The sequence below is a fragment of the Cucurbita pepo genome, chromosome 18 (assembly GCF_057944985.1).
Source record: "Cucurbita pepo subsp. pepo isolate OVF chromosome 18, ASM5794498v1, whole genome shotgun sequence".
Classification (NCBI taxonomy): domain Eukaryota; kingdom Viridiplantae; phylum Streptophyta; class Magnoliopsida; order Cucurbitales; family Cucurbitaceae; genus Cucurbita; species Cucurbita pepo.
Genome location: NC_141815.1, coordinates 8,964,366 through 9,097,476, shown reverse-complemented (window position 1 = coordinate 9,097,476; position 133,111 = coordinate 8,964,366). Strand labels below are relative to the sequence as shown.

Sequence of the window (133,111 nt, the reverse complement as noted above, 5' to 3'; positions counted from 1 at the left end):
CGAGCCAAAGAACAAGCGATCCAAGATTAAACATCTGTACACTGTTTATTCGTTTGTGTTAATGGAAGTTTTTATATAGGGAAATATGGTGATAAGATGAGAGTTCTTTTAGAACCTATATTTGCTCTCAAGTTGTCGAGGAATTCTAAAAATAGAAAAAAAGACCATTAATTTCTAAAAATAGAAAGAAAAAAAAAAGACAATTAATTTCTAAAAATAGAAAGAAAAAAAAACTGTCGAACTTAAATAGCTTATTATCCAATTAAAAAATATTAAATGCAATTAACAAAAATTTAATACGTAAGTGAAAAAGATAAATAAAAATGAGATCACCACTCATTTATAAAATATATTATTAATCAAATTTTAAAAATAAAATAAAATATATTACAGTCGACTCGACTGACTCTTAAAAATCATTAATAATTCAAATTTTTTTAATATTTATAGGGTTAGAACATTTTCACTAATATTATTAATTAATCTTATAAATATGAACGATTTTAATTAATAGATGGATTAAAGAGAAAATATAGTATAAATTTAAGGTAAAATACGGTAATAAACCTAAGGCTAAAGCATGGCATTTGCGTTTCGTGGATGACGATGGCAGAGGCTCAATCTTCAGATTCCCGCTATTGGACTTCAATATTGGCATTCTTCCGCGAAGAGAACGCAGAGCCAGATCGCGGCGTGCGACGTTGAGTTGAAGATGGCTATCAAGAGATTAGGTAGAATTTGGATGAAATCGGGGAAAGATGCGGCGTCGATTCCGTCTCGGGATGATCCGTCCTTCGACGATTTCTGTCCCATTGACAGCCAAGGTAATCGATCCTCTCAGGAGTAGTTTCGCTGGCGTTTTTTAATTTCTTATTCGGTGTTTGATTTACAGTGCAAGAGGAGATGGTTCGTTCGTTTGAAAGGGCAAATGATCAACAGAGTCTTCTATGGAGGGTATCGTATGATTCAGCGGATTTTACTTAATTTTATTTTGTTCTTAAGTGGAGGATTAGGGATTCTCATATCGATTGTTCTTCTCTGTGGATCGACTGTTCGTCAGACTGTGTTTGCGGCATTTCTTTTTTGCTTTGTGGCTTTTCTTCTTTACTCAATCGTTCAGCAGGTTTCTTCTCCATTTGAACTGGTATGCTAATATTGCTGAGATTTATCGATTTGTCCTGCGATGTATGCCGTTTTGTTGAATTCAATTGTTTTCATGAATTTAAACTTCGTTGAAGAATTTCATTCCAATTTAATTATTTTGGTTCTAAATGCTGCTAGTCACGGGCTCATTGAGTTTATGCTCTTGGCTCCATCGTTTGCATTATACAGATGGGCGACCTTTTATGCTTATTTTTCCCCTTATGCAGCGTTATCATGCTTACTTCATGGAGGATGTTGAATCATGGATGATTATAGCTGCAGGTTTTTCTTACAAATCTATCCATTGCTTTCATTTCAATTCATTTGTAACCGCTCAAGCTTACCGCTAGCGGATATTGTGCTCTTTAAATTTTTCCGAGCTTCCCCTCTAGATTTTTAAGAGAAAGGGTTCTAATAGGGAGAGATTTCCAACCAAGGTGGGATCTCACAATCTACTCCCTTCGGAGCCTAGTGTCGGGCTCTGATACCATTTGTAACATCTCAAGCCTACCTCAAAGATCATAGAAGAGAATTTTATTTTTGATGTTATATATGCTTTCACGCCATGGGATCTTGCTAATGTCAACAGTTGAAATTCTACAGATTGGGTTGCTATTTTAGCGTGTTCATTTTCGATCATTGGGATTGTAAGTAAGTCAAATTACCACCGGCGATGGCTTTGGTGCTCATTCTTTATCAGCATCCTACTCTCAGTTTTCTGGTTATATTTCATGATGAGGTATGGGAAGAAATTTCATAACCTTTTTATCAAAGTCTTGCTACTAAATGAAAGATTATAGGATATGACTTTTGACTCCGCAATTAAAATCTCTCTATTTTCTTCGTTTGTTGTTGGATGCAAAATGCTCTGTTTTGATTGTTATGCCCATTTTCATAGAGGAGCAGTGCATTGTGGAGATTTCATGTTTAGTTCATATATGCATGCAAGTACATGTTGCTAAAATATTCAATAACGAAGTACGGGCTAGATTACAAATTTAGTTTTGGTCGTCCTCTTAACTTTAACGTTCAAGGACCTTTTGAGGACCTTTTGAACTTCAACGTTGAAGTTCTACACAAAGATTTTCACTAAAGATGGGAATGGGTTTCAAGGATCTATTGGAGACTTTCAAGAGTCGAGTGACCAAACAAATACAAACCTTCATGCTTATGGACTAAACTTATAATTTAATCTATTCATCTAGAGGCAATAAAAGAACCCATTTCTATATAATGCTTCATTCTTTGATTGATTGCCCTTACAAGGATGAATTTACAGTTCGGAATGTATGTTGTATTTTGATTATGCAGATTGCCTAGCTTTCGATGGGATGTTATCTGGCGACCCTTTGGTCCTCTCAGGTAGTTTCTGGAAATGATAATATGATATTCTCACTATGGTTATCAACTTTGGAGTTCATACGCTTCAGTTTAATGCAGTGGGACTGGAATCTGTTTGTATGTTGATCATCTGCTGGCCGAATCGTCGGAGGAAATAAGAAAACTTAGAGGTTATATGTATTCTTATAAAGCTACCTGAAAATTGCATGAACCTCGTATAATTCATGCATTTCCTTCCCTGAAGAAACTACATCTGGAGTTCATTTTTTGACCCGAACAAGCTCAAGTTTTATAATGATTTACTATCACAGTTCGTCCTTAAAAGAGAAGCAAGTTCAATAGTGAAAGGTAAAATTGATACTACAACGATAACCATTGCAAGCACAACTATAAATTATAAAAAGAAAAGAAAAAAAAAAGCTGATTCCGCTAGGATTCGAAGTAAAATAAAGAAATGTACCGAAGGATGGGACAATGAAGAACTCAAGTCTTACCAAAAATGTTGCCAAAAGTTGGAAATAACTGATAAAGAGGCAAATGGGTATGTGAAATCAATCTTCTTCATCGATGACCTTAGTACCCAATCCTTTCAAACCTTCTGCTGGGATTTCTGCAACGGTAACAAGTGAATACAGTTCTTCCTTTGCATCTTCATCATCGTTCCTCTTGCGTGCAATACGAACTCTAATTCTCCTTGGAACACTTCGAATTCCTCTGCTCCAGATATGCTTGTTCAGTTTCACATCCACCCTGACGTCCTTCGTTCCCATTGCTTTCTCTGCAAACTTCCTTATCTCCTTGATGGCCTTAGGAGCCTTCTTCTTGAAGGTGCTGTCATTTAAAGTTTCAGTAAGCATGAGAACTATATAGTTGTTGTAGACGAATTCGGGATTCAAATTGGATGCAAAAGGGGAAAACGATTGGAATTAGAATGGAAGGGGGAAACAAAAAACATATAAACACAAAAATACTAGACTACAAATTACAAATGAAAAGTTGCGTAGAAACACAGAAGAAACAGCACATAAACCATCCACCAGACCGCTAGTCCAATATTTCACACTGCATAACAAACCTCCCATATTTCATCTTCTTAGTAGTTCCATTGACCTTCTGTCTTATAAACTTGCATAAAAATTCTCCAAAACCTTGCTTTCATTATTCTAATTAATCTCGTCTACATCTTCAATACCCAAAACAGACATTATACTACCAGTGCATTCTACATTTCTTAGATCAGCTGATACGTGTTCTTAATGAAATTCCGCGATGAAATTTGTCCTTTATCCCCTAACTCTTATCTTATACAAGCTTCACAATCAACATAGTCTTGATATATGTATACAAATAAACCACGTTAACTTACCACGCCATGTAATCTTACAATTTAATTCACGAGAAACAAAAAAAAAAAAAAAAAAAAAAAAAAAAAAAGGTCTCATAACGAAGAAATTAGTTTCAAAGCATAAGAAATTGAAAATCTCTAGCCATAGATATTGAACGAACATCAAACAGTAGCTTAATAAATTAATTGAGCGGGAGATGGCATCAGTCAATATCGATGAATGAGATAAAATACGCAATCAAACGGAATCGAAACCAGAAGGAAAAATTATGAACGAGTTTGTACCAGCCATGTAAACGCTTGTGTAGATTGATGGTGTACTCTCTTGAGACCACCTCTTCCTTCCTCCCCTTCGTTTTCTCAACCATATCTGCAGTCGGCTTCTTCGATTTTACCTGCAATCAAACAATGTCAGATGAAATCAATTTCAATCCGTTAGAGAAAAGAAATCGAAACTTCAGACAATCTAGAGATGGCAGATCGAGAGAGACCTTGTGCGAGGGTTGAAGCGATGCAGCAGGCGAGAAGTGAAGATGAAAGGGTACAATAAAAATGGTACTCAAAACCCTAATTTCGGCATCCTACCAATTTATCAACGTGTTATCCACCATTGGGCTTGGTAGTGGTTGCGGCCCAGGTGCTCTTTTAAGCCCAAACTCCATAATAATTTAGGCTATTTTCTTTTTAAAAAATACGTTTTTTAATTTTTATCTAAATTTTAAAAAATAAAATAAAAATATTTAGATTTAAAACCTTAAATATATTTTGTATATATATATATATATATATATATATATATATATATATATATTTTTTTTTTTTTTTTTTTTTTTTTAATTAATATCCTTGCCTTAGTTTCTTAGTGGGCTGAGTATTGGGCTTAGACGAAGCCCATTTGAAATGAAGCCCATTTGAAACGAAGCCCATTTGAAAGCCTGCGTAAGGACCAATTTTCAGGAACATTTGGATAAGACAAATCAGCAGCGGCCGCGCCGTTTGCCGGTTGATTTTCGAGTTCATTCGAACTTCCATTTCTTTTCAATTTTCAGGAACTTTTGATCTTCAAACTTTCATCGTTGCTGGTTCTGAATCCCTCCATTGCTTCCATACAACGAAATGATTGTTTTGCAGTTATCCGACGGTATTCTCACGCCGCCTCATCTTCCGATCAGAACAATCGACGCTAAAATTTCCCGCCAAGCTAACCATTTCCTTACTCCATCATCGGTCTGTAAAGTTCGTCCCTGGAATTTTTCTCCTAGGCTTGAGATGCGTCAATGCGTGACCAGATCTAGCCGCGACCAAAAATCGGAAACTCAGAATATCCCGTCCAGTGAAATCGAGGTGGTGAATGAAGAAGGCGAAGATTATGATGCAGACGATGGATTTTTTAGTGCGAGTGGGTTTAGAGGAAGAGAAGGGGAAAAGGACTACGATCGAGACCCTGAGTTCGCTGAAATTATCGGAACTAGTGTTGATGATCCAGAGAAATTTCGGTCCAAAGTAAAGCTTTCTTATCTCTTCCTTGTAGTCGCCTTTTCTATGTTATTTGAACATATTGCATTCATTTGAACTATTAAGTGGACATTTTCGACTTAAACTTCTCGTTGCTGCTTAATGGCAATCATTCTTTTTGAGTCATTCATTTATGTTCTAGGGTTCGTATAGGAGTGCAAATATGATGATCTAAGATGAAATATGTAGATGAACACGCGTCAGTATTCATTAGAAGCGTTTTCATTTTCAGCTTTGTGTGTTTAAATTGTAGATGGAAGAGAGGCTGAGGAAGAAAAGGAACAAGATATTGCAGCCAAAAACGGGATCAGCCGTTCCAGTAAAAGTTACATTCAACAAGTAAGCTAAATTCTACGACGTGTAGTCCATGGATGAATGCATGTGATTGTGCCTGAGGCAGTGAAACAGAGAACCCTAATGTTGAACTATCTAATCTATAACTTATGAGAACTTTTTGTTGAATGTTTTTTATGGTAGCATGATTCGATTACGTATATATTATCTCTTTAGTCTCAAATTTGACATATGAGTTGTCAATGTTTCTTCCAGATTCGATTTCTCGAACTCGTATATATGGTTTGAATTCTACAACACTCCATTGGCCAAAGATATCACCTTAATTTGTGATGTAAGTTCTTGTTTCTTTTATGTTAGCTTTTGCCTAAAATCTTCTGTGAATTAGACTTATTGTCTTTGTTCATAGACCATTAGGTCATGGCACATCATTGGACGTCTTGGTGGATGCAATTCCATGAATATGCAGGTAAACTTCAATATCTCACCCCACATTTATGTTCTTTAGCTATGCCCTGTCCAAATTGTTAAAGGGTTTGCATGATTTTACTTGGAAATGAATCACATTAGTCATTGTTACTCATTTAAGTTCATCTCCCCAGCTTTCTCAGTCTCCTTTGGATAAACGGCCAAGTTATGATGCTATTCAGGGAGCCAATGTTACTCCAACCACATTCTATAACATTGGGGATTTTGAGGTTCAGGACAACTTGGCTCGCATATGGTAATAGCTCTTAGTCTAATTTCCTTGATGTCGACGTCGAGATCTACTGTTCATATTAACATGACACGGGTGTGTTCATATTATTTTTCTCATTGATCTACTTTATTTTATACACAGGGTTGATATCGGGACGAGCGAACCGTTGATTCTAGATATTTTGATAAATGCATTAACCCAGATTAGTTCTGAGTAAGTTCCTACTACACTTCTTACTAATGTTTTCTTTCCCAAATTTAGTTTCCAAATATGAACACTTTTGCTCTTCCTATTATCTGCTGCCTGTGAAGTGTGCAATAGAATCACTGGATTTTCACCCTCTTACACAAATCAGTTGTTTTCGAGTTTGAGTTTTGCATTTCTTCTTCTTCTCATACGAGCTCTTTATGGGTATTGGTTTACTAATTGCTGATATACTTTTATGGCCCTCCAAAATGTTCACAAATCAGCTACGTTGGAATCAAACAATTGGTATTTGGTGGATCAGAGTTTGAGAATTGGAAAGAGAATTTGACATCAGAAGATGCAGGTTACAGCACTCACAAAATATAGTTTACTTCCTAACCCCATCTTAAGAATGCCTCCATTGCTTCTCTAGCAATATGGGAAGAACGAAACCTTCCAAGTTCTTCAGCTGCAAGGAATGGGAATGCTTCACGTCATTGTCTGCCAGTCTCTAGGAGATTAGTAATGAAAGAGAAGAAGTCACACAAAATTTGTCTATTGGCTCATCATTTGTTCCAGCAAGTCATTCATGGGAAAGAGCACAGGTTATGTTTGTATTGTTCTAATAGTGATTTCTTGAATTTGAGTTCATATCATCTCTATGATTTATATATATATATGATGATTTGATAGGAAACAAGAGACTGTAATAAGATCGAATGGTAGAGATTTTTATTCCATTCTTATTTTATTTTATTTTTTGGGAGAAGTAACAATAAACCAAATGATGATAACCCAAATGAGTCTTCATCTCTAAATGCTCATGAGTCTTGTCTAAATGATGATGAAGACTAACAAGTCCTGTGCTACAAAAATTCGATAAATTTGTTCAGTATGTCGGATTAAATTTAACAGTGAATTCGTTTGAAGATGAAAATAAGAGAGGGTATGAACTCAATAGGAAGCAAAGTCTGCAGGAGATTATAAAGAAAGCAACAGCATCGTTGTTATCCATCCAAGTTAACCTGGATACATGAATTATTACCAAGTAAACTCATTCCTCTCACCAAATACTAAGTTTCCAGAACAATGTTTGAAGGAAAACAACAAAATTTCATGCAGAATTCATGTCATTCGAATGGTACAAACCACAATGTCGCAGGAAATCAAACTTACGGATGATCTAAGTGGGGCATGTTTTCCCAAAGGAAAACAACCTCAGACATAGTATCCGGTGAAAGTGAAACCTCTTCCCACAATTTCACCAGCACAAAACCATGCAAAGCACTCCAGACCAAATAGAGCAGCAATACCAGCATCTTCCACCGTCACCTCTTGTCTGTTCTTCCATAATTGTTTTACGTAATCAAGTTCCTTATGGAACGATTCGTATCGGCCTGGAATACTGTATCGATAAGATGCATGTCAAATGATATTCTTTTCCCCTCATGTTCCACACAAAGAACTCTAAATGTTATCCAATACATAAAGTAAATCTAGGAACAATGCTACATGTAATTCCAAATCTTGAAAGACATGGATTTTGTAGTTTAGAGCCAGCACTGCCGTCACATTTCCTACAAACCTTTTCTTAAATATTTTTAGGATCAATTTACTTATTTTTTTTCTCTAAAACAGTTGACACAAACTCATAATGATCGCAGCACCATGGTACCACACAACATTTATACTCATAAAAAGTAAATTAAATTAATTGTTTAAAAAAGGACTCAACAAGCCAGAAACTACATTGATGAAAGGCTGTAGAGGAGGCTTTATATTCACCTAGTCACATGGGTTAGAAGAATGATATCATATACTGTGAAGAAAAACGTAAGATTGAAAAACAAGTAGAAAAACATGTATTGACAAAATGAAACTAGATAACACAAATGACTAAGCACAATATTTCACCAACAGACCAAGAAAAACTTGGGCCTGCATTAGTATAGGAAGAATGGGTACTCTTTCCTAATTCCAAAAAGATGCAAAACACCAAGATAAAGAGTGTAGAAACTATGACCTGGCAAGACGAGTGTAAAGTAATTGCTTAGAGAGCAGGTTGCATTTCTCCACTGTAGGTGGCTCCTGAATAAATTGCTTATTTTGTTCCAATAATTGCTTGTAGTAGGAACACCCATGCTTTAACACATATTGTGATGCTTGAGTGGCCTTGGACTGTAACTGAGTCAACTTGGATGCCATTAGTTTGAAGTCTTATGCCCTGAAAAGCAGCATACAAAAAATATGAGATGTTGTAACAACTGAGGAAGTTAAGAACATGAAAATGATGCTTAAAGAAAAATCATATTAACTAAATCAGGATATTACTTTATAAGTTTACAAATTTTTTAATCCCCAACAAAACTCATCAAGCCCTCAAAAAATCCATACTCTGAAACTATGACTATCATTTGACATTTACCATCATAACATTTTGTCTTGAGCCTATGACCACATGGCCACCATGTCCTTCCCAGGTTTTGGTCTCTAGAAAATCAAACGTAAAAACTAAAAGATTCTCTACTAAATGACTAACCACGAACATTAACTTAGATGAGTTATCATGAATCTTTTAGACAGTGTCTCCTGCCTGAAGTACTAAGAAGCTTTGACACCATAGTTTCAACATCACCAAAGTGGGAAGTTAACTAGCAAGAAATGGTCCTGAATTACTGACAAAATATTCTGGGAAGGAATGCAAATTTGATTTCGAATATACATCAAAGATCAATAAGTAGTAGCTTAAACACAGTGTTAGAAAAGATTTGAGAACTCTCTATCTGTCTCTCTCTCGACTTACAAAACATACAAGATGCAGAAAAAAGCTCAACTTATATCATCATACTTTATAAAATTTCCGGTAAAACTGATGTACAAGAACAGATCAAATTTACAGTTGAAGGTAAGGTAAGAATAGGACTTGAGGCCAAACTAATCATTACTCGGACAAGAATAGAAGCGCCTCTACTCATTCTTTCACTTCATATATATAGAAGAGAGTGTGAGAGCCGCGTAAAATTGCTGCACTTGACTATACTTCCTGATGACGCCTACAATAGAACCGGAATCCTCGCAACACAAACGCCATATTCCGGCGTGATGTGCCAACTCCGTCGCAGCATTAAACAATCCAAATCGCCACAAATTATTAAGAATTTTCAACATAGAAACAAAAACCTAGTATTCGATGCAATCTTATAAAAAAAGCACCCTACGACGGTTCGGTAATTACTAAACCCTGAAAATCGAGACAACGAAGCCACGATTCAAAATTCAACATGTCAATTCAAACATCTAACAATTACAAAACCGAAAGAGTACATCAGCAAACAAGGAATTGAGATCTGATGAAAAAAAATAGTAAAAAACAAGAAAACAATGTTCTTAAAAAGAAATCAACACTCTAGTGAAATCACAAAACCAACAAATACAAACTAGAAAGAAAAAGGAGAAGGGGACTGCCAGAACTTTACCTTTGAATAAGTGATTGGGAAATGCAAAATCAAAAGCGAAGAAGAAATCTAAATAGGCCGTCGGGATTGAATGGAATTGTTCGCCGATTCTTCTTCTAGCTCTAGCTTGTACTATGCCGCGGCGAGCTATGTGTGAGTTCGTGAATGAGAAAATAGAAAAATGATATCAGAACGCCAGGGGCCGTTTCGAGATTTCCTCTTTTCTCATCGACCTTTTCATTTTCAAATTTCGATAAATAAATAAATAAATAAATAAATATATATATATATATATATATATAAGTATATTGGTAAAAATATTTAGAAATTATTACAGAAAATTAAATATTTAAAATAGGATTAATTTAAAGATGTTTTTAAAAATAAAAAAAAAATAGTTTTAAGGTGATTTAATATTATGAACCAATTATTTTCTATTAATAGTTAATGCAAAATAGTGTCCTAGAAAGAGGATACGCAATATTGGGCTGGGCTTTACTGGACCTGACGTTCGTACAATAGTTGGGCTGGGCTTTACTGGACCTGACGTTCGGACATTATTTGGGCTGGGCTTTACTGGGCCTGACGTTCGTACATTAGTTGGGCCTAACCCAGCTAATGATCCGGTGGATTTGCATTTGTTGGGCTATTTCTGAAATTTGCGTGCCCGATTGTTGGATCTAGGGTTGAGAGGAATGCCTGTAATAATTAAAATTCGACTAAATAATATGATTTTTGGGGAAATTATTAAACATATATATTTTTAATAGAATTTATTATTTCTAAAATATTAAATGAAAAATTAACCAATACAAATAAATTGTGCTAAATAATAATAATAAATAAAAATCTATTAGGGAACCAAATAAATTAAACACACATTGGCTCCCGAAAATTGAAATAAGAAAACAGGAATTGTAACATTTCGGTATGTTGTAGTCAACCTCATTATTGGGCCCGCTTAGCCCTATAAACTCGGTCTAATCCCCAAATTCAACAAGCTTGAGGCACTATATGGACTTGAATTCGGTCGACCTAATCTTTAATAGTCAAGTACATGATCCTACCTTGGGCTTGGCTAATTGGATCAAAGTTCGAGTCAAACTTGAATACGTTCGTTGGATTAGCTCATTGAATATCAATGATATATGTATACTCACACAATGATATATCCACTGGCCTAGCTCAACAATCGAACCTCACATGATCGAGGTCCATCCATGGGGACATTTGATCTTTAAAATTGGGATGAATCTCAAATTGTTAAACTTCTAAGCCGAAGTTAAATGAAATTTAAATTTGGTTTGAATGGTTGATGAGGTTAACGTCCTCCCCATGCCTAGGTATACTTGTGGTTTTTATGCCATCCCATTGGCTCATTTAATGAGAAGCATGAGCATGTTGACATTAATTTCGAAGCATTGGGAAGTGAGCCTGAAGTAATATAATATACAAAACAGCAAAAGAAAAAAAAGAAGAGTGAGTTTCCGAGGAGGTACATACAAAATAGAAACTTGCAATTCAATTCCCAAGGTTTTGGAACAGCTACTCCTCAGGCCTCATGGTCCGTGTGAGGCCGAAGCATGGGGTGGACTACCAAACAGTTGTCAATCTTATAAAAAAAAAAACATGGCTCACAAACTCACCCTACTCAGCTGCTTTTACACTCATTCTAATGTGTAAAATAATCCCACTGCTTTCCAACTCATCCTCACTTATGCTACATACCAATATTTAAAAATTTGAGTCCCTTCAGGTTAAAAGATAATCATTTAAAAAACAAATATTAAACTGACTACCGATCTAATATGGTATCAACTAACTATCGATGATTATTGAGAGAGAGTTTTATATTGGCTAATTTATAGAATGTATAGGTAAGAAACACATTTTCATTGGTATGAGGCTCTTTGGAGAAACTCAAAGCAGCAAAGCCATGAGAACTTGTATTTAAAGTGGACAATATCATACTATTTTGGACATTCATGATTCTTAACACTAACAACATATAGAGTTTTGTGTTTTGGTCGAGTGGTGATTTGAACAAATCATTGTAGTACGGATCTTTTTTGTGGATGTTGAAAAATCTAATGAAAAATATAATAAATTCGAAGATCTATCTAGCTTGATGTTAAAATCTACCACTTCATAGATATATATAACACGAATTGAGGGATAAATATTCAACTATTTCAGCATAAACCAATTCCATCAAGGTAAAAATCATAACTAAACCTCCTAACAAAAAAACAAAAAATAGTTTGAATTTAATTGAAGAGAAGGAAATGTTCTAACCAGATTTTTGTTGTCACTTCTGTGAGTAAGTGTGTTGGGCAGTAAGATTTGAGCATGTGAGCTGGATATTTGCCCCCAGTTTTACACCATTACAGCAGCCAGAGAAGATAGTGCCAAGTTGCCACTTTAATATATGAGAATGGGACATAGCAGAAGAAACCCAATTGGCATATCGTGCATGGAAATTGCCAAAACTCTGCAAAAAATTACAAACAGAATAATAATTAATGAAATGTGAAGGAAAAGGACACTAACATGCTTCTCCTCTCTCTACTTATATATATATATTCACTCATGTTATTGCATGCAGTCTACACAAGAATATCCTTTCATTTTCTTTTTTGTGAAGAAAGAAAAGCAGAGCAGACAATCAATCAATCATGTAGTTGGTTGGAGTTACGAGACCCTTCTCTGATACACAAAAACAAAAACAAAAACAAAAACAAAAAACAAAACCCCATTTTCATGAGTCCCAATGCACGAGCTCATAGTCTCTGTTGGCAAACGCCAAGCCAGCCTGGCTGGTTTGGCTGGAAAACAAAATGGGATACAAAATCAAATCATATACAATATAATCTATCATTATTGGCTTAAAGGCTTGACTCATCCCCCTTTCGGTTTGCCTGTTGTGGTGTGGAGCTTCTTGGATCACACAATTGTTTAATTTGATTATTAAGCATCACAGTCATAATTTAGGAGTCCTAATCATTGATACACTTCATCACAAACAATACATTTTTTTTTTCTCAAATGGAAAGAAGTTCTCTAGTTGTCAGACAAACAACAAATTTCATGAAATAAATATTCCATTTTAATATCTTTGAAGTGTTGGATAGGTTTTTTTAACAAATGGGTGTTTATAAGTTCCTTCACAGCTCTGTAACAGGTAAGAATAAATATTAAAGGGAAAAAAAACAAGAAAATAGAAGCTGACTGAAAATGAAAGATGACAAAACGAATTTCCAATAGAGGTGGAGGTAAAAAGTAATCTGAAAATCAACTAAATTTTAAATTGACTCTGTTCTTTCCTAACTAAGAATTGGTTTAAATCACTTTCCAATGTTCTTTTACATATTTTCATTCATAACCACTTGTTTTGCTAGTGATTGCATGGATTTTTGGCTAAAAATAATATGAATCAGCTCAATCATACACCTGATTAATAAATTGAAGAGACAAGATCAATATAATAGAACAAAATTTGAATTTTTTAAAAAAATGACAACGTTCAAAACCCAGTAAAATATTAGATTAAGGCATTTGTTCCACAGAGTAATACCAAAACGCAAGGACCTGGCAGATGTTTGCTAAAATTATATAACAAAAGATGACAATGGGGAGAAACCCAATGCAGGCAATGCCCAGAAAACAATGAATAAAAATGGGAAATAGAATAAGAAAACATAATGGGCACAGAATCAAAAGGACGGTGATGAACCAAACAGCTAAGTAAGCAAGGAATTGGGCAAGCAGCATTGAAGTAGGGGATGGAGGAGGGACGTGACAGATGAAACAAAGCATATCAAAATAAAATAAAAGAGAATAAGACATTATTGGCGGTCAAATTGGTATGCCAAATGGCGGTGGATCGCAATGTAGTGCCTCACAGGCATTTCATCAAACAGGTTGTAGGCAGAAACGAAGGATGAGATTATAAATGCTAAGAGAGGAAAGAGGCCCCAGAAGAAAATGGATATCTTACCAACAATTCATTGAAGATGGAGATTGAAGAAATTGGGAAAGTTTTATTTAGATTTGGAAGTGTAAAAGGACAAAGATTGCGGTGTTTCTTTTCTGCGAAAACCCCATGGACTTGTCTTGGCGCTGGGGATCCTCTGTTTGGTTTATGAAAACGTGTTCGTACAAAACACTCTCCGCTCGCTTAACACGTACGCAGCGGGGACTTATGGCCGTTGAACGCTATTAATATAATCCCTACCGCCACCACCCCTTTTTTTTTTTTTTTCTTTTTTTAATTTCTTACCTCTAAAATTAATTTCTAATAATTTTTTCTATTATAAAAGTCCCACATCGACTAATTTAGGAATGATCATGGGTTTCATAAGTGAGAAATACTAACTCTATTGGCATGAGACCTTTTAGAAAGACTAAAACAAAGTCACGTTTATACTTAAAGTGGACAATATCATACCATTGTGGAGAGTCGTGTTTGTCTAACATTCTCTTTATATTTCATATTTAATTAAATCTAAATAATGATGGACTCACTTGCCCACGAACTTGATAAAATTTTATTTTATTTAAATTAAGGAAGATTTTATATTTTATTTTTGTTAAAAATTGTTAGTAAATTAGCGGAAATTGAACCCAATACTTATTTAAGTTTTGGTATTATAATACAATTCTAAATTTAAATTTAATAATCAAAATTAATTTTCCTTTAACATCTAAACTAAATATTAATTTTAAATTTAAAAAAAATGATATTTCAATTAGTGTAAAAAAAAAAAAAATATATCCAATGGGCTAAAAAAAATGCATCGAAAATACAAAAGCATTATATATATATATATATATATATATATATATATATATATATATAGATATTAACATTTATTTAATATTTTTATAAGATATTGTATGGGATTAGACTTAATTCAATATTTAATTTTTCTTTTTCAATTTTTAAATAATATTATTCAAAAATAGATTAAATCAAATCTTGTTAGGTTCAAATTTGAATCTAAGATTTCATTTTATTTCTTATAATCTAATTAGAAAACAAAATCACATGTAGGTATTTTTTTTTTTTTTAATTATTTAATTTATATAAAATGAATATAACAAAATCAATGTAGAATATGTGAAATATTCCATAATGATAATGATAATAAAACCAAATAAAAAATAAATAAATGAAGAACAAAAAGAACCAAATGGGAGAAGGGAAGGAACTTTGCTGTTGATTAGGGAAACATTAGAAGCGAGATTTTCAATTGTTAATTTGAGGTTGCTGCCAATGTCCACAACAATGGAAGTTGTCATTTTTTTACCTGTTCCAAAAATGAGCTGTTTTTTTTTTTTTTTTTTTTTCAAACCAAGAACAAAAAGAACAATTAATAAATTTTAAATAAAATGTTTTAGCAAATCTTAATGTTGTCATCTAGATATTCTCTTATTCTATATTGTTTTTTAAATGTGTGAAAGAATCACGTATGTATGGCGTTCTTGGTCACATTGAGACCCGGTCAAAACATCATTAATATCTAAACTTTGATTAAGACACTGTTAAATCTTTATCCCTTACTTAAAATAGAAAAACGAGGCTAAGAATTGAAAGTCACTACCTTTACCAACAAGATGTACTCTCTTTTTTGATGACTCGATAATAGCAATTCTAACATGCATGTGAGTGAGAATAAAAACATGCTAGAAGGACTAGTGAGTAACGTAGTCACGTCGTTGAAGAACGTTGTGGCCATTAGGTGCCAAATCTAGATTCTAAACCCTGATTGAAATACTGGGTATCAATCATATCAGCAAACGTTGTGATGAACGGAATCAAATTTATGTTTCAATAGTTAGATTTAGAGTGGTTCGACCCACGCAAGATCTTTGCTATTATGACTATCATGATTCTAATCACACTCTTTCATATTTTAAGTTTACGATCGATAAACTACAAGAGATTAAATAATAAGTGAAACAAACTCGAACGACACCGACTCATAATTATATATATATATATATATATATATATATATATTTGTAAAGCCAAAAGAGACGTCGTTTTCATTTGTTGAGTTCCAATTTCTGGGATGTTTCTATCTAAGTAGTTATTATTCCAAAGTTGAATCCAACTCATAATTAAGCTTGTGACTTTAACTACTCCTTTATGAACTCATTAATCAACTATTCAAAGTTTATTTCCTGGCCCACTTCGATTCGAAACCTCATCAAGATGTGTTCACATTTTTCATTAGGTCAAAATGATCTTAAAACGTTCAACGATGTTAACACGTCTATCCCAAGTATCGTGCGAATAGAAAACTTTAAAATCCAACTAATGTTTCATAACGTTATCTCGAGTCTCACGAGTTTATCGACTTTTACTATTTCCTTCGACACCCATCCCACACGTCAACATTATATTCCGAACCTCTCAAACATTCATCTCTATACCCTCTCGTGTCTATGCTGGAGGCCAACCCTAGATTCTATGTTAGCACGTCTATGCCACTCGATATTTTTTTTTTTTTTACGGAGATTTAAAAACTTTATATAAATAGAAAAAATAAAATAATTAATTAATATTATAATTATATATCAAATGGGTCCATATAATAATATGAGTCATCAATTTGGATAATATAACATTTTTTTATAATTATAATTAATTTATAATCCCAAAAAGTTAGAACAAAGATTAAGGGAAGTTTATGACATAATTAAGGTCACTAATAATAGAGACAGTTAGAGCAAAGGTCAAACATCCACTTTATTCACTCTTTCTCAATCATATAGAAGGATTGAATTAAATCACTCATTACAAAATCCCCAATCTTATAATAATTAATAATCTTCTACATCGCATGCACATGGATCTTCATGATCTCCAAGCCCCACGTCGTTGATTTTCCATAAACCCTATATATTCCACTAATCATTTATATTCAATTTTTAATTCTTTTTTTTTTTTCTCTTTCTCTCTCTACACCAACTTTCAAACTCCATATTTCATCGCTTCTTCAATCTTTAGAACACAATCTTGACAAGTATCTTTATCTCCTTCATGGCAGGGAGCATAAGCTTAGCTTAACATTCTCTTAAATCAGATGATTAACGAATGTTAAGCGAGGTTTAGAGAGTGATTAAGTAACCGTCTAAGTTCATCGCTGTTAGATATTGTCTGTTTTGACCCATTACGTAATGCATCGTCTAGTGTTTGACTCTGATGCTATTTGTAAGAGGTTATGCCCGCTCACCACTAGTAGATATTGTTTGTTTTGTTCGTAACGTATCGGATCGTTCGGTGTATGAGTTTGATGTCGTTTGTAGCAGTCTAAGCCTACTGCTAGTAGATATTGTTCGTTTTAGCTCGTTGCGTAATGCACTATATGATGTCTGGCTCTGATACTATTTGTAACAGCTCAAACCCACCACTAGTAGATATTGTTTGTTTTGGCCTGTAACGTATCATGTCGTCCAATGTCTGACTCTGATACCATTTGTAACAGCTCAAACTCACTGCTAGTAGATATTGTCCGTTTTGGCCTGTTACGTATCGCATTGTCTAGTGTCTGACTTTGATTCCATTTGTAACAATCCAAGCTCGCTGCTAGTAGATTTGGCCCGTTATGTATCAACCGTCTGTATCTAGCTCTGATAACATTTGTAACAACCCAAGTTCACTGCTAGTATATATTGTATATTTTGACCTGTAACGTATCACACCGTCCAGTGTTTGACTCTGATACCATTTGTAACAGCTCAAGTTCACTTCTAGTAAATATTGTCTGTTTTGGCCCGTTACATTTCGCATTGTCTAGTGTCTGACTCTAATACCATTTGTAACTGTCCAAGCTCACCGCTAGTAGATATTCTCTGTTTTGGTCAGTCACACATCTCACTATCTGGTGTCTGGCTCTAATATCATTTGTAACAGTTCAAGTCCACGTTAGTAGACACTGTTCGTTTTAGCTCGTTACGTAACGCACCATATAATGTCTGGCTCTGATACCATTTGTAACAGCCCAAGTCCACCAATTAGTAGATATTGTATGTTTTGGCCTATAACGTATCACACCGTCCAGTATCTGATTCAGATACCATTTGTAACAGCTTAAGCTCACCGCTAGTAGATATTGTCCATTGACCCATTACGTATCGCATTGTCTAGTGTCTAACTCTAATACCATTTGCAACAGTCAAAGCTCACCGCTAGTAGATATTATCCTTTTTAGCCCATTACATATCACACCATCTATATCTAGCTCGAACAACATCTGTAACAGCTCAAGCCCACCGCTAGTAAACATTATCCATTTTGACCCATTACCCATCTCCATCAACTTCCACGTTTCAAAACGCGTCTACTAGGAAAAAGGTTTCCACACTCTTATAAAGTATATTTTGCTCATCTCCGGAACATACGAGAGATCTAACATTAATCATGATAAGATTCGAGTTTTAGTTTCCATAAATTATTGGAAGTTATAATCTTTGTTGCTAATGATGGGAGAAAAAATTAAGAAAATTATGCATGGGTAGGTGGGGTCATAAGATCTCCAAGAACCTCTTCTCTTATCATTGTTTTTCTTCACAAAATCAGAATCTAATCTTTTTTACATTGCTATTTTGGTCCCCTCTCACCCAACCCTCCAAAACAAAAAACAATCCTTAATCTCATCTCTCTTAACCCTTAATTACCATCTTAATCACCATCTTAATCACCCCCATTAACTCAACACTTGGGTTTAAAACAATGATTTGGGTCTTAATCTAAAGTACACAAATTTGATTAAGAAAGTGATTAAAACATAACTAGAAAATAAAATATGGGGAAAAGAGATTGGGAAACTAATTAAATAATGAGTAGTTGAGGGGGCAGAATGCAAAATATAGAAGATTTTGATTTTTGGGGAAGAGCCCCTTTTAGCTAATAACATTAAAAAGATAACACACCCACTCCCTTCTTCAACCACCAGATTCGATCTCTCTCTCTCTCTCTCTCTCTCTCTCTCTCTCTGGATCTTAAAAATATTTTCAGTGTTAGAAGAGAATTCAATGATTGATTATTTTTAATTATTTAAAAAAGGAAACTTTTTTTGCTATAAATAGAGGTGCCCTTCTTAAGGGATACAATCAACAGTTTTCGCTTCAGTTTCTTAAAGCTCTCTCAAAGAGGGAAAGAACACAATATTTTCTCTGTAATTTTTGTTCTTTCTTTCCCTTTGAGCTTCAAGTTTCTATCAATGGCGATTGAAATTGAATTGGACCAAAACCCCGCCGTTGAGCTCTCCCAAATTGGCATGTCGGAAACCCACGGCGAAGACTCGCCGTACTTCGCCGGCTGGAAAGCCTACGATGAAAATCCTTATAACGAAACAACCAACCCTTCCGGCGTCATTCAAATGGGCTTAGCTGAGAATCAAGTAAGAACCCATATGACAAAATTTAATCTTTTTGTGTTTTTTGATATAAAGTTTCGATTTTCTCAAATGGGTTGGCGGTGGATTTGCTTAAACAGGTGTCTTTTGATTTGGTGGAAGAGTATTTAGAGCAAAACTCTGATGTTCTTCAAGCCAATTCTTCTGGGTTTAGAGAGGACGCTTTGTTTCAAGATTATCATGGGCTGCTCTCTTTTAGAACAGCAATGGCTGGTTTTATGGAGCAAATTAGAGGCGGACGAGCTAGATTTGATCCAAATAGAGTTGTTTTAACTGCTGGAGCTACCGCAGCTAATGAGCTGCTGACATTCATTCTCGCGAATCCCGGCGACGCGTTGCTTGTCCCAACACCTTACTATCCTGGGTAAGAGCTTAAACTCAAAGTGGACAATATCATATATCATTACGAAGATTCGTGATTTCTAACAGTAATTTTATTTTTTTTTTAAATTTAGATTTGATCGAGATTTGAGATGGAGAACCGGAGTGAAAATTGTACCGATTCATTGCGATAGTGCGAATAATTTTCAAATAACTCCCAAATCTTTGGAAGCTGCTTATAATAATGCAATAGCCATGAAGATGAAAGTAAGAGGAGTTTTGATCACAAATCCATCAAATCCACTTGGTGCCACGATCCAACGGTCCACAATTGAGGAGATTTTGGATTTCGTTACACGAAAAAACATCCACCTCGTCTCCGACGAAATCTATTCCGGTTCCGTTTTCTCCTCGGCCGAGTTTATCAGCGTCGCCGAGGTTTTGGCATCCCGCGGCTATAAAAACGCCGAGCGTGTCCACATCGTGTATAGCCTATCCAAAGACCTCGGCCTTCCCGGGTTTAGAGTCGGCACGATTTATTCATACAATGATAAAGTCGTGACGACAGCTCGCCGGATGTCTAGCTTCACTCTAATATCTTCACAAACACAGCGGTTTTTAGCGTCCATGTTGTCGAACCGGAAATTCACGGAAAAATACATTAAAATGAACCGTGACCGGCTCAAGAAACGATATGAGATGATCATTGAAGGACTCCGAACCGCTGGAATTGAGTGCTTAAAAGGGAACGCCGGTTTATTTTGCTGGATGAACTTGAGCCCGTTGTTGAAAGACAAAAAAACCAATACGGACGGTGAAATTGAGCTTTGGAAGCGTATTTTAAAAGAAGTGAAATTGAATATCTCGCCCGGTTCGTCATGCCATTGCTCTGAACCGGGTTGGTTCAGGGTTTGCTTTGCTAACATGAGCGAACACACTCTGCATGTTGCTCTTGACAGAATACATTGCTTCGTGGAGAAGCTGAAGAAGGAAGACGAAGCTAATTAAATATATATATATATATATATAAAATTATTTACTTTTTATTTTTTATTTTTATTTTTTTTACGATGGTTTTAGAGAAAAGAAAAAAAAAATCCATTGTGATTCTTTTTTCTTGCTTTTATTAAGCAAGTTTCATTTATAATATATAATAATAAAAAAATATATATTATTATTATTTTATGATTATGTCGGAGTATTTGGGTGACAAATGTCAATACAGGAGAGGGAGAGAGAAAAATAGGGATAAAATTAGAAATATATATATATATATATATTAAATAAATAAATAAATAAATATGTTTATATTATCGACATGCTCTAATAGCAGTTTGACTTTAATTAAGCGAACTAAACCTACTTATTTAATATTAATCACTTTAACAACCAATAGAACTTCGCCGACTTGTATAATTAACCACCAAACTTTCTGTCTGACGTGTCATTTATTTATTTATTTTATTTTGTCAACTCGATTCTTGGTACTACTTTAATGTGTCCATCTGTCAGGGAAAGCTACAACGTTTTTTGTTTTTAAAAAAAATCATTAATGACGTCAATATAGAGCTTCAAAACTTTGATATTGAACGTATAATTAATAATTTGAAAATTCTACCAAAATTTTTAAAATAAATCGACCGAATTTTCAAAAATAAAAAGATGATTATCGAGTTGTTCGAATGTCTCGTGGTAAGAACACTTGTTTGAGATTTAATCACTCCACGAACTAGATCGATCATGTCTAACTTGAATGATTCTAAACATGCAATCTAGTTGCAAATAAACTTAGTCATTGGCTACAAAAAAAATACAAATGATTTTACTATGTCTTCCATTCTTCTTTACAAAAATGATAAATGACTCTTTATAGCCTACAAAATGAGACCATAATTAGCGAGCAGGTAAGTGTAACCTGGAGTAAATAAAAAATTTTAAAATCTATTAATAGAATACAATAATGTACCCAAAATTTGTAACCATCTAATAATTTTTTTTCGAAAAAACACTTAATTTTGTTTCTTTTTTTAAATCACTAACTACACGGATTTCTAAGTGACCCATATAGCTAGAGTATGGACTTTGACGTACTTGTTAAGTCTTTTTTCGTAACGATTTTTTATTAGAAACAACAAACGTAACGAGAAATATAATTATAATTCAACGCTTATAAGTCAAAATTTGGACTTTGATGGCTAATATCGACCCATGTGCCAAACAAAATATAAATTGCCAATATACATATGTTCACACAAAGGAATAACATTGAAATTAGGCAAGTTTGTCATTAAAACGACATAGTTTTTTCACGTGTTAAAGGTCATTGTTACAAACTGCGTCTTGTCGCTGACCAATTCTCTTGACAACTCAGCAAAAAATCAATAAATTAAAAGTAGAAGAAAGGGGGTTTTTGAAGCAACCAATGGCGGCTATCCAGGTCACTCACATGTGGCTCCCATGGCCACGTCATCAACTAACAGGACGTGTTTACAGCTCAACAAACAACCACCCCCATTAATCTTACATGGCAGCTTCGTATGATGTGAAATTCCAATTCTGTCCCTTTATCCATTTTAGAAGGTCGGTGAATGCCGTACAATAAGGAAGCTGCTGGACACTTAAAAATCAAATATTAAAGCTCCAATATATATATATATATGTTAGATATTGAGATCTTTATTTACTTCGATGTCTAGTCCTTTTCCAAAGAGCTTTTCTTTTAAGAGACGGGGGTAAATAATGTTGAGGATTATTGGGAATGAGTCCCATATTGATTAATTTAGTGAAAGATTATAAGTTTATAAGTGATGAATACTATCTACATTCGTATGAAGACCTTTTAGGAAAGCCCAAAACAAAGCCACGAGAGTTTACGCTCAAAATGGACAATATCATATATTTAAAAATTTATGGTATTTTTTATTAATTTAGCTGTTTATTTATTTATTATGGACAAAAATAGATGAAATTTGGATATTTGGAGAAAGTGCTATGAAAATGACCACCGACTAAGGAGAAGCCAAATGATTGGTAATTTCAACCTACAATTGATTAGGACAATAGATTGGTGACTGAAAATGACTATAAGATTTTCTAGTTAAATATACACGCTTAAGATCGGACTTGGTCGTTATTATGTTACGTCATTGACTATATAGGTTCAATGTTTAATATTTATATTTTTTTTTTTTTGTAATTATATTATAAAGTTGTGAGGTTGTATCAATTTTAATAAACTTTATTAATTTAATTTTAATAAATAAAAATTTCAGTATATTTGTCCCTCCATAAATTGAGTATGATGTTGACTATAAATATCATACGGAGTAATGGTCTTCCCTTGATTGATGAAAGTGAACTCCAATAAATCTATGGAGACATTTTTTCATGGTCTTTGTAGTGTAGGCTACGACTCTAAGAGCCTCAAGAGTCTATCCCACTCGACCTTGTCCTGTTGACACACTAGGCACATCGCTTTTCGGGTTGGGAACTTGATCCCCCCAAAAAAAAGGAAGGGGTCTCTTTCCTTACTCGATGATAGAGGGCGAATTCTCGTTGTGTTGCACAAGACAGTATCGTTTCATATAGTGATTGGTCATTCTCACCTTATACCGATAGTTGAGGGGGCTGACTGTTTGCCTTTTGGAAGCGAAGGATCTAATTCCTCCAATGCAACGTGTCTTAAAAAATTGTTTATTCCTCTAATGCGCACCTTGGAAACTCTTGATGCAAACAATGATTGCACACGAGTTCTGACTCTATAACATAGCAGCGGGATTGACTTTGAATATCAATAAAGTCAAGTCTATTAGGGTTCGAATTCGTGGTTGACCATCTAGATGACTAAAAGAGGATCAAAGGTCAAGATTGCTCTCTCTAATCTTTCCATGGGTCTATGTCTCATCTAGATAACTAAGCTTCGCTCATAAAGCTATTGGGTTTGGATAAGACAAATTTTGTTGTTTTCTTTGTTATTGGGCCCATTTGAGTTATATGGCCCAATCACGGCCAAGGCCCATTTCTGCAGCTCATTCGTACGTTCATACATATGCATGCACATATATACATATACATATATATATATTGCTTTGATTCAACCGATCAACGGGCGTGTGTGGTCGAACAAGTTTGAATTTTGTATAAGTTGTGTTTGGTTGACAAAGACAAACTGCGTTGACTTGTTATGAGTGTTAGACGAACACGACTCTCCACAATGGTATGATATTGTCTACTCTGAGCATCAGCTCTCATAGCTTTACTTTGGGTTTCTCCAAAATGCCTCATACGAATGAAGTTAGCATTTCTCACTTATAAACCCATGATCATTCCCTAAATTAGCCAATGTGAGACTTCCATCATCCAACACCTCCCCTTGAACAAAGTGCGCCTCCCCTTAATCGAGGAGGCTTGGCTCCTTTTTTTTTGGAGTTCTTTGTTCGATATCTGAGGATTTACCAATCTATTGGCACAACTAAGTTTTAGGGCATGACTCTGATACCATGTTAGACGAACACGACTCTGCACAATGGTATGATTTTGTCCACTTTGAGCATCAGCTCTTATGGTTTTGCTTTGGGTTTCTCAAAAGGCCTGATACCAATGAAGTTAACATTCCTCACTTATAAACCAATGATCATTCCCTCAATTAGCGGATTTGGGACTTCCATCATCTAACAATGAGCATGTCAAGATCACGATGCCACATGGTTGAAAATGCACGACCGTCACTCATAAGTAAATAAATTATAATGAAAAAAACTAATTTCAATATTTAATTTAAAAAAAAGTAATAAAAAAAAAAAAAAAGAAAAGTGGTGAAATTTGAGGAAGTAGTAAAAGGAAAATATCTTCGTCCCCTGAATATTCCATAGACCTTCGCTTCAAAGTCCGCTGCTTTAAAAGCACCTTGAAAACTCGCCCGCAGCCGCGTAGTTTCAACTCTACGGCAAAACACTGCGCTAAAACCCTTCCCTAAAACCCTAATTCATTCGCAGCCAATCCATTATGGGTCGCCGGAAAAGTGGCAGTCACAGTCCAACTACCCTCAACGGCTTGCCTCAGCCCCAGGGTTCGAAGATTTGCTTTGAAGACGACGACGAAGCTCCGATTGAAGAAACCACTGGGAGCGTCAACGTCGATGAGTCCATGTGTGAAGCCTCCGACGACTCCAACAGAGTTATTGAGGACACTGCCTGTAAGCTTGACCAGTCCTTGAATGATAAGGATGATAAAACCAGCGCTGATTATTACTTCGATTCCTACTCTCACTTTGGTAATGGCCTTTCCTCTCTGTTTGCTTATCTTTCGGTATTCCTTATTTGGGAATAGTTCATTTGGTTTCTTTCTAGTTGGTTCCAATTTATGCTTAAGATTTTTGTCATTACTGCGTTATGGAACATTGGATTGAACTTTTAACTTTGCCTTATCTTCTGGTAATTAATTAGTTTAGATTGGTTTAAATGGCGTGCGATTCAGATTTAGCTTCTCGAATTTTCTTTGTGTGTCTCATGTGTTGGAATGAACATGACCTGCTGGTTCACTTTTATGTTATATATCTACTAGTATCTTGCTGAAATTGAAGCTGATTACCTTTTGTTTATTTGTTCGTTTTGCTTGTGCAGGTATTCACGAAGTAAGTTTGGCGTACATTGATTCGAGCATGAACAGCTAAAGTCATTTTGATCTTGTATTGTTTTGATTCACATGCTCAAAACTGTAGGCATTTATCATGACTGTTTAATATATGCAGGAAATGTTGAAGGATTCAGTTAGAACTAAGACATATCAAAATGTAATTTATCAAAATAAGTTTTTAGTAAAGGATAAAGTAGTTCTTGATGTGGGAGCAGGGACTGGCATTTTGTCCCTATTTTGCGCCAAGGCAGGAGCAGCACATGTTTATGCTGTAAGTATTGGAATTCTTATGGGATGGAAATGTGCCTTCTGTTTTCCCTTTTCTTTGGTTTATTCTTTTAGCTTTTGTTTCTAAGGAGATGTCCGTTTACAGGTCGAGTGCTCCCATATGGCCGATATGGCAAAAGAGATCGTCGAAGCAAATGGATTTTCTAATGGTAGTTTTCTTGGGTCTCTTGTTATTTCATGGAATTGTCTTCTCTCAAATACTTATTACCATTTCTTCTTCGCAGTTATAACCGTTTTGAAAGGGAAGATCGAAGAAATTGAGCTTCCAGTTGACAGAGTAGATATAATTATTTCAGAATGGATGGGATACTTCTTATTGTTCGAGAATATGTTAAATACAGTCCTATATGCTCGTGATAAGTGGCTTGTAAGTGTTCTGTGGTTTTGCTGATATTCTAGCACAAGTAATCTGTGTGAAGAATGTATTAAAGTTAAATGGACTTGGCTTTATAGTTACTAACATACAAATACATCTTCTTTAGCCTTACGTTAGATTTTGTATGCTACACTATGTGCAAGGCAATGTTTTTACTTGTATGGTGTCGCCTGCTTCGGTATTTTTGCAACGCTTTTGTGCCACTCGTTCGCTCTCTTATGTGAGGGTTAATAAGTGATAATGGGGCAAGCTGGATGTGGGATATTCACGTCTGATTTTGGTTTCTGTAATCCAGGTTAATGATGGTATTGTATTACCAGACAAAGCTTCTCTATATTTAACAGCCATCGAGGATGCAGACTATAAAGAAGACAAGATTGAGTGTGAGTTAATTAATTTGCGTTGCTAGAAATGTTATTTGAATTGTTCAATAGTATATGTTGAATTTATTTTTGACGTAGTTTCTTGTTCATCTGCTTGCAATATTAGTTTGGAATCGTGTATATGGGTTCGACATGAGCTGCATCAAAAAGCAAGCCTTGGTGGAGCCTTTGGTGGACACTGTTGACCAGAATCAAATTGTTACAAACTGTCAGCTACTTAAGGTGAGAACTAAACAATTTGACCAAAAGTTGAGTTAATCAGACTTGAATATGTCGTGCCTGCCCGAGTTTTTTGGTCGAACGAGTTCATCCATAGGACATGTTTGTTTCTTTGTTTCTTGCATCACATCTCAAAGTTTTTACTTTTAGAAAATTCCATTATTCAACTGACTTTTTGAATCTTGTCTTTATTCCTGTCTCTATTGCCTTTCGATTTTTTGACGTCTGTGATCTCGTTCTAGTTTTGAACATTGAATGTTCTAATAGAATCGAATCCAGTCACGAATTTAAATTACAAATTCAATTATTTCGGATCATCGAACAATTATTGAGAATTATGTATGCCTGCTCTTAGATCTGTTTTCATTTTTGATAACACGAATTGGTGGTCTCGCTCAGACAATGGATATTTCCAAAATGGCCCCTGGGGATGCTTCCTTTACAGCTCCATTCAAGCTAGTTGCAGAACGTGATGATTACATCCATGCTCTTGTAGCCTACTTTGATGTATCTTTTACCAAGTGCCACAAGCTGACTGGATTCTCGACTGGTAAATTTCTGCATTTCGATACTAAAATTCATTTACTTGACATGGTTTTAGTAGTCCTTGGGATTCATTTTAATCTAAGTAACACTGAGCCAATTGGGCCTTTTGGTAACGTTTTTTTAAATATGGAATAAAACAACTGCTTTTGATAACGGTATGTTTGATAACCATTTATTTTATAGGACCAAGATCAAGGGCTACACATTGGAAGCAAACAGTTCTGTACTTGGAAGATGTTGTCACCATTTGCGAGGGAGAGGCTATTACTGGGAGTTTGAATGTTGCTCCAAACAAGAAAAATCCTCGCGATATCGATATTGTGCTCAAATACTCATTCAATGGACGTCGATGCACGATTTCAAAGACTCAACATTACAAGATGCGTTGATTCACAACAGTAGCAACGTTGGCTTGTCTCTTTACACAATCAATGTATTGAGTGTTGCTACATCCTTTTGAAGAATTAGATTACGTATTGACATGCTTGTGTTCTTTTGCCCATCCGGATGCTTTAAATTCAATCTATACTTTCCTCTTCTACTTAGCATTGAATCTTAGAATCTGCTGATATGGGTGAGAAAGCAAATTATACTGACAAGCCCAATGAGGTAGAAAAAAAATTTCTTCAAGATAACTGAAAAAGAACCACAAAAATTTCTTCAAGATAACTGAAAATACAATGAGCTATCTGCAGTGTTAATTAGACTTCAAAGTTCTTGTTTGGTGAGCTTTGAACTTTTTAAGCCTCCGAGCTTTGCTCTCCACCAATGCATTGCTTTGTTGGAGACTGTGTAAGCATGCTGTTTTATTGCTTCTCCTGCCTTTGAAACTCCTCTAGTGATCTTCGTTTTCCAATCATTCTTCTTGCTCTCTTTCTCCCTCAAAACTTTGCCCTATAAAACGGTTTCCCATTAGTTTATTGCAGAACATTTATAATCCTTTAAACTTCTGGCTGTATAAAAGATGTTTGAAGTACCAAATTTGAGGAAAAGCTATCGTCTTCGTCCTCATCTTCGTCGTCGTCTTCACCTCCAAAATTTTTCATGTTCATAAGATCATCTCTTGAATACATTTTCATGCCTGGTGCCCCTGGCATTCCCTGGTTCGTATCAATAGCATGGTAAAGTTTAAAAATCGAGGGAGTCACTAGCTAACAAGCACTGAAACAACGAATTGCTTACCTCCATTGATCGCAACATCTTTTCCATCTCAGCTTCTTTGGATGACTTGGCCACAAAGGGCTCACCTGGAGTCCTATCCTGGGTTACAGGACAATGTAAGGGATCAACTAAAGGAGACTGGAACTTAATACTAAACAGTTACAGGTTGGAAACCAAACTAATGTAGCATCGCTTAACAATCATCTGTTTTTCAACATAATACAAAGTACAACATGATCATTAAATGAATCCCAGTAATTTCAATCTAAGCATCCCTAGAAATATCCAATATTTAGAACTTAACCAATAGATTTATTTATGTAACACCGCTAGCCGAAATTGTCCAATTTGACCTGTTATGTATTGTTGTCGTCAGCCTCACGGTTTTAAAATGCGTCTATTAGGGAGAGGTTTCCACACTCTTATAAGGAATCTTTTGTTCCCTCTCTAACCAATTTGGAATCTCACAATCTACCCCACTCGGGGGCCCAACGTCCTCGCTGGCACATAGCCCGGTGTTTGGCTCTAATACCAGTTATAACAGCACAAACCCACTGCTAGTAGATATTGTCTGTTTTAGCCTTGTTATGTACCGTCATCAGCTTCACGATTTTAAAACGCGTCTATTAGGGAGAGGTTTTCACACCCTTATAAAGGAATGCTTCGTTCCCCTCTCCAACCGATGTGGGATCTCACAATTTTGTAATAGCAATGACAATTATCTCACACCTAATCATTAAAGAAAAACCAAAGAGGTACGGATTATCTGACAAAGGTGTCATGATGTATCATTAGTTACTGTCAATCAGCAAAACTGGCATGTGATTAGTTAACTAACTACCTTAGGAACTGGAGGCGGCTTAGTACTGCATGATTCAGTGAGGTCCTTGCACAGATAATTAACCAACGAATCAATCTTTGGTTTGGAGCTATACAAGTATTCAGCAACATCAGTATCAGAATATCCCATGACCTGCAATGCAATACAACATATTTAAGCATTTGCCATATTGTCTTTCGGGTAAACCCACGTTGGGGAACCTATTCCATCGCAAACCAGAATTTTGGAGGCAAGGCAATAACACCAGCAAAACAAAACTTTGACAACGCTTCAGTAAGTTCCTTCTGTATATTCTTTTACTTGATTTATTTGTATTGAAGACTCTTCCAACTAAAGGGAACAAAGTTTCTCATCACTTATCTTCCCAGATTCAGTACTTAAGTCTAATTGTTGCAGCAATAAGGGTAAATGCACACTCAACTCAAGACCTAAGCATACCTCTTGACATGTACGCTCAATGGTCTTGCACTCTGAATTGCATTGTCCTTCGGTGTTCTGCTCCACAAGCTGAGAAGACATGAATATTCAATGGGTTAGGTAGAGCTTACACGTAAAATTATCCAAAAAAACAAAACTGAAAATATTCCTCATATTTTGAGCTACATGGTGGAAAAATATTAAAAGAAGATGATTGTTCATTCATATTTTGAGAATCATTATTCAATAGGGAAAGTTTAGTTTGATTCTTGAGACAATTCACTCATTCTCCAAGTCGAAAATACCTAACCCAAACAGTGATATTTGAAATAACCAAGCCACCAAGTATTCAATGCTAAATTCATCAATTGTATTGAAACAACAAAATCTCATCTCTGTAACCCTGTTCTTCTTACCTCCAGCTTATCACCTTGTTCAACAATGTCAATCTGTAAGATCCAATCAGCTTCGGCCTTCTTCAGATTACAAACGTTCTCAGCTATTTCGATAATTTGATACTCCGAGATCTAATACAAAACCCCAAAAAATGGGGGAAAAAAAGAAAGAAGAAAACAATCTCTAAGTTAAACAATCAAGAACCGATCCATGAAACACCAGCAATAAAAAATTACCTTCTTAGGAGCAATCTCAGCTTGTTTCTTCTCAACTTGGTGATACAACTGCGCAGCAAGCTTCTCGCAGACCTGGCATTCGATGTACGGAATATCCTCTCTTCTAGCAGTCGCAGATGGCTTCTTCGAACACTCAAACATCGGAAACCAAGCAATGGCCAGAAGCACTAAAACAACACTCAGTAATCGCTTCATCTTCTTCACGAAGCTCTCGGATTCCGAATTCAGAGAAGCTGAATTATGGATTCAACAATGGTGGAAGAAGAGTTCTTCGTTACTGAAATGGCGTCACCTGTGAGATTCTTACAGGGATCTGTCACCAAATCGGACGAAATTTGGCGTCACCAAAATCAAACAATTTCAAGTGAGATAGCAAAATGAAGAAGACGAAGACGATTTTCAATTGTTCAACTTTGGTCTTCATACTTCAAAGAAACGAAATTAAATATTAAAAAAACAATTAAAAATGGATGATGACGTGGCGTAATTTAATTGGTTAGAATTAGCCTTTTACGTAGATTCATCCAATGGGGTGCAAGAAAATACGTTTTCTTTTTTCTTTTCTATTTGCTATTTCTTAAAAAGACAAATTTTTTAAAATTATAAATCTCTTTTTATCCTAGCCGTTGTTTTTGTTACAATTTTTAATGGCTTGATATTGTTCCACGTCATAACTGGGCTCCACCTTTTTCATCTGACGTGGCAACATTTGCAAAACCCCCTTCAAAACCCTAGCCTCACTTTGTTCATAACAACTTTGCCTTAGCTCTTCCAATTCTTCGTCAGTTTCAACCAGTCTCTGTGCTTTCCTTCCTGTTGAATCGATGGAATCTATGAACTCTTCAAAGCAGAGTCCTTTTCTGGGAGAAAATTACGAATTTACTCTCGAGCAATCAATCCAAAATGTTTTAGCTGAAATTCGCGAAGGAAATCTTGGTTTTTCTCAATTTATGGAAGTATTCTACGAGTTGATTCAAGCTAGAGCTGATCCACCATTGGAATCGATCTGGTTCTACTCCGCATTAACGTTTCGTAGCCGTATCTCCACTATGAATGGCGACTTTTTGGACCGAGTAGCAACCATGAAAATCTTGTTTCAGACGACGTGTTCTTGTTCGGCTCCTTGTGGTTCTTCGAAGACCATTGCGTTGCTCTCACCAGTGGTTTACGAGGTGTATAAATTGATTAGTGACATGCTTGGAAAGGATTTGTCCTCGAAGAGGGAAAAGAAAGCGATGAGAGAGGTTAAATCTTTAGTTGAAACGATTCTTGGGTTTATAAATCTGAGTTCATGCAAGGATTCGGACCAGAGTGGTGAATCTCTTGACTTCAATTTGGTTACTCCTTTTGTGGATTTAATTAGTATTTGGACGAACTCAAATGAGGGATTGGATCAGTTCTTACCGCTCGTGAGCAGTGAGGTTCGTGGAGAGTTTAGTTCAGGCGTCTGTGATATTCGACGCTTGGCTGGAGTTGTAATTGCCGAGACATTTCTGTTGAAACTGTGCTTGGACATTAACAGTGGGCGTTCGAGGCAGGATTTGGAGAATGATCTAAGGATATGGGCTGTTGGTTCAATAACTCGGATTAAGAACTTCTACTTTTTTGGTTAGTAATTCGAAATCTCTTCTAAGAATTGGTTTGATTCTGTATGGTGTTTGCGTGTTCAATTATTGCTGCGTGTTCTAATGTTTATGATTCATGTATCTAGTTTTAAAATTTAGAGTTTTGTAAAGTGCTCACAACTTGGTCCATCGTTGTATCAACAGAAACTCTTGTAAGATTCCTGCTGGAGGCGACTTTACCTGTGATGTCTCTGTTGGTATGTTCTTCTTTTCTTAGATGATTTGAACGTATTGGCTTTGTTTTCCTTAGAGTAATAATGTTTTATAGTTTCATATTCTATTTAGTCTGTTTACTTTTATTAGTGCTTATGAGCGTGTGCTTTGGTTTGCATGGCACTTCCATATGCCCACAAGAGCTTTTAAGTTCCCATATGTTGCACGTTTCCTGATAGACCATGTGTCATAACCCAAGCCGGCTGCTAGTAGATATTGTCCTCTTTGGACTTTTCCATTTGGACTTCCCCTCGAGGTTTTAGGGAGAGATTTTCACACCCTTACAAGAAATGGTTCATTCCCCTCTCCAACCAATGTGGGATGTCACACCCTGTTTGGTTGATTTCCGGATAGACCACATTTTTGTCTGTCTTATTCCACATTATTTTGGAGCATGCTAATCCTCTCTATCTTATTCACATCATTAACTTCATGTCTACGAAGAACAGAGGTGTTACGTAACTGTTCCGATTTTTCCATGCCTCGAACTGCGAAAATCAAAGCTTTTGTAAAACCCTGCCGAATCGGTCTCGTTTTCTTGGCTTTTTGCTCGTGTACTTTGTTTGTGGTGTAAATTGTTAAAATGCTCAAGATACATGGACCCATAATTGATGAAAGTAGATAGTGAGATGAAGAATTTCTGATTTGTTATGAACACGTACATGCACTTTGTCCTCAGCTTTGATTGAACATGAACATGTACATACACTGGCTATTTCTTTAAACATTTGATGCGATTGTAAACTTTTTTTCTGCAGAGTACTGAAGATGAAGCTCTGTTAAGGAAGATTCTATATGATGCTCTTATATTGGTTGATTATTCATTTTTGAATGATGAGAAAACCATCAACTTACCTGCGGAACAAGTGGCATTTCTGGCTGTTAAGAGATTGATTCTTACTCACGAGGCCATAGAGTTTTACAGGTACGTGAAGAACTGAGCATACCCAGAACTTTAAATCAAACCTTCCTTGATATATTTCTTGTTTGTTGTTATATTTAGGGAGCATGGAGATCAGAACAGAGCCATCTCTTATCTAAATGCCTTCTCAAGTTCTCTTGTTTCTTCTCAAATTATTAGATGGGTCAAAAGCCAAATTCCTAGCAATGAAAATGTTAATCATCCAAACGGATCATCACCTAAAACATTTCTTGGTAAGATGATTATAATTTCACATTAACAGTATAGTCGACGACCTAATCTTCTGTTCGCTTTCTTCCAGAGTGGCTTCTCAAGGCTGAAGATCACGGTGTAAGAGTATTCGACAGTACTATTTCCAACCGTCGTGCCAAATTAGTTCTCGATACTTCTAAATCAGTCTCGGGGCATCCCACGTCGGCGGGACATAGTGTAGATGATGAACTGTTGTTTTACATTGATAAACAAGGGGAAAATGAAAATGGAAGTGAAGAGGAGGATAGAGTGGTGGACGAATCCGTAAATGCAGCTCTTGTATCCGCTGCTCATACAATGTCGACAACTCAAAATGGTTCGGTGAAGAAGAAGCGACAGAGAATGGCCAAAAAACAGAAGAAGATCAAATTTACGAAGTATGATCTTGTCCCGAACTCTGATGCGACCGAATTGAGGTCAGCTGTTGATGATAACGATACAGACAGCGACGGCGAAGTTCATAATCCACACTCGGACGAAGATTCGGATACGAAAGAGTAATGAGATTCAACAAAAAAACGTTCTTTTGTGGATCTTTCTAGAGGAGCTGACCGACGAGGTCAATACTCAATACAACGCCGAGAATGGTAGATTTTCATCTCCGAAAGTACAATTTTCGACCAAGGATTGCAAATTTTCAACGGAAGAGAGGAAAAAAGGAAGACGTTTTTTTCGATACATTACGATATTGTATGGTTTTTCATGAAAATGAATCAAATATTGAATCAATCAAGCTGTATCGGCCTTGAATTTTGCCTATTGGTTTTCAAGCAACTTCAATTATTATAAATATAAATTTATTATTATTTTTTAAAAATTAAGGCTTGGAAAATACCTTATTATCTGAAACAATTAATTAATATTTCATAGCAATTCTTTCTTTTCACGTTGTTGAGTAAAATAAATTTATAAATTATAATATTCAGATGGAGGGTTCCTTATTATTGAAAATTTTCTCAATAAAATATTAATTAATTACTTATATATTTTTATAATTACTTTTAGTGATTTATTTGGTTGGTGAAGGAATGTGAGGGAGCCACTCACAATTTGACAAATGTAAGTCAATTTAATATTAAAATATAATTAAAATGGGCATGATTAATAATTGAGTCCAATCAAAGGCAAGCAATCTCTCATTTCTTTTTTATTTATTTATTATCTAAAAAAATAAATAAATTAAATTCCAAATGACTCCTTTTGTACACGTAAGACATCCCTACATCACGGGGCGGGTCCCACATAAAAAAGCATCCAATGCCAGGTGTAAGCATCAGTGTGACACCAATCACCTTTTAGTCAAACCCAATATGTTGGGCCCCACGTCCCACCTCATCATTTCATTTTCGTCTTTACAATTTAAAAAATAAAAATAAATTAAATTAATTAAAAAAAGTTCTAAGTTTTTAATTTTTATTTGAGATAATTTGTAATAATTACATTCCTATTAATTTTCGCTTTAACTAGTAAATATTATTTAGTAATATATTTTATTAAATAATTATTAGATTCAAAATAAAAATAAATAAATTCATCCCTCGAAAATTAATCTTATTCAACGAATATATTTAGAAGGTATTTAAATTAGGGATAAAAATATTGTTAATGGTAATATTTAAATTGCTACCGACAAAATATTAATGCTTATATAGAGTTTAATAATATATCTTATTTGTAAGATGATATATTTGTATTATACTATAGTGTATTTTGATTAATAAATTAATAAATCAATAAGAACTTGGGTTAATTTTTTTTTTTGGCATATGGAACGACGCCGTTTGAGGAAGTTCAAGAATTTTTTATTTTTTATTTAGATTTTACAAGCTGAGGTGGCGGGATTTTGACCGCGGTTAAAGGGTAAATATCAGTTGGTGCGAGGGTCGCCGATCGTCGGTGGAGATTAACCGTCGGTTAATTTGCCAGTTAGAGCGATACAGGAGAAAAAGAAATTAATTAATTAAAAGGAAAAAGAAAAATAATAAAAGAGAGAGAGAGAGAGAGAGAGAGAGAGAAAAAAAAAAAAAAAAAAAAAAGAAACAGATAGAAAAGAGAGTATTAAAAACAGACAGGGGGCGAAAGAATCGCCTTGTATATAAGCCAACGAATCCAAAGCCTGGAAGACGAGAGAGACAGAGAGGACCTCCGCGAGCGACGGCGAGCGGTTGTTCTGGTGGTGGCGCTATCGAACGGACATAGAGCTGTTATGGCAGATCCTAACGACTCTGTTTCCGTCGACATGGAGAAGATCTATCTCGGCGGCAAGGTTTGTTTAAATTTCAACTCATTTCTTCTTCTCTTTTTTCCTTCTGGGTTTTTCTTTAATGCCTTGGTTTATGATGGAGTTGAATCGGTTTTTTCTTTCTTGTTTTTCCTCGATCGGGTGATTTAAGCGGGATTTTGCTGATTTGTTGGCCAAATATCCCGTTTTCTTTTGGCGGTGGGGCTGGGGGTTCTCATTATTTGGTGAAACGTCTTACGGCATTCTATAGCTTTGTTTGGATGTGAAGAAAAAAGTAGGAAATTATTTTGGGGATTATTACTTTTCCACTTTTTTTTTATTTATTTTCTTTTTCCCGTTGCGATCTGGTTCATTTATGAGTCTCGATTGACGGGGATTTTCCAATTTTTGGAAGCTATCAATAATTAAGTTCAAACCCTCTCCCAAAGGTTAATTAATTTGCTACATAATGGGTTAGGTTTTGTGGCTACTTTCTTGATTCAGAGATCTGTGTTTTATCCTTACTCGTTTAAATGCAAGATGTGATAACGATGGGCTTTGCTTGCGCATTTGCCATTTCTAGCTTCTGGGGTCCTTTTCTTATAGTTTTTATTGTGTTTCATTCCGTTAATATCCCTCGTAATCAATTTTTCTTACCCCTTTTGACAAAGATTTTTCACCTGGTCGAGCTTTTATGAAGGTTGGAACAAATTGAAGACATCTTGTATATCTCTACTTTGGGAGTTTGGGTTATCAATGGGTTGTGCAGATTAAAGTTGTTTTTACTTTTTGATCTTTTCTCATTCTATGCTTGTAATGAAACTCTGTATGTGTTGACAAGGGTAGTTGCTTGTTTATCTTGGCTGTTGTCATAAGTTTAAGCTGAACTATATATTTGTTATACGCACTACTTTTATTGAGTTATACTAAACTGAAGGGACAAGTTAGCTTGGGCATCTTGAAAGGAAATGCACATGAACTGTTCTTTACGTATATTCTTGGCAAGAAATGTTGGGCTATTTGAACTTTTTCCTTTCCTCAAAGGCTTCCTTTTTTCTCACCCATAGCTACTTATGTTATTTTCAGGAGTATCATGTACGAACTGGCCAGGGTTCTGTCTCTGTAATAGTCTGTGGAGACCAAGACAAGCCGCCATTGATTACTTATCCTGATTTGGCTCTAAATCGTAAGCGCCTGGAGTTATCTTTATGTTGTGGTTTTGGTGACGATATTCGGTTTCTTGTTATTTTAGTCATTGTCAAATTATGTGAGATAACTTTTAAGTGGTGTGTTTTCTCTGAGTTCTTGCAGATATGTCATGTTTTCAAGGATTATTCTTTTTCCCCGAAGCAGCTTCGTTGCTACTTCATAACTTTTGCATTTATCATATCAGTCCTCCAGGACATGAGGTCTGTATTGTTGTTTGTGTTCATGGATAACTTTGTCTGCTGCTCCTGAATACTATATTCACATAGTTTCCTTTTTGGAACTTTACCAAGAGTTCTTGCAGTTAGGAGCTGCTGAGATTTGTCCGCACGATCCTTCGCCCTCCGCCGACGATTTAGCAGATCAAATTCTTGAGGTTCTCAACTATTTTGGGTAATTACAATGCCCCTTTACTTTTTCTCCACTTTTGAGTATTGAGATGAAAGATTATATAGTCATTTCGAATTTGGATTCGTCTCTTTCAGACTTGGTGCAGTGATGTGTATGGGGGTAACAGCCGGCGCTTACATTCTTACTCTTTTTGCTGTATGTTCCTTGAATCGTGAAGTTCATTGTGAAATTCAATATAACAAAAAGAAATTTCTTGGTCTGACCAATTTATTCTTTTACAGTTGAAATATAGAGAACGAGTTATTGGTTTAATTCTTATATCCCCCTTATACAAGTCGCCTTCTTGGTCCGAGTGGTTCTATAATAAGGTACCCTTTTCAAGCCTTTTCAAGTTTTTATTCATGTTCAATGTCACATATCTCTTTTGTAATTGTAGGTAATGTCAAACTTGTTATACTTCTATGGCATGTGCGGTTTGTTGAAAGAGTGCTTGCTTCAGCGATACTTCAGCAAGGTTATGTAGTTTCCATTCTTTGGGTTAATTTGGCTTTCTGTGTTTGTCTTTCATACTCGTGTTGTTGACTAGATTCATGAGATTGTTCTAACATGCAACAGGAAGTCCGTGGTAGTGCCGAAGTTGCAGAGTCTGATATCGTTCAAGCTTGTCGAAAAGTATGTGTTATGTCAAAACTAGTTTGTTTGTCATGTGTTTCTTTCTCATGTTTTTGGGTTTGTTTGATAAAGATGGTATATCTGTTCTGTCAGTTGCTAGATGAGAGACAAGGCAACAATGTTTTGAGGTTCCTTCAAGCAATTAATAGGTAAATGTATTCCCATCTCAATCGTTCGTTCGTTCCCTTCGTCCTTGTATGCCGAACTGCAACCTTGTTTCCCCTTTTTGCAGAAGACCAGACATCACCGAAGGGTTGAAGAGGCTCCGGTGTCGCACTCTCATTTTCGTCGGGGACAGTTCGCCTTTCCATTCTGAAGCACTTCATATGATATCAAAACTGGATAGAAGATATAGTGCCTTGGTTGAGGTATGACATTCAAAAAATCGAATTCTCCAGCAGCAACAACTGCCTAGGCTTAGTTAAATGATTATAACTCGACGGTTGGTTCATCGTAGGTCCAAGCTTGTGGATCGATGGTAACCGAAGAGCAGCCACATGCAATGTTAATACCTATGGAGTACTTCTTCATGGGGTACGGGTTATATCGACCATGCCAGTTCAATGGCAGTCCACGAAGTCCACTCAGTCCATCTTGCATCTCCCCAGAGCTCCTTTCTCCAGAAAGCATGGGACTAAAGCTAAAACCTATAAAAACCCGCATTTCTTAAACGTCGTGACAGGTAGAATTCGAAACGAAGAGGGGATTCAAACGTCGGTCCGTCTGTCTGTCTCCGTCATTCCAAGTTTTTCTTTTCCAGATTTTGGATTCGATGAAGGGCGTCTGTAGATAGGGAGAGATGCAAGTTTAAAAAAAGAGTGTTACATGGATGATGATGATGATGGGTAAATAACAACACACTATAATAGGGAGAAAAACATTCATTCTTTTGTAGTCATCAGACATAAAAGAGTTCAATCTGACCAAAGTATATTTATTCATCAATGACATTGAGATGAGCTGAGCTGCTGCTGGTTGTATATGTATGTTTTTAATATTGCAATACAGATTGAATGAATGCTAGCTGGGATTCACTGAATAAGCATAAACTTTTGCCGCCCTTGCCGTGATTCCCGCTCTGTTTCTTAGAACAGTTGTAAGAACATTCATGTGCGGCCCAGGTTGCCTATGATTCCCTTCATTTATGCCGCCTTTGATCATGTCATGGGGCCTGGATGTCATCCAGGTTGTTATACACTTCGGGCTAAATTAGTAATTATAAATAGGTTTTTAAAATATTCAATCTAACTTCACTATATATATATATATATATAAAATTTATTGTTTTTCTTTTCCTTCTAAAAAAATATTTAAATTCTTAAACAAATTTTAGAAACAACTTTTTCTAATGTTAAAAATATTTAGTATTAAATTATAGTTTATCATATATATCATATTTTATTATAAAGCAAATATCTTACCATCTCCATTTATTACTTTTTTTTTTTTTCTATCTTTGTAATTTATTTGATTTTAAATAAAATAACTCAGTAACAATTTAATATTTGTATTGATAAATACTCTTGGTTTAAAAAGCGACTAAATCATAATAATATTTTAACATAATTAAATTGTTACCAAATTTAAAATTTAATTATCAAATTGTTATAAAATTGAAAGTACAATATAGTATTTTCAATTCAATTGTACATTTATTTATTTTTTATAATGACGTGCATTTTTAACTATAGTTGAATTATGTTTATATTAGTAAAAGTATTTTTATTATAATTAAATTTAAAACGAATTTCTAATTTTTAATTTGATATGTTTTTTATTTTTTATTTTTTTTATTATTAAAAGTTTTTAAAAATTACTTGAATTAATTTTAGATAATAAGACAAAAAAGAAAAAAAAAATCTAAATCCAATAATCTGACGGCCCTTCTTCATCGCCGAATACCGAACGCTCGTTACAGTTTATTGTTTCGACTTATTGGCCGCCGTCGGGTTTCATCGTCGGCGGCTGAGTTGACTGTGTAAACAACCCCCTGGCCTCTTGGATCGCTGCGAATTCGGTTTAGTTGGAGGACTGTTTGCGATGGCTGGGATTACGATAGTTTTCGACTTCGATCGGACGATCATTGATGGCGATAGCGATAATTTGGTGGTGACGCGAATGGGCCTCACAGATCTGTTCAATGAGCTTTACTCTTCCTTGCCTTGGAACTCTCTCATGGTTTGGATTTTTCATTTTACATTTTCTATCGTCTCTGTACTTCAGTTCTCAACTCATTGATTGCTATAGTATAGATGGAATTAGGGAAATGAGGAATTATTCTTATTCCACATGTTATTAGTAAAGAATTTCGAATTTGGTGTTTGTTTAATCTTCGACTTATGTTGAATTTACTCTGGCTATGGAATGCTGCTGAGATTGATTTTGATTATTTTAATTTTGATAGGATACCTTGATGGTGGAGCTCCAATCTCGAGGAAGAACTATGAGGGATATTGCTGAGTGTCTGGAAGGGGCTGCGTTGCATCCACGAATTGTTGCTGCTATTAAATCAGCTCATTCCGCCGGGTAGCTTTTCTCATCTGTTTATGATCAAATTGGTGTAAACCACTTATTTCAGGGTCAATATCACTCCTAAACATGTTTTTAATCATTCAAAATCAAATTAATGTTTTGTTTTACACTTTTAAATGTGATTTTCATACCATTTTGAAGGATTAAAACCATATTTTAGAGTGATTCTGATGACTAACTAGAAGAACATGGAATTGATGTTATCCAGATGTGACTTAAGGATAATTAGTGATGCTAATCAGTTTTTCATCGAGACAATCTTAGAACATCATGGTGTATTGGGATGCTTTTCCACTATCAATACAAATCCTACCTTTGTAGATGAGGAAGGAAGGCTTAGAATCTTACCATATCATAATGAATCATCTCCTCATGGCTGCAATTTGTGCCCATCAAATATGTGTAAGGTATTATCACTCAAGTCACTTGTTGATCTAATCCTGCATTTATATCTTGCTGTATGATTGAAAGGCCAGTTCAATGTCTCTGCTGATTAAAGAAAGCTTTTCTAGGTGCTTTCTAAATTAAACTTGCATGAGTTTTAAGATAGAAGATATGCTATACACTTGCTATGTTTGAATCTGTGAGGACCATGCGTTTCTGGTATGATATCTGGGGGATAAACAGAGCGACCAAAGCCTCCCTTTGTGCTATAGATGAGACATATTATGGAGCAATAACATATTTTTGTTGCTTTGCTTGGACTTATCATGTTAAGTTAGGTTCTGATCGAGTTAGATTACAAGTTTAGTCCATGAACTTGCAAGCTCGTGTCTAAAAGGTTCCTAAATTTTAAAGTGTTGAACACGTCCTTAAACTCTCTAACACGTCCTTGGATTTTCAATTTTGGGTCTAATAAGTTCCTGACATAACTGAAATTTTTACAAATTAGTTGTTATACTTTATGTCTTATAGGGCTCTATCTCTGAATTTTAAACAAACGTCGGATAGGTTAATGACGTATTTGACACAAAATTGAAGGATTGACGAGACACTTGTTAAAGTTCATAGGGCATGATAGACACAAACCGAAAGTTTGGAGACTAAACTTATCATTTAACGTATTGGTTACATCCCAACATCGAGTTTGGTATGTAGTTACTGAAAATATGGTAGCTTGGAGCATGACTTGCATCTTATGTCAAACCAACTTTCCTCCACCATTCAGAGTATAGAAAGAACTCCTTCATTTCTTCATTGCTTCATTGCTTCATTTGTAAAATGTAAAATGATTTACCATGTGGGCATGAGATTGCTTGAATACACTTATAACATTGAACTGTGGATTCCATGCAGGGCCTGGTAATCGATCAAATCCGAGCTTCTAAAAGCGAAAAAAATGAGTTCTTCATATACATTGGAGACGGGAGGGGCGATTTTTGCCCGACCCTAAGACTTGAAGAAGGAGACCATGTGATGCCTAGGAAGCTATATCCTCTCTCTGATCGCATCAACTCCAATCAAACGCTCGTGAAGGCTAAGATCCATGAATGGAGTGACGGGAACGAGCTGGAGAAGATCTTACTCCAGCTCGTAGATATAAAATAATTCAATCAACGAGAGACACTTCAGGTAAATAAATAAATAAATAAAAGGACTTATTAGACACAAAATTAAAACTAAACCGAAAGTTGATGATTATACTTACATTTTAAGCAATCAAAGAAGAATAATTAGGAATTTTTTCTGTTTACTTTCTGCATCTCTACCTTATTTTGGATTCTATTCTTTCTCCAACACAGCATATATAGCATAAAGTTGGAGGGACAATTTCTTTTTTAGTGCATTTTTTTTATAAAAAAAACCATCTTATTTTAATAATTAGTTCTTAAGAGTCGTAATCAAGGTTTATCCTCTTGTGTTTGAAATAACTATTTATAGCATATATTTTTTAAGAACAAAAAGTACAATTTTAGTTATTCAAAACTGTTCTTAATTTTTATTGCCATTTTGATATAAAAAGTAAATTTCTTTTAGATTACTTTTGAACAACTTTCTATTTATTTTATATTTATTTTTGGATTTTTAATTATTGTTCATTTTTTTGCAGGAAGAACTAAATTATAATTTCAAAACTATTTTTTCAGTAAAATAATAATAATAATAATAATAATCTCTGAAGTTTTAAAATTATGGACATTGAGTTTCTTTATTTTATTTTATTTTATTGTCTATTTAATTTATATAATTTAATTCATTAACTTTTACTTAGTTTCGAATAAATTCTTAAGTTTTAGTCAAATAACCACTAAATTATACAACCAAATTAATTGCATTTAGACGGCTGCAAACGAAATTTAAGAGGAATATATATAGCATATACAGACATTTATAGTTTTAAAAATAATTTTTTATATATTAAAGAATCTATGTGTCACGTCAATAAATATACTTAATTTGTATAATTTTTATTTTTAAAAACTTTCTGTTAGATGAGAATGACTCCCCATAATGATATGATATTGTCACTTTGAGCATATTCTCTCATGGTTTTGTTTCGGGTTTTCCCAAAAGATCTCATATTAATGGAGTAGATGAACACGACTCTCCACAATAGTATGATATTGTCCACTTTGACCATAATCTCTCATGACTCCCAAAAGATCTCATACTAATGGATGGAGAAAGTATTTTTTGATTATAAACCCATAATCATTCCCGGTGTGACAATTCATTTGCTAAATTAGAAAATTTACAACCTTATTTTGTTTTATATTTAAAATAATAATAATAATTTTTTTTTCTACTCGAACCTTTTTGGAATTGGTTAGTAATAGTTGCCCTGAAACCTATCCAAACTCGGTGAGGCTCTATTCCTGATGTCCCGATCCCAAATATTTTTGTAAATGATTTCAAAACTATCGTTCAAATAAAAACGAGCGATCATAACTTGAAATGATACGACAATGATCAAGTGTTATTGTTCATTTTACGACCGACTTATTTAGAATATTTATAAAATAATACATATAATATTACTATTTTTGAAAAAAATAGCCAAATTTTAATTTAATATAACAAATAAAAGTAATGTAAAGAAGCGGAGTCGTGGACTTATTTGACTGGTCTGACACGGTTCGAGCCAAATTCAGAAACGCTTCCGTCTTCGTCTTCCTTTCCAAATTCTGTTTCTTGAATCACAATCGATTCTCCAAGATTATTTGTTTAATCTCTTCTTTTCCCCCCTAAGTTGATGATCAATGGCGAAGAAGAGGGAACAAAGAGAGGTGAGCACGATCATGGATGGGGTCATAGAGGCTATGCCTCAATACGCTAAGGAGCTGGTCGCCGGCGGGGTTGCCGGTGGAATTGCGAAGACCGTCGTTGCTCCACTTGAGCGTGTCAAGATTTTATTCCAGGTAATTTCTTCTCAGCATTCTCTGCCCTTGGTAGTGATTGTTTTTCATTTTGGTTGTGTTGTGGAGTTGAAAATTGTTGATCGTGTTTGTTCTTGGATTTGTTTTAGTTTGTTTGCTTTAGGAATTTGTTTGTTTTCGTCTTGTAAGTGATTTAATCGTGATTTGTTGGGAATTGAGCTCAATTTAATGTTACTCCTTTTCGAAATTAGAATGTATATTAGTTGTGGTGCATCTTGAGGAATTTCGTTTTCGTGTTCATGAATGTATCTTTTCCTTTCCTTATTCTTTATCTTCTTTGTTCTCTCTTGGAAATAAGAATGAGATTCTACAAGAATGAGGTGCTGTGCTGCATGTTCTTTCGGATTTTAGCTTATAATTTACCCGGAACAATGGTTAGCTTAAACATTAAATCTAATCAATTAAAGATGGAACTCCCATTAGTTTTTCAGTCCTGATTGTGGAAAAATCAAGATGCGCTCGAGTCCATAACTTCTTCGCATTTTACTTGATAGACAGGAAAATAACTCCCGCTGGCTTTACTTGATAAACAGGATCCTTTTTGTTTCTTTTGTTTTTGAATGACAAGAACTTGAAAAATTTATGTAATAAACTAAAAGATGCTAAAAAAGAGGGGAGCTTAAATTTAGGATCAGTGAGAATACAGAGAAACTCTCCTAAATTGGTTGAAGTAAAGAATAATGGCTTGAACTCTCTTATCAATGGAATATCTGGAGGAACTCTTTCTAGCAATTTTCTCTTTTCTAACATCTAAAAGGACTTCCGTTCCTAAAGAACAATCAGTCCCATAAAATGGGAAATACAGAGTTGAATTGGTAATGTTCTAAGGAACTATTTGAGGTATCTAATAGCTACAAATCCATCATTTCTCCTAAAGAACTTGACTTTCTTGGGATTTTTTGGTTTCTAAAGTAGCTTGGCCTTTCCTTGAGGAAGAATGCTTGATCTACCTACCAAAATTTTATTCATCGATTCACTGGAGAAAGATCCCTAGGGTCTAGATGCCAAACTCTTGATTCCAAGCTCATGGCTTTCAAGGGAATTCTCCAAAACATTGATTCCAAGCTCATGCCAAACTATTGATAAATTTTTTCCCCCAAAATATTAGGCACAGTTTATGATTTTTTTCATTTTTTAGATGTAAATGTTTTTGTTATATTTTAAATAATGTAGAGTTGATGTTGAATTTATGATCCTTTTTTCATATTGGAAATTTTCTACTTAGTCCTGTGGATTCTGATGTCCATCCAATTTTTTCACGGTAAAATATTTTCCTAGAAGTTAACAACATCTGTACTTATTTGTCAACTTGTTAGACCAGAAGAGCAGAGTATCAAAGCATAGGATTATTTGGATCTATCAAGAAGATTACAAAGACTGAAGGTTTTCTGGGTTTCTACAGGTGGGTACATAAAGTGCTATTATTTTTTGTGCCAAGGCCACCCCCCCTCCCCCCCCCCCCCCCGCAAATGACATATTGGTGGATTTTATCACAGAGGCAATGGTGCTAGTGTCGCTCGGATTGTTCCTTATGCAGCGCTGCATTACATGGCTTATGAACAATATCGAAGATGGATTATCCTTTCTTTTCCAAATTTTGATAGAGGCCCCGTACTTGATCTTTTGGCAGGATCATTTGCTGGAGGAACTGCAGTGATTTTTACTTATCCTCTGGACTTGGTTCGGACTAAGTTAGCTTTCCAGGTGAGCTGCCCCAAAACAAAAGTATATATAAAATTGTAGACCTCATTCGGCCTAGTTAGTCAGTTGAGAGGTCAATGGAGACGACCGTTTCATTTTAACTAGATTCATGAAAACTATCTTTTAGTGCCATAGCCTTACTCTCTCCCCCCAAGAATAGAATATGAAAATAGTATCATTGAACTTCGCTGCGAGTAAAGAGATGAGTTTCCTTACACTACCTTCCTGTGGAAACATTCTAACCTAGTTAAATCTGATATTGCAGGTTGTCGGTCCGTCAAAGTCGAGTATTCATGAACTAGTAAGCCCTGAGCATGTATATAAAGGGATTTCTGACTGTTTCTCAAAAACTTTTAAAGAAGCTGGACTTAGAGGTCTCTATCGTGGTGTTGGTATGCATTTTTAATCTGCTCATATAAGTACTAGCATCTACTTTTCTGGGGCTTAGTTTTCACTTAGCTAGTTTTCCAATTAATACCGAGTGTCACTGCCAGCCCCATCACTTTACGGGATTTTTCCATATGCTGGTTTGAAGTTCTACTTCTATGAAGAAATGAAGCGACATGTACCAGAGGAACACAAGAAAAATATTATGGTCAAGCTGGTATGCGGGTCGGTTGCAGGCCTGTTAGGTCAGACCTTTACATACCCTCTTGATGTGGTTAGGAGGCAAATGCAGGTAATAAGTTGCACCAACATTCATGGAATAACTTAAAATGTTTAAATTCTGAACCATATGAAACCTTTGTGAAAATTTGCTCGAACAGGTCCAACGCGTACTAGCGTCCACGAATGCGGAGATGATGGGAACATTTGAAACCCTTGCTTTGATAGCTAGAAAGCAAGGTATTAAACAGTTGTTTTCAGGCTTAAGCATCAACTACTTGAAGGTGAGAATATCAATTCCTTTACCTAGTCTCCTTCCACATCATTCCATCACAGTGTAGTGTCTAAGCTAAGTTGTGTACTTTTCAGGTTGTACCATCAGTAGCAATTGGGTTTACGGTTTATGATGTAATGAAAACATACCTAAGAGTTCCATCCCGAGACGAAGCTGTGGTAGAAGTGGTAACAAATAAAAGAAACATCCAATCATCCTCTCTTAATACATAACAAGTATTCTTTCTTTCCCATTCAAAACAATGGCATATTCTAGTATTAGAATCCATCACGTTAGCCTTGAGATTATTTGTATATGCATTCTTTCAGTCTGTTTAGAGCACATGCTAGTTACAAGAATCTATGAAGGAATACCGTTAAGGCCGAAACATTTGTTATTCAGATGTCTCCAAAAAGTAGTAACTGTCATAAATGTAGAATTAGCACAAGGTGTACATATAGCTGGATGTCTTGTGTAAAGATTTATGTTTTGATTGAAGGTAACTTCTAGTATATACGTTGATTCTTCATATATTTTATATTGTTCGGAAATGGTTGCCTCCCACCAAGCCCTCCCTTCACAGGGTCGTGGGAGTTTAGATAAGAATCACTGATTTCTCTACTTTCTACTACTAGTTACCCTTGATATTTCATAAACGTTTCAAAACTTGGACGTAAATTGGGACTTTGAATAGTGTGATAGTGATCTAGAATAAAAATTTGAATCATCATACTATTCTTTGTCACTACTACAGTAGGTACCGATTTCTATCCTAAATTCTAAAAAGATTTCTAATAAGAGTAATTTAGAAATAGATGGAAAAGTTCAATGGTAATTTTTATTATTTAGCCTAACGTCCAAACAGGGAGTTAGGATTGCACTTTGTGAAATAGATTGGACTGAACTCGTAGTTAGTTTCACAGGTCAACAGCACCAGCAATCGAAATGGGAACGAAATCAATGTCATTTGAATCTATTTTTCTTTATATTCTAATTGTGAAGTCTAATTCAACTTATGCAAGCAAACAAACACTAAAATGAGTAGGGATGTAACACAATAATTTTAACTTTGAAAAATACTAATGGTCTACAGATACAAGTTCCTGTTGTTCATAATAAAGTAGACTCAGAAATCTTATAGATGGCCTTTCTTATTTCTGAATAAGAAGGCCCCTTCTACCTCTTCTGTGTTGAACAAGGCAGAAGGCAAACTATAAGTTCATGCTACAATGATAAATTAGAAAAAGTGTGAAGTCAATACAACATAATCTAGTCCCCTATGATACACTAGTTTGAACTGTTTGCTGAAGTTTATCATTATGTAGCCAGAGTCCTGATGGTTCCATTTCTGAGATATGGCACCGTAAAGGTTTTCTCACAGAAAAAGGAAGGAGCATTACCAGCCTTTTTAGCCTTGTAATCTTTTGCTTGCTTCCCCTTAATGTTTTCTGCAAAGAGAACCCTTATAGATGAAGTTGGCTTACAGATATTAGTGCACAATTCTCATTGGATGCAAATCTACCTGACAGAAATAGCATCAGACACTGTGGCTAACCTTGAAATTAACCCTTTAATTCTCATTCCTTTATGTTCCCCACACCTAACTCGTCCCTTCACTGGCTGCCTGGTGCAGTAGAGCCCATTGCCTAAATCAACACCACACTTTCTTTCAAGGCTTGAGTTGAGGTCTGGAGAATTGTCTTGTGCTATCAGAATGGATTCCTGTGTTGATGTGGGCGAAGTTTGCTGCTTGTACTTTAAAGAAGCAAGATTATCCTGGCTTGGCAAATCAACTTTTGGTTTGGCTTCTTGAGATGATATAAGAGTTGATCTACGAATTCTTTGCCCTTTGTGTTCTTCACACCGTTTCCTTCCTTGAACTGGGGTTCTTCTACATGGAGAGCCATCGTATAGAACAACTCCACAAATTGGAAGAAAATTTCCCTTATTAGGAAAGGAATCTTGAACTGAGAACTCTTCTGTGTTATAGGAAGTCTCAGCATTGCTACCAGAGAAGTCTGTGTCACCATATATGGTAGATGAGTTCTTCAGTAACCCATTAACTTTCATCCCTTTATGTTCAGCACACCTCTTCCTTCCTTCGACTGGGGGCTTCCTACAAACTACGCCATACCCTATGACCACTCCGCAACTGTTGCTATCAGCCCCACTAACATCATCAGTGTTCACAACTAGTCTAGGCCGAGATCTGCTGAAGTGGAGAATGCGAGAGAAGAAACTGCTCCTCTCCTCACCATATTCACCTGGTTTGTTTTCTGTTGGAATTGGCTTGCTCGTTTTAATTTTGATGCCCATCTGCTTCTGTCTAAATGGCAGAAGCTTCCTGGCAATGATGGTAAATTTCTTAGTTTGTGAAGCGATATCCTCGAGTTTTTTTAGTACATCATTATGTCGTCGTGCACCATTACCAGATGTATTCCATGCATAGTCAAATGTTTTAAGCAGTTGAGCTTCTGTCATCTGAGCATCCCTCTTGTTTTTCATCTGTCAAAGCAACAAAAGAAATTAGGAACATGGAATGGAAAAAACCACAAAATACAGACTTCCTTTTATACTCAAACACATTGGTACACGTATATGTTTGCAATCTTGGATCAGGCCTTGGATCAGGCCAGCAAGTGTAACAGCCCAAGTCCACCGCTAGTAGATATTGTCCTCTTTGAGTTTTCTCTTTCGGGTTTTCCCTCAAGGTTTTTAAAACGCGTCTGCTAGGAAGAGGTTTCCACACACTTATAAGAATGCTTTGTTCTCCTCCCCCAATTGATATGAGATCTCACAATCCACATGCCTCGTGTCCTTACTGGCACACCACCTCGTGTCTACCCCCCATCGAGGCTTAGTCTCCTTGCTGGTGCATCGCACGGTGTCTAGCTCTGATACCAACTTTAAAAGCTCAAGCCCACCGCTAGCAGATATTTTCTTCTTTGGGCCTTCCCCTCAGGGTTTTTAAAACGCATCTGTTAGGAGGAGGTTTCCACACCCTTATAAAGAATGTTTCGTTCTCCACCAGGGATCTCACCAAAAGAGCTAAGAGTAAGGTATATACTATCAGTACAAAAAAATTAGCATTCAGAATCACATCTCACAACACTCTTTCCAGTTCACAATAATTGATCCAAGCTTTCCCTATTTTCAAACAGCCACCTACTGTGACTAAATGCTCTAACCCCAGTTTGACTGCTCATTGATGCAGATTCAGTGGGGAACTGTGTTCTTCTAGAGCACTCAAAAGACACTGCGAACGACCAACATTCAGATGCCAATAAAAGAATTGCTATCACATACATGCTAATGCAGTTGATAGCCATTTCCCCAAAGGCATTACAAGAACCAGATGAAACCATTTGATTCAGGTATATATAGAAACAAAACAAACTTACTTACCGGAGCCCATCTATACACAATGGAGTATCCTCTGGTGAACATCTCCTGAAACAAACCAGGTCCCTTTTCGAGGGGAACAACTTTACAGTCAACGAAACACAAATAGCCATTGCCCAAATGAGAACCTGAGCGACCATAGTGCTGTAGTCGAGTTCTAACGTTATCGGCTTCGCCGAGGTAGACGACAACTATCCAGTCTGCATCTAGTTTAGCTATCTCACGGCCCAAACCAGAGCTAGATACAGCTATCCCAAGCTCATACAGCCCAGGACCTGAAACTTTAGGAAGATTGTGAATTCTGTACCTCTCTGCACCTTCCTTCCCCGACGAATAGTCTTCCCAATCAGAAGGCGCAACAAGAATCTAGGTCACCACAACAAGCAATACAATGAGGAAAATGTGTATAAGTTTGGTTGCGATGCTTACAAGAGGCACTGCTTTGGTTACTACTAATAACAAGCAAATCAGTCGAGAAAACAGTGAAGTGAAGGCAAGAGTCTTGGATTCAAATCAAGATTTGAAAAAGAAAACTATGAACATCTCCGCCTGGACCAAATACAGAGGAACACCGATTCAAGCTGCTTCATAACTATCCTAAAAGAATGCTATAGCTTCGATTTCAAGCTCATTTCTATAAACAGGAAGGAACTCACCAAGTTTGGAAGAGAGAGAGAGAGAGAGATCGAACCTCCCATTTGGAGAAACTGGAGTCGTGTTTGGTGCGTTTACAGTCTTCCCTCTTCAACCTCGTCGAAGAAAACTCAGCCACCATGGCGCTCGGCGGTTAGGAAAGAGATAATAATTACGTCGGTTCGAAGCGAAGCCTCGATCGGAAAAAGGCAATGGGATTGGTTAGGGCTAATTCGTAATTTTTTTAATTCAATTCAAGCCTTAAATTTGTCGGATCAAAATAACTCAATATAACCTATTATTTTTATTTTTGGGTGAAATTACTCCACTTAATACTTAATAAAATTTTAAAATATACTAACATGTTTTAAAATTAATCAACCAATCATAGATTTTAAAATTTTTAAATCTAGATTTTGTGAGAATGAACTCAAAAATCAGGCAATCTTTGTTGAATTAAAGAAGAAAGCAATGTTTTTTTTTTTTGGATAATTTATCTGTACATAATTGATTTACTTGTTTGTTGACATGAATAAAGGAGAATATGGCATTGTGTTTGTGTTGCGTGGCTTCAACAACCAAAACAATTGCCCAAATGTTGCCTCAATTCACTATTTCTTTCTTCTTTAACCCTCATTTTCTCCACCATTTCCATCGCTGATTCCACTTGATTTCAAATTTGATCCTCAAGGTTGGGAACTGAACTGGGTTTGTGGATATGGAGGAGGGTCATTGGGATGTGGCTGGGAAAGTGGTGGTCGTCGCCATTAAAGCCACCTCGAAGGATGTTTCCAAGGCTGCTCTCCTTTGGGCTCTCACTCATCTTGTTCTGCCTGGAGATCATGTTAAGCTCCTTCTCATTATCCCTTCTCATCACTCAACTAAGATTCCTTTGCTTTTTCTATGACTGCTTAATATCATTCTGCATCAAAATTCTTAGTGTTCTTATGTATGTTCTTGGCCCAAGATGAAAGATGGGTAGCTCGATAATTCTTTGAATTCCGATCTTGGTTAAAATGGGATCGAACCCAATCCACCGCTATCAAATATTGTCCTCTTCAGGTTTTCCGTCAAGGTTTTAAAACACGTCTGCTAGAGAGAGATCTCCACACCCTTATAAGAAATGTTTCGTTTTCCATATCTCACATTCCACTCCCTTGGGGATCCAGTGTCCTCGCTGGTACACCGCTTGATATCTAGCTTTGATACCATTTGTAACCGCTCAAGCCCACCAAACAAATATTGTCCTCTTTCAGGCTTCTCCTCAAGGTTTTAAAACTCGTCCACTAGGAAGAGGTTTTCACACCCTTATAAGAAATGTTTTGTTTCCCTCTCCAACTGATATGAGATCTCACAATCCACCTCCTTCAGGACCTAGCGTCCTTGCTCACACATTGCCTGATATCTAGCTCTAATACCATTTGTAACAACTCAAGTCCACTACGAGTAGATATGGTCCTCTTTAGGGCTTCCCCTCAAGATCTTAAAATGCGTCCACTAGGGAGAGGTTTCCACACTCTTATAAGAAATGTTTCGTTTCTCTCTCTAACTGATATGAGATCTCACAATCCACCTCCTTAGGGACCCAGCGTCCTTGCTCGCACACCTCCCGATATCTGGCTCCAATACCATTTGTAACAGCTCAAGCCCACCGCTAGTAGATATTGTCCTCTTTAAGGCTTCTCCTCAAGATTTTAAAATGCGTCTACTAGGGAGAGGTTTTCATAAGAAATATTTCATTCCCCTCTCCAACCGACGTGGGATCTCACAATCATTTTTCTTTTGTATTTTTCTTGATCTTGAAGTTTCATCCTTAAGACTCTTAATAAAATCCCAAAAGTTTAGATAAATGGATGCGAGGATTGTCTCGACTTACCAGCAACTGTGCGATCGGTCATCCAAGAACCCCATCAAGAACTTCTTCAGATCGGAAGGATGACATTGTGCATTCATGTTCTCAAATGGTTCAGCAGCTTCATGGTGCATATGATCCACTGAAGGTATGTTCAATAACTTATGTTCCTTGTTGCCTACAAATCCTTATCAAGTATTGGAACTTTTTTGCAGATAAGAGTCAGGATCAAAGCTCTTTCTGGTTCGGCTCGGGGTACGGTGGCTACCGAAGCTAAGAAAGCTCAATCAAACTGGTTGATATTGGATAAGTAATAGATATCATGTAAAACTTGTCTCTATTATATGCATACATTCATATGAACTGCGTGCATTTTAGGCATCATATGCAATGACATATCACGTAGTTGTTCATGAATTTGGAATCTTCATTTTGTACTTTGGGCAGACATTTGAAAGATGAAAGGAAAAACTGTTTGAAAGAGCTGCAATGCAATGTCGTTCTTATGAACAACTCTCAGCCTAAGGTTCTTCGTTTGAATTTGATGGAATCCCCTAAAAGGAACACTAGAGAAGCTTTGATATCATCACATGAATTAGATATATCTCAGAAGTGTCTTAAAAGCTATTTCGATGAATCAACCAAGTTTAGCGCTCGTGACTCGACTCCCGACGGTACTCCTGATGTAGTGTCTCCTCTTACAGTAACGGATATTGGAACATCATCGATATCGAGCTCGGACGTGGGCAGTTCATATTTGTTCTCTGGGATTTGTGGTAGCTTGAGAAATTTGTCTGGATCAGAATGTGATTCTGAGAATGAAAAGCAAACTCCCTCAGTTTCATATGTTCATCATAGACTTCCAGTTTCGACACGCCAAGATCTGGTCAAGAAAACGTCTACTCGTTCTCTAGAGCCTAGCACTGGTGTGGTGAATCGAAATAGCAATATTAGCTCGAGCAGAAACATAAGAAACACGGTTTCGATATCCCGAGAATCGCCTCTTGGCCCTCCTCCACTCTGTTCTATGTGTCAACACAAGGCCCCTGCATTTGGGAATCCTCCAAGATGGTTCACTTATGCAGAACTTGAAGTTGCTACAAGTGAGTTTGCACAAACAAATTTTTTGGCTGAGGGTGGATTTGGATCCGTGCACCGAGGCATCTTACCCGACGGGCAAGTCGTTGCTGTCAAGCAATATAAACTGGCTAGTACTCAGGGAGATCAAGAATTTTGTTCGGAAGTCGAGGTCTTAAGTCGTGCGCAACATCGAAACGTCGTGATGCTCATTGGATTTTGTGTGGAGGATGGAAGAAGGTTGCTTGTTTATGAATATATTTGCAATGGATCTCTTGATTCCCATCTTTATGGTAATGTCTTATCTCAAAACATGTTCTTGTCTTGTTGGCATTGCAATAGTACACAAGCAACTCAAATCATGTGTCCTCTTTTTGAAGTTCATGGATTTTTCCTGTCGTAGTTAATCGTGTAGCTCATCTTCGGTTTGATGACCTGTGCTCGGTCATATCGACCGCTATGTTCAATCTTTGCAGGAAGAAATCGCAACCCGCTGAAATGGTCTGCACGACAAAAGATTGCAGTTGGAGCTGCTCGAGGTTTGAGATACCTTCATGAAGAATGTAGAGTTGGCTGTATTGTACACCGTGATATTCGACCAAACAATATTCTCCTTACTCATGATTTCGAGCCACTAGTGAGTCAATGCTCTCTTTATGCTCTCATCATTCCTACCGATCACTAGTTGGAGAGGGGAACAAAGCATTCCTTATAAGGGTGTAGAAACCTCTCCCTAGTAGACACGTTTTAAAATCTTGAGGGAAAACCTAGAAGAGAAAGCCCAAAGAGGACAATATCTGCTAGTGGTGGGTTCGGGCCGTTACAATCCCGTTTGCTTAACATGGTTTACATTTTTGTATTAGCATTGTCTATCTGTCAAATAAGAACATTATGGAAGTGTGCATCTTTTTTTGCCTTCTTTGGTTCATAGTTCAGGTAAAAGATGCGTGTAACAGCCCCAACCCACGGCTAGTAGATATTGTTCGCTTTGGCCCATTACGTATCGTCGTCAGCCTCACGGTTTTAAAACGCGTATGCTAGGGAGAAGTTTCCATACCTTTATAAGAAATATTTCGTTCTCCTCTCCAACTAATGTGGGATCTTACCATGCACAACTTTGTTTTCGAGTCGTAGGTAGGAGATTTTGGGCTGGCAAGGTGGCAGCCGGATGGCGACCTAGCAGTAGAAACCAGAATCATTGGTAGATTTGGGTAACCATTTTTCTTCCTTTTTCATTATAGAAACTAGCAATCCAAAACATTTGATTGCAAATACATTGCTTGCTTAGCTATCTGGCTCCAGAGTATGCACAGAGTGGCCAAATCACAGAGAAAGCTGATACATACTCATTTGGCGTAGTCTTGCTGGAACTCGTGACGGGGCGCAAAGCGATCGATTTAAACCGTCCCAAGGGCCAGCAGTGCCTCACTGGATGGGTAAGTCAGTCTCACAAGTGGCAAATTGTGATATCCCACATTGGTTGGGGAGGAGAACGAAACACCCTTTATAAGGGTGTGGAAACCTTTCCCTAGCAGACGCGTTTTAAAGCCTTAAGGGGAAGCCCGAAAGGAAAGTCCAAAGAGGACAATATCTGCTAGTGGTGGGTCTGTGCCGTTACATGTTTTGGGTCACGGCTCAGTAAAATATTAGGTTGTGACACAAATTTAGTGAAACCATTCCTAAAAGGCAACACAATTTGCCTTACCTCCATGTCACATTATTCAAGTTCCTTTCTTTTTCTGATTCATATTCATGTTTTCTGATCCGTTTTCCTTACATTTCATGTCGGGATCAGGCACGAAACCTGTTGCGTAAAGATGCAATCTCTGAACTGGTAGATCCATGCTTGAGGAACTGTTATTCGGACGAGGAAGTTCACCGCATGCTGCAATGTGCTTCCTTGTGCCTCAAGCACGATCTGTACGTAAGACCGCGTATGTCTCAGGTACGATTCGGCTCATTCAGGCAATCACTGATGTTTCCAAACTATATGATATACTTCATTCAAGAAGCACAGCCAAAGACACACATGCACAATCTAAAGCATTGTCAAAGTGTTTTTACTACCCTTTAACGTCGTCACGACCGCGTTACACTTGTTGTAGGTGCTTCGGGTTTTGGAGGGCGACGTCGTTTTGTAAAGCAGCAGCCAAGCCATACCAGGAGGAAGCTTGCAGGAAAACTTTGTAGTCTTGTATCATAGGTTAATTAGGCTGATATAATATAAATGGATGGCCTTATTAGAACTTAGAACTCAAGGGGGTTATGAGAACTTAGTAGTCGAGTAGTGAATTTGATGGCGGGTTTTCGTTCTTGCTACTCGTTCCGAAATAACCCGTTTAGAGCAGTTGCAAAATTGGGAATGGCCGTTGTTAGAAACCACGACTCTCCATACTTTGAGTATAAGCTCTCATAGCTTTTCTTTTAGTTTCTCCACAAGACCTCGTTCCAATGGAGGTGTATCGTTACTATAAACCCATAATGTGAGATCCCACATCGATGGGAAAGAGGAACGAGTACCAACGAAGACGTTGGACCCTGAAATTGGTGAATTGTGAGATCCCACGTCGGTTAGATAGGGGAACAAAACCTTGAAGGAAAGCCCAGAAAGAAAAGTTCAAAGAGAACAATATCTAATAGCCGTGGGCTTGGGCTGTTACACATGATCAACCCCTTCATCGACTAGTTAACAGTTTGATCATGAGTTTATAAATAAGGAATACATCTCCCTTGGGATAATGCTAAAAGCAATGTTGTGAGAGTTTATGTTCAAAGTGGACAATAGCATACTGATGCTAACAAATGGACTGTAAATGGTTAGAAACTACGACAAACTACGACAAAGGAGTAGTACTCAAAAAATCATTTGAAACCAGCCGACTCGTCGTATTGTTTTTTATATTAATTTAAAAAAATTAAAAAAGAAAAAGAAAAAAAAAGAAAAAGAAAGGGACTTGTTTCCTTTGAACAAAGAGAAAAAGATAAATTATTAAAATTAATTTAATATATGGCATGATATTGAAAGTAACAATTGTTTAGCCTACCATCATTCAAACAATGTGCTTTCCTGCCTCAATTATACTTGCTTAATTACAATATAATAATAATAATAATATTTATATATAAACAACTAATAATGCTACTCCCACTTCCTCAATTATCATTTCTCCCAAAAATAAATAAATAAATAAATAAATAAATAAAATTATACTCCTAATGGGATCATAATCATGTTATTTTCTTTTTCCTTTTAAAAATTAAAATTTTCATTTTCATTTCATCTCGATTCTTTAATTAAACTTTATGCTATTAAATAAAGTGACAAATTATTCGTGGACGGTTTATTTTATCGACATGAAAGGCTCACTTATTTGGACAGTTTTAAGGTATCGTCTTAATTGAACAAATAATTTAACGAGCTAAAAAAAATATTATTTTGAAAAAGAAATTATATAAGAGAATAAAAAATGAGGTAAGAAAAAAAAGAGAAAGGTTCCTATGTTTGTGAATGGGACCTGTGCCCAAATAATGTCCGTTCTTTCCCACCTTTTTCCACGTCTAATAACTCCACATTTTTCACTTTATATTATAAATAATTCTATTATTATTATTATTATTATTATTATTATTATTTGATGCACGAATAAATCAAAACTATTTTTTTTTCGTGTCTCAAATCATATGAATTTCATAGTTGAACATGTTTTGCTTGAAGTAATTTTATGTTGGATAACCTTTTAGGAATTTTCTTAGGATGCATGTAAATGAGAACAAAATATGTTGGAATGACTCGTGTGGGTCTGTGGGGATAGTCTTCACTCTTAAGAAGCAAGGAATAGGTAACGTGATCATGTCGTAGGGCTAAACCCTAAAAATTAATAATAGCTCGGGTTTAAAAAAACTTTTCAATACTTCACATAGTTTGAACAGGGGACTTAAAGTTCTAAGTTGCCTGATATACATTTTAAAAAAAATATAAAACACAACGAAGATCTGCGAAGTCACTTAAAAAGCTACAGTTACAAAATATAGCAAGTTTTCAAAAACGTCAAAAATCATAACCAAAACGACATGGGAGCCCTTCTATAGCTGCACGACTCCACACGTCCCTGCCACCGGCCCGAACCTACTTTTCTCCTGAAAAAAATAGCAAACAACACAGGGTGAGTATATAAACAATACCCAGTAAGCAACTTGCTCGTAAGCTCTTGTCAAACTTTATATATATATATATATATCTTCATTTAAATTTCGAATCAAAATGAAGGCAATTAATTAAAGGATCATCATGTGTATATATCCATAATTAGTCAAAAAGTTGTTTTTTTTTTTTTTTTTTGTCTTGTTTTATTGTTTAGTTGGAAACAAATATTCCTATTTATGATGCTGCCAAAATGAGTGTGACCTAAACCATCCTAATTTTTTTTTTTTTTGAAAAAAAAAAAAAAAAAAAAAAAAAAACCCTTCAACTTGTCTTCCATAATAAAATGGAAATAAAACCCATTTGCTTAAAAATCTTTTTGCCACTTGTACCTCCCTCCATTATTTATATATATATATATATATATAACAATAGGTTTAAATTGGAAATAGTAATAAATTGCTATTATTATATTTGGGGTTCAAAAATTGAATAAAATTTAAATAAATAAATAAATATTTATAGAATATATGGGTTAAGTAATAATAAAAGAGAATAATTATTAAGAGAGAATAATTAAGTAGAAATTATATAAAATAAAATAAAATAAAATAAAATAAAATGGGCATTGACTTTTGGTAAAACACAAAAGAAATCTTTTAGGTTCTGAATTTTATATTTAACAGAAAAAAAAAAACTTTTAGAAAGCAATATATAATTAAACATTAATGCCAAGAATTTTCTTTTTTCTTTTTTTTTTAATTTATATTTTATAAGAAGAATCTTATTGACTTAATAAAATAAAAGGGAAATTTTATTTGGATTCTGAAATTTTAAAACCAATATTATATTTTTTTCTCGGAAAATTTTTGAATTTTACCAAAGGAAAAAAGAAACTAAAAATAATAAATAAATAAAGAAAGTTGCTTATGAAACAATATGGAAATTTTTTTATAGTTTCTAAGAAACTTTTCCATAATATTTTCTTTATATTATAAAAAAAAAAAAAAAAAAATCATTGATCCACTTGGGTGAGTGATTATTATTTATATGACTAATAATATCGAAAATGAAATCCATCACTATTATCTAGGAATAATAAATAAAATTAAAGTTATATATTTTCGAGAAATTAGCCAACATTAAAGAAAAAATGTCCATTTTTTTAATATAACAAATGTTAGGTACGAAGATTTAAACTTTTAATGTTAGTTTTACAGTTGAGCTATGTTGGTGTTGACAAATAATTCATAATTTTAGAAACATGATGACATTGTAATACAAGTATTTACTCGAGGAGAATTGAACTTTTTGGTCGCTGTTCATATGCAATGATCCCTAAAAAAGAAAGGAAGGGTAATTTCCGAAATGAGGGGAAACTAATGATGTTGTTTAGAGAGTTGTTAGTATGATGAGAATCCAAAGAAAAGAAAGGAAAAAAAAAGGAAGTATCCCAAATGAGCAAATGAAAAGATGGGTGTGGTGTGGTTCCACTAAATTTCCTATGAAATTGCTCATCACCCATCAACTTTAAATCCTTTCTAACCTTTCCCCATTTACTATACTAATCAACTCTATGTATTTTCGATATGGATTTCTTTTAATTCGTCTACTTTTAATATTTGCGCGTTTTGATTCAATCATTTGATTTTTATGTGCAAAATTTAACATAAATTTTATAGTATGTTCATAGAAATATATGTTTATGAGATCCCACACTGGTTGGAGAGAAAAACGAAACATTTCTTATAAGGAAGTGAAAACTTCTCTCTAGTAGATGTATTTTAAAATCATGAGACTAACAATATCTGTTAGTAGTGAACTTGACTATTACAAATAGTATCAGAGTCAGACTACGATACGCACGACCCCATAAGGAGTAGATTGTGAGTTAGTGCGAGAATCCGAGAGAGAGAAATGATAGATTATTTTAATATGGTTAAACCCAAGTTGGGAAAAGGAAAAAAAGTTGTAAATAAATGGCATCCAATCACCCTCTTCTCTTATGCATCCATTATTTTGTCTATAACCCACCTCTCCTCTCTTCTCCTCTCATCTTCATCATATAAACCACACCAATTTATCACTTATTTTGCTGCTCTCCCATTTCTCTCCTCCTCTACACTTTGTTTTTTTTTTTTTTTCCAACTTTTTTTTAGGGTTTTCATCATAGTAAGAGGCAAAAGATTTCAAGTGTGGGTGACAAGAACATGGGCAGAAAGTGCTCACATTGTGGCAACATAGGTCACAATTCAAGGACTTGCACCAACTTTAGACCCTCAATCACACCCAATTTCAACGTTGGTAGTGGCTTAATTAGGCTCTTTGGAGTTCATCTTGATTCCTCTTCTTCTTCTTCTTCTTCTTCCTCTTCTTCTTCCTCTTCTACTACTTCTTCTTCAAGTGCTGCTGCTTTCGCCATTAAGAAAAGCTTTAGCACCGATTGCTTGTCGTCGTCGTCCTCGTCCTCGTCTTTCTCTACTTCTCGAATTCAAATCGATCATAATCTTGAACCTTCTAAGCCCACCAATGGCTATCTCTCTGATGGCCTTCTCAATGGAGACCAAGAAAGGAAGAAAGGTAAGGTTTTTATCATTTGGGTCTCTTCAAAATTCAATCTTTTTGTGTTTTCTTTGGTCAAGTTTTGATTTTTAGCCTCTTTCCTTTCTGGGTTTTCAATGTTTTGAGGATTTGAGGCTTTTTTTTTACTTGGGTTTTTGGTGTTTGATTGATCATACCCTTAATTTTAAGCATAATAATCATATTTTTTGGGATGAACTGTTCTTAGGGGTTCCATGGACAGAAGAGGAGCACAGAATATTCCTAATTGGGCTTGAAAAGCTTGGAAGAGGAGATTGGAGAGGCATCTCGAGAAACTACGTTACCACGAAAACTCCGACCCAAGTGGCTAGTCACGCTCAAAAGTATTTTCTTAGACAATCGACCGTCAACAAAAAGAACCGTCGCTCGAGCCTCTTCGACATGGTATTCTTCATTTCATTTGGATAGGTATTTTTGTCATAATCTATACCAAAAATTACACAATTTAGATTTGTTTTGTGTGTTGGAATACAGGTTGGGACAGCATATGATACAACAACCACAGCACTGTCTCAATGTTTGAAGATCTCTTCAAATTCTCAAACTCATAGCAATAAGAATGAGATGAATATCAAGAAGGAGCTGAATTTGCCTCTTTTAGAGAGTAAAATCACCACTACTTTTGCAAGCTCCCAACAATTGGGTTCTTCCATGGAAGTGATGAACAACAATAATCAAGCTTTTTCTTCTTCTTCTTCTTCATCAATTTGGCTTTATGGGTTGATTGATTCACAGCTCAAATCAGCTTCTCAAACCATGATTTGTTCTTCATCTTCTGGAGCAGGTGGGCCAGATCTTGAGCTCACTTTGGCAGCCCCAAGAGCTTCCAATTTGGAGTATGAACAAACCAAAAAGGCATCAATTGGTTCCCTCCTTGTTGACCCAATTAGGGTTCCCTAATTACTAATCAAACCCATCCCCAAAAATTCAATATCCAGCAAGAAATAACACAAACACATATTGTTCTTGATCATTACAGTAGTGTTTAATTTGGTTGTTTTATGAACAGCTTCCTTACTGAAAGTGACAAATTTATATATATGTTTTTCGTCTTAATTTATTTAGCTATGGCTATGCTCGAGAAGAAGCACAAAGGTTGTAAAATGACTCTTTAATGTCTTAATCCGTTTAGCTATGCTCGAGAAGAAGCACAAAGGTTGTAAAATGGCTCTTTAATGTTTTAATCCGTTTAGTTATGCTCGAGAAGAAGCACAAAATTTGTAAAATGGCCTCTTTAATGTCTTAATCCGTTTAGTTATGCTCGAAAAGAAGCACAAAGTTTGTAAAATGGCCTCTTTAATGTCTTGATCCATTTAGCTATGCTCGAAAAGAAGCACAAAGCTTGTAAAATGACTCTTTAATATCTTAATCCGTTTAGCTATGCTAAAAAAGAAGCACAAAGTTTGTAAAATGGCTCTTTAATGTCTTAATCCGTTTAGCGATGCTCGAAAAGAAGCACAAAGTTTGTAAAATGGCTCTTAAATGTCTTGATCTGTTGAACTATGCTCGAGAAGAAGCACAAAGTTTATAACCGTTCATTTGATGGACCTTATTAATTATATTATCTTAAATAAATGAAGGTTGTGACAAAAAAAAAAAAAAATGAAAAACAAAAATGAAGTGAGGGATTTTGGCATCTTTCTCAGCAGCTTCATAATTGTAGGAAACTGTCAACTTCATTCATAGCCCTCTCTTTTTTACAGACTTTAGGGGGAAAAGAAATTGAAACTTAGGGTTTCTTTTTAAATAATTTAAGTCATTTCAATTGTACCAATGCTCTATACTCTTGTGTATATTTGCCAGCTGCTGATGCTAATGGAGACAACTGTGGAAAAGAACCCTACTGGCTCAGAATAAAGTTTCTTAAAAAGCTCCTCTCTCTCTCTCTCTCTCCTCTCTCTCTCTCCTCTCTCTCTCCTCTCTCTCTCTCCTCTCTCTCTCCTCTCTCCTTTTGGCTTAAAAAGATCAATTATAGAATAATGATTTTTGGGTCTTCTTAAAAATAGAAACAAAATTCATGGCTGCTCAGAAGAAGAATCTGGCTGTTTGATAATTGGAATGGCTATTAATTAGTGAGGCAATTATTATCATCTTAGTATAAATTCATCAACTTTTCTTAGGTTTCAATTGTTCTTTCTCATTTTATGATCAACATAAATGCTATTCAACACAAGTAGTACTAATTTGAGTTACACCCAACACAAGTAGTACTAATTTGAGTTACACCCAAGTCGTATAATCGGCAGAGATTCAAGAAAATATTGAAGTTTTTATTGAGAAGTTAAATCGTTTGGACCATACTAAATTTAATTATTTAATGCATATCGGACGCAAAACAATTCGGGGTATCAAATTGGGCAAAAACCATGAATTTTCATTATCCAAAGTTTTCAATTAATAATTCACATGGGGGAAAGAAATCTTCAGTGTTACACTTTCAATCAATGAATTTGGCCCACAAATGTCCAAACTCTACCCCATAATTAATATCAATTTTCAGAGCTCATACTCATGATTACAATAAGAATTATTGAATGTAGCCCTAACCTATAGTAACACTCCAAATAAATGGCTTTCCAAATGAACAAAAATTGACCAGACAGCAAGAAAAATCACAGACAAAAGGGTCAGAAACAAAGGGTTTAAGGGATTGACGTCTGGAAGAACAAGAAGAGGAGGAGAGATTGATTGAAACTTGTGAAGACCTTGAGAGAGCAAATAGATATTATCCCTTTTGGTTTCTCTAAAGATTGAATGATATAAGAATTTGCAGGTTCAAAACACCCATCATGGAATGAAGTAGATGGAGACAATTAATAATAGGGGATTTGTTTTCTTATTTCATGTGGGACAAAACAAAATCTTGGCTCTCTTTTTGGCATACAAAACAACTCAACATGTGGAAAGATTTAGAGGAATCTAAGGATGAGTAAATTGAGTGAATGAAAAGCTGACACATCTCCCAGCATTTTCCCTGTCCCTTGTTGTTTCCTGATAGAAAATAAATTAAACAAAAAAAAAAAAAAAAAAAAAAAAAAAGATTGAAGCTTGAAAACCCCAATATCTTAGCAGAATAGAGAATTCTAGAGATCTCTCCACAGAAACAGCTTAAGTGAGGAAAAGGGTGGGGAAAGGGACCTCTTCTTGGCATTCCCATTTGCAGATAAACCCACATGAATGTAATAATACAGGCTGAAATGGTGTCTCCATAGGCATAGAATAGGATAGATGGATATTAGAACAGCCAATGAATGGGAATCAATCGAAATGTAGATAAGGTTTTTGGTATCCAAGCAAACACTGAATAACCAGATAGGATAAATAGTAGTACTCAATGCTCTATTTGAATACTTGTTTTCTTACCACAATTTTTTCAACTATGTCTGGAAAATGACATTGCTGTACACTTGAAATTACCATGTACCTGTATATCAAGATAGCTTGATTATTGTAAAGTTAGTACCGAAAGGAAAGGACAATAATTGAATTTAAAGGATAACAAAGGTTCAATGAATTGTCACAGACAGACTTATAATAGGAAAGGTCCTAAGAGTACTTATGAGACTTGTTATCTAAAGGTCCAAGTCTATTATTTAAAGGTCCAAGTCTACCGCTAGTAGATATTATTCTCTTTAGACTTTTCTTTTCGAGCTTTTCATCAAGGTTTTTAAAACGCATATGCTAGGGAGAGGCTTTCACACTCATACAAAGAATGTTTCGTACCCCTCTCCAATTGATATGAGATCTCACAATCCATCCTCCTTCGGGACCCAGCGTCCTTGCTGGCACACTGCCTCGTGTCCACTCCCTTTGGGACTCAGCCTACTCACTAGCATATCACTCGATGTCTGACTCTAATATCATTTGTAACCGTCCAAGCTCACTGCTAACAGATATTTTCCCTTTTAGGTTTGTGAGATCTCACATCGGTTGGAGATGGAAACAAAACATTCTTTATAAGGGTGTGGAAACATTTTCCTAACAGACGCATTTTAAAAACTTTGAAGGACAGTCCATAAGGGAAAGCAAATAATATTTGCTAACCATAAGCTTGAACCGTTGTCTATGACATTTCAATCAATCAAAAACAATGTACACAAACAGGGAAAATGATTTTTCTTTGATATCAAAGAATCACAAGCCTGGGGATTGTACCATGTACCACCATCATTATGCTGAAAGAAACACAAAAAGCATAGGGATTCGCAAGTATTTTGGATTTTTGAGAAACTTACTGGGATCCAGGTACAAGTTCTCTCCTGCTAACAGAAAATACAAAAAAGTTTCTGCAACATTTATAATCACTTTTAGAGCACAGTGACTTTTCAACCGTCCCAAGATGTCCTCTTTACTACCTGCAGTATCCATCACTGAGTTGTCAACATTATTGTTTTGATAGTATTGGGATAACCAGCAAGCAAATAACTCACATAAACTTTATGTGGAGGACAAAGCCTTTGTTCTAATGTAAGAAGAGAGCAAACAGGCCTGGTTTTATCTTCTTTCTCTTGTTGTGCATTACACAATACCTGTCATTGTCCTCCAAATCGCCATCAGAACCTTGTAGAAACTCTCTGTTTAATTTCTATTTCTGTCTGACATGTTCTGTCATGATGTTATTAATAAAAAAATGAAACCCCACAATTGAACCTGTCCTAAAGCAACTAGCTAGGAGAGGATTGAAGAGATTGAAGGATGCTTTGTGAAGGGAACCGTGATTGTTGTGATAAAGATGCACAGAATATGAACATCAATCAAGCCTTTTAATCTCGAAATGAAAGGATAAAGAGAAGAAGAATGGTAAAAGATAAGCTATGGAAGCATTCTGCAGAGAATTAGCTATGGAAATGATGCATTTTGTTGGGGTAGGAGGGACCAGTGGAGGACCTCAAATGTCGAGTAAACATCATTCACTTTTGAACGATGTTGATCTTTCAATGAAAAGAAGGGACGTGAAGCTTTTTTCATGGCTTAAAAAGCATCTCCTGCTTTTTAAGATGGCATTGTATATGGCCAAGTTACCTGAACAGCAGTAGTGATATCATTTTTATGATCTCACAATGGCAAAATTTGTTCTCTAGCTTAAAAAGAACACATTGTTTGCTGCAAAAGGTGACCTCATAGTTTAGTAAGTAACCTATCATAGACTGGAAAGAGCTTTTACTGAACTTACCAAACGTCTTCCTTCATGTCTTAATTCTCTTTCAGTTGTTATTAATCGCTTTACTGCCACCTGCCTGAAAGAGATCCATTTCTCCTAATGAGAGATCCCTTCCTCTCCAGGTCCAGCAAGCAACTAATAATAAGGAATACAGGAGTGAATTTCATTTTCACTTCGGTTATGAATTTCAATGATATTGGAAACCTTCAACGATTGGGAATGCAGAGGTAATACCTTGCAAGTCATCCAGGCAGTCAAATCTTGTACATCATCTGGGCCTCTGTGAACTGAAAATGGCCTCTGGATACACTAAAAATTTTTGGAACTACATTACTTTTCAGGTTGATGGAACAGCTGTGTGACTCAATTTGTAAAAAGAACATATATAATAAAATGAATGGCGTTAACAAATGGAAGTTATTTTACAATGAACAGGCCACCTATATTAATAACATTAAGGCCTGGATCAAAACTTGGAGTTCAGTGAATGGGATGATTTTGAGAATCGTATACACACTACACTCTGGTTCTCTCTCCCAATTGAACTATTTCGATGTGATCTTGCCTTGGCCGGAGTTTCACGTAGAAATTTGCCATCTTCAGGTCCACAATAGTAAAAAACTGAGAGCCCAATTAATAACCTTTCACTCTTCTGCACGTGTTCTCTATTTCACAAGAAACCCTTCGGTCAAATGTGGTTACCTCCTGCTTTTTTGATATGGTATGCATAATATCATGAAAAATGAGAGCCTTGAACCACCAAAGTAATGCGTTTAGCACCATCTGTTCGAAGGCCGTCTCCTTTGAATCCAATCTGGTAGGATAAATCATGCACGTTACCTCAGCAACAGTATCCAACAAGAACTGAGAGGTGATTACTAGAGGCTGAAGATTACCTCACTCAAACCATCAGGTGAGAACCACCGCAACAATACTCCAATACGCACCACAGCAGGAATAAGCTTGAAAAGCAATGGGGTAGTCACCTACACAGTTGGTTTTATTAACACACAATTACCGTAAAGTTAGATCATATAAAAACAACTTTCTGTGCGAAGTATCTCAATGTCTCATTGGAATAGATCACAACAGACCACACATTAATAACGCTTTTCATCTGATTTGCAACATAACAACTTTTTTTGTTTGGAAACTTTGATAAATTATTTCGTCTGAATTAGCATATCAGTTAGGAATGAGTTCCACAGTGCCCCAGAGAGAGTAGAATAGGGAAAGTTCAATCACATTGTAGGATGCACATTAGACACTAGATGTTAGGGGACTTCAAGAAAATGCAATAAAAATTTAACTCACCAGACTAAGTGCAGTTGTGCCAAGCAGCAGTATATACAATTTTCCCTGAAATTTTTTTACATGAGAAAAAAAATATTAAAAAAATACATAAAAGCAATGTAAAAAGACATCAAATCTTTTAATGAACAAAGAGTAGACAAATATTATAAATATGAGAGATAGAATGAATTCTCGAGAAATAAGACTTATTGTGGCTTTTGAAGAAAGACGCACATTCAAGGCTCACACCTATATAAAAGACAACAATGAAGTCGAGATCTCCATCACCTAAAACCATAAACTATAAAATAACTTAATTTTGTAGATGTTCAAATACCAATATTGGAATGTTTGAAATCAAAACTTCAGTTATAATTGAGAATATAATAACGGAGCCCAAAATAATCGTACATTTTGTTTATATAAAATACCAACTTTCGTTGAGAAAAAAAAAACGAAGAATACAAAGGTGCATAAAAAAAAAACAATGCCCACAAAAGGGATCAACCCTAAAGACGGAATTGCATATTTAAACTTACTATGGTTTTTAAAATAAAACAAACTTTTTTTTTTCTTAAATATTCCATTGGACCAGATAAATGAACCCATAACCTCAAAAGTTGCAGCTGTTAGAAGAAAGTCCAGTCAATTCTTATAAATCACCTAGGAGCAAGATCACAAGCACATTTGCCAAGCCTGCTCTATTCAGACCAGTCTTTCATAGATACTTCTAACAAACCAAATAGGATTCATTTATAAAGCATGATCTGCATCATTCCCCCACAAAGAACCACCATCGCCCTCTAATTTCAGCACCCCAAGGGAAGTAGAATATGGGAGCTTCAACTCCCATACTTGATACGACCATGTTAAGGCACCATTGAGTTACATCCCTCCCCTTGCAAGAAATAGTATCGACTAATTCTAAGGCAAAGCGCCCTTTATACCATTTGCAACTTGTTTCAGTTGCTCATAAGGAGATGAGTTTTCATACGTTTGGCTGTTTGGGCACATAAACATGGAAAAGTAATCCACACTTGAAAATTAGCAGATACGGTAATTCTCAATGCAAGCATACCACGTAAAACAGAAGTCAATGTAAACATTAGAAAACAAAGTGAAAATTTATATTTTGAGTTTGGAGACCGCTCTTACCAACACCAACAAATTATGAGCCTCAATCAAAGACAAGCATAAAATTCATGTACCAACCTCAACAAGATGAAGATTAGAGGCACGGCTTAGAAGGACAAAAGCAAATTCCCCAATTTGTGCGAGTGACATCCCGACCTATAAGATGAAACTACTTATGGTCTCCTTCAAATACCTAAATAAAAAAGAAGTCATTTCATTGTGAAGAAGCAGATTTGTTAGAATACATCTCACCAGAAGTGAAGTTTTGTTGGTGTATCCAAATCCCTTGACAACAGCAGTAACCACTACAGTTTTTATAACAATGACCAATATTACAGCCGCAAGTAAGATATCAATGTGGTTCCATAGGAAATGAACATGAATTAGCATCCCAATGCTGGCAAGAAAAAGAGCAGCAAAGAAGTTGCGAATGGGCTCAACCTAGTAATCAAGCCAATCAATAGAAGGTATTAAAAATTCCGAGCCAGCTAAAACAGATTCAGCAAAGATAAATGACAGTATTAAATAAATAGTATAGTACTTGCTATAGACCCTAGTTTGAAGCTGATGAGAAATTTAATTGTCAACATCTCGTTTATCTGTGACCAGAAATTATGTTACAGAAATTCATTACATGTGGAATGTAAGCTGAGATTCATTGTCGAGCAAGAATCTAGATCATAAGTTCTATGATGCATGATTTTAATACGACTGGATCATGAGATTTATCTGTAAGCTTGATGCCTGACCCCCAAAGGATCATAAGTTTTATGCTGCAGGTTCTCATTACATCAGGAACAGATGGATTTATCAGAAAGCTTGATGCGCAACCCCCGAAAAATCATATACTTCAAGAGAGATTGTAAGTTCTATGTTGCAGGATTTCATTACATCTGGAACATGAGAATTATCAATAAGCTTAACAATCGCTGCCCTCTCCCCAAAAATATACTTAAGCTAGATCATAAATTTACTATTTTGAAACCTACAGTATTATCCGAGTACCCAGATGCCTATACAAATTCTCATTTCCTATCAGAAAGAACATATATATCTATAATAATCTAGCCATAATATTTGTAGACCTTTTTCCACGTCAGGCATTTTAGTAGCATGATTTCAGACCTGAAAGCTTACTAGAGTTTTCGAAAGCTTCAAAAAGTTTATATCATCACACCCGCAGCAAAGGAACCTAATTCAAGTATGTGCTGAGCAAGTTTATATCATATTTACCTGCTCAAGTGTGTGCTGAGCAAGATCCGTAGTTGATATCATCACACCCGCAGCAAAGGAACCTAATTCAAGGCTTAACCCAAGTTTATCACTGCACTGCATAGGTGGTTATATAAATGAATCAGCATTGCTCTTATATACACACACAAAAAGCACTGGTAGATGCTAAATGCTTTAGATAGACCATCCTCAACAACTTTATTCTCGACTGTAATACCCTATTGGCTTTAATAAAAAAAGGATAAGGCAACTGGATAAGAACCATTTTTCCATGTCCCACTTTTCATAATAGAATACGTAATTCTGAAAGAGGAAAAAATCCACAGCCAGAAAACTGAAGTTCTTCACCATTTCAATGTCCACCAAATGATACTAAAAACATGTATTGGTTCTAGAATTAAGCATTAGGAAGTAACACTAACCCAAGCTACAAGTAAGCAGAATGCAACAGCCGCCAACTGATAGAGTTCATTAGTCTGCATGGAAAAGATTTTGCTCAGAACATGAAGCAATAGTAGTAGCAGCCAAAGAAAATGTTGCCCTTACCTGAGATGACAGGCTAATCATAAGTTTAAGGAACCTCGGAACACATGTGCGAGATAATATTGTCAAAGTAATCAAAAACGTAATCAAGACCACCAACCTGGAAAATAAAGAAAATGGATGGGAAGTACTAGTTTTAGTTGAATAACTCAAAAGGCAAATTTTCCCAGTTGGCTATTAATCAACTAGAAAATTGAATGAAAAGCGAAGCCTGGATTAGTAGTCTATGCACCAACTATGCTATATTTTCAGATCTAAGTGTCATTATGCTGGAAGAGAAATTTTTGGTGACGATAGATACTTGACTTATTTGACCAAAAGCCTCATAAATAAAAATTCTTGTGCGCACATACAGACAGCAGCAATTCTTACGACTTAGTCATGGACAGAACTCCTTGAAGAACACCAGAAGTACCACCAAGAATCGGAAGCAGGGCAAACAGCAAGCCTACAGCACAATCCTGGTGGTGCATAGTGAACCAAAAAAAACTTTTATCAACATATAGCTAGTCATCCATTGGTATTTATTAAAAACACACACATGCACCCCTAGACCAAAACTTCTAGTACAGCCAAACAAGTCGTCACTAATTAGTAAAATGAAAAAGTATTGGAAGAGAAATCAATTGTATACCTGAAGAATAAGCGTACCAATGGTCACCTGACCATGAATGGCATTGACGCTATTTCGTTCCATTAAAAATTTCAAGACCTACATCAGATAATATAGTGGAAGCACCCAAATTTAATACAGATAATCCATGAAGGGCTTATTAATGCTGAGGAAAGAGCAATAATTCTATTTCTAAAATATATATATATACACACACTTATCCAACAGTCAGTTCCTTGACAAAAACTATTTAACATGACCAAAAGCTCGACGAGAGAGGAGTGTAAGAAGAATGAGACAAAGTAACTATGAAGCTGTTTATGTTTTCAAAGAGAAAAAAACTCTGAAGCCCATTACATCTCTGCACCCGACTTCAAAAGCAGTTTTCTCAAAGTTTTCATATGTTCGCTGATTAACACCACATTCATATTTATAATCGTATAAAATATTTACAAAAATTGGTTTATACCCTATTCTCGTCCCAAAACTTTCAAAATTTTAGTCCCTAAATTATTAACCCCTTATATAATTAGTCCCGAAACTATTAAGTCCTTTTATAATTTTAATAAATTAATGACGTGAAACTATTATGTATTATACAAGCATAATTTCAAGTCAAATAAGTTAGATGAACATTGGGGAAAGCGGACATAGGGTAGAAAAATAACATAGCAAAGACCAAAAATGATTGTCCGTTGAAAAGTTTGTCTAAAATACACATTTAGAAAATAAACTTGAAAGTTAAAGAGGACCAAAATGGACATTTAGAAAGTCAAAGTTCAGGGACTAAAATGAGATTTAAACCTTAAAAGAAAAAACCTCTTATCTACGAAGGTATAAAATAGTGTATAAAGGAAGGTTGTTATGAGGTTAAGTGATAGTTGATGAACATGTTCCATTGCAGAATAACATTCTTAAACAATCACAAAAATGAGTAAGCATTTACCAAGTTCTAGACTAACATGCGAAAAAACCTGTGTAGATTAACATTTTTTTTAATAAGAAACTATTGGTTTATTAGAACAGCAGGTGCGGAATTCATAACTATCTCAATATTTTTCAAACTGGCATTTTTTCTTTTTTCTTTTTTTTTTTTGTAACTGGCTCAATGTTTTTTCAATTGTCAGCATATTCATAAACTTAGATCATCCCAATGCTCTTTTAGCCACTCCACACTAATATGACTTCATTCCACTCGAAGATGTAGTAAGTCACAAGGACTTACCACTGCAGTCGAAGACATAGACAGGAATGCACCAACAAATACCCCCTCTGAAGATTTACCACCACATAGCTGCAAAAGCAATTTCATATCATAAGAAGCAATTGACAGGTTAACAATGTGAAAAAAAAAAAAAATGTGCTTATATGGAAGCAGCAAGAAGAAAACGCCGACCATAATATCCCAGAGACAGCATCAACTGCTAAACGTTCATGCAAAGCAGTAAACTCTAGCTTTTGTATCCAGCAAAGTTCCAGTAAAGCCAATTAAAAGAAACAGTAGGCCACAAAAAGGCAATTCAACCCTCTCCTTGTGTACACTGACCTTTACTAAGCAGAAAGACTCAAGTATAACTGCACTGAGCTTACCTAATCCATCAAGATTTTTTTTTTTTTTTTTTTTTTTTAACTTGGGCCTAGGAAAACTACACAACCGAAGGTTTTACTACAAATCAACAGCTTAAATTTGGGCCCTATGAATGAAATGCAGATATAGTGTAACGACCCAGATCCACCACTAGCAGATATTGTCCTCTTTGGGTTTTCCCTTTCGGGCTTCCCTTCAAGGCTTTAAAACGCGTCTACTAGGGAAAGGTTTCCACACCCTTATAAGTGGTGGTTTGTTCTCCTCCCCAACCAATGTGGGACATCACAATCCACCCCCCTTCGGGGCCCAGCGTCCTCGCTGGCACTCTATCCTTCCTCCAATCGATGTGGGACCACCCCCAAATCCACCCCCCTTTGGGGCCCAGCGTCCTTACTAGCACACCGTCTCGTGTCTACCCCCCTTCGGGGAACAACGAGAAGGCTGGCACATCGTCCGGTGTCTAGCTCTGATACCATTTGTAACGACCCAGGCCCACCGCTAGCAGATATTGTCCTCTTTGGCCTTTCCCTTTCGGGCTTCCCTCAAGGCTTTAAAACACGTCTACTAGGGGAAGGTTTCCACACCCTTATAAGTGGTGGTTTGTTCTCCTCCCCAACCAATGTGGGACATCACATATAGTCCTCACTCAGAGAAAATACCGGGCATGAAATTTCATAGATACTTTCCATGAAAAGATTGTGCAAAAGCAAGATGATAATTAGAAATCTGGAGAGAAACCATTTCAGACAGTAATAGTAATAGATGGCAGGAGAAAGAGATTAAAAATATGAGAGAGAGACAGAGACAGTCACACATCCTCACATACACACACGAGGAAGGGCAATTAGGTACTAGTGTTGTCCAAAACACTTCATCATATTTGAGGACAACCTTGAACAAAAGTGGATATAATAAGTGTGGACTGGATTATTACTCTTAACATATGGATCTTTGGGACGTTGACAAATACTAGTTCATATGCATAGCAGAAATTTCTAGAAACATCTAATTGCCATATCTAAAATCCACAAAATGAATCCACCTAGAAATATGAATTTGCAAGATTAATAGAAAAATTTTGGATAAGAGCAAGACTAATAAAATTTGAAACCATGAGGCACGATAACTTTATCCTATTGTCAGCGGACTGCTGGAATAAAGTCTCATCAGAATGTAAGACATACCGAAGCTGTAATTCCACACAAGCACATAAAAAGGAAAATCTGGAGCAATCCTCCAACAACAGCTACTGCTCGAACAACACGAAGCTGGAAAAAAAAAAACAGAGAGATTATTGACATATTCTAAATATTTTGTCAACCAGCTATCGTTGGGAAAACAATCTGGAAGAAAATCAGTCTGACTTTTGCAGTGGAGAATTCCAAGCCCAATGCAAAAAGAAGGAAGATCACACCAAACTGAGCAACTGTTTCAACCTGAATGTATGGGTAAAAGACAAATTAAATTCTTGTGAAGCAATAGAATATAGTAAGGTAAAATGTGGAAATTCCGGATGCTTAAATTATTGATAGTATCATAAGAATCAATAATAAATTTCATGACAATCATACAATACTCTATAACGTACAAAAAAGAATACCACGTAGAGAAAAAAGTCATAATTAAATTGTTTCAACAAGTATACATAATCATCTTAAACATTCGCCAACTGAAGTGTACTCTTATGATTAGCATATGAAGCAAACATAATCTCTTTACAATTTTATCCAGAACCCAAATGCCAAAAAGTATACCCCTTAGCTTTGTCATAAAACAGAATGTAACAACAGAAAAGGATCAGGGAGAGAAATTCATAAATTTGTAGATTGAAAGAGATGGACATAGATGAAACATACTTGCACCATTTCACTGACACAGCTTAAACCTCCCGGTCCAATGAGAGATCCAGCCAACAGGTATCCAGTGAAGACCTGCAGAATTCAGAACACCATAGCATCATTTACAAAGAATTTTGAGGCGTGTGTGAAACCAGTAATCAAATCATACGTTTTCAGAAATCAAGGTAAAGCAACTTTTCCAGAAATCAAATCATATGTTTAAAGGTTAGCCTATTAGTAAAGTTCGAAAACTGGAATCAGTTTTGCATTTAAATAATCAGACTCAAATATTTCTGAAACGAGTTTTAGAAAACAACGGGAAATAGTTTTTCAGTTATTCTTGAAAAAAAAAAAAAAGACTGAAAACACTCCCAAATAAGCACAATAACTTTTATAAAATGCACATTCAATTCTTTGGGAAAATGCTCTTCCATGGAGTGAAAATCAATATACATATGCCTAAAAGATAAATGATGTTTCAAAGTTGTGTATTACGTTGGGCATTCATCCTAGGGACTCCTAAAAGCAATTGTGCATTAGATATGCTATAGGCAATAAGAATGCTATGGGCTACATTATGATAACGATTTTCCATTTTTTTAAAAAAAAGAGATAGAGAGAGGGAGAGGAAGGAGAAGAAGAAGAAGAATGTGATGATGATCAGACCGGTTGCCCTGCACATGCAAAAGCAATGCCACCACAAGTCGCAGAAACAATAACAACAACTAGATCTGAAATCAATCTGCAATAAAAAAAATTGATAAGATTGGATCTGTAAGCCTTCATCATATTGATGCATACCAAATGACATGAGTCAAGAAGAAAGACCAAGACCCAAGGACTAAGTCGACTGTGCATAAAACCCAACCTTAAATCCAATTGGAGCACGGGAAACTTCGACTTTGGATTGGATATAATAAAGACATTGTCCTGAATACAAAAGATCCAATAAAAATGAAATAACTTCAAGAATAATATTATATTTATTTTTCAACTCATAAGGAAAAGTGTAAATGTAACAGGTATATGCATTAGGCATACCTTTCTATCAATTAATGTAGGCATGTCTTCTCCTCGATTCTCATTATCTAAATGGAAGACATCATGGAACTGAAATGATCTAAGGTCCAAAAAACAGGTCAAAAGTACTATTATAGTCTAATTTCGTTAATCAGAACATGCCTTCTAACAACGATTATGGCATTCAATTCATAAGCACTTAAACTAAAACCAATGAAAGATATGCCTTGAACACATGAAATGGAAAAACATACTTCTCCTCTTTCGATTCATTCTTCTTTGACTTAACTCTGGCAACAGTTTCCAAAACTGCCTGACATATGGAAACAAATTCACTTCAGCTCATGAACAAAGACCAGTAAGGGATAACATTGGGAGTACATTAGCAAACATCTCTGTTATTCCGACTGCATGATAATTCGTTGATTAAAATGAGAGGGACGCTCGAGAATAATAATGCCCCATAAGAAAACTTCATCGGAATGCTAGAATTCTGAAGAACCTTATCGCGTTCAGATGGAAATTTGAATGAGCTAAAAGGTCCATATTGGAAAGAAAGAGCATGTTGGTTTGCCTACTGGATTCTATTATTTAGTTTTTCTTCTATTAAAAGTCGGTAGAAAGAAAAGACCGGCAATGATCAGAAAAAACATCAACCTAACCTGCTTCTCAGCAACACTGTTGTTGAAGCTACCAGCATCCGTGACTGCAAGGGAACGTGAAAAAAAATTAATACTCTCAAGAAATTTAATGATGCCATAGCTATTTTATCAACAAAGTCGATTTGGCCAAAAAGATTATGGGAATGTAAGGGGATTTAAACAGTTAGATAATTTCTTCAAAACGGTAGATCAGAAGCTCTTTCCAGTTCAAATCCTGCTTACTTTCCACGTTTCCGGAGACGGAGGGAACAGCTAAGGAGCATGCAGAATATGAATATGAATCTCATCAAACTTCCAATATCCGACAAAATCACTACCGTAAGACAGCTCTCGAGGTGAAAACACATCACAACGAACTGACACAGGTGGCATAAAAAGAACAGAAAAAATGCGGAACAGAAGCAAGAACAAGAACTAAGAAGAAACCAAAAGAATCAAAGAAAGAGGAAAAACAGACCTCAATGTTCAACAAACAACGAATTGATAGGCGGAAAGAATTAAAAGAACAAAAACGCATTTCACGAATTCCGGAATCCCAGCCGAACGAGGGAGCTTACATACCCAAACAAACAACAAAGAAGGCAATGAGAAGAAAAGTGGAAGTCAGATCAACAAACCTTCATCACTCTGCTCATTCTCAGTAAATTCCCTCTCGAGAGCCCGATCGATTATATTAGCGAAACTATCGTCAACATTAGCGGATCTCGAGAAGTTAGAGTCGGCAGTAGCATTGATCTCGCCGGCCACCAACTCAGATGTAGTGACGGTTAAGAGAGAAATGGAAAGGGAAGGGAAAGTAGCAAAGTAGAGAAGAAGGTGAACGAAGAACAAGAGGACAAGACTCGCAGAGAACGGTAACCTCATTGCAGAGACAGCACAGAAGAAGAAAGGTGGCTGGCCCGGCGCGGTGGCGGTGGCGGTGGCCTCCGACTCCGAGTGACTCCGAGTGGGTTGAAGGGGGGGAAGAAGGAAGGTGGGGGCGAAAAGGTGGTTATTATTCTTCTTGTTTATTTATAAATTTTCCTTTTTCAGCCAAGTAATCGGCCAAACAGAGACAGTAAAAGAATATGAAAGTACGAAAATACCCCTCTGGAAATAGTTTAATTACTTTGGTTGATGTTGGAGGTTGAGATGTCAACATGGTTGAGCGGGGACAAGGACGGGAAACCTTCCTTATCTCCATCTCACCTTCATTTTTCATTTTCGAAGATTTTTTCACTTTTTTTTTTTAATATTCTTGGAATAAATTTTTTTAATGAATAATTTATTAATCATTTATCATTTAATTATATTTATTTATAATTTGCTTCCTTAAATATAAAAATAGATTCTTACACATTAAAAAATAAAAATTAATTTAAATATTCTCCGCTAAATTTATAAACATATTTTAATTAAAATAAAAAAAACAAATAATTAGATTGAATGATTAACGTAGTATTTATTTTAGATATGAATGAAAATTATTTTTACCATATTAAATTATATAAAAAAATATTACCAACGTGTTAATTTAATATTGTGCTATTAACTATTTCATTTAAAAATAAGTATTTTAGATCAAGATTGATCCATATATATTGGTAAGCAATCTCGAGATTTAGTATTTTAATAATTTATTATCTATTATAATTTTTTATTTTTTTCGTTTATTTATTTAAATTTAAGAAATTTATTACAACAAAGACCCATCTAACAACCCGTTCGAGTAGATCTATGTAGATTCATGACATTAAAATTAAAATCTTTTAATTTTAGGCTGAATTATGAAAAATATCTCTAAAGTTTGTTGATTATTGACAAAATTTTCATATTCTTTTATATTCGTAACATTATTTTCAACGTTTTATAAATATTTCAAAATAACATTTAGAACAAGATTTCGGTGGTGAACGAATATTGGGATCTAAAACAATTTAATAGTGATCTGGAACGAAATGGAATCAGTATAACACTACGTCGTTCCCAAGATTAATTTAAGTAAGTTGGAGAAGAAAAGGACCCGAACCAAAAAATGAAAAATGCTTTATTAAAGTGAGAGGTCACATATGAGGCAAATGCTTTAGCTAAGGAAAAGGACTGTTTCAGCATCATCTTAGGATTTAGGACCACCCACCAATTTATTTATGCCCCATTTTTTTTATGAAAATAAAAATCATATATATTCCATTTTTAATTTTAATGGACGGTTGATCTTCACCGAGTCGTGGTTAAGGGTGAAATGTCACTCAGCTCTAGAGTTAGCTAGTTCTTCTCGAAATGTGTTGAGGTACAGTAGTTGACTGGACATCTGGGGTAAAACACTGTTTCGGTACAGGTCGTGTGAGCGCTACCAAATCGAGGCAAACTGTGGATACTATATATGATCTTAAACTAACAAGAGTCAAGGTCAACTAGTGAGACGATGGGAGATTAGGGTGCAGAGACAACCAGAAGGCGAGGTTAATAGAGTGTGTAATTGTAACCGCCTCCAAATCCACCCCCTTTGGGGCCCAGCGTCCTTACTGGCACACCGCATCATGTCTACCCCCTTCAAGGAATAGCGAGAAGGCTGGCACATCGTCTGGTGTTTGGCTCTGATACCATTTGTAACGACTCATGTCCACTGCTAACAGATATTGTTCTCTCTGGGCTTTCACTTTTATACTTCCCCTCGCTTTAAAACGCGTCTGCAAAGGAAAGGTTTCGACACTATTGTAAATGATGTTTTGTTCTCCTCTCCACCAACGTGGAAGATCACATACGGTTGAACACGATTTTGACCACAAAATTCAAAATGAGTTAAAAAAAACAAACCTGTCCCAATAATCAAAATTGGAGGCTAAAAAATTAAAATAATAATAATTTTGAAATTAAATTAAATTTAAATTTAGACTGACCAGTAATTTGAAGAGATGACGATGAAGATGCTTCAAAAAGTCTTCATAAGTTTTATTTTTCCTATTAAATTGACCCAATAATAATTTATTAATAATAATAATAAATTGAAGCTGGTCTTTCTTTAATATCTAAATTATGATTTTTTAAAAATTAAATTGACCAAATAAAATAGAAAATCAACGAATTGGACCTATATAATATAATTACCAACGTGGTAGGTTTTATACTTAAAAAAAAAAAAAAATCAGTGATTTGAATATTTATTTAAATAATCCAAATTTAACATCAAATAAATGAGTTGTACAAAATTCCATCAAAATGTCTTAATACATGTGCTATTGTTATTTAATTTAATAAAAAATAAAGAAAAAAACCAACACCTATAACTAACACTTATATATACACGTATATTTATTTAATTTCGCAATTATTTTCAACCTAAAAAAAAAATATTAAAATAGAGTTGTTAATTTTAATTATATATATATATATATATATATATATATATATATATATATATACCAGTCGTGGCGAACTTGCAATTGTGCGGCACTTATTTTTCAGCGACAAGTGAGCTAAGTCAATTCGTTCTTAGTGATCTACGCCAATTCGACTTGCAATTGTGCGGCACTCACTTTCCAACGACAAGTGAGCTAAGCCAATTCGTTCTTACGACAAGTGATAGAGATTTTCGAAAGAAAGATTTTTTAAAGAGAGATTTTTGAAAGAGACGTTATAAGCAAACAAGAGAGAAATAACAACCGCTCACAGAGAAATATAATATATATATATTTTTTCGTAAGTGGACCAAACTATTTATTAAAAAAAGAAAAAAAAAAAGAAAAAAAAAAGACAATTTTCGCTAATATTTCTAATAATAATTAATCAATTAATTAATTTCTTCATCCTCAGCCGTCTCTATTTATATTCCCTCTGGTTTTCGCTCTCATTCCCTTCCTCTACTTTCCTCCGCCAGAACTCTTCTTCCTCCTCTCTCTCCTCCACCGCCATTTTTACTGGAATATCACGCCAATTCCCTTCCCCCCCCCGCCGGTATGGACGGACCTAGATTCGTAATCGAAGCATCAGAAGCAGAATCCATGGCCAAACAATCGGGACTCACAATCCCTCTGCTCCTTCCATCGCTCGTCAAATCGGCGCAGAGCCTAGCACGCCCGCCGATCTCCAAATACCATGTCGGCGCCGTCGGTCTCGGATCCTCTGGCAGAGTTTTCTTCGGCGTCAATCTCGAATTCCCTGGCCTTCCTCTTCATCACTCTGTTCACGCCGAACAATTCCTCGTCATAAATTTCGCCCTAAACGCTGAATCTCATCTTAATTTCCTTGCCGTGTCTGCCGCACCTTGCGGCCATTGCCGCCAATTCCTCCAAGAAGTTAGCTCCGCCGCCGAGATCAAAATCCTCGTTTCCTCAATCGAGGAATCCGATTCCAAATCCAACGATTACGTTCCTCTCCCCCAATTTCTCCCCCACCGATTCGGCCCTTACGATCTTCTCAATAAGGACGTTCCATTAATTCTCGAGCCCCGATTTAACGGCCTGTCTCTGTCGGACGAATCCGCCGAAAATCACACGCTCTGTAATGGTGCTCACGGCAGCGATTGGGAGAAACTCAAACGCGCCGCCTTAGACGCCGCGAATATGTCCCACGCGCCGTACAGTAGATGTCCGTCGGGAGTTGCGTTAATAGACACCGATGGACAAATCTACAAAGGATCATATATGGAATCGGCAGCATACAATCCAAGTATGGGGCCAGTGCAGACAGCAATAGTGTCGTACGTCGCCGGGGGCGGCGGCGGGTATGAAAGAATCGTCGCGGCCGTGTTGGTAGAGAAGGACGGCGTGGATGTGAAGCAAGAACACACGGCGAGGCTGTTACTGCAGACGATCTCGCCGGAATGTGAATTTAGAGTGGTTCACTGTGTCGCCGCCGTGTGATTGGGCGGACGAAATAAATTATTGGAGAAGCAATTGAAATGTTTACTGCATTATATTAAAAATGATTTCGTTCACAAATAATTTTTAAATAAATAAATTATAAATTAAAAAAAAAAAAAAAAAACCCTTGAGAAATAAATGGATTGTTCTTTTTTTTCTTCTTTTTTTTCTTTAATTTCCTGGAGATGTTTTAGGGCGTTTGGATTTTTTTTTTTTAATGAAATCTGATGTAATAATTACTCAAAACCATATTATCAATTTGTTTTTTAAAAAAATAAAAAATAAGTTATTTAAAAAAATTAATGATTAAAATAAATAATTTAAAAATAAGGAATAAAAATAAATGAATTTAGAGGGACGGAGACAATAATTGATGATAATAAAAATAATATTGTATAAAGACTTATTATAAACAAATAATAATAGGTTTTGAAAGATTAAATCATTGAACGGGTTTGAGCCTAAGGGGCCTAGGTGGCTCGACCATCGACCTGTTAGAGGTTGACCCAGACATAGTATGATATTTTACGTAGCCTTCACTTTAGAGTCAGGTTTGTAGAGTCAGGTTTGTAGTCAATAATCTCATTTCTAACAATTGCTCCGGATCTCATTTAACCATAAGCTTAGGTTCTGATCGGGAGTCTACCGATGGTGAGGCTTAAAAGTAGCTCGAGAAGTTCATTGGGCTCATCTCAAAGGTTGTTCATATTCAAGCTCCCCACATGTGGTCCAAGACACAAAGATAAAAGATGTAGCATGAATAAGGGATAAATAATGACCCAACTCCAACGAGTCACGACCTCTAATGTGAGGTTGTGACCAAACCACATGAGTTAGCAAGGCTCCAAGAGGTTGAGCCATCACATGGGTCCGCCATAGTCAAAACTGAGTCCTAGAGATTATTTTGTACAAAGCCCTTCCCCTCATCTTCTAATCGAAACAAAATCCTCGCGAGATTTTTGGTCGATCGAGATGGCGACAAGCCCCGACCCCTTGCAATTCCGTAATACCTCTCTATAAGCCGCCAGCAAATATTGTATTCTTTAGGCTTTCCCTTTCGGGCTTCCCCTCAAGGCTTTAAATTAAAACGGCTTTAAAACGTCTGCTAGGGGAAGGTTTCCACACCCTTGTAAATGGTGGTTTGTTCTCCTCCCCAACCAACGTGGGACATCACAAAAGCTCAAATCTTGAAGCTGGACCATCTCCATCCATGGCTTTCGTGAGCTGAGGCCTAATGCGATGCATGCACTTGTGCCTAAGAAGCGTAATGCAGGTTCGATAAAGGGACTGGCTCTGTTGGAATTGTTCCATACGTCCCCATATCCCTCCTCCTTTGCCTGTTACAGAGATGGGGTCGGGGGAAGGGGACGGGGAAGACATTGAGAGGAGGGCAGGGGGAGTGAAAGTGGAGGGTGCCATGCAAGGAAGAAGGAGGTTGAAGCCATTTTGGTAGAGCCTAAAAACAAGTCAATAGTGTTTGAGCTGTAAAAATCATCAGCCAAAACATATATGGAAGGCTTGTCTAGCCAGTATTTAGTCTCCTATAAGGCAGCTGCTACACTACAGAGTAGCTATGACCTATATCTTTAAACAAGCCTAACAATCACTTAAACATAGCCCTCATGCTTTAAACGTCTCGTTGAGATACGACGACGACAAAGTAGATGACAAGATTCAACCAGGAAAGCCACAAAGATGAATGATTATTGATGAGCGTACCAGTTTCTTGAGCAAACAGCAAATACTCGAGCCATTAACTTGCTAGAGCTTTCACTTGGTGTGTGCAGGGACTTCACCCCTCATTACTCTCCAGGGTCCATAATAAAACTTTGGTTTCATTAGAGGTACATCTTCCCCAGGGTGATCTTCCCAATACTTCTCCTGCACATTTTCATAAGGAGGTTGATATAGCTACCACAAATTATGCTTTTAGCATCTTAGATCCTACACCACGCTCTATCGCCGTCAGCTTCACAGCTTTAAAACGCGTCTACTAGGGAGAGGTTTCCACACCCTTATAAAGAATGTTTCGTTCTCCTCTCCAACCGAGGTGAGATCTCAAAATCCACCCCCTCCCTTGAGGGCCTAGTGCCCTCACCGACACATCACTCAGTGTCTGGCTCTAATACCATTTGTAACAGCTCAAGCCAACCGCTAGCAGATATTGTCCGCTTTGACTCGTTATGTATCACCGTTAGCCTCACGGTTTTAAAACACGTCTACTAGGGAGAGGTTTCCATACTCTTGTAACAAATGTTTCGTTCCCCTCTCCAACCGAGGTGGGATCTCACAATCCACCCCCCTTGCAGGCCAACGTCCTCGTTACCACATCACCCGACGTCCAGCTCTGATACCATTTGTAACCGTCCAAACCCACCGCTAGCAGATATTGTCTGCTTTGGCCCGTCACATATCACCATCAACCTCACGGTTTTAAAACACGTCTACTAGGGAGAGGTTTCCATACTCTTGTAACGAATGTTTTGTTCCCCTCTCCAACCGAGGTGGGATCTCACAATTCACCTCCTTTAGGGGCCAACGTCTTCGCTACCACACCACCCGGTGTCTAGCTCTAATACCATTTGTAACAGCCCAAGCCTACCATCCACTTTGGCCCATTACGCATCACCGTGAGTCACACGATTTTACAACGCGTCTATTAGGGAGAGGTTTCCACATCCTTACAAGAATGTTTCATTCTCCTCTCCAATCGAGGTGGGATCTCAAACTATGGTTTAAACAGAATTTCACTTTCTTCTTACGATCAGAAACCAATATTTCAGATATATGAAAAGAATGTACAAGAACATACAAAAAAAAAATCCAAAGAACTACCAGGAAGAACTCCAATTTAGAAGAATTAAACCTAGATGATAACTACAAAAATCCTTAGCCACTCAGCCCATGCCAAGGCATTATTAAACCCTAATCACCACCCTCAATTGAACAGAATCAAAAGCATTGGATAAACACGCTCAAGCTAAACGATAAATTGGGGAAAAACAATCGAAGCAACAATGGCAAAATTACCTTGTAGAGTTGCTCGGTAATGGCAGCGCCGACGACTCCAGTGTAAAAGGCAGCAATATAGATAGTAACCAAAGGCGTAAACGATTTAGGTCGCCTATACGGATCAACCATGTCCCATAGAATCGTTCTTTCCCACTTAGTGTAGAGATAATCGGCATACTTCCTCCATAGATAGCTCGCCATTTCGAGCACAACCGGCGATTGATTCGTCAAATACAAGGCTACTGGAAAGAGACGAATCAAGATTGGAAACGAAAACAGTTCCAGAATCGGCGGTTAGTGAGTGGCGGTGCAATGTAGAGCTTTGTAGAGGGGAGGAAAATAGAGAAGCCCAATAAGGATGAGAATTGGGTCAGCTTCATCTTCAAGCTTGGGCTTCTCTTCTCTTCGTCCATTATTGAATCTTTTACGGATATTTTTATTAATATATATTTTTTTTTAAATAATGAGTGAATTTAAAAAAGAAAAAGTCAACGGTAAAAAAATAAGAAGACGGTTAAAACGGTAAGAATAGGGAGGAGGTTTTTTTTTTTTTTTTTTTAAAGCTGATTTTCCAGTTCTGTGTCATCCACCAATCACCATCGTCTATTCACTTTTTAAGTACCAATCCTTTCTTCAATAATTGTCCCATTTTAAATATTTAAATGATTATCTTTTTTTTTTTAAATACATTTAAATGATAATTGTTTAACGTGTATCAAACTTCAATTAGAGTGATTTTGAAAATATGATAATTAAGAAATGTTCGAATAAAATGAAAGTTACTATCTATTCCAATAAGGTGTATCTTTTTTTTTTTTTTTTTGTAGCTCAATCATAAATTCCATAATTGAAAGTACTTTACAGATGACCTCTTCAAAAATTTTCTCGAATGTATGCGAGTGGATAAAGCATACGCGAAAGACTCGCGTTGGTCGGTGGAAATAGTCTTTACTCATAAGAAGTAAAAAGTATGTAATGTGACCATCATATACGAATTTAGATTCTGAATCCTGATCTAAATTATGAACATGGAGTGTTATATGAACTCTGTACTATAAGGACTCGTTAAGGTGCATGGATTGTATGTGTAATTTTTTGTGGGCTAAGATTTTGTCGGTCTTTTTCCATGTCTAATAATTTTAATTTTTATCTTTAAAAAAAAAAAAGATATATTAATTATATTGGATCCGATAATGTTGGGTTAATGTCAAACAAGTAAGTATTTGTTAACCACATAAAATAATAGCATATTCGTCACAATATTTTGCAAAAATGATATAAAATTTTAGAATTGTATATTATATTATTTAATTAAATTATGTTTAAAAAATATACGAACAGATACATACGTATATACACACACAAATACAATAATATATATATATAATTATTTGAAAAAAATCTTATCTTTAAAATGCATTAGCATTTAGTAGAAAATTAAATTAAAAAAAAAAAAAAGCTATAAAATTTAAATATATATATATATAATTAATTATAAAAATTCAACCAAGAAGAAGGCCATAAGATAGAGTCATGAGCAAAATTGCAGCGTCTGTTTCATCCTGTGGGAAAACTCGCCGGTAAGAGGAAGAAATCTCGCTCAATCGCCGCCCGATTTTTATATCTTCAAAACAACCCTTCTTTCCGCCGCCGGCTACCACGACGTCATCTTTCCGCTTCCTTTTCAATTTCTTCGCTGCCGGCTTTGTCATTATCTTGTGTTGCACCGCCTTGTTCGTCTTCAGAATTATGGCCGCCGATTTTCCGCCGCATGGAATACCGCCGTTCACTGCCGCCGCTTCCGCCATCGCTCGTCTTGCTTTTCTCTGCCGGATTCCACAGGCGTTGCAAAGAGACTGCATAATAATTGAAATTATAACCCCAAATTTACGAACCCTAGAATTGTTTAATTCCCAAGCCCTTATAATCACAATAAAATAAAATAATATATATATATATATATATATAACTAATATATTAATAATTAATTTAATTTCTAAAAAAAAAATTAATTAATTAGATATACAGTCAATAATTTTAAAAAAAGTTTAATTAATATTTCACAACTAACGGAATATGCTCTTAATGGGACTCTTGAAAATAAAATATATTCCACAATTAATAAAAAAAATATACCCGAAAAATAAAATATATACTATTAATTAACTTGTTTCTAGAAAGAAAAAAGATAAAAGAAAAAAAATTAATTGATTAATTATACTGGTGTAAAATATATTTCACAACTAATTACCGTTAAGAATGATGCTATTGGTAGAAACCCTAGCTTTGCAAGATTCCTCGAAATATTCTAAGCATGCAAAAGTTTTCCAACATTCCCCCAGATCTTTTTTACCATGACTCGAACACAAGTCAAGGTTTGTGGGAGCCTCTTAAAACAAAATCCCAATTGGAGAAGAGAGTTTCGAGAGTCAAGGCTTGTGAGAGCCTCTCGAAAGAAAATCTCAAAGAGATTGGAGGGAGAGTTTCGAGAATTCTCAAGAAGATGTAATTTAATTCTCCATAAAAAGTGGGAGAGATGGTATGGAAGATATTAACTGATTATTAAAATATATTCTCGAAAAAAATGTTTACTGATATCTAAAATATATTTCATAATTAATTATTAAAATTATATCTTAAATTAAAATTTATAATTATTTTTTAAAAATTTTAAAAAGTAAAAAAGAATGGTGTTTTAAATGGAATGAAATTACCTTAGGGCCTCTTGGGCCGCTCCTCCAAAGGGGGGTTTTTGTGGTGTTACAGTCGGAACAAGTTCTGATTATGGCGGCGCCGTCGTTTAGCATGGTTGTCCGGTTAAGATCATGGGAATTCCGAGCGCCGTGGATCATCTGGGTGGCGGTGTTGATTTGGTTAGAATTTATCAGCAATCTAATCTTAGAAGAAGAAGAACAAGAAGACCAGTTGACCAAATCGTTATGAGTATTATGATTCTCACAGCAGCTTGAGCTTTCACTCTATGAATAAAAAAAAAAAAAAAAAAAAAAAAAATCAGAAATTTTTGAAAAAGAAATTAAAGGGTGGTCGGAATTGAAAATATACCTCGTGTTTGAGCTGCAGCCGGCGAGGGTCGTCGGAGTTGGAGTGATCGGGGGCAGGGAAAGAGAGGGAGGAGGAGGAGGAGGAGGAGAGGTGGTGGGAGGAGGAACGGCGGAGAAGGTCGTCGTGATAAGGCGGAGCCATGGCGGAGGAGAGGGCGGAAGGGAGAGAGGGCGGAAGGATAGGGCGGAGGGGAGAGGGGGAGCTGGGCCTAGGGGTTAATAAATGAGACATTCACGTGCCTTTCAGGACAAAGAAAGAAACAAAAACTTTAAGAAAGACAATCTCACCAGAAATTTGAATGAGTGGAATTCTGCTACACAGACCCCATTTCACACCATAAAACCCTATCTCTTTTCATAATCTAATATTCAACTAAACCCCAAACCCCAAACCCTACTTTCCAAATTACCAGAAAAAGTACTTGTGAGATCTCACGTACATTGGAGAGGGGAACGAAACATTCCACCTCTCCCTAGCATATGCGTTTTAAAACTGTGAGGTTGATGACATGTGATGTCCCACATTGGTTGGGGCGTAGAACAAATCACCATTTATAAGGGTGTGGAACCCTTGCCCTAGCATACGCGTTTTAAAGCCTCGAGGGGAAGCTCGAAAAGGAAAGCCCAAAGAGGACAATATCTGCTGGCGGTGGATCTGGGTCGTTACATGGCAATATGTATCAGCCCAAAGCGAATAGTATCAAAGTCAGACACCAGGGGGTGGATTGTGAGACCCCACCTCGGTTAGAGAGGGAATGGCGTGAGAACCTCTTCCTAGCCAATGCGTTTTAAAACTATGAGGTTGACCACGATACGTAATAGGCCAAAACGGACAATATTTGTTATATTTGTTAATGGTGGGTTTGAACTGTCAGGATATTTCAATGGTAGTGTCATACTAATAGTTAGATGTCCTTTATGCATCGAAGGGTAAATTGTTGTGCATATTGTGGTAAACCTTAACAATTTCCTTTTCGTGAATTCAATATGAGCGTTGGAGATTCGAATCTTGAGCCTTTTGGTCGAGAGTATATACTGAAGGTTTACACAAGGCGGATTGAAGTTTCTTGAATCTATCCAAACTTTCAGATTGATTAGGTTGGGTGTCTCAAATGACTAGTTCACACCCCAACACAACTCAACCTTCTGTTCGGTAGTTGGGTGGTAGAGTTCATCATTTTTAAATTATTATTCAATACTAAATTTGTAATATAATATAATATAATATAGTTTTTTTTAATAAGTTCATGAAATAAAACATTTAAAAAAACAATGGAATAATGTTTAAATAAATAAATAAATAAGATTTAAAAATAAAAATTGATTTAAAAGGACAAGCGAAAGAAAAAAAAATAGAGAGCGTGAGGCCGCGTTTTGTCTTGAAACGTGAGACAGAGGGAAGAGTATGGAACATGGGAAGTCCTACGGATATTAATGATAAAAAAATAAAAAAAAAAATAAGATTTAAAAATTAATATATATATATATATATATATATATATATATATATATATATATATTAATGATAAAAATAAAATAAAAATTAAAAAAAGATTTAAAAAATAAAAAATAAAATAAAATAAAATAAAAGAGAATATTAATGATAAAGAATAGTGCTACGTTAGGGGTTTGTTAATCACTCGCATAGGGTGTAATATTGTATGGTTGGAGGGTATTTGCCCTACATTTCTGCTCTCTCGCTCTCGTGCTTAATCACCTTAAATTGACCGATCCTTTCTTAAAAATTATAATTTACGACCGAAGAAATTATTATTTTTCTTTTTGTAAAAATAACATAACCAGTCAGAGATTCAAACAAATGATATATATTCAAATATTATCGTATAAATAAATATAAATATGGGAATCGAAATTTTGAACTCCAAGGGATACATTTTCTTTTCTATATTACATACCAAACTTCTTTCCTATCTACATTTTGCATAAAAATGATGTTTTGTTTCGGTATTCTTCTCTGTTTATTCTCTTGTGAATGTGAGCATTGGATGTTCGGTCTCGAGATGTAAACCAACCAGCTCGAGTTTGGCGATCGGTTTATGCAACTCGGGATGAACTATAATTTGAGAAATCTATGTGCATTTAGTAAGAGTAGAGAAATAGGAGGCATGGTTGAGCTTACCTGAAGACAGCCTCAATTGATAGTTTGTTGTGTTATTAGGAAGTGGATCTCTTGACCAAAGAGATCGACTCGAGATTGCCACCCAATTCTTCGAAAATCACCAATAGGTTCCCGCTCGGTTCCAACCAGGCACGGGGAATGTGATACCTGAAGTTTCAAAAGTTTTATTCTCAAGAACGTGCATGAATGGTAACTAAAATGGGGGAAACTCATTTTACCATTTTTGTGAGGGCTCTCCACAGCTAGAATGACATTTCTTTTCATTAAAAGTTCCTGCATAGCTGCATTTGCCACAGCTACCTCGTGCGGTATATGCAGGCCAATGGCGCCCGATGCTCTGACCGTTAATCCATACCTGACCTTTACTCATGCTGCTCATATCTAAGGCTAACGGTTCGTCGCCTCCCGGGGCATCGAAAGTCGTCTGCAGATTCGATACACAACAGAAGTTTAGATCAGAGAAGCTGTAGGAATTTAAGGATGTTTGTTTCAACTTGTCTCACCTTGTACCATGTGAGAGGCTGTTTTTGAGACACCAATGAGCCTGTCACCCATTCAACAGAGCTACTTCCACTAACAGTATGAAGATTCAAGGCTTCTCCTTTCAAGCCAACCTATTCAGAAACAGAGTTACTAAGATTCTCTAGCTCAGTTTCTAACAAATTTAGTACTGTTGTACCTTGTACGACCATTTATATCCAGACATGTCTTTTGTTCCCTCGTCTAGACCCTTCAATGTGACAGGACCTAGAATGCCAGTGTTCCATGTCTCATAATGTTGGCCACCATTCTGAAATTCAACAAACAAAAAACCCAAGTCAAATTTAGTAATGGCCCAGCGTCCTTGCTTGCATATTGCTCGGTGTCCGACTCTGAAACCATTTGTAATGGTCCAAGCTCGCCGCTAGCAAATATTGTCTTTTTGAGCTTTCCCTTTCGGGTTTCCCCTTAAAAACACGTTTGCTAGAGAGAGGTTTCTACACTCTTACAAAGAATGTTTTGTTCCCCTCTCCAACCGAGATGTTTTGAATGCGGAAGATACTAACCGGGAGACCAACAGCAACACTCAGAATAGAAAGCTTGTTAATTCCTGCCCTTAGAGTAACGTATTTACTGAATGTTAATTTGTAATTCTCCGAACCCCCATATTCAGTTCCTACATTCATAATATCATATCATTTAGTTGATGTTTGGAAGAGATTTTAGAATAAAATGTGTTAATTTTCATGTACCAGATAGCTGGCCATTTATGAACACATGCAAAACATGGCCAGCTGAAAAGATTGTGAGAAGAGGCCCTTGTCCGCTCTTTAGAAAGCCTTCGTTCGGATCAATCATTATACTGAGAAAGATGAACATAAAATGATTATTTTCCAACATGTTTCTATAAAATGTTCGACAGAGGGCAAAGCTATGATAAGTGATGGAGTTCTTACTCTGTCATGTACCACAGATAGTCTGTTGCATCCCTGGTGACACTTATTTGCTCCACTAGCCCAGCCATGGTGGTTGTATCATCAGTATACGCAGAGGCTGTTTCTTCATTGTATGAAAGCCATGAAAATGAACTAACTGGTGTCATTTTAGGCTGTGAGCTTGGTGCCTTAACCTGCAAAGATATCCAAACAAAGAAACTTTAGGTTTTGAAGAGTTTTAAAGGGTTCCATTAGCATATACTTTATCTAAACTTTTGGAGAGATCCCACGTAGGTTGGAGAGGAGAACAAATCATTCTTTATCAGGGTGTGAAAATCTCTCCCTAGCAAAAGCGTTTTAAAAATCTTGAGGGGAAGCCCGAAAGGGAAAGACAAAAGAGGATAATATCTGTTAGTGGTGAGCTTGAGCTATTACAAATAGTATTAGAGCCAGACACCGATCGATGTACCAGCGAGGAGGTGGAGAGGGTGGACAAGAGGCGGTGTGCCAACAAGGACGCTGGGCAACGAAAGGGGTGAATTGGGGGGTCCCACATCGATTGGAGAAGGGAACGAGTGCCAACGAGAACGCTGGGCCCCGAAGGGGAGTGGATTATGAGATTCCACGTCGGTTGGAGAGGAGAACGAAGCATTGTTCATAAGGGTGTGGAAACCTCTCCCTAGCAGACACGCCATATAAGCACAAGAGGGTCTAAGTGATTTGAATCTCGTCTTACTATTGCAGTGTTGAAAATGGCAGATTTGCAGTCAGGAAGGATGCTGACGGACCAAGGTGGAAGGTCATATTGATTATTTCCAAAGGCGACTGTTGCAGACGACGATGCATCATAGTTTGCTAGAAAAGCAGCACATGCCCCTGTTCTTGTCTTGAAGACATGAGCCTTAAACAATCATAAAAAAGATCAAATTAGACCATATTGCAAAGAACAATGCATCAATAGTTACATAATCTTTCATCAGCTAGATCATGATATTACCTCTTGGTTGCTTCCTAACGATGACACGGTAGGATCTACCGACACTAAAGCGGGTTCACACAGCTTGATGGCTTTGTGCAGATCTCTTAGATGACTCCATTTCGGTTCCCTTAATAGGCCTACCATATCCCAGAAAAGTTATTAAAGTAATGATGAAAATATATGAAAGTTCTTTATGAGAATGTGATCTTGGAAGCTACTACTGCCACGAGCTTACCATACTCATCGATGGGAGCATCATAGTCATAGCTAGTAGCTATGAAAGGCCCACCAGCAGTTCGCCCAAAGTTGGTTCCTCCATGATACTGACATGAGAGAAGATATTGAAAGAGTTAAGGTTATGATATCATTTCCATTGATCAGCCAACCATTATGAAACACTCTGGATTGGTAATTACCATATAATAATTGATGAAAGAACCACGATTCTGTATGAATCTTGCAACGGAATAGGCTAAGTCTTCAACTGGCCTATAAGGAACTGGGCCACCAAACTCAGTGAACCTTGAATATTTCAAGAACAGGGAGCATGTCAATTCTAATCCTTTGAAACTCAGAAATGTTTAGTCATAATTTGGTGAATGCAGGCAGAATACTTACCAGCCAGTCCAAGCTTCTGTCCACATTTTGGGTTTATAAACCTTCTTGGGTTCGAAGTTTTCACAGTAAAACCCATTGCAGGTGTCAATCTGAAGTAGAATCAAGTAGATGGAAGGAAAGTGTGAGATCAACATCCGTTCGGGAGGAGAATAAAACATTCTTTATAAGGGTATGGAAATCTCTCCGTAGCGGATGCGTTTTAAAAACCTTGAGGGAAAGCCCAAAGAGGACAATATCTGCTAGTAGTGGGCTTGGGTTCTTACAAATGGTATCAAAGCCAGGTTCCGGGTGATATGCCAACAAGGAGGCTAAGCCCCGAAGGGGAGATGGACACGAGGTGGTGTGCCAACAAGGACATTGGATCTTGAAGGGAGGTGGATTGGAGGTCCAACATCGATTAAAGAAGGGAACGAGTGCCAGCGAAGATGCTGGACCTCGAAGGGGGTGGATTGTGAGATCCCACATCGTTTGGAGAGGAGAACAAAGTATTTTTTATAATGGTGTGAAAACCTCTCCCTAGCAGACACGTTTTAAAAAACTTTGAGGGAAAGTCGATCAATATCTACTAGTGGTGGGCTTGAGTAACATCGGGCAGATTAAGAAAAGCCACAAAAGAAGAGTTTTATATAAGAAGGCAAGCATGGCTTCAAGTGTATTAAAGAAAAATGAAGCTCAAGAACCGTTGAATGTTGGAATCCCCACCTATAAAAAAGGCTCACACCTTACAATAAATGTATAACTAATGGACTCACGAGGGACCAGTACAAAGTTCTATCCACAGTTCTAACAAGTGGTACAAACAACCTCATCCAAGAAGGTAAAAGAAACCCGTGACAGAGAGATCAAAATAGCTTACCACAGGGTCAGGGGCATCATCTTGCTTGCACATCACCCATGGCACTCCAGTGTCAAGACCTACTGCCATTTGAGCTGCCCATTTGGTGTAAGACTTACCAGGGGCACCTATTTCCCACTCCACTGGTCCATATTCATTCTCAATCTGCACCCCCAAAGCATGAAAACCCAGTTTTGAATCCAATAAAAGCCTCATGTGATATGTTTGTTGGATGTTACCTGAGACAGAATAATGGGTCCTCCCTGGCTTTGGTATAGCTTCTCCCCCTTCATCACACCGACAATCTTCTCAGTGAACTTTTGCATAGCCGCCTTTGTCAAACACAATCAAATCCATTACTTAGAACAGTAAATAACCCATAAACTTCTTTGTTTTAACACAGAGATGAGAAACGTCCATGGAGATTTCAGAAACTTTTCCTACCTTGAAGGGTTCATTGTCTGTCCTAAAGGCAATCCCAGGAACATACTTTAACCAAACAGGAAATCCACTGAATCATTGAAGCAAAAGTAAAGTAATCAGAACAGAGCCACATGAAGAAGACAAATTATTAACAAGATTCCAGTAAATATCCATTTTAATCGTTTTACCCAAAATTCCATTCTGCACAAACATATGGACCAATCCGTAGATGAACATATAAGCCAGCTTGTTGAACAAGCTTCACAAATCTCACCAAATCATATCTATCCTCAAAATAATACTGAAAATTTGAAGAACAAAACACCAAATGAATCAGTATAATCCAAACCCAGAAGAACCCATATGGCAAAAACAAATCTCTTCCCCATTTACCTGTCCAGGGGAAGGTTCATGGCCATTCCAGAACACATATGTATCAATAACATCCAGTCCTCCATCTTTGGCCTTCTGTATAAGGTCCGGCCACATCTAAACCACAGCAAAGGGGGGGAAATAATTAGAGAGGGAAATAGAAATAACCCCATGATTCACGTTGAACGTATTCGAACCTGAGGAGTGCTTCTTGGATAATGAATAGACCCAGAAATCAGTATTCTCCTCCGGCCATCGATGATTATGGCTTTATGGTCATAACTCACAGAAGCCATTCCAGATGAACAAACCCACAAAAACAAACCCAAAAACAGCACCATAATCCTTGCCATTTTGAACATTTTGCTACTCCTCAACACCAATTTGTGATAAGGGGTCGGTTTCTTCTTCTTTGATTCTTTCTTTTGAAGAAGAAAACAGAGAAAAACAGAGAGAGCAATGGAACTGCAAGGATTTTAATGGAATATTGAGGAGCTCTGCTGCAAGAGAGAGCTCCATTTCAAGCATTTGAAGCATGAGAAAGAGAAGGGTGGGGCCATTTTCACTATCTTCTTCACTAAACGCTTCTTCCTCTGCAATTTTCCAACTACCGATTTGCAAATGGCACGTTTTAGAAGTGATTGTAATAATGCTATGATTTTGCGCTAAACATTTCATTTTAAATTTTTTTAACAATTTAATCTTAAATTTCTAACATTTTTTTCAAAATTAAATTATATAACGAGAAATTTCATGCAAATTATGAAAATGGATATTTCAATATATATTTCATGGAAATTGAATTAAAAAAGGGGGCCTACGTGGAGCCAGATGTCAATGTGTGATTGGATGTGGTGTCATGTTGCTTTCAAAACAGATAACAAAACTTCGGGTTATTTTCCTTTATAATTGAAATACATTAATGGATAAGAAGGAAAGCATTAGTGAGTCATTCATACACATGAAAATCAATATTTGATGCGACGTCGTCCTACTAAACTTAGTGTTTTTAATTTTCTATTTAATTATTTTTATGACCGAGCACGAACCTCGAAAATAAGCTAAAAATAATCGACACAAGGAGTGTTAATATGGCTCGATAACCTAACCGAGCACGACTACTCAACCCAAACTATAAATATTAGGTTGGGTTAGGTTTTTTTCGATTTGGGTTGGATTTTGGTTCAGTTTGGTCAAATCAACTCAACCGACTTGAAAATAAGGTTACGACTCAATCTAACCGTACCCTACCTTTTAAAATATTAAGAATATTTAGCGTTTGCAAGTTGTATTCCTCCATCCATAAAAAACACGTAAATTTAATTTTTCATAATTACAATAAATTTGGGAGTTAAATATCCCTTTAAGAATTATTATTTCTTTGCATAATTTGAAAAGTGTTTTTAATTGGTCAATAAAACTATGGTCCACATGCTTGACTTTTTTCTTCCATTTTTCATAAATACTCGTTTAATTGTCTAATAAACTTAATACGTTCGATTAGACACTAATTAGTTGTTTAAGCAAGACAGGTCGCTCTCGATAATTAATCATATTTTTAGATAAACACGATCATATTGTCACCTTTTTGTTAATATTACTTTTATAACATTACTAATATATCTAAAATTACTCGACACGAGATGTCTAACTATATGTTTTTTTTTTTAATAAAATAATGTATTTTTACGTCAACTTGTGATTATATTCGTGTGGTATTATGACAATAATGTTTTTTTTTTTTTTTTCTGCTTTCTATTTGGTCGTTTTCGCGAGCTCTAAGTGTCACAATTGCACTCATTTGGGACGTTTACAAGCGATTTTGTAGCATTCACTCTCAGCACCGAGTGAGTCAGCCAACTCAAAATCGTGTCGCCTACTGCCTAACAACGTATGCTCAAACCTCTGGCCTGGCCCCGTTTGAGAAAAATGTTTTTATAAAACGGGTAGAAAGTAAAGGGTTTGATATGCGACTATCGGTAGCACGCTTTGGATAGAATTTTGTCTTATTCACGTTTGGGCCATAAGATCTAAGCCCAATGGGCTTTAGATTCAAACATTATTAAGTCCGTTTGGGGGATTTCTATGGGCCCCCATAAATTAGAAAGGTATCGTCATAATTCATTCAATATTTTATATATATATAAATTAATATAATAATACGGGGTATAATTGTAATTTAAGGAAGAGATAATAAAGAGACGTTTATTTCACGTGTAATAATCGTCGTTAAAATAATTTAATTCAGGCTTTTAGCACATATATTCATTTCTTTTATGAAATTAATTTTATATTGATTTTTCAATTACCTACTTTGATCGTTACAAATAACAAACAAATATCATAATTAAATTCATAAAATAAAAACTCTCATAAATGCATGTCGTATATTCGACCAAATAATATATTAACTATATTTAAAATATTTTTATTTATATATAAATTTAATTGAACGACAAATATCACGTCACTAAAAAAAACATTAGTCATTGAAAGTGATGCATACGTGCCTCACCATATCATTTAGTTAACCACGTCCCTTCAGAATATATAAACAAATTTTAAGATTATAACATTTTAATCATTGTCATTCATTATTTTTAATCCAACTGAGCTTTCATATGTTTCATTTTTTAAATAATTAAAGAAATGTTTATTAACAAGCAGTCATATCCATTGATGGATACGTTACCACTAAATTAATTAATTAATTATATATATATATATATATATATATATATATATATAAAAATAAGTGTCGAACATCATAATGGATACTTTTAGTCAAACTTTTATCTGTCACTTATTTATTAAACGAGTAAAGAAGAATTAGTTGAAAGCAAGTCAAATGAACGATGAAACGTACGTTTCTAAATTAGCTTTTATTCGATATTAATATGTGTGTAACATAAGAACACAAACGCTTTAAAAAGAGGAAAAGAGGTCGCACGTGGACTATTATAGTTTTTAGGTTAGATAGTTCTCGTTTTAAAACTTTTCTACACACTAACAAATACTCTCGACCTACCGGGTCTAGGGTTTGAATCTCCATCCCATTTGTATTGAACTTTAAAATAATAATAAATGTTAAAATTCATTCAAATCTTCCACTACACAACTTGGCGAACTACAAAAATTCTAAAATGTTCATCGTAATTCATTTGTACAATCTACGGCGAGACTTTATATGGTCATCCAACGAAACCCTAAATGATATATAATTAGTCATAACAAAACGATAAAAATACTCATATGCTTAATACATGTGAGATCCCACATTAGTTGGAAAAGCGAATGAAACATTTCTTATAAAGATATGAAAACCTTTCTCTAGCAGACACGTTTTAAAATCGTGAGGCTGATAACGATACGTAACAGGTTAAAGCGAACAATATTAGCTAACAATAGACTTGAATTGTTACAATACATCTTAAAACTACATAAATTCTCAAACATATTCTCAAACATGTTCACAAACATATTCTCGAACATGTTCGAACGCAAAAACATCATCGTCGTGATCTTCAATTATGCATTAGGGTGCATGAGTACATATTCTCGAACACGTTCGAACGCAGAAATGTTTTCCATCTTATCCATTTCTACGTATCAATTAAAAAGGAAGATATCCCAAAATTTGTTAAATATATTTTGAAAGCAACATGACAGCTCATCCACTTAATCAATCCCAATGACATGTGGCTCCACTAAAACAATGACAGGTAGGCCCCATTTTTTCATTCAGTTCTCAAAATTTGTATGGATAAATAATTAAAGTATTTTGAAAATATAAAATAATGGTTAAGGATTTCTGTGTATTTAAAAAAAAATGTTATTTTTGTCTTTTTTTTTTTTTTTTTTTTTTTAATTTTAATTTTTGGCTTAATTGAAAGTTTGATGTGACAATTTAAAATAAAATATTAATATAAAGTTTGGAATAATATGATATGAAAAGAATCAAATTTATTAAATATTGAATTTCGTAAAAGAGAAGAATTATTAATTAAAAAAATTAAGTGGAGTTAGTTGGTACATCTTTGATTAATTATCCATGATATTGACAATTGAAATCAGCTTAGATTTAATGGAAATTGATTCATATATTGATGGCTAATCATTTTATCACAAAAATTATAATTAAACCCATAGTAACAATAATAATAATAATAATTAAACTCCTCTCTAGAGTAATTTTTTTATATTGAATTTAAATATTAAAAATAGAGATTTTAATTAATGCAAAATATAAATCTTTGTCGGCTACTAAATTATTAGGATAATAATTTTGAAGGTAAAAATAAAAAAAATAGTTGTTTCTATTCAGATCAGCTCAATCCCATTATGTATTATCGTCAGCCTCACATTTTTAAACGCGTCTATTGTGAGATCCTACATCAGTTCAAGAGGGGAACAGAACACTCCTTACAAGGGTGTGGAAACCACTTTCTAACGAACGCGTTTTAAAACTGTGAAGCTGATAACAATATGTAACGAGCTAAAACGGACAATATTTACTAGCAACATAAATATCGAAGTTGATTTTAAGTTGAAACAACTAAACTCGTACTTTCCAAGCATCTATTAAATAGTATTTCTATTTTCAAAATAAAATTTATAGTAGCTTTAAAGAAGGGGGAGTTAAACCAAACCAAACTAAACCAAACCACGTACCCCACCAATTTTAGGGCGGCCTGGACTTTTTTTGGTAAGGGACAACTTATTCTTGAAGGGATAATAAAATTATAGAAGTTTGGTAAGAAGTTGGCTCATGTTTAACCTAACTCTTTACTTCCTCTCAAAACAAACCCTAATTTCTACGAGCGGTCTTCGATTTTAAATATTGTTGTTCTAGTCGTTATTATGGGTGTTCGTTGGCGTGTGAATTCAACGCCGGTGAATCCATCCAATACGTACAATCTCGTGAATAATTAAAATATTATTTTAATTGACATGAGATGCGACGAAAATTTTTTACTTTTTTTTTTCGACAAAGACGTTTTTAGACACTAATTTAGTCACGAAAAATTGTACAAGTCACTCCCATAAATTTTATATTTTTTTATTTAGTTCCAATTATTTTTGGGTTCATTTTTTATTTAGTTATTGTTACATGTAATTCTAAAATAAATTTTTAGTTGTCTAAATCTCGTAACTTTTTTTTTTTAATTCATTTATAAATAACTTCAATCATCAGCGTCAATTCACATCTAGATAATTAAAACCATAAAAAAAAAAATTAAATATTTAAAATTCCGGTGTTAAATGAAAATATTTGTTAAAACCACCGGTGTTAAGTCGTAATAAAATTCTCTATTTATAATCAAATAAATTATAAAGATATGAAAAGAGTAATAAATAGAATGAGCAATAAATAGAAAGATATCGGGTGGCAAATATCTAGATATTTATCTATAATAAAATATTATATATATATATATATATATATATATATATATATATATATATATATATATATATATACACGGTAATTCAGTGCTAAATATCTTTAATATAAAATCCTCACAATTAATTATTTATTAATTCTGTAATAATCATTAAAGTTTTTACCCAAAAACTGTATTTTTTTTTTCTTAAATCATGATATCTTGGAAGAAGGATAATTATAGTAGTAACAAGTTGCGTGTAGTATTTAATATTATAAGGTATCGTGTGGTTCTTTTCTAATCGACTTTTTATATTATATGCTTTCTAAAATGTAAAATTATTATTATTATATTTTATTTTATTATTATTTTTTGAAATTAGAAAAAAAAGTACTCTCCCAAGTACACGTCCAAAATGCAGTATTACCACACAAAGTACAGCCTCCAAAATGCAATATAACCTCAAGAGTACACACTCCAAAATGCAATATTACCACAAGAGTACACACTCCGTATGCTTTATTACCACAAGACTTTTTATGTGGTAATATTGCATACGGAGTGTGTACTCTTGTGGTAATATTGCATTTTGGAGTGTGTACTCTTGAGGTTATATTGCATTTTGGAGGCTGTACTTTGTGTGGTAATACTGCATTTTGGACGTGTACTTGGGAGAGTACTTTTTTGAAAAAAAAAAAAGAATTTCCCAATCCCACGAGGCATAAAGGTGAAAAATATAAAATTCCAATTATTTAATGCACGTAACAATTTCTTAATTAAGTTACGTTGGACCATATGATATCACACGTCAATAAAAATGTGAATATATGCATTTATGTAATAAGTTTATTTTTCAATTTCTTTATTATTATTTAATTACTTTTTTTTAATATGAAATTTACTTAAAATTTAAATCTATTAATGGGAAGTTTAGATAAAATGAAGTGAATAATGATTGATTTAGGAAATTTGGAAGTTTGATTAAATAATTAGTGTGGTGACACGTCATAATCATTATCAAATTTCACATAAAATTAAGGGATTAAGCTAAGTATTATTGGATTAATCTAATTTTGTGTATGGATAAATTATTAACCTAATTAAGAATTTAATATATTTTAAATTGTTAAATAATATAAAAAATTGTTATATAGTAGAATAAATAAGTGATTAAATTGTTAGGATTTTAGTGAGTAAATAAAATATTTAAATTAAAAAATTAAGTATAAAATTATTATTTTTACGAAAATTTATGAATTAAAAGTGTTTTTTTTTTTTTTTGAAATTTGATTTGATTTTTATTTTTGGTTAAATGAAACATATAATTTTCCGTGAAGGTAAAATGATAATAATATTATTAATTATTAATTATTATTATTATGTGGATAAGGGAGTGGGGCCATTTTCTTAGCCGGCTGCTGATGTGGGCATTTCTGTCTATTCACACACAAAAATAAATAAACCATCGCTAATAATAATTTAAAAAGAGGCGGGTGGTGGAAAATCGGTCATTTTTTAATTAAATTTCCAATAATATTTAATATATTGCAATTGATACGATTCGAACAAACAAATACGCAACGTCTTGAGCTCCTCACATGGGACATTAATTATGATTATAATTATAATATTCGGACTATATATTTTAAACCTAGTTTTCTTTTTCAACGTTATATCGAGAAAAATGAAGAAGCTAATATGAAGACACTAATTACTCTATAAAATGTAATAGAAGAAGCTGATATGAAGACACCGATTACTATATAAGTTATAGAAACAAATTAGAATCGTAAAATTAATTAATTTATTTGTTAATGTAGTAAAAAAAATATATTTATATCAAATGGGTACCTACCCGACCAAAATTGGAAATATAATCTCATTTTCTGTCCAATTTATTATAAAAATATTTCCCATTTTTCGTATAAACAGAAAATCCATTTTCTGTTCAGAACAGATTTCATTAATACCGTGTGTACAAAAAGAAATTAACAAATATTATTGGCATTAAATTAGTGCTCAACTAATTTTGACTAATTATGGTTCATTGATTCCAATTTATTATTATTATTTTAATTTAATTATTTCCCCAATCTATTATGCTTCTCTAAGTCATCCGTTTTAATTGCCCTATTTAATTAGGTCGTTAATTGGAAATCGATGAATAATCAACCATTTCACACTTATATAATATTTTATTTATTTATTTAATTCATTTTTAAAAAAAATCCATAACAACCGTCATATTGACAAATAAAAAATCTTCACCAAATTAATTATTTAATTCCCACCAATAGATATAATAATTTTCTTCTTTATAATTATTATTCTCCTCATAATTCCAAAATTATGCTTCAAGTAATATATTTATCATTTCATGATTATTTATGGTTTTAAATATATTATTTTAATTTAAATTGTTAATTTAGGGTCGATTTTTTATATTAAAAAATATATATTCAACTTTTTTTTTTATATATAAATTTTTGAAACATATGAAAACTCCATTATTAAATTTAAAATTTATTGGGCCAATTAACGATTGCCACGTGTGTGCTTGATGAGTTCTAATTGAACTTGATAAACTTATAGTCAAAGCTGCCACGTCATAAGGTCGTGCTGACGATGTGGCAACTTGGCTTATCCACAAATTTTTGTGATGCCCATCTTCCTCTTATCTTATTATCTTATAACAAATTAAAAGTATTAAATTTTCGTTCAATTTTAAAAATTAAATTTATTTTTATATTAAAAATCCATTTATTTAAATTCAATTTTAGTTTTTTAAACTAAAAAAATGAAAATTAAATTGTAGATGGGTTAAAATTGTAAATCAAATATAAATTTAAAATTGGGTAAAGATATAATTTTTAACTTTGTAGATTAAATGTCAAATGATTTGATGTAAATATGAATTATGATTAGATTTAGACGTAATTAAAATATTTAACTATTTTTTAGAAAGATGAAATAAAAAATAAATATAGAAGTGTATATATTAAAGTATAATTTAAATAGATATCAAAATAAGATATACAATTTAAAAGTAAATTAATTTGATGTCTCGACTAAATAATTAATATTTTGATTAATGTTGTCAAATCTTGTTTTTTCGGGTGGAAATTGATTAATGTTTTTGTTGTGCAAGTATGTGTAATTATTTTTATTCTTTTAAGTTGTTTTATTCTCCAATAAAGTAATTTAATTTATTCACTAAAGGAACATTCCCTTTATTACATTTTTTTTTTACTATTTTTTTTTTTATTTTTAGTTTTAGTTTTAGTTTTTTTTTTTTTTAAAATAAAATTATATTTATTTTATTTTTCTCTTTTACCTAAAAATTATCAATATTCAGACAAAAATTTAAAACCCGTTTATTATAAAATGAATACAATTATACTCGTATTTATTTAGTCCTTAAATTTTAATAATTAAAAATTAAATCATTAAATTATTATTATTTTTTTTACATTCATGACTCATCTAGATACAAATGAAAATGGAGGGATGTATTAAATATGAATAAATCAATTAAATTGTAAAAATTTCGAATTTAACGAAAAACTATTAAATATAAAATTTAAATTTATGAATTAAAAGTTTTTTATTTATAATTTAAAGATAAATTAAATTTAAATCTCAAAATTTAGAGACTAAATTTGTGATTAATTATTCCATTACGACACAATAGAAGCTTTAATTTCTTACCACAATATTAAATTTTTGTTCCTTAATCATAATTTTGAGGGAAAAAAGTATATAGCTTTTTTGTGATTAATTCACGGATTTAATAGATATAAATAAATCAATTAAATTTTAAAAATTTTAAATTTAACTGAAAACTATTAAATACAAATAAAAAATTTATGAATTAAAAGTTTTTTTTTCTAATTTAAAGATAAAATAAATTAAAATTTCGAGACTAATTTTGTGAGTATAACCTTCAATTTCTGAGCAGAATATTGAAATTTTGTTTTTCGATCATAATTTTGAGAAGGCGTAGAGGTAAAAAATATATAATATTTTAACTAATTGAATTAGGATTATTTTTAATAATAATTTTTATTAAAAAAATTAAAATTAAAATTATAAATAATCCTCAAATTCACATTATTTTATTTCAAGCAGCCACGAGTCCAGAACTGTTAACAGAACACATTCATGTGAAACGATTATAATGAATGTGCTCTTAAATAATACAATTTTCAAGACGCTATAATTATTTCATTTAATCAAGAATTTAAAACCCAGTAGAATTACTTGTAAAACATGCCAATTAGCACAAGGGTAGCTTGAAAAATGGCGGAGGTTGAAGCATTTCCTCAAAAAAGACACTGAAAATGGCCCCCACCATTCATGCTTCGAATGCTTAAAAAGCAGCTCTCCCTTGCACCCCAACTCCTCAATGTTCCATCTAAATCCTTGCATTTCCATTCCCCTTTCTGTTTCTCTCTGTTTTCTTCTTCAAAAGAATCAATCCAAAACAAAAGAAAACAGAGCCTCTTATATGTTATCACAGATTGGCGTTTAGGAGTGCCAAAATGTTCAAAATGCCAAAGATTACGGCGCTGTTCTTGTTTTTGTGGGTTTGTTCATCTGGAATGGCGTCTGTGACTTATGACCACAAAGCCATAGTCATCGATGGTCGGAGGAGAATACTGATTTCTGGGTCTATTCATTATCCAAGAAGCACTCCTCAGGTTCGAATACGTCCAATGTGATTCACGGGTTTGTTTCTATTTCCCTCTCTAATTATTTCCCCCCCTTTGCTGTGGTTTTAGATGTGGCCGGACCTTATACAGAAGGCCAAAAATGGAGGATTAGATGTTATTGAGACATATGTGTTCTGGAATGGCCATGAGCCTTCCCCTGGACAGGTAAATGGGGAAGAAATTTGTTTTTGCCATATGGGTTCTTCTGGGTTTGGATTATACTGATTCATTTGGTGCTTTGTTCTTCAAATTTTCAGTATTATTTCGAGGATAGATATGATTTGGTGAGATTTGTGAAGCTTGTTCAACAAGCTGGCTTGTATGTTCATCTACGGATTGGTCCATTTGTTTGTGCAGAATGGAATTTTGGGTAAAACGATTAAAATGGATGTTGTTAATCATTTTGTTCATGTGGCTCTGTTCTGATTATTTTACTTTTACTTCAATGATTCAGTGGATTTCCTGTTTGGTTAAAGTATGTTCCTGGGATTGCTTTTAGGACAGACAATGGACCTTTCAAGGTAGGGAACATTCTGAAATAGTCATTTTGAAGCTAATGATTTGATGAACTCTTGAAGTTATTGATTTAATTGTGTTTAATAAAGGCCGCTATGCAAAAATTCACTGCGAAGATTGTTAGTATGATGAAGGGGGAGAGGCTATATCATAGCCAGGGAGGACCCATTATTCTGTCTCAGGTAACATCCAACGAACATATAATATGAGGCTTTTATTGGATTCAAAGCTGAGTTTTAATGCTTTGGGGTTGCAGATTGAGAATGAATATGGACCAGTGGAGTGGGAAATAGGCGCCCCTGGTAAGTCTTACACCAAATGGGCAGCTCAAATGGCGGTGGGTCTTGACACTGGAGTACCATGGGTGATGTGCAAGCAAGAGGATGCCCCTGACCCTGTGGTAAGCTATTTTGATCCCTTTCTGTCATGGCTTTCTTTTCTCTTCTTGGGATGCCTTCGACGTTGAGTAACATGTATTAGTTGTTTGTACGACTTGTTTGGACTGTGGATGGAACAATAGGGACTACGGAACTTTGATACTGTACCATTACGAGTTCGTTAGTGTAACAGCATAAGTTCACTATTAGTAGATATTGTCTGTTTTGGCTTGTTATGTATCGAGGTTTTCACTCTTATATTATAATGATTTCGGATCTCACACTTAGTCATACACTTGGTTTAAAGTGAGAACCTCTTTTATTGGTGGGATTTCAACACTTTTAACGGTTCTTGATCTTGATTGTTTTTGCCTTAATTGGTGTTGTTAGCTTTTATACACTTGGATCCTTTCTTGCTTTCTTATATAAAACTCTTCCTTTGTGCCTTTTTTTTAATCTCTAGGTGAATTTGTCCTTTTCTTTATTCTCAGTCTTAAACCCTTTGAAGGTGAAAAAAGGAAATATTCTCTTTATGGAGTTGTTTTCGTAAGTTGTGAGATCCCACATCGGTTGGGGGAGGGGAACAAAACATTCTTTATAAGAGTGTAGAAATCTCTCCCTTGCAGACAATTTTTAAAACCGTGAGTTTGACAGCGATATGTAACAGGCCGAAGTGGATAATATTTTCTATTGAGCTGTTATAAATGGTATTAGAGCCAGATACCGGGTGATGTGCAAGCGAGGGGGTTGAGCCTTGATGGGGGGTGGACATGAGGCAGTGTGCCAGCTAGGACGCTGGGCCCCAAAGGTTGGTGGATTGGGGGGTCCCACATCGATTGGAGAAGGAAACGAGTGCTATCTAGAATGCTGGGCCCTGAAAGGGGGTGGATTGTGAGATCCTACATCGGTTGGGGAGGAGAACGAAACATTATTTATAAGGGTGTGGAAACCTCTCCCTTGCAGACGCGTTTTAAAACCTTGAGGGGAAGACTAGAAGGGAAAGCCCAAATATGATAATATTTGTGAGCGGAACAAGCTCAGAAAGGAAAACCGAAAACCCAAAGAGGACAATATTTGCTAGCGGTGGGCTTGGATCGTTACGCAAGTTTTGTTTTGTTTGTTTTTAGATTAGTTAAAATGCTATCAGTTCTTTGAGTAAACAAGACTCATAAAGTCTTCTTTTAAGTTTCAACTTTTTGTAGAAATCAGTAGATTCTTGAACATAAACTTTCCTTCCATCCTCTATATTCTCCTCTCTAAAGCTTCTATCTACTTGCTTCTGCTTTAGATCGACACCTGCAATGGATTTTACTGTGAAAACTTCGAACCGAACAAGGTTTATAAACCCAAAATGTGGACAGAAGCTTGGACTGGCTGGTAAGTAACTTATTCTGCCTGCATTCACCAAATTATGACTAAACATTTCTGAGTTTCAAAGGATCAGAATTGACATGCTCCCTGTTCTTCAAATATTCAAGGTTCACTGAGTTTGGTGGCCCAGTTCCTTATAGGCCAGTTGAAGACTTAGCCTATTCCGTTGCAAGATTCATACAGAATCGTGGTTCTTTCATCAATTATTATATGGTAATTACCAATCCAGAGTGTTTCAAAATGGTTGGCTGATCATTGGAAATGATATCATATCCTTAACTCTTTCAATATCTTCTCTCATGTCAGTATCATGGAGGAACCAACTTTGGCCGAACGGCTGGTGGGCCTTTCATAGCTACTAGCTATGACTATGATGCTCCCATCGATGAGTATGGTAAGCTCGTGGCAGTAGTAGCTTCCAAGATCACATTCTCATAAAGAACTTTCATATATTTTCATCACTACTCTAATAACTTTTCTGGGATATGGTAGGCCTATTAAGGGAACCGAAATGGAGTCATCTAAGAGATCTGCACAAAGCCATCAAGCTGTGTGAACCCGCTTTAGTATCGGTAGACCCTACCGTGTCGTCGTTAGGAAGCCATCAAGAGGTAGAATCATGATCTAGCTGATGAAAGATTATGTAACTATTGATGCATTCTTCATTGCAAGACGGTCTAATTTGACTTCTTTTTTATAAGGCTCATGTCTACAGGACAAGAACAGGGGCATGTGCTGCTTTTCTAGCTAACTACGATGCATCGTCGTCTGCAAGAGTCACGTTCGGAAATAATCCATATGACCTGCCACCTTGGTCCGTCAGCATCCTTCCTGACTGCAAATCTGTCGTTTTCAACACTGCAAAAGTAAGACAAGATTCAAAACTATATAGATGAACCTTTAAAGGCTTCATCGTTTCGATATCTTTTTTTACGTCGAGATAATTCTTTACAGGTCAATGCTCCAAGCTCACAGCCTAAAATGACGCCAATTAGTTCATTTTCATGGCAATCATACACTGAAGAAACAGCCTCTGCGTATGCTGATGATACAACCACCATGGCTGGGTTAGTGGAGCAAATCAGTGTCACCAGGGATGCAACAGATTATCTGTGGTACATGACAGAGTAAGAACTCCATCACCTATCAAATTTTTTCCCTTTGTCGAACATTTATCGAAAAACGTTGTGGAGAAATCAACGATATCTTACTCGACTTCGTGTTTATCTTTCTCAGTATAAGGATCGACTCGAACGAAGGCTTCTTAAGGAGCGGACAATGGCCTCTTCTCACCATCTTTTCAGCAGGCCATGCTTTACATGTGTTCATAAATGGCCAACTATCTGGTACACGACAACAAACATGTTTCTTTTTTCCTTAAACATCTTTCAAACATCGTAATGATATATATTCTGAATGGTAGGAACTGTATATGGTGGATTGGAGAATCCCAAATTAACATTCAGCAAATATGTTAACTTAAGAGCAGGAGTTAACAAGCTCTCTATGTTGAGTGTTGCTGTTGGTCTCCCGGTTAGTTTCCGATTTCACATGTTTCTTTAAAATCATCGTCGATTCCGAATTTGACTCACGTCTCCCGTTTGCTCGATGTCAGAATGTTGGCCTACATTTTGAGACTTGGAATGCTGGCGTTTTAGGCCCCGTCACGTTGAAGGGTCTGAACGAGGGTACGAGGGACATGTCTGGATATAAATGGTCTTACAAGGTACATTACTAAACCAGTGTACCCTCACTTTCGCTTTCGGTTATGCATTTCGGTTCGTTCTACGTGACGACGATAATAGTACTAATAGGTTGGCTAGAGAATCTGAATTACATTACTCCTGAATAGGTTGGCTTGAAAGGAGAATCCTTAAATCTTCATACTGTTAGTGGAAGCAGCTCAGCTGAGTGGGTGAGAGGCTCATTGGTGTCTCAAAAACAACCCCTCACATGGTACAAGGTGAGAGTTCAAATGAACATCCTTAAATTCCTGCAGCTTCTCTATGGACAAGGACTTTTCTGATCTAAACTTCTGTTGTGTAACGAATCTGCAGACGACTTTCAACGCCCCGGGAGGCAACGAACCGTTAGCTTTAGATATGATCAGCATGGGCAAAGGTCAAATATGGATTAACGGTCAGAGCATCGGGCGCCATTGGCCTGCGTATACCGCACGAGGTAGCTGTAGCAAATGCAGCTATGCTGGAATCTTTACTGAGAAGAAATGTCATTCTGGCTGTGGAGGACCCTCACAGAGATGGTAAAAAGAGTTGGCCCTTACACACTGATCTATCGTTTTGTGAAGCTATCATCTGTGCGTGTTTTTTACGACGTAGCTTTTGAAATTTCAGGTATCACGTTCCCCGTGCGTGGTTGAAACCGAGCGGGAACCTGTTGGTGATTTTTGAAGAATGGGGTGGTAATCCCCAGGGAATCTCTTTGGTTAAGAGATCCACTTCCTAATAACACAAGAAGCTTTCAACCGAGGTTGCTTGAAACTAAGCTCAACGTTCATACCTCATATATTTCTCTAGTTTTACTGCATACACAGATATCTCGAATTATAGTTCATCCCGAGATGGATAAACGCAGCTCGACAAACTCAAACTGGTCGATTTACATCTCGGACCAAACTACCACAGTGTTTGAATTCACAAGAGAATAAGTGGAGGAAAATACCAAAATCAAATACCATTTTTATGTCGATATAGATAGTGAAAGAAGTTTGTATGTATATAGAACGAAAATCTAGATGGGTTCAAAACTTTGATCCCGAATTCCGACCTTGATTTATTTATTTGGAAGGTTATGTAACGATTCGATCACGGGTCGATGTTGTAATGTTTGAATACAATACAAATGTTGAAGCAAAATACTTTACTCTTACAAAAATGAATTCAAAGTGACCTTTTGGTTAATTTAAAGTTCATGCAATTTTTTTTTTAATAATGTAATGTACTTAAATAGTTGATTTTATTTAATTAATGGTATAAATAATAAATATTTTGAACCATTTTTTAAAAAGTAATAAAATATTAATTTTGAATTTAAAGTAATTAAAATTTTATGGGCTAATTAGATTTTTTTAAAGAGTTGAGAGGGTAAATATGTAATTTAAGGTTTAATTTATTCAAAATTGGGCTTTTCATTTTCGGCAAAATAACCCTAAGATATTCTTCCATTCATTCCCCTAGTCCTTGCGTCTGGCGCGACTTCAGATTCTTCAATTCCTATCGATAGAACCAGAGATCTCTTTTGAAATCAATTTTCTTCGCCCCTACCGGATTTGATGGTGAGTGATTTTGATGTCGATGAAATGTGCTGATCGAATTGCTATGGCAACAATTCCTTTGGATTTCGTTGTCCCTGTCATTTCGCATTTGTAATTTAGTGGATCGTGCTTTTGCAGGCTCCGAAACCTGTTACGAGTCCCGTCCCCGAAGCCTGGTACCCGACTCTTGCGGTCCTGATGATCGCTGTTGGACTTGTCATTACCGCTTCGTTTTTCATGTAAGTTCGATCGGATCCGTTTCTCTGTAGCAAAATGAATTCTGGTTCATGTTAATTATTCGGAGTGAGATGAGAGGTTCTAGACAATTAGATTAAGGATTGTCTAATTCTGTCATATGCTTGCTTAATTCACTTTGATTACAACGAAATGCTTAGAAGATTATTAGCTATCAAGAAAGTTTGTGATCATTGGTTTGGGAAGGGAGGAAATCCGGAATTTTCTCGATCCAATCAAGTACCATTTCCTTTTTGTACCATCTATTCCGAAAATGAAAACCATGTGAAATCCAAGCCCGAATGCGTTGATGTTCATACATTTGGTTCAAAGATGTCTTTTAGGAGGTTTCAGGCTTTCATCCAACCACACGGCGGGACTAATTTTCTTAATCCAAATCTATGTTTATACCGTCCAGCAAAAGAACGCCATTTTACCGTCAATCAAGAAGAGTCCACTCTCTATTATACTTCTCAAGGGAAACTTGGATTCTTAACAATCACAATAATAGGTACACTTTGATGTAAAATATTAGTAAGGTCACCATTGACATGACGGGGATGACTGTATGTGACATATGTTGTTTGTTTCTTTGTGTATTTGCAACTGTAAACATGCACGAACTTTCTAATGTAGATTATGGTTACATCTCTCTGTTAAGTTGATATCCATATTGAGAAAAAGTTATTGAATTTGATAAATTGGGTATTGATATTCATTGTCATGACCTATAATACAACCTAGTTTCATGGTTTGCTGGATATTCATTGTCATGACCTATAATACAACCAAGTTTCATGGTTTGCTGGTAAGGTTGGAGCCAGATGACTGTTTGTATCATTCTAATAGATCAAGCAAACTGTCGTCCCCTTATGGAGTCGATGGTTTGGGGTCGCTCTAACCGCATCGATTATCATTTGCAGCTATGAAGCTACATCTTCTAGGAAAAACCGTTGTCTGGCCAAGGAACTCACTACAGGATCATTTGCCTCCGTTTTCTTGGTATGAATCTTTCAGTAGACGTCTTTTATTTTAAATGCAAAATTTTTCATTGATCATGTCAGTGGGAGAAGAACGCCCTTCCACATTGACAATTGCTGTATATTTCTCGTTAATTATTGATGGATTTGATCATGGAGCTTGACGTTGTATATTTATGATTCTACGTTGTTATCTGTTGCAGGGTTTTGGATCCTTGTTCTTGTTGCTTGCTTCTGGTATTTATGTCTGACCTATTGGAAGCACATGTTGAGAATTTTATTTATCTAGCGGAGTCAGTTTTACATGTATGATCATGATGCTGGGCTAGGACTACTTCCTATGAACAGTGCTCTCTTTTGAGGAAACATTTTGGATTTTTTTTTTTTTTTAATGGAGCGTTATACTCATAACATGCATTGTGGTTGATGGGATTTTGCAGAGTTGAGAATGGTAGTGCTGTAGAAATCAGCTTTTTGCTAGAAATTGGAACAAGGTTCATAAACTTGGTTTTTTTTTTTTTCTTTCTCTTTCTAGGACTCGTGATAATTAGCAGGACAACCAAAACACATGCAAATTATCATAATCTCTAACAGGAGCATACCTCGAGAGGTGTTTTTCCACCATTTCCAGAAACAGGTAAACGGTTCATCGGTATTGACTTCAATCCCATAAATTTAATAGCCACAATCCTTTTGACTCATAATTTTTGTGGTTTTTTTTCCATGATTATTTTTGGTTAAATTATAAAAATTTGGACTTTTAAAAGTTTCATTTTAACCCATTTGAAGTTTGTTTCAAGGCAACTTTGGTATGATTTTGTCGTTAAATTCCTAGACAAAAAAAAGTTTCATCTAAACACGTACATGAAAAAAAAAATGAACGTGGAGCATATGTGATCATACTTGTTGACGTCTTCCTCATTTAACCTAACTTCATGTATTTTTTATAACTTAACTAACAAATAAAAGTAAACAACTCTTAAATCGTGTATAGATGGAATCTAAGAGCGATACAAGTTCGAATCAAATGATAATTAAGGCCGATTCTTCGAGGCTAGTTTAAAAGACTTTTATTGTTAGCATCCAAACCAAATTTTTTATTTATTTGTGTGAATTCAAATTAATTTGATTCAAAACTCATATAAAAATAAATTGAAATCATTTTCATGTTTTTTTAATTATTCTTAGTCAAATTCATATTCAAAACATTAATAGTGTACATTAGGTTGGATTTGTTGGAAATTTTAGGTTAGTTGGATTGGTGGCCTGAAAAATTTGAAAATAATTTACAAGAATTTACAACACAATCCAGCTCTCTACTTTCATAAAAGTTAAAATATCAAAGATTTACGGTTACAATATATTACTAACTTTAGTTATAACGGACTTTCATAAAAGTTAAAATATCAAAGATTTACAGTTACAATATATTACTAACTCTAGTTATAACGGTTATATGTTGGTTGGGTACACGACAAAAAATGTCTTATCCATAGAGTGAACCGGAATTTAATTTTAACCCAACCAAACGTTTACGATCCCGATCGCCGAATCGATCTAATTACTAAATACTATTAAGATCCCCTACCAAACGCGACTTAAAAAAAAAAAAAGAGTATATTACTGCTGCTATTTCACGGCACGGCAATAACACTACGCGCCACAGCATTAGGAAGACCTACCGAGATTTTGACACGTGTCCCAATATCAACCGTTGGTGGTGGATCATCATCATCATTTCCCAAATTGGACCCAAAATATATTTTTGTCTGGGTTTACTGTATGTAACTGGTTTTGATACTTTGGTGGGGTCGCCTTGAGTCTGGAGAGTCAAAGAGAGCGCGAAAAGTATCGTACTGAAAAATCGCGGACCGAAGCTCCACTGAGCTATGGATTCTCCTCAGTCGCAGCAGCAGCAGCAGCAACAGCTTCAACAACAGCAGCAGCAGCCTGTTGTGAAGAAGAAGGAGACCAGAGGCCGGAAGCCCAAGCCTAAGGAGGAGAAGAAGGACGAGCAGCAAGCTAAGAAGATGAAGGCTCACCAACAGCCCTCCGTCGATGAGCGTTATACTCAGTGGAAGTCTCTTGTTCCTGTTCTCTATGACTGGTTCGCTAACCACAATCTCGTTTGGCCTTCTCTCTCTTGCCGGTATTCCACTTACTCTTCCTTCTGTTTTCAACTATCTACTCTACTCTGCTTGCTTCTCTCGTTTCTAGGGTTTTCTGTTTGCTGTTTTTTTCACTTGTGTTTCTTGTGCTTCTTCTTGTTCGTTGGAGATAAATCACCTCCACTGGATTACTGGATCTGTCGCGTGTTAATTTTTAGGGTTTTTTTTTTCTTACTATTTGTCACATTTCTGCAAACTTGAGCTTCTTATTCGTATCATACATTCCCTCTCCCTACCTCTACGGCTATTTGGCGGGGCCTTTATATGACGTTTATTTGATCTGAGTCTGACTATTTTCTGGGTCTAGGTGGGGTCCTCAGCTCGAGCAAGCAACGTATAAGAATCGACAGCGGCTTTATCTTTCTGAACAGGTGACTTCCGTCGCAGTAAAATCTTGTGTTTTGTTGAAATGGCTACGTTGTTTTATTTCTTGCTGTAGTTGTGCTGAATTGCGACCTAAAATCCCCTTAGGGGAGAGAAACTAGCTTGTACTGAATTTATCACATTGAAGATCGATCTGTAATTGTTGTTTATTGTTTATTTTTCTTCCTTGTTACCAGACTGATGGCAGTGTTCCGAATACACTGGTCATTGCAAATTGTGAAGTTGTGAAGCCGAGGGTTGCAGCCGCAGAGCACATTTCTCAGGTGATTGGTCAATTTCAAAGTTTAAAGTTCTGTGGACCTTTTTCGTGCTACTCAATCTAGGTGTCGTATGTTGTTATTGTATTTTCAGTTCAATGAAGAAGCACGCTCACCATTTGTAAAGAAGTACAAGACTATTATACACCCTGGTGAGGTATGAAACGTATGAAAATATGATCTACAATGACATTCATATAAGTGGTTGATCTTCAGGCATTCTTTCCATGCTTTCATGTGGTTACGGTTACATTATTATTTTTTTCCCATTTGAGTTTCAAGGTCTTTCTCCGTCTTGAACATTTATATTTCTTTCTTTGGATAGTTGTTACCGTTTGGTTGGAAGTTGAAAATGATGGAAGATGAAGAGTTGTTTTAAAATTGTTGTCTTTCTAATGGTCTATGTTGAATATTTTCCCAGGTTAACAGAATTAGGGAACTTCCCCAGAATTCTAGAATTGTTGCCACACACACTGACAGTCCAGATGTATGTGCTATTAATTTTAGTTCTTGTTTTAATCCATTTGAAAATCTTATGCCTACAGTACATTTATTCAACAAACATTGATTTAAGTCTCTTTGGTATTCAACATCTAGGTCCTCATTTGGGATGTTGAGGCACAACCTAACCGCCATGCTGTCCTTGGTGCCACAAATTCTCGCCCAGATTTGGTAATTCTATTAAAAACTTGAATTGCCTACACGATCTTTGTTTTCCTATAAATGTTGCTATATCTTAGATCTCTGGTGTATATTTCTAGTTGATGTTTCTCTATCTACCTTCTGGTTACAACCACGGTGGAATACATAACATTGATGTTGAAGTATGCCTTGCATTAAAGCAAAACCAACGTTATCACTTTTCTTTTTAGGGCCGTGCATCATTAGAATGCCTTTCGAGAATAGCTGATAAGATGGAAGATGTCCTTTTTACAACGTTCTTTTCTCACTCATTTAAGCACTAAATTTGAATATGGTTTTAAGAGAGAATGACTCAATTCTTCTGTACTTAGATTTCGTGAGAGTCAGAAATTCTTGAGTCTCTTGGATGTAGATTATGGGCTTGGCTGGTTGAGGTTAAGTTTAATCCTGCTATAGATGCTTATTGAGATCTCGATATGCCCAACTGAGTTTAGTTCACTTTCGTACTGTTAATGTTGCGTCATGGTTGAACAATAGGCTGCTTAATTTATTTTCTTATGAATTTAAAAGGTTCAAGCATTTCATAGTTTTAATCTGATAGGAGATATTTTACAAAATCATTATCTAGAGCTGAGGTGGGTTCACAGTCTGATTGGAAGACCATGGTAGGTCATCGATGAGTGTGTAAAACTTCTTTGGTCTCATTTACACATCTTAACAATTGTTCAACCTGGGACCATATAAAGATAAATTCTTCTGGTGTTTGTAACATGGACATTTTAAATCCCTTGCTTGTTTAAAGCCTTCATTGTGCAATTTTATCTTAACTTACTGGTCACTTGCAGATTCTGACTGGTCATCAAGAAAATGCCGAGTTTGCTCTAGCTATGTGCCCCACTGAACCTTATGTCCTATCTGGAGGTTGAATGTTTTCCAATCTTTTTCTCTCCTTTAAGTTGGTCCTGCTAATTAGGTTCAATCTGGAAAGTTCTACTCAACTCTTGCACTTTTTCAGATTTAGATGTCAAATTATTTTGTTGTTTTTTTCAATACCTATCAATTTCTTTGCTGTATGGGATTTTGGTCTATCTTATGGTTTGGGGTGTTACAAATGGGGTTCCATTTCTCTGATGTTACTTCATCTTATGGGCAGGGAAGGACAAGTTAGTTGTTTTATGGAGTATCCAGGACCATATATCAACTTCTGCCACAGACCCTGCTGCTTCAAAATCACCAGGATCTGGTGGATCTATCATAAAGAAGGCGGGAGAGGGAACTGATAAAACTTCTGATGGTCCTTCTATTGGGCCACGAGGAGTTTACCATGGCCATGAGGATACTGTTGAAGATGTGACCTTCTGTCCATCCAAGTAATATCTTAGTTCTGTGTTACTGGTCATTCAGTTTTTTATTTTGAGAATTATTGATAAATGGACATGCGGATGGGGCATTTAAAACCATTTTTATTTAAAATATATTTTGTTTATTACGTAGTACAGGTGATTTCTAGCTGAGGTTTGGTTTGACCAAGATGAGAGGTTTTGAAGGGTAGGGTTTTGCGTGGGGGATGAGGGTCGATTTCTGGATCGTAGTGCTCTTGATTAATGTTACAAATAAACTATCGAGCATTGAATAATTTTTACTGTATATTATCTTCACAAAACTGAAAATAGTAAAAAGTAGTAATAAAATTGTACCATTTTTTAATCTTCCAAGGTAAGGAACTCACGTATAGTAGATTTTCCTAACGTTATAACTAATTTGGTTGGGACTGGGCGTAAATGATCTCTTTTTCACTACCATAACTTTACTTCCCTCCTTCCTAGTTGAAGAGGCCTTTTGTAATCTCTCTGTTGGGGGTCTTCCCCTCTTTTGTAAATTCATGCCATCAATGAAATTGTTTCTTAACCCTCCCCAAAAAATAATGCTATTTTAAAGTATTTTAATTTGTGTCTTTGTGTTCATGTACACCAGATTTTATTTCACTTGAGTGGATGGAAGTCTAATTTTTAGTTGTTTCTTTTCCAAGCGTAACCAGCAACGTCCTTTTCTTTTATTTTCCCTCTTAAGTGCACAGGAGTTCTGCAGTGTAGGAGATGACTCTTGCCTAATATTATGGGATGCCCGTACTGGCTCTAGCCCAGCTGTCAAGGTCTTAATTCTCTTGTTTAGTTCTCTGTAACAAGGGGCTCTCCTTGTCGTATAATGTGGAAGTTGAAATATGTGTTATAGAGCATAAATTCGATGAAACTAGAAACTTGTCATTTTCCTATTATGAGAAATATTTTTTGATTTGTTATACTGGCTTATGTCGATAGGACAAGAATTCCATGGTGTTGTTTTGTAGTAGGGAATTTTTTTCGTTGTTCATACCAAGTATTCTGTGCAGGAGATTTATCCTGCAAGATAAAATTGATATCATGTAATTTAATATTGCTTTTTATGTTTTTATCCTCAGGGTGCATATTTTAGGTGCTTCTTGTTATTCATCTTAGTCTGTCTTTCTTTCTGGTCTGCAGGTTGAAAAGGCACACAATGCTGATCTTCATTGTGTTGATTGGAATCCCCATGATGATAATCTTATCATAACAGGGTAAATTTTAATGTTTTATTTTCTTTTCAATTGCTAATGCTTATGGGAAAATTGGGTCTCATGTATTTATACAAAAAAGAGAATAAATATACAGACAGGGGAGAGAGAAGAAATAATAAATAGAATCTCAGAAGCACAAACACTTTAGTTTAGCCAGCAGGTCCGTGTCTGACACGAGTTAGACACTTGGACATTTTAACACTTGTTGGTTACCTACTAAACACTTGTTAGGGCAGTAGATGTGTTAACATTAGTTCTACAAAGTCAAAGTAGGTCCAACATTTGTTAGAAATAAATCGAACCCTTGTTAAGTATACTAAATTGCACATATGACAAAATTAATAAATTTGAGAGAAAATACACAAACTAATTTTTAAGCATATGAACTCATTGACTTCGAAATTCATTATGGTATAAAAATGACATTTTAAAAAATGTATATTTTAATGAACGTGTCAGTTGCTGTGTTCTTGTCCTCGATTTTAGAAAATTAGGTGTTGTGGTGTCTGTGCTTCTTAAAATAGCTCAATGGTCTTACTACTATTTGCCCTGTCTTAGTTAGGCTGTTGTGTGTCATTTGGTTTGGTCTCATCATTTTATCGATAGTGCATTTAGGATGATTTAGAATTTAGGAGAATGAGATTTCTGAGGTAATGACTATAAACATACGCGGTCACATCGGCACAAATTTCTCTTTAGGTCAGCAGATAATTCTATTCGCATGTTTGATCGTCGGAATCTCACTTCTAATGGAGTTGGCTCGCCCATCTATAAATTTGAGGGCCACAAAGCAGCGGTTCTTTGTGTTCAGGTATTCTTTTTGTCTTATTACTACTAATTTTATTTGAAAATGCTCTTGCTATTAGTTGTAAAATGTACTGATTATACGTACTGGTCCATATATGTTCTTATTCAGTGGTCCCCAGATAAATCGTCTGTCTTTGGAAGTTCTGCTGAGGATGGGCTGTTGAATATTTGGGATTACGATAAGGTACATTATTTTGAGATTTTAACCATGTTTTATCTTTTCATCATCTTGCTTCAGGATATCAGGGTTCAGTTTAATGCCGGAACTCAGGATAATAATATGTTATACTATGAAGTTCTTTTGCCCTTTAGCTTAGAGATCTGATTCCACAAACTTCCACGACAACTGGCTGATATTTTATAGCATATCTTATATGTTTATAGTCCATGTTAACTAATTTGTCCTAGTATTTCTATTGAATTTTTTGTAGTATAGACTATAATTTCTTTGTGGTCTCAACATATAATATACATTCCAGGTTGGTAAAAAGACAGAGCGAGCTACAAGGACACCTGCTGCTCCTCCTGGTTTATTTTTCCAGCATGCTGGGCACAGGTTCCACATCGCTGCCTTTCTTGATTAAAATGCATGAACATGACATAAAAAATGTTAAATTCTGTCCCCTGCACCCCCCCCCCCCCCCCCCCCCCCCCCCCCCCAAAAAAAAAAAGAAAAGAGGAGTTTTTTAGTTTGCTGTTGGTTCATGGTTTTTGTTATGTACTTGTAGGTAGGCAGAAAATTATTTTGTTATTAGATTTGGCTTCAATGGTAATGGTCCTTCTCATCTAATCTTTTGCCCCAGGGATAAAGTCGTTGACTTCCATTGGAATGCAGCTGATCCATGGACTGTTGTGAGTGTGTCTGATGATTGTGATACGACTGGTGGAGGAGGGACGTTGCAGGTTGCTATCTCTCTCCCTTTCTCTCTCACTCGCCTCCCACACATGCACAAAAGTAAAACAAATAGATTTGTACGGTTTCTGAACTTGGAGGAGTGTGCTAATTTTCTCTTGAATTTGTTATGAGTTGCAGATATGGCGCATGAGTGACCTAATTTATCGTCCAGAAGATGAGGTGTTAGCTGAGCTTGAAAAATTCAAATCTCACGTAATTGAATGTGCTGCAAAGCCTTGAGAGCTTCATAAACCTTTCTACCTGTGTTTTCTTCGGACATAACGCAGTAGGTTGTAGATTTTGTCTGTTTTCTTAGGATTGAGATGTTAGGTGTGCAAGTAAATCCGGCGCAGGCTCTCTCTACCATTTATAGAGTTTAGTAGAATGAACATGATCCACAGTGATACCATCAAGGTATTGAACGCTCTTGTTTCCCTGGATTACTTGGAGGTTAGGTTCTTGAAATTTGGTGTTATGTTGAATGAAACCCGTTATGATTCTGTGTTTGGGGACCGTCTAGGAACTAGCAAATAATGTAAGGCCTTTTCACTCTTATTATTTTGAAGCGTGGTGGATGATATTATATGATATTACAGGTGAGACTAATGGATGTCTTTTTTCATGATACAAAGTGTTCTATACATTGACTGAAAAGAAAAAAAAAAAAAAATTGACTCTGAATCTTACAGCATTTTCTTCACTCTAATGCTTTATTCTGCAACAGCAAGGAAGAAAAAAAACGTCGAGGATAGCGAGAAGGTTAACCGTTCTTGTATCCACCCCAGTTCATCATCACCTTATCCTCTACAATACCATCAAGTTGTTGTGTATAGCACTGCAAAAGCTATTTTGGAAGCCAGTTAGTTGAAATTTGTATGTATGTTCGTTCGTCTTAGGGCGTATTGGATCAAAATCGGTCAACATCGAAATTGAAGTATGTGGAAGGACTTGCTTGTTTGTTAGGTAGAACCGGACCATAATCTAGGCATTCCATGTTCACTGATGCTACTTCCAGAGTATCTTCTCATTCTTTGCCAGAAGTGTCTCTTACCTTTCCCGTTTCGAAGAGGACTAGAACTTAGGCATCTTTCGAGTGATCTAGATTCTAGCATTCCGATTCCAATTGAAGTATTTAACATGCCCGACATTGAGAGACGTGTATCGATGACATCAAGACCTGACATTGAGCCAGATACTAAATATTCGCTATGAAAAGAGTCTAGCATGTATCTTGAACTCAATGTCTCGTCATTCATCTCCACAGACGAATTATCTAGGCTTGAACCAGCTTGTGAGATTGCTTCTCGAGCATCGTTGCATTGGTTGCATACTAGTTTCAAAGCTTGAACGACCTCGCCCATGAAAGGTCGATGTGACACCTCTGGTTGCACACACATTGAAGCAATGGCAGCCACTTTGGCAATATTTTCAAAAGGAACACTAGAATCGAGTGATTTGTCAATTATAACATCTAAACCTTCTTTGCTCGTGAGTAGTGGACGAGCCCAAGCAACAAGATTTTCTTCACCAGGCGGTTGCGACATGTCAACTGGTTTCCTCCCAGTTAATAGCTCGAGAAGAACGACCCCGTAGCTATAAACATCACTCTTCACAAGTAAATGCCCCGTCATCGCATATTCCGGAGCCACATATCTGTAGGAGATGCAATAACTCGAGTAAGAGAAGGCATAAAATACAAAAACGAACAAAGCGAAGATGCATAACAATCTCATTATTATTGTTCAAAAGTAAGGTCTAATATATTTTGTTTCCACAGGTGCATTGTTGGTGAGGAAAATCAACAGACGTTTACTCTAAGATTTGAAGGTAATCAAGTTTGCTTAATTCAGGTGCATGCCTAAGTAAGGGATTAAGTTAAGATTGTGACAACTATATTAACTACCATAACCTCAGCTTGGTTCTTCACGGTATCTGGCAGTGTTAAATCCAAAAGAACTTCTAATAACACGACCAAACGGAAGGAATTCTTACCCGAAAGTTCCCATGACGCGTGTCGAAATGTGTCTGCTTTCCTCATCCATTGCCGTTCTAGCCAACCCAAAGTCCGAAACTTTTGGTGTAAAATCATGTTCTAATAAGATATTGCTGGATTTGAAGTCTCGATGTATGACTCTCGGACTCGAATCCTCGTGTAAATAGGATAAACCCCGAGCAGCGCCAAGTGCTATCTTCATCCGAGCATCCCAATCAAGTGGGGCAGTTTCCTTATCAACATCTGATAGAAGAATAGGTAAAATTAAATTGTTATCATGCTGCCTCAACTACAAAGGATACACATTAGAAGCATTTTCTGACCATGTAAGTGAGATTCCACACTGCCATTTGGAATAAGTTCATACACCAGGGAGCGGCTACCCTCCTCAGTACATATTCCAATCAACTTGACCAAGTTTCTATGGTGAAGACGGCTAAGCATTTCGACTTCAGCCAAGAATTCTCGACCGCCCTGATGATCATCTCTCTTGAGAACTTTAACTGCTACTTCGGTACCGTCTTCGAGAGTGCCTCTGTAAACACGTCCAAAGCCACCCTCCCCTAATATCCTTGAAGGGTCAAAATTATTGGTTGCTCTCTCTATGTCTGAGGCACTGAATGTCTTGGCTGATCCTGAATATGGGGCAATGCTAGATCCAAAGGATAAAGAAGCAGAACTTGGCATGGCTGCCATGACTGATCCACCAGCACCTGCAAGACTCTATGAACTTAGAAAAATCCCGGAGGAGGATCGAGAACAGTGAGCTAACGAATGCAGTAAAATAACGTTGCAAGAGATCCGCCTTTGCAGGGGGGCAGCATAAGTAGGCAATCTATTTACCTGATGGTTTATTGAGGGAAGATACCAAAGCATGTGGAGTAGGTTTCGGCTGACAAACGCCATCGTTGCGTCTGAGGAGCAAAATCCAAGCAGTCGCAACGCATAAGACGACTGCAACAGTAGTTGATAGAGCAATAATGGCAATCATACCACCACTTATCCTGTCTTTGTGCTGTATGTTCTGTACATCGACGCCAATCGGTTTAACCGTCCTTGCATCGTTACTATTACTATAATAAGGCTCATTATCTATTCCTGAATCTCCAGAAGGAGGTGATTGAGGTAAACCCGGATATCGAACGTATAATACTTCATATTTCCCAAAATAGGAAGCTTTGACAGAAACTTTCTTATGCCAAAACCTTTGGTAAGTCAAAAAGGCTGTAGTATTGTCAAATTTTTCCCCAAGTGGGACTAAGTCAATAAGAACAACAGTCTTATCTGGTTGCTGGTTAGCTGCATTAGCTCCAATGACTCGAACTTGGCTTTGCTTTACGAACACCCCAGCAGCAATTTCTGCTGCCAGCTCCGAAACCAGGGGGAAGAACGTATATAGCGAAACGCTGAGGCGAAGTCCAATTTGCATGGGCCAAACACAACCGCAGGGAGATCCTGGGGGAGTGTTTGTATATGGCTCGGCGCACAGGGTAGCTGAACAATCTACATCAAATTGAACATGTTCTTGAATACTAATTTCCTTTATAATCTGGATGAGAATTTCGAGTAGATGTATACCTTCATTGGGAGGTGGAGGAGGCAATGTATGTATCGGTCGCAGCGGTGGCATCTTCGGGCTTTTTGCCCAAGGTTTCAAGGGTGAAGGTGAAGCTTTAGGGGGATAAAAATGTCCTGAAAATGGAATGAACAAACAACAATGTTAATGTTTTATATTGGTATGTGAAAGAGTTCTTTGATTTAAACATTGTTATGCTCCATACTTTCAGTATGACCAGACATTTTCTGGTATGGTGAAGGAGAAGGCGAAGGAGAAGGCGAAACATGAGTCACAAGCGGTGGACGATCATAATGTGAAGGAGATATCGACGAAGGATCTGCACAGGAATAAAGTACGTAGCCAGTAGCCACAACGGTCAGTTTTTCATTCTTGTTTTTAAACAATTCACATACGATATCAATACATCGAACTACCTGACTCCATAGGTGGAGCGTAGTCTCCTCTCTCGTGTGAATGTTGTGCCGTGGAAACAACTGGTCCTATGATATCAAACCAAGAGGGGAAAAATTTCAATGGCCATTAATGTCAGGGACACCAAGATTGAAAATAGCAGTAAAGTTAGCCAAATCAAGGTTAAACCAATACCTGACGGTTCTATCGCACGAGACGAAATCGGATATGACGGTGCAGGTGCAGGAGCGTGACTAATGATATGATTCCTCCTTCTATGATGCTTATAATTTGAAGGCACAGGAGATGTTGGAGAAAGATTTCCTCTACGAAACGGAGCTTTTCGCGGTGGAACGATCGGCCGTTGAGTGTCATGAGAACGTCCCATGTCATTGTGAGTAGAAGGAGCTTCATAAAAAGAGCTAGAACATAAGCACCAGAGAGAGAGTTTCTTTGTTCATGAGCAATTCAACTGAAATACTCGTTTTCCATAGTACCTTCCTTTGGGGAATGATTCACAGGTAGCATATACTTAGGCAATGCATTAGAAGGTGTAGCTACTGGTGCTTCTAAGCTCTTTATGTCACCAGCTTTGGGCGAAATAGCAACTACTGGAGAGATATTAGGCTCTGGAAACATCAAAATAGATCAGATCAAACCACCATGAACATATAGGAACAAAGCTTTTAAACCAAGAACAGTAGAAATTCATCAGCAGTTTCAAACAACTAGATCCAGACCACAATTGGGACAAGAATTCTTACTGTTCCTAGCTCTTAGGAAACTTGCTTATGAAAATGGTTCAAATAAGAGAAGAACAGGAACATAAACAGCTAACAATTAGCTAAGTTTTCAGTGGAACCTGGAGAAATTGGCTCGGGGATTGGAGCTACATTCGGTGATGAATTGCTTGTTTGGTCACGCCGGGAACTGGGTTGAACTGGTGAAGGCGGCTGAGGCATGCTATTAACCGGCGGCGACACGGTAGGAGCACCGAGTGAAGCTGCCGGAATAAACCCATTAGCGGCAGTTCATTCAAATCTAAACAACCCAGATAGCGAATTCGAAATGTGCATAAGAAAGAGGTTTCTACCTGCGATTTCCCGAAGGTCGGACGCATTAGCAGCAACGACACAAAGAATCAGCAGCGGAAGAAGAACCTCCATCCCGTATGAACTCAAACCCCAATCCAAACCCACTTCCTCAAATGACCACAAAGTTATTCAACATCGATTAAAAGAAGAAGAAGAAGAAGAAGACGAACAAACAGATGAAAACGAATTAAACAAATCACTTAAATGGGAATTTATAACTTGAAGCAAGAACAATGTTGGACTGAATAAGACCCCCACAAACAGTGAGAAGAAAGCAATCGATTCAAAAACCCAGAGATGGGTTTGGTAAAAAAAACACCTCAAACAAACGAATCATCCATTTTCGACTCTGTTTTGCAAGGATTTGAGCAACCCATGAACCAAAAACAAGGAGTTTCTCCAAAAGAAACAGACCCAGAAAACCAAAATCAAAACCAAGAACAGTAGAAACCCACTTCATATACCACTCGCTCACTGAGCGAAAGAAGCAAATATTTTAATGGGAGGTTTTAGGATCCAACGGGGAATCAAATTTGATATCTGGGTCTTCGGAGTTCATAATCGAGATTGCTGATTTTCCTGGTTTTCAGTGCTTCGTGTTGGCCATTTCTACAGATGGTGACACAATTAGAGACCCATATGACTGACTTCTCATCCTCCATATCTTGGATTATAATTTTGTTTTTTATTCAACTTTTTGTTTAAGAATCCGAGAAATTGCTGCTTAAGCTTCAATGTCCTAATAATTTCAATCAACGACTTGTTTGTAAATATTGGATGGGTCAAAATCTTCACTCAAATCGCTGTGGAAAGATAACAGTTTTCCTTTTCTTTTATCCCAAAAAGAAAACAGTTTTCAAATACTTATTAATGATCATTTATAGAATGATTAATCTGCCTTATAAAGTAGTTCATCACATTAAGGAACTTTAATATTCTCCATGTTATAGGTTTAAATTATCGTACTCTTAGATTAATTTCGTATATTTTTTTGAAAAAATTAATAGATTAATAAGTTTCTTAGCTTCATTATTTTTAAAAGTCAAAGCTAACATTGGTAAGTCTCTTGTGAAATCTCGTGCAAATTTCCTGAGCTCAAATGACGAGAGAAGTTTAGATAAATAAGAACGTATTATTCTAATCTATGGACTTAAATCGAGAAGTTTGGACAATAATAAAAAGAGACAAAATTATAAAAATTACAAATTTAGTCTGAGGTGTGTTGGGAGATGACAAAAATGGAAATGACTCAGAAATAATTATCAAAACTCCAAATAATGTCTCTTTTTTGTCTGAAAACTCAAAGAAAAATGGATACCTTTGGAGCCCTTAACTGTTTCTAAATTGAGCTGACTCATACTTAGATTTTTTGTCCCCAACCGTGGAGCCTTCGATCTTTGAGATAACAACTGAACCTTATTTATTAAATTATGCTATATTTTCAGCGTACATGAACTTTAAGAATCATCGAAGAAGAAATGAAAAGCAAAAGTTAACTTAATTGGTTAAGATATTATATCATCGTCCAAAACTGTCATAAATTTGATTCATCGAAGTGGAAAATCAATAAATTAAAAGAATAATTTTTTTTAGTTCGGTAATTACGAAGTGTACAAGAACAGAACTATTGATTTAACACCTTATTTATATTATACATAACGTCCGGATTTTAGTTTAAAATTAGGGAGTGGTTGAGAAATAGTAGAAGGTAATCACATGGCCAAATCATGAAGGAAGAAGTTAAGTGTAAAGATTAGATGAATATTAGTGAGCTAATCTTTGGTTTAGAATTAATTAAGTTAGCTATACGTGGAAGGGCGAGTCAATAAATTAAGAAATAAAAAAGGGGTTGTTTGGCAAACACTTATTCGAAAGGGCCATTTTTGTAAAAGCAAAGAAAATTGAGGACCAATTTGTAAATAATGGATGTACACAACTATGGAGGACCCACCATTGTTGAGAGCACTTCCCTTATTATTATTATTATTATTATTTCATTTTTTATTTTTGGGCCCACATGTTCTTGAAACTACACAATATTTAATTCCCAACAAATTGTATATGTATAGTGATGGAATACAATGTTATAATGCTTGGAGGCCTGGACAAGCAACCGACCATATCATATCCGGTAATGATTTGAGATATGTTCAAATTGGCTATTCATTTACAAAATGTCGTCGATCTGCTATGAATTGAGACATCATTAAAAGTGAATCTACTTATTCATTCAAATTGGTGCTGTCGCACGAGATGCAAAGAAATGTCGAAGTCATTAGTTATCAAATTTAGATCTTTAGCCTGAAGCGTTACGTATATATAAACCATCTTTTTTATAAAAAGAAAAGTACAACACGTGGAGTAAGAGTAACTGAGTCTGCCCACTAAAAAATACATGTTAATTAACGAAAAGATATGGTCAGTTTGACAAACCGAACAATGAATTAAACCTAAATGCTTTCTGTAAAACCGACCAATATTCCTCTTCCACCGCTCCAGCTATGATCTAACACCACTATGTATAACGAGCCTTATATCATCATTATTATCATCATCATTTGACGAATGAAAAGGCTCGGGTCTTTCGAAAACCTAATGGGTATTCTAGGAATTAGTTAAATATATAAATGAAAACCGAAAAAAGAAAAGTGAATAAAGTATATGACCAAACCCATGAGGTCGTTTTCAACCACTTTGTCCTTTCCCAATCATGTGCAAATATGCCATAGATCTAAGTTTCAATCTCTCCAAGCTGGACACTTTTTTTTTTTAATTATTATTATTATTATTATTATTATTTCTAAAGTTATTTTATTTATTTGTTTTTGTAATTTTTACGTTGTCTTGTCTCTGTATCATTGCCTTTGCTTTGCTTAAGGCTGAAAAGGGACAGAGGAAGAGTGAATAATTCCCACATCTGACTTCCTCCACACCAAGGTACCTCGAGAAATCTTTGTCGTCGCAAACGGTGAAAATTTGAACTTTTTTTTTGACTCAATTATAATAATTAAATACTTAAACACGTTCAATTATAATACTTAGATACTTAAACGCGTTCAAGTTGCCAATATATTCATAAATTCGTAGATGTGAATTGTGGCTATTGGTCGGGACGTAAAATTGTAGCCAATTGCTACCATCACAATTAATGTAAGAATACAGTTCAAAAAAGCATAATCAAATTAACAAGTCCGTATGAAAAATAAAAGTTAAAGTTACAACTTCGTATCTATTAGTTTTATGTTTCGTAGATCCATGAATGTTTAAAGACGTTAAATAACACATTGTGAGACTTATTAGATACAAAAATGAAAGTTATTATAATCAAAGACCTACTTAGTACGAAACTAAAATTTATTGACCTATCAAATAAAAAATAAAAGGTTAATAACTTAGATCCAAACACAAAATTGAGAGTTGAGAGACCTACCATATACTAGTAAAATTTCAAAGATCAAATAAAAACAAATTTCAAATTTTACGTAGTATAATATTATTGAAAAAAAAAGTATTTTTTTTAACTAAAATTTACTACACTGGGAATGTAAATACTTAATATGCCATAAGAAGTCCTGACTTTTAATATTATTCAATGAAATTTCATATCAGAAAAGACGATGAATCAGACAATGGAGGCTCAGCTCATGCAGTGAATAAGCAAAAATGACAAAATTTAAAGCTATTTGGAAGCAATTCAATCTCATCCACTGCAACCACGTACACATCTTTTCATCCACATTGCACCATTTAAATATCCATCTAAATATCTATGGTGAGATGAACACGACTCTTCATAATAATATAATATTATCCACATATTATCCACTTTGAACATAAGCTCTTTATGACTTTGTTTTGAGCTTCTCTAAAAAACCTCATGTCAATGGAGATAGTATTCCTTAATTATAAACCCATGATCATTCCCTAAATTAGCCGACGTGGAACTTTCATCCAACACATTTGAGGACTCTCCATAACTCATAAATCCAATTACTATACCTTAAATATTCAATGCATCTTTAAATCTTTCTTTTAATTTTATATCCAATAGGTGTTCTAACTTTGATATTTCCTAAAATTCACAAGTCTACTAAACAAAAATTTGAAACTTTAAAGTTCCATTAAACATAGTTTAAGTTTGTCTAATATATCAATTCATTTATAAAATTTTCAAATAACCAAGAAGTTCATCTCCCTCACCTAACCCAAACTCCAATGGACCTCCATCTAGACTCTAGCTAGAGCTACAGTAGACTGACAAGTGGTTCATAAATTCTTAGACGTGGAGGGCGACTCTTGGGCGGTGAACCACTGAGGAAATTCTCGTGGAAATTGAGCCTAATTGTTGTCTGGACTTTTGGAAATTTCAAAAAGGTTAACAATGATGAAAGCAGTTCATCTTTCTTAAAAGAATAATAGAATCGGATATTTTGGTATTAAAAAAAAATGAGAAAAAAAAAAAAAAAAACCAAGTGACAAGTTAGTCAAACAAGATCACCTTTCATCAATAACCTAATACAATTAATAACCTCTCCTCTTCTCACACTGAGATATTGCTGAAGAAAATTAATTAGCTATGATGAAAACAGTTCCAACAGCAACATGGAATTTCTAAAGAAAAAGAATCATAAGAAAGTACCAAGGCATGGAGAAAAGGAATTCGTACCGATAAACAGGTGACCTGTGCGTGCCTATGATAGCTGGACCGTCAATTCCGAGCTGGGATGCATGAAAGAATAACAGTACCAGACGCCCCTTTTTCACTCCAGTGCATCCAGGCGGTAAGTCGTGTGCCAGAACCTTTGCTATCATGTGAAGGATATCATCGAATCATCTTCATCTGGTTGTTGTTTAAGCTCTAGAAGAAGAAAAAGGCTTCAAATATCCAAATAATTTACTTTTCTACGATGTCCTTGGGATGGTATAATAGCCTTAGGAGGTGCATATCTAGAGTGAAAGCATGAGTGCAGCGACTGAAAAATTTCCCAACTACAACAAAGAGCTAGCTCACTTATTAGGATCAAAATTTTCAAATCTTATCTTGAATTCTTCAGCCATCTTTGTTTCTTCTTCTTTTGAATGGGTACAATTCCTCCAATCAGCCTTATCAGCCATGTTAAGCAAGCCTGCTAGAACCTGCAAAAGGTTTCTCGGTTACTTTTTTACCATTCTCATGAAAGAAGTTCCATCCGTTGTTTGACAAAGGAAGGCTGTCTTGAAATTCTTGGGAATGATGAGATTTTCCAAATCTTCGTTTTAGTCCCCTTATTATCATTAGTGTATATATATTTTCCTTTTTAACGGTGAAAGAGTATGAAAGACTTTACAAATTTGTGAATTTTTTAAGCTAACCTCGCGTCCAAATTGGGCTGGAAATATCTCTGTCTCCTCAATAACATGCGATAAGGTTACACATTCAGGAAGTTCAGCATAGAAGAAACTGCGATTACTATCAAACTGAGTCCTCAACGATTTTCTTCCTTCACCAGGAGGAGCATCTGCTGCTGAAATCAAGTGCAACAACAAAATAAAGGGCTGGTGGAAACCATAAAATATCTTCTACTTCATGTTCTACCAGACAAATCACAATAGAAATTAGGCAACATGAAGTTGAAAGTTACTTCAGCACAATAATCTTGCAATCAGGAAAAGATGCTAGAAGCAGCAATATCACATGTCTCATCCATGCAAGTGCATAGAAATTCAACGATTTTATTAAGAATCTAGAAAGGTATAAAATTTCATCAATTATTGGATATGTACATTCTTTTTAGTATTATGTATTATTATTCTGTTGCGGGGAAGGGACCCACTTCAGGATGTGGAAACAGGACCAACATCAACCATAAAACCCAATCCAGAAAGAGTTGGGAATTTGATATTTAGATAATAATAACATCAACTTACATTTAGAGGCCACGAACTTAAAGCCCAGCTTTTCAGCAGCCATATCAAATATGTTCTGAACGACATGAGCTCTAGATGTTGGAATAGGAACAGCCTAATATCAAAACACAACTAGCTGGGGTGAATCACCAAAGTCAAGTCTACTTAATCATAATATTATTCAGCAATATGCTCCATAGACCAAATTAATGTTGTAAATGATAAATTTCATAAAGGAAAAGGAGTAGTACCATAAATTATTTGATTATTTCATTTAAAGTGATAAATACTTGATCTTAATACATAAACAATTTATCTTTTAAAAAATCTGGAAGTTCATTCGCTATTTTCTGTTTGCAAATAATTTGATTTGATGCATTAATTAAACACAACAGCAAAAGTACGCATCATGAATTGGTCAACCATTTTAAAGTTGGAAGTACTCCGGTGACAAGGAAGAAATATTTAACGAACGTCTTATCCTTTCGTTTCATTCTTGATCGAGGATGGAGTATTATTGACCCATTAAGAAAGCCAAAGTGCACCATCATAATTTCAACTTTCGAATTCCAAGGATGGTATGTATAGAGCAAAGAATTACCTGAAGATTAGCATGGGTGCTACGCTTTGAAACCCACTCAAAGAACACAACTTCCTTCCCTTGACTCTTAAAATACTTCCGAAGACAATTTTGGAGTCTATTGATTTCAGTTTCAAATTCTGGGCCTAGAGAAAGGGTATTTGGAAAGTGCTCTACAGGTACAATCAATATGTGGTCTGGAACAAGATGTCCTTTGGCCAGTGCACAGTAGAAACTCTCACCTACACTGACTATAAGATGTGACTCTATGTTGGGACTTGACAAACAAAACCAGCATTCTTTAGACCTGCACCTCAATCATAGAACAGAGAATAAGTAAGCTTAAAATATCTAATCAATCAGTTCGTTGGGATAATAAATTAATCAAGATAATGAACTAGAGACCTGTTGGTTCCAGCATTTCCAGATCTCCTCTTCCCAGACTGGCTGTCAACTTCATTCTGTAAGCTGTGCTTGAAGCTGCAATCTGGACCCCTTTCGCATTTTCCTTTATTAAGAAAATCAAAACAAACACCTCTCTGGGATTGCCCTCTTGCATCCATGTCATGATGAAAGTTACATTTCTCTCCACGTGGACAAGATCCAGAAGAAGTAAACTTAAAACAAAGCTTGTTACCATCTGCAGTTCCATATTTTTGTCGTTTCTGAGACACATCGTATCTCCAATATTGCGATTCAGAAACACTATTGCTGGACCTCTTTGCAGAGTCTGAGGCTTCAGCTTTTCGTTCAGTGAGTGTGTATGGAGATAAGGTAGTATTGGGAGGCTTCATGCTAATTTCAGCGGCAGACATGGTAGATGATGGGATGGGAGAAATTGCATGAATAAATTTCTGAGAAACAGGTGAATACAGCATCAGAAATGAAACTCTACGTTTCCTGTGGGGGGAACCCCAAACCATAACGTACCTGTTTCTCTTTATTTCCTACAGAACCAAGACCTAAAAAGCGAGTCACATGCACAGCATCAACATTAGAGTAAGGCTCTCGAGCATAAAACACTCCTTTTGTTCCTGCAATGTGGTAACTAAGAAGAAGTAAATTTTATCAGAATACTTATATTTCGGTACTTACAGACATGTTCTAAATTCAATATTATGCATGTAGTGGGAAACTTCTGCTCTATAGTTTCATGACAATACAGCATATACCAGAGGCAGCAATTGAGCCACAAGACCTTAATCCATATTTAATAGGCAGATTAAAAGATCTGGATATAAAATTTCCTACAGTAAAACAAAAGAACTCCTACCAGAGACATTAATTGAGCCATAAAATTTTGGTCTCAGAAATGAAATTGAGAGAAAAACTTGCATGCATGATTACCAATAGCAAAAACAAAAGACTCCCGTCAGCATCTGAGAAACAACCAAATTTCTTTTCCTCCGGTGGTGGATATTGTAAGTAGGATTGTTTTTAGAGGAGCGAGAAGGATGCTGTTGAGAGTTTTCAGGTGGGCAAGGATAATATACCTTTGTCCCATCACCAACTTGTTGATAACATTGTCTTATTTTGCACGAGGAAAGGAATCTTTTGTCAACTAACCCATATTTTGTAGTTCCTTGAATCTATGTCGCGTTTAACAATTAACAGAGGCATATGCTCAGTTATTGGTATTAAATGCAACCCTTCTAAGTTGGAGAGATGGGCTTCTTCGGGGGGGGGGGGGGCGGTGGGGAGTCATTCCCTTCTTATTTGAGTCTTATGGCCTTAGCCATAACCCCAGGAGTATGCCTTTGTGGGACCCCAAGGAGAAGATTCAAAACATTTACTCTCTTAGAAGAGAAGTTTCTTCGGCAAGTGAGGGAAATCTTAGGATGTGAAACGAGACCTTGTTGACGAAGTGGTTGTGGAGCTTTCCTTGTGAGTCTGGAGTTGTAGATTCATGCTCGAGGGCTTTCTTCCCCATTCCCCCTCTTGAGAAAAGGGTAGCAGGCTTTGGTTTGTTTGTCTTTGTGCTATTTAGAAGGGTTGAAAGATATGAGGGGGTGTTGTGATCTCTAGCTAGATTTCATGCCTCTCTTTTGGACCCCCCGTGTTCTTGTGATCATTCTCTATGCCTTATTTTGCTTGATTTAAGCCCCTTCTCAAGTTAGTTGAGCTCCCTGGTGATATTTTTTGTATTCCCTGTGTTTTCTTTTATTTTACCTTGATAAAAATAGGGTTAACAAAATTATAATATTACTAATCCTACAGCACTAATGCATACAAAACTCCTGAAAACTGAAATTAGAATGGAAAATAAGTATCATCTATAAGACTGAGATAGCTAAAACGCTTGTGCCTAAACTCTAGTTGGACTGTAAAATTTAATGGACAATGAGCACGAGATAAAATTCTAAACCACGGACAACTAAATGTCATATTGAAAAAGTTCACCTGCACGCTGATATTGATTAAGTTATGTGATTCAATAAATAACTTACAAGGTACAGAGACTAAGACATCTAGTCATTTCCAATCTAACATACCGTGGTTTGATCTCCACAACTAACTCAGAGACGGTAGAATCACTTCCGAAGGGATCTGAGACTCCAGGGGGGGTATCTGGAGTTGCTGCTCTATTTGTAACCCCAGTTGGCCATTCATTTGTGTGATCAATTAAGGCCATCGAAATTTAAGAGGGAAAAAAAAATCACGAACAAATTTCAAGAGCGGACAAGAAGATGCCTACTTATAAAAATGAAGGATATGTGAGAAACAAGTCAATAACTCCAGGTTCCTCAGCTATTGCTCGCAAGACGTCAACATCATCTTGAGTATATGTTCCAAACTGAAGACCATCTGAAGAACGTCTACCAGATAAGTATGCCAAAGATAAACCTACATGTGAAAAATCAATCAGCAGATGAAGAAATGAAGAAGATGCACTCCGTTTTGTTCAAAGACATTATATTAGAACGATAGATAGCATTTAGTGCTTTGAAATCCTTGGTTCTAAGAGGATCGAAATTGAAAGTTTCACCGAGCTTCGCTTAGCTATTCTACACTTAATTTGTTATTTCAAATAGTATGGCTCAACTATTGAAGAACGACCTTCGTTTCAGACTGGAAGACAATGATACGAGTTGGAATTCTGTTCGTTAGCAAAATGCATTTACTAGAGATCAGATTTCTAGGTCCTTTATTCGAAATGCGCAGTGTATTAATTGGAAGTCATAAATAAATAAATTAATAAAGCCTTGATTCATCCTCGTACGAGAAATTCGAATCATACCTTGTAGCGTGAACTTCCCACTGCCTTTCAACCAGTGCAGATTCGCGCAAATCTTCAAGCCATCCATTTTAAACCCTTGATTACCCGAGTCTCTAGACGACGCCAATAGAACCTTAGCGGCACCAACGCCATAGTCTCCAATGAAGTACGTGGAAAGAGGGATTACTGATCGACCTTCAACATAATCCATGAACTCGTCAAGTTGTTCGGTTGAGTCCGGAAAAAACTGGCCAACACAAAGAAGCGCATCGAACGGACCGGCCGATTTGTTAACCTATAGTAGCACAAGTGAGCTCATTCCAGTTAGCAAAAAAAAAAAAAAACAAAAAAAGAACGAGAAAACGAAACTAGATCACACGCTGCGAGAAAGAGAAGAAGGAGAAGAAGAAACACCGAGACGACGCGCTTGTAAAGCTGGTTGAGACGGCCTAAAACGTCGCCGCAGAGAAGAATTCTCGGAGGAGACATGGTGAACTCCAGTGCCGGCAAGGTGGTAGCGAAGACGGAGACTGAGTGCCAACTGCCTGAGAAGAACGATAAAATAGATTGCTGGCCCGCCCATAAAAACCCTGAATTGGGCCTAGGCCCAATACCAATGAACCCTGCGACTTGAATTTGAGAACGATAAATAGATAGCTGCCCCGCCCATAAAAACACTAAATTGGGCCTAGGCCCAACCAATGGACCCTGCGACTTCAATTTGAGAACGATAAATAGATTGCCAGTTCGCCCATAAACACTAAATTGGGCATAGGCCCAACACCAATGGACCCTGCGACTTGAATTTGAGAACGATAAATAGATTGCTGGCCCGCCCATACCCTCTTATTGGGCCTAGGCCCATTTAAAAAAACGGCCCAAATGGCCGGTTGGCCCATCACTAGAAGAAGCCCGAAAATGAAAGAGCCGGCCCATTTCAATGTTGGAAGGAGGTTATCCAAGGAAGAGACCATTTTTTTTGGACTATATTATTGTATTTCAAATTATTATTATTATTATTTTTTTGTAGATATTATTATTTATTAATAAATTCATCAACGTCACATAAATCAATCATTTGTTCCAAAACATGATTTTAATTTTCAAGAAAAAATT

At 35.8% G+C, this 133,111-nt stretch overlaps 24 protein-coding genes, 1 long non-coding RNA gene and 1 pseudogene across 32 annotated transcripts; 14 read left to right on the top strand and 12 right to left on the bottom strand.

The window, feature by feature from the left end:
* LOC111780608 (beta-galactosidase 7 pseudogene) overlaps positions 1 to 37 on the bottom strand; it is a 2,699-nt pseudogene extending 2,662 nt beyond the window's left edge.
* Positions 38 to 549: 512 nt separating this feature from the next.
* LOC111785478 (uncharacterized) lies at positions 550 to 2,996 on the top strand. Of its 3 annotated transcripts, XM_023665874.2 has the most exons (7): positions 551 to 824; positions 893 to 954; positions 1,061 to 1,144; positions 1,371 to 1,425; positions 1,747 to 1,882; positions 2,455 to 2,505; positions 2,584 to 2,996. In XM_023665874.2, exons 1-7 carry the CDS (start codon positions 713 to 715, stop codon positions 2,681 to 2,683), a joined length of 600 nt encoding a protein of 199 aa, XP_023521642.2. In that variant the 5' UTR covers positions 551 to 712; the 3' UTR covers positions 2,684 to 2,996. The 3 variants fall into 3 exon arrangements, with proteins under 3 accessions (XP_023521643.2, XP_023521642.2, XP_023521641.2); XM_023665875.2 differs by lacking the exon at positions 1,061 to 1,144 and having other exon boundaries at positions 550 to 824; XM_023665873.2 differs by having other exon boundaries at positions 561 to 824; positions 893 to 1,144.
* LOC111780570 (large ribosomal subunit protein eL31) lies at positions 2,894 to 4,455 on the bottom strand. Its single transcript, XM_023660998.2, has 3 exons — positions 4,321 to 4,455; positions 4,115 to 4,224; positions 2,894 to 3,315 (listed from the first exon to the last, which is right to left on the bottom strand). Exons 2-3 carry the CDS (start codon positions 4,195 to 4,197, stop codon positions 3,036 to 3,038), a joined length of 363 nt encoding a protein of 120 aa, XP_023516766.1. The 5' UTR covers positions 4,198 to 4,224; positions 4,321 to 4,455; the 3' UTR covers positions 2,894 to 3,035.
* A 344-nt stretch (positions 4,456 to 4,799) lies between these two features.
* Positions 4,800 to 7,280, top strand: LOC111780172 (oxidoreductase/transition metal ion-binding protein (DUF3531)). The gene is made up of 7 exons (XM_023660499.2): positions 4,800 to 5,332; positions 5,598 to 5,683; positions 5,894 to 5,972; positions 6,048 to 6,107; positions 6,241 to 6,362; positions 6,480 to 6,551; positions 6,809 to 7,280. Exons 1-7 carry the CDS (start codon positions 4,946 to 4,948, stop codon positions 6,909 to 6,911), a joined length of 909 nt encoding a protein of 302 aa, XP_023516267.2. The 5' UTR covers positions 4,800 to 4,945; the 3' UTR covers positions 6,912 to 7,280.
* Positions 7,281 to 7,473: 193 nt separating this feature from the next.
* On the bottom strand, positions 7,474 to 10,198 carry LOC111780173 (uncharacterized). The gene is made up of 3 exons (XM_023660500.2): positions 10,001 to 10,198; positions 8,548 to 8,748; positions 7,474 to 7,929 (listed from the first exon to the last, which is right to left on the bottom strand). The coding sequence occupies exons 2-3, from the start codon at positions 8,727 to 8,729 to the stop codon at positions 7,743 to 7,745; spliced, it is 369 nt and encodes a 122-aa protein (XP_023516268.1). The 5' UTR covers positions 8,730 to 8,748; positions 10,001 to 10,198; the 3' UTR covers positions 7,474 to 7,742.
* A 110-nt stretch (positions 10,199 to 10,308) lies between these two features.
* LOC111780175 (uncharacterized) lies at positions 10,309 to 14,178 on the bottom strand. The gene is made up of 3 exons (XR_002812810.2): positions 13,977 to 14,178; positions 12,275 to 12,470; positions 10,309 to 10,678 (listed from the first exon to the last, which is right to left on the bottom strand). It is a non-coding gene; the product is annotated as an uncharacterized LOC111780175 (long non-coding RNA).
* Positions 14,179 to 19,111: 4,933 nt separating this feature from the next.
* Positions 19,112 to 20,747, top strand: ACS7 (1-amino-cyclopropane-1-carboxylate synthase 7). The gene is made up of 3 exons (XM_023661136.2): positions 19,112 to 19,389; positions 19,485 to 19,768; positions 19,860 to 20,747. The coding sequence occupies exons 1-3, from the start codon at positions 19,210 to 19,212 to the stop codon at positions 20,731 to 20,733; spliced, it is 1,338 nt and encodes a 445-aa protein (XP_023516904.2). The 5' UTR covers positions 19,112 to 19,209; the 3' UTR covers positions 20,734 to 20,747.
* Positions 20,748 to 24,604: 3,857 nt separating this feature from the next.
* On the top strand, positions 24,605 to 27,716 carry LOC111780285 (protein arginine N-methyltransferase 1.1). The gene is made up of 9 exons (XM_023660643.2): positions 24,605 to 24,997; positions 25,347 to 25,357; positions 25,475 to 25,630; positions 25,733 to 25,796; positions 25,872 to 26,014; positions 26,319 to 26,406; positions 26,513 to 26,628; positions 27,025 to 27,175; positions 27,355 to 27,716. Exons 1-9 carry the CDS (start codon positions 24,730 to 24,732, stop codon positions 27,558 to 27,560), a joined length of 1,203 nt encoding a protein of 400 aa, XP_023516411.2. The 5' UTR covers positions 24,605 to 24,729; the 3' UTR covers positions 27,561 to 27,716.
* A 60-nt stretch (positions 27,717 to 27,776) lies between these two features.
* Positions 27,777 to 30,633, bottom strand: LOC111780286 (uncharacterized). The gene is made up of 7 exons (XM_023660644.2): positions 30,223 to 30,633; positions 30,007 to 30,117; positions 29,612 to 29,680; positions 29,174 to 29,305; positions 28,354 to 28,431; positions 28,149 to 28,271; positions 27,777 to 28,065 (listed from the first exon to the last, which is right to left on the bottom strand). The coding sequence occupies exons 1-7, from the start codon at positions 30,415 to 30,417 to the stop codon at positions 27,880 to 27,882; spliced, it is 894 nt and encodes a 297-aa protein (XP_023516412.2). The 5' UTR covers positions 30,418 to 30,633; the 3' UTR covers positions 27,777 to 27,879.
* Positions 30,634 to 30,992: 359 nt separating this feature from the next.
* On the top strand, positions 30,993 to 33,987 carry LOC111779560 (uncharacterized). Its single transcript, XM_023659621.2, has 5 exons — positions 30,993 to 31,830; positions 31,992 to 32,044; positions 32,819 to 32,985; positions 33,064 to 33,215; positions 33,284 to 33,987. Exons 1-5 carry the CDS (start codon positions 31,047 to 31,049, stop codon positions 33,733 to 33,735), a joined length of 1,608 nt encoding a protein of 535 aa, XP_023515389.2. The 5' UTR covers positions 30,993 to 31,046; the 3' UTR covers positions 33,736 to 33,987.
* A 1,292-nt stretch (positions 33,988 to 35,279) lies between these two features.
* LOC111779581 (protein NDL1) lies at positions 35,280 to 38,664 on the top strand. The gene is made up of 11 exons (XM_023659647.2): positions 35,280 to 35,500; positions 36,542 to 36,641; positions 36,767 to 36,864; positions 36,966 to 37,054; positions 37,147 to 37,207; positions 37,294 to 37,380; positions 37,449 to 37,526; positions 37,628 to 37,684; positions 37,778 to 37,833; positions 37,917 to 38,052; positions 38,142 to 38,664. The coding sequence occupies exons 1-11, from the start codon at positions 35,441 to 35,443 to the stop codon at positions 38,352 to 38,354; spliced, it is 1,035 nt and encodes a 344-aa protein (XP_023515415.1). The 5' UTR covers positions 35,280 to 35,440; the 3' UTR covers positions 38,355 to 38,664.
* Positions 38,665 to 39,541: 877 nt separating this feature from the next.
* On the top strand, positions 39,542 to 41,909 carry LOC111779631 (thiamine phosphate phosphatase-like protein). Its single transcript, XM_023659720.2, has 4 exons — positions 39,542 to 39,862; positions 40,089 to 40,210; positions 40,425 to 40,623; positions 41,513 to 41,909. Exons 1-4 carry the CDS (start codon positions 39,725 to 39,727, stop codon positions 41,762 to 41,764), a joined length of 711 nt encoding a protein of 236 aa, XP_023515488.2. The 5' UTR covers positions 39,542 to 39,724; the 3' UTR covers positions 41,765 to 41,909.
* Positions 41,910 to 42,983: 1,074 nt separating this feature from the next.
* LOC111780141 (Mitochondrial substrate carrier family protein) lies at positions 42,984 to 46,707 on the top strand. Its single transcript, XM_087119486.1, has 7 exons — positions 42,984 to 43,575; positions 44,910 to 44,995; positions 45,090 to 45,297; positions 45,560 to 45,686; positions 45,789 to 45,973; positions 46,062 to 46,184; positions 46,270 to 46,707. The coding sequence occupies exons 1-7, from the start codon at positions 43,417 to 43,419 to the stop codon at positions 46,405 to 46,407; spliced, it is 1,026 nt and encodes a 341-aa protein (XP_086975612.1). The 5' UTR covers positions 42,984 to 43,416; the 3' UTR covers positions 46,408 to 46,707.
* Positions 46,708 to 47,214: 507 nt separating this feature from the next.
* Positions 47,215 to 50,410, bottom strand: LOC111780140 (protein EFFECTOR OF TRANSCRIPTION 2). 2 transcript variants are annotated; one of them, XM_023660446.2, is made up of 4 exons: positions 50,268 to 50,410; positions 49,580 to 49,942; positions 47,697 to 48,679; positions 47,215 to 47,622 (listed from the first exon to the last, which is right to left on the bottom strand). In XM_023660446.2, the coding sequence occupies exons 1-4, from the start codon at positions 50,349 to 50,351 to the stop codon at positions 47,613 to 47,615; spliced, it is 1,440 nt and encodes a 479-aa protein (XP_023516214.2). In that variant the 5' UTR covers positions 50,352 to 50,410; the 3' UTR covers positions 47,215 to 47,612. The 2 variants fall into 2 exon arrangements, with proteins under 2 accessions (XP_023516214.2, XP_023516216.2); XM_023660448.2 differs by having other exon boundaries at positions 47,730 to 48,679.
* A 345-nt stretch (positions 50,411 to 50,755) lies between these two features.
* Positions 50,756 to 55,705, top strand: LOC111780138 (inactive protein kinase SELMODRAFT_444075-like). The gene is made up of 9 exons (XM_023660443.2): positions 50,756 to 51,090; positions 52,055 to 52,209; positions 52,277 to 52,371; positions 52,509 to 53,431; positions 53,615 to 53,775; positions 54,273 to 54,349; positions 54,427 to 54,574; positions 54,934 to 55,083; positions 55,244 to 55,705. Exons 1-9 carry the CDS (start codon positions 50,928 to 50,930, stop codon positions 55,277 to 55,279), a joined length of 1,908 nt encoding a protein of 635 aa, XP_023516211.2. The 5' UTR covers positions 50,756 to 50,927; the 3' UTR covers positions 55,280 to 55,705.
* A 3,568-nt stretch (positions 55,706 to 59,273) lies between these two features.
* Positions 59,274 to 60,919, top strand: LOC111779733 (uncharacterized). The gene is made up of 3 exons (XM_023659852.2): positions 59,274 to 59,859; positions 60,068 to 60,264; positions 60,355 to 60,919. The coding sequence occupies exons 1-3, from the start codon at positions 59,490 to 59,492 to the stop codon at positions 60,778 to 60,780; spliced, it is 993 nt and encodes a 330-aa protein (XP_023515620.2). The 5' UTR covers positions 59,274 to 59,489; the 3' UTR covers positions 60,781 to 60,919.
* Positions 60,920 to 65,400: 4,481 nt separating this feature from the next.
* On the bottom strand, positions 65,401 to 75,974 carry LOC111780087 (K(+) efflux antiporter 4). Its single transcript, XM_023660364.2, has 20 exons — positions 75,583 to 75,974; positions 74,966 to 75,009; positions 74,558 to 74,616; positions 74,325 to 74,403; positions 74,152 to 74,213; positions 73,950 to 74,025; positions 73,302 to 73,376; positions 72,810 to 72,881; positions 72,630 to 72,713; positions 71,083 to 71,151; positions 69,879 to 69,956; positions 69,617 to 69,705; positions 69,248 to 69,344; positions 69,124 to 69,177; positions 68,702 to 68,797; positions 67,721 to 67,909; positions 67,547 to 67,624; positions 66,356 to 66,400; positions 65,938 to 66,027; positions 65,401 to 65,855 (listed from the first exon to the last, which is right to left on the bottom strand). The coding sequence occupies exons 1-20, from the start codon at positions 75,827 to 75,829 to the stop codon at positions 65,775 to 65,777; spliced, it is 1,764 nt and encodes a 587-aa protein (XP_023516132.1). The 5' UTR covers positions 75,830 to 75,974; the 3' UTR covers positions 65,401 to 65,774.
* A 2,726-nt stretch (positions 75,975 to 78,700) lies between these two features.
* LOC111780346 (cytidine deaminase 1) lies at positions 78,701 to 79,930 on the top strand. The gene has a single exon (XM_023660717.2). The coding sequence runs from the start codon at positions 78,901 to 78,903 to the stop codon at positions 79,804 to 79,806; it is 906 nt and encodes a 301-aa protein (XP_023516485.2). The 5' UTR covers positions 78,701 to 78,900; the 3' UTR covers positions 79,807 to 79,930.
* A 250-nt stretch (positions 79,931 to 80,180) lies between these two features.
* EMB2752 (embryo defective 2752) lies at positions 80,181 to 83,144 on the bottom strand. Its single transcript, XM_023660718.2, has 2 exons — positions 82,837 to 83,144; positions 80,181 to 81,687 (listed from the first exon to the last, which is right to left on the bottom strand). Exons 1-2 carry the CDS (start codon positions 83,017 to 83,019, stop codon positions 81,577 to 81,579), a joined length of 294 nt encoding a protein of 97 aa, XP_023516486.1. The 5' UTR covers positions 83,020 to 83,144; the 3' UTR covers positions 80,181 to 81,576.
* A 1,146-nt stretch (positions 83,145 to 84,290) lies between these two features.
* On the bottom strand, positions 84,291 to 86,176 carry LOC111780464 (GATA transcription factor 21-like). Of its 3 annotated transcripts, none has more exons than XM_087119694.1 (3): positions 85,882 to 86,176; positions 85,533 to 85,796; positions 84,291 to 84,674 (listed from the first exon to the last, which is right to left on the bottom strand). In XM_087119694.1, exons 1-3 carry the CDS (start codon positions 86,110 to 86,112, stop codon positions 84,321 to 84,323), a joined length of 849 nt encoding a protein of 282 aa, XP_086975820.1. In that variant the 5' UTR covers positions 86,113 to 86,176; the 3' UTR covers positions 84,291 to 84,320. The 3 variants fall into 3 exon arrangements, with proteins under 3 accessions (XP_086975820.1, XP_023516653.2, XP_023516654.2); XM_023660885.2 differs by having other exon boundaries at positions 85,533 to 85,715; positions 85,882 to 86,175; XM_023660886.2 differs by having other exon boundaries at positions 85,533 to 85,670; positions 85,882 to 86,174.
* A 1,514-nt stretch (positions 86,177 to 87,690) lies between these two features.
* Positions 87,691 to 93,089, bottom strand: LOC111780182 (beta-galactosidase). The gene is made up of 18 exons (XM_023660510.2): positions 92,860 to 93,089; positions 92,684 to 92,779; positions 92,479 to 92,591; positions 92,312 to 92,378; positions 92,107 to 92,199; positions 91,889 to 92,032; positions 91,033 to 91,121; positions 90,831 to 90,936; positions 90,650 to 90,737; positions 90,433 to 90,551; positions 90,172 to 90,336; positions 89,457 to 89,629; positions 89,253 to 89,362; positions 89,067 to 89,176; positions 88,700 to 88,810; positions 88,524 to 88,634; positions 88,239 to 88,444; positions 87,691 to 88,167 (listed from the first exon to the last, which is right to left on the bottom strand). Exons 1-18 carry the CDS (start codon positions 93,022 to 93,024, stop codon positions 88,056 to 88,058), a joined length of 2,178 nt encoding a protein of 725 aa, XP_023516278.2. The 5' UTR covers positions 93,025 to 93,089; the 3' UTR covers positions 87,691 to 88,055.
* A 9,421-nt stretch (positions 93,090 to 102,510) lies between these two features.
* LOC111780000 (beta-galactosidase) lies at positions 102,511 to 107,943 on the top strand. Its single transcript, XM_023660231.2, has 18 exons — positions 102,511 to 102,746; positions 102,828 to 102,923; positions 103,016 to 103,128; positions 103,213 to 103,279; positions 103,364 to 103,456; positions 103,531 to 103,674; positions 104,940 to 105,028; positions 105,130 to 105,235; positions 105,329 to 105,416; positions 105,515 to 105,633; positions 105,724 to 105,888; positions 105,977 to 106,149; positions 106,259 to 106,368; positions 106,446 to 106,555; positions 106,638 to 106,748; positions 106,875 to 106,985; positions 107,080 to 107,285; positions 107,377 to 107,943. Exons 1-18 carry the CDS (start codon positions 102,588 to 102,590, stop codon positions 107,486 to 107,488), a joined length of 2,172 nt encoding a protein of 723 aa, XP_023515999.2. The 5' UTR covers positions 102,511 to 102,587; the 3' UTR covers positions 107,489 to 107,943.
* Positions 107,944 to 108,158: 215 nt separating this feature from the next.
* On the top strand, positions 108,159 to 109,959 carry LOC111779719 (uncharacterized). Its single transcript, XM_023659840.2, has 4 exons — positions 108,159 to 108,317; positions 108,435 to 108,535; positions 109,454 to 109,532; positions 109,714 to 109,959. Exons 1-4 carry the CDS (start codon positions 108,315 to 108,317, stop codon positions 109,759 to 109,761), a joined length of 231 nt encoding a protein of 76 aa, XP_023515608.1. The 5' UTR covers positions 108,159 to 108,314; the 3' UTR covers positions 109,762 to 109,959.
* A 1,338-nt stretch (positions 109,960 to 111,297) lies between these two features.
* NFC5 (nucleosome/chromatin assembly factor group C5) lies at positions 111,298 to 117,762 on the top strand. Its single transcript, XM_023661210.2, has 15 exons — positions 111,298 to 111,659; positions 111,986 to 112,049; positions 112,239 to 112,325; positions 112,414 to 112,476; positions 112,741 to 112,806; positions 112,917 to 112,991; positions 113,807 to 113,882; positions 114,115 to 114,331; positions 115,032 to 115,113; positions 115,481 to 115,554; positions 116,254 to 116,365; positions 116,471 to 116,545; positions 116,841 to 116,917; positions 117,165 to 117,264; positions 117,395 to 117,762. The coding sequence occupies exons 1-15, from the start codon at positions 111,400 to 111,402 to the stop codon at positions 117,494 to 117,496; spliced, it is 1,530 nt and encodes a 509-aa protein (XP_023516978.2). The 5' UTR covers positions 111,298 to 111,399; the 3' UTR covers positions 117,497 to 117,762.
* Positions 117,763 to 117,853: 91 nt separating this feature from the next.
* Positions 117,854 to 122,881, bottom strand: LOC111780726 (Protein kinase superfamily protein). The gene is made up of 11 exons (XM_023661206.2): positions 122,312 to 122,881; positions 122,081 to 122,221; positions 121,716 to 121,847; positions 121,414 to 121,626; positions 121,242 to 121,307; positions 121,031 to 121,144; positions 120,828 to 120,941; positions 120,093 to 120,752; positions 119,573 to 119,962; positions 119,249 to 119,492; positions 117,854 to 118,909 (listed from the first exon to the last, which is right to left on the bottom strand). The coding sequence occupies exons 1-11, from the start codon at positions 122,382 to 122,384 to the stop codon at positions 118,216 to 118,218; spliced, it is 2,841 nt and encodes a 946-aa protein (XP_023516974.2). The 5' UTR covers positions 122,385 to 122,881; the 3' UTR covers positions 117,854 to 118,215.
* A 3,911-nt stretch (positions 122,882 to 126,792) lies between these two features.
* LOC111780727 (CwfJ-like family protein / zinc finger (CCCH-type) family protein) lies at positions 126,793 to 132,567 on the bottom strand. Of its 3 annotated transcripts, none has more exons than XM_087119781.1 (10): positions 132,410 to 132,567; positions 132,017 to 132,290; positions 131,496 to 131,622; positions 131,271 to 131,393; positions 129,709 to 129,826; positions 129,184 to 129,632; positions 128,800 to 129,085; positions 128,220 to 128,313; positions 127,665 to 127,816; positions 126,793 to 127,448 (listed from the first exon to the last, which is right to left on the bottom strand). In XM_087119781.1, exons 1-10 carry the CDS (start codon positions 132,482 to 132,484, stop codon positions 127,320 to 127,322), a joined length of 1,827 nt encoding a protein of 608 aa, XP_086975907.1. In that variant the 5' UTR covers positions 132,485 to 132,567; the 3' UTR covers positions 126,793 to 127,319. The 3 variants fall into 3 exon arrangements, with proteins under 3 accessions (XP_086975907.1, XP_086975908.1, XP_086975909.1); XM_087119782.1 differs by having other exon boundaries at positions 127,665 to 127,813; XM_087119783.1 differs by having other exon boundaries at positions 127,665 to 127,810.
* Positions 132,568 to 133,111: the final 544 nt, after the last annotated feature.

What these genes read in the sequence shown, in the direction of transcription:
- LOC111779719 (XM_023659840.2), top strand. An exon ending in ATTACCGCTTCGTTTTTCAT is followed by an intron (nt 108,536 to 109,453) that starts GTAAGTTCGATC and finishes TATCATTTGCAG; the next exon opens with CTATGAAGCTACATCTTCTA. An exon ending in CATTTGCCTCCGTTTTCTTG is followed by an intron (nt 109,533 to 109,713) that starts GTATGAATCTTT and finishes TATCTGTTGCAG; the next exon opens with GGTTTTGGATCCTTGTTCTT.
- LOC111779631 (XM_023659720.2), top strand. Translation starts at nt 39,725, where the DNA reads ATGGCTGGGATTACGATAGTTTTCGACTTCGATCGGACGATCATTGAT. An exon ending in AAATCAGCTCATTCCGCCGG is followed by an intron (nt 40,211 to 40,424) that starts GTAGCTTTTCTC and finishes GATGTTATCCAG; the next exon opens with ATGTGACTTAAGGATAATTA. An exon ending in GCCCATCAAATATGTGTAAG is followed by an intron (nt 40,624 to 41,512) that starts GTATTATCACTC and finishes GATTCCATGCAG; the next exon opens with GGCCTGGTAATCGATCAAAT.
- LOC111780138 (XM_023660443.2), top strand. Translation starts at nt 50,928, where the DNA reads ATGGAGGAGGGTCATTGGGATGTGGCTGGGAAAGTGGTGGTCGTCGCC. An exon ending in AGAATCATTGGTAGATTTGG is followed by an intron (nt 54,350 to 54,426) that starts GTAACCATTTTT and finishes TTGCTTGCTTAG; the next exon opens with CTATCTGGCTCCAGAGTATG. An exon ending in AGCAGTGCCTCACTGGATGG is followed by an intron (nt 54,575 to 54,933) that starts GTAAGTCAGTCT and finishes TGTCGGGATCAG; the next exon opens with GCACGAAACCTGTTGCGTAA.
- LOC111779581 (XM_023659647.2), top strand. Translation starts at nt 35,441, where the DNA reads ATGGCAGATCCTAACGACTCTGTTTCCGTCGACATGGAGAAGATCTAT. An exon ending in CCGAGTGGTTCTATAATAAG is followed by an intron (nt 37,381 to 37,448) that starts GTACCCTTTTCA and finishes TTGTAATTGTAG; the next exon opens with GTAATGTCAAACTTGTTATA. An exon ending in TTCCTTCAAGCAATTAATAG is followed by an intron (nt 37,834 to 37,916) that starts GTAAATGTATTC and finishes CCCTTTTTGCAG; the next exon opens with AAGACCAGACATCACCGAAG.
- LOC111780087 (XM_023660364.2), bottom strand. Translation starts at nt 75,829, where the DNA reads ATGAGGTTACCGTTCTCTGCGAGTCTTGTCCTCTTGTTCTTCGTTCAC. An exon ending in GTGCTCCAATTGGATTTAAG is followed by an intron (nt 74,026 to 74,151) that starts GTTGGGTTTTAT and finishes TTTTTATTGCAG; the next exon opens with ATTGATTTCAGATCTAGTTG. An exon ending in GCACAACTGCACTTAGTCTG is followed by an intron (nt 66,028 to 66,355) that starts GTGAGTTAAATT and finishes CCAACTGTGTAG; the next exon opens with GTGACTACCCCATTGCTTTT.
- LOC111779733 (XM_023659852.2), top strand. Translation starts at nt 59,490, where the DNA reads ATGGGCAGAAAGTGCTCACATTGTGGCAACATAGGTCACAATTCAAGG. An exon ending in AGACCAAGAAAGGAAGAAAG is followed by an intron (nt 59,860 to 60,067) that starts GTAAGGTTTTTA and finishes AACTGTTCTTAG; the next exon opens with GGGTTCCATGGACAGAAGAG. An exon ending in GCTCGAGCCTCTTCGACATG is followed by an intron (nt 60,265 to 60,354) that starts GTATTCTTCATT and finishes GTTGGAATACAG; the next exon opens with GTTGGGACAGCATATGATAC.
- LOC111785478 (XM_023665873.2), top strand. Translation starts at nt 759, where the DNA reads ATGCGGCGTCGATTCCGTCTCGGGATGATCCGTCCTTCGACGATTTCT. An exon ending in CTGTCCCATTGACAGCCAAG is followed by an intron (nt 825 to 892) that starts GTAATCGATCCT and finishes TTTGATTTACAG; the next exon opens with TGCAAGAGGAGATGGTTCGT. An exon ending in TTTCTTCTCCATTTGAACTG is followed by an intron (nt 1,145 to 1,370) that starts GTATGCTAATAT and finishes CCCCTTATGCAG; the next exon opens with CGTTATCATGCTTACTTCAT.
- LOC111780173 (XM_023660500.2), bottom strand. Translation starts at nt 8,729, where the DNA reads ATGGCATCCAAGTTGACTCAGTTACAGTCCAAGGCCACTCAAGCATCA. An exon ending in CTTTACACTCGTCTTGCCAG is followed by an intron (nt 7,930 to 8,547) that starts GTCATAGTTTCT and finishes TTATCGATACAG; the next exon opens with TATTCCAGGCCGATACGAAT.
- LOC111780172 (XM_023660499.2), top strand. Translation starts at nt 4,946, where the DNA reads ATGATTGTTTTGCAGTTATCCGACGGTATTCTCACGCCGCCTCATCTT. An exon ending in CAGAGAAATTTCGGTCCAAA is followed by an intron (nt 5,333 to 5,597) that starts GTAAAGCTTTCT and finishes TTTAAATTGTAG; the next exon opens with ATGGAAGAGAGGCTGAGGAA. An exon ending in ATATCACCTTAATTTGTGAT is followed by an intron (nt 5,973 to 6,047) that starts GTAAGTTCTTGT and finishes CTTTGTTCATAG; the next exon opens with ACCATTAGGTCATGGCACAT.
- EMB2752 (XM_023660718.2), bottom strand. Translation starts at nt 83,019, where the DNA reads ATGGCGAGCTATCTATGGAGGAAGTATGCCGATTATCTCTACACTAAG. An exon ending in TTACCGAGCAACTCTACAAG is followed by an intron (nt 81,688 to 82,836) that starts GTAATTTTGCCA and finishes GAAAATGTGCAG; the next exon opens with GAGAAGTATTGGGAAGATCA.
- NFC5 (XM_023661210.2), top strand. Translation starts at nt 111,400, where the DNA reads ATGGATTCTCCTCAGTCGCAGCAGCAGCAGCAGCAACAGCTTCAACAA. An exon ending in CAAATTCTCGCCCAGATTTG is followed by an intron (nt 112,992 to 113,806) that starts GTAATTCTATTA and finishes GGTCACTTGCAG; the next exon opens with ATTCTGACTGGTCATCAAGA. An exon ending in ATATTTGGGATTACGATAAG is followed by an intron (nt 116,546 to 116,840) that starts GTACATTATTTT and finishes TATACATTCCAG; the next exon opens with GTTGGTAAAAAGACAGAGCG.
- LOC111780570 (XM_023660998.2), bottom strand. Translation starts at nt 4,197, where the DNA reads ATGGTTGAGAAAACGAAGGGGAGGAAGGAAGAGGTGGTCTCAAGAGAG. An exon ending in CACAAGCGTTTACATGGCTG is followed by an intron (nt 3,316 to 4,114) that starts GTACAAACTCGT and finishes TTTAAATGACAG; the next exon opens with CACCTTCAAGAAGAAGGCTC.
- LOC111780464 (XM_087119694.1), bottom strand. Translation starts at nt 86,112, where the DNA reads ATGTCTCATTTATTAACCCCTAGGCCCAGCTCCCCCTCTCCCCTCCGC. An exon ending in GGCTGCAGCTCAAACACGAG is followed by an intron (nt 85,797 to 85,881) that starts GTATATTTTCAA and finishes TTTTATTCATAG; the next exon opens with AGTGAAAGCTCAAGCTGCTG. An exon ending in GCGGCCCAAGAGGCCCTAAG is followed by an intron (nt 84,675 to 85,532) that starts GTAATTTCATTC and finishes ATTATTATGCAG; the next exon opens with TCTCTTTGCAACGCCTGTGG.
- LOC111780141 (XM_087119486.1), top strand. Translation starts at nt 43,417, where the DNA reads ATGGCGAAGAAGAGGGAACAAAGAGAGGTGAGCACGATCATGGATGGG. An exon ending in GGACTAAGTTAGCTTTCCAG is followed by an intron (nt 45,298 to 45,559) that starts GTGAGCTGCCCC and finishes CTGATATTGCAG; the next exon opens with GTTGTCGGTCCGTCAAAGTC. An exon ending in AGGTCTCTATCGTGGTGTTG is followed by an intron (nt 45,687 to 45,788) that starts GTATGCATTTTT and finishes TGTCACTGCCAG; the next exon opens with CCCCATCACTTTACGGGATT.
- LOC111780285 (XM_023660643.2), top strand. Translation starts at nt 24,730, where the DNA reads ATGGGTCGCCGGAAAAGTGGCAGTCACAGTCCAACTACCCTCAACGGC. An exon ending in AGCAAATGGATTTTCTAATG is followed by an intron (nt 25,797 to 25,871) that starts GTAGTTTTCTTG and finishes TCTTCTTCGCAG; the next exon opens with TTATAACCGTTTTGAAAGGG. An exon ending in GCTGACTGGATTCTCGACTG is followed by an intron (nt 27,176 to 27,354) that starts GTAAATTTCTGC and finishes TTTATTTTATAG; the next exon opens with GACCAAGATCAAGGGCTACA.
- LOC111780346 (XM_023660717.2), top strand. Translation starts at nt 78,901, where the DNA reads ATGGACGGACCTAGATTCGTAATCGAAGCATCAGAAGCAGAATCCATG.
- LOC111780140 (XM_023660446.2), bottom strand. Translation starts at nt 50,351, where the DNA reads ATGGTGGCTGAGTTTTCTTCGACGAGGTTGAAGAGGGAAGACTGTAAA. An exon ending in CCAGTTTCTCCAAATGGGAG is followed by an intron (nt 49,943 to 50,267) that starts GTTCGATCTCTC and finishes GTGGTGACCTAG; the next exon opens with ATTCTTGTTGCGCCTTCTGA. An exon ending in TTGTGTATAGATGGGCTCCG is followed by an intron (nt 48,680 to 49,579) that starts GTAAGTAAGTTT and finishes TTGCTTTGACAG; the next exon opens with ATGAAAAACAAGAGGGATGC.
- LOC111780726 (XM_023661206.2), bottom strand. Translation starts at nt 122,384, where the DNA reads ATGGAGGTTCTTCTTCCGCTGCTGATTCTTTGTGTCGTTGCTGCTAAT. An exon ending in GAATCATTCCCCAAAGGAAG is followed by an intron (nt 121,627 to 121,715) that starts GTACTATGGAAA and finishes CTTTTTATGAAG; the next exon opens with CTCCTTCTACTCACAATGAC. An exon ending in TGTGGAATCTCACTTACATG is followed by an intron (nt 119,493 to 119,572) that starts GTCAGAAAATGC and finishes TTCTTCTATCAG; the next exon opens with ATGTTGATAAGGAAACTGCC.
- LOC111780000 (XM_023660231.2), top strand. Translation starts at nt 102,588, where the DNA reads ATGTTCAAAATGCCAAAGATTACGGCGCTGTTCTTGTTTTTGTGGGTT. An exon ending in GATATAAATGGTCTTACAAG is followed by an intron (nt 106,749 to 106,874) that starts GTACATTACTAA and finishes ACTCCTGAATAG; the next exon opens with GTTGGCTTGAAAGGAGAATC. An exon ending in AACCCCTCACATGGTACAAG is followed by an intron (nt 106,986 to 107,079) that starts GTGAGAGTTCAA and finishes ACGAATCTGCAG; the next exon opens with ACGACTTTCAACGCCCCGGG.
- LOC111780286 (XM_023660644.2), bottom strand. Translation starts at nt 30,417, where the DNA reads ATGAAGCGATTACTGAGTGTTGTTTTAGTGCTTCTGGCCATTGCTTGG. An exon ending in AACAAGGTGATAAGCTGGAG is followed by an intron (nt 29,681 to 30,006) that starts GTAAGAAGAACA and finishes ATGTCTTCTCAG; the next exon opens with CTTGTGGAGCAGAACACCGA. An exon ending in AGCCGCCTCCAGTTCCTAAG is followed by an intron (nt 28,432 to 29,173) that starts GTAGTTAGTTAA and finishes CCTGTAACCCAG; the next exon opens with GATAGGACTCCAGGTGAGCC.
- LOC111780182 (XM_023660510.2), bottom strand. Translation starts at nt 93,024, where the DNA reads ATGTTCAAAATGGCAAGGATTATGGTGCTGTTTTTGGGTTTGTTTTTG. An exon ending in TGTGCAGAATGGAATTTTGG is followed by an intron (nt 92,379 to 92,478) that starts GTAAAACGATTA and finishes TCAATGATTCAG; the next exon opens with TGGATTTCCTGTTTGGTTAA. An exon ending in TATCTGTGGTACATGACAGA is followed by an intron (nt 89,363 to 89,456) that starts GTAAGAACTCCA and finishes CATCTTTCTCAG; the next exon opens with TATAATGATTGATCCGAACG.
- LOC111780727 (XM_087119781.1), bottom strand. Translation starts at nt 132,484, where the DNA reads ATGTCTCCTCCGAGAATTCTTCTCTGCGGCGACGTTTTAGGCCGTCTC. An exon ending in TTTACAAGCGCGTCGTCTCG is followed by an intron (nt 132,291 to 132,409) that starts GTGTTTCTTCTT and finishes GTGCTACTATAG; the next exon opens with GTTAACAAATCGGCCGGTCC. An exon ending in TAGGAAATAAAGAGAAACAG is followed by an intron (nt 129,633 to 129,708) that starts GTACGTTATGGT and finishes CCTGTTTCTCAG; the next exon opens with AAATTTATTCATGCAATTTC.
- ACS7 (XM_023661136.2), top strand. Translation starts at nt 19,210, where the DNA reads ATGGCGATTGAAATTGAATTGGACCAAAACCCCGCCGTTGAGCTCTCC. An exon ending in TGGGCTTAGCTGAGAATCAA is followed by an intron (nt 19,390 to 19,484) that starts GTAAGAACCCAT and finishes TTGCTTAAACAG; the next exon opens with GTGTCTTTTGATTTGGTGGA. An exon ending in CCAACACCTTACTATCCTGG is followed by an intron (nt 19,769 to 19,859) that starts GTAAGAGCTTAA and finishes TTTTAAATTTAG; the next exon opens with ATTTGATCGAGATTTGAGAT.
- LOC111779560 (XM_023659621.2), top strand. Translation starts at nt 31,047, where the DNA reads ATGGAATCTATGAACTCTTCAAAGCAGAGTCCTTTTCTGGGAGAAAAT. An exon ending in TACCTGTGATGTCTCTGTTG is followed by an intron (nt 32,045 to 32,818) that starts GTATGTTCTTCT and finishes TTTTTTCTGCAG; the next exon opens with AGTACTGAAGATGAAGCTCT. An exon ending in ATCACCTAAAACATTTCTTG is followed by an intron (nt 33,216 to 33,283) that starts GTAAGATGATTA and finishes GCTTTCTTCCAG; the next exon opens with AGTGGCTTCTCAAGGCTGAA.